Genomic DNA, 144,179 nt, shown 5'->3' with positions numbered 1-144,179 from the left:
TTGCAACTTGAAGAACTCAGAAGTATTTCCAGCCACGGCTATCCAGGCTTTATAAATTATAGTCTGTTACAACTCTATGACCAGAAACAAGGTTAGATGAAGAAGGAAGACCATTAGGTTTTGCAAAAATTAGCAAACATTTTAAGTATTAATGTTATCAATGAAAATGTCAAAGGAAATTACAGCATTAAGAAGTGACTCCAAAATAATATTGATAAAGGTATATTCAGGACCAAATGAATGAAAAGTTCCATATAAATTTCCAAATCGTAAAATATGCTGGTCTACCAGTTGTCATGACGTGGACAAGAGGGCTTTGTTAAAAACTCGTTCATATAATTCACAACAGTTGCGGAATAATATTATAGTTCAATTAATAAGCACTTTCTAAGAGTCAAAACAAATATTTACCTTCTCGAATTGTACCTAAGTACAACCTGAAACACTTCTGCATATTTAAAACAGGAACACACGAAATGAGGATGACTCCAAAAAAGGAAATAATCTGATGGCTCAGTTTTCTCTTTTTATATTTTACAACATACCCAACATGACGTACCTGACCACCCAATTTTATATCCGAATTTGCGTATTTATGTGACGTATCCAAACCAATGGGAGATTGCTGATATCGTTTAGATCCGTCCAAATCCCGTGAGACAATTAGAAAGTAACCCGAAGTCATCTTTAAGTCTTGGTATTAAGGTTATTAGTAGCAGTTGTCAACACATACGCAAGCATCTATTTATTGATCCTATTTAATTTTAAGCCCTTAAAAGACACAAATCACATAGACAAAATCTAATTAACGATGTTCTGTACAAGTTACAATCAAGAGTAAAAATTACAAGAAATAGTTAAAAAGTCAATCATCATGAATTACAAATGTATGATGTGATGTGATTTTGATTTTTAACGTAGCTTTAACAATTTTTCAGTCATATCGCTACGATGTCTGCAATGTGGCACTTTATAGTGATGTCTAGCACTGGGGCATCATGCCGCAGACATGTAGCATGATGTCCCACCCAGTCACATTATCCTGACACCGGGCCGACCAGTCCTAACACTAACCTCTTAATGCTGAGCGCCAAGCGAGGCAGCTGTTAGTACCGTTTTTGTAAGTCTTTAGTATGACTCGACCTTCCGCATCCGAGGCGGACGCTCTAACCACTAGGCCACCGGAATGAATTACAAAGTATCTATATATATATATATATATATATATATATATATATATATATATATATATATATATATATATATATATATATATATATATATACAAAACACCACCTGTCATAAGAAAAGATTTATGCAACAAAGCTTTTTAAGTATTAACAAATGATAATAACATTCAAATTACACAGGAAGACGTATAATAAATGTACACAAATGCGTGCGAAAGGCAACACATCTGGGATTACATTTTCGTTCTCTTGATGTGCTGACGTGATGAACATTGATGCTGTATTTTTGCTTCATCATACGCTATCTCAACAGCCTTTGATTTTAATTTTGCTTATGAAAATAAGGAGATAGTGATCACTGAATACAATAATCGAAGAAAGAACAGAAATAATTTAAACTTCAAAGTGTTGTGGAGCCATAAGAAAACACATACAGCCCTTCTATGTAGTGGGACAATTTCACTGGAGCACTGAGTGGTCCACTGCATTTGATCTTCCTCACAAAATACACCATCAACCCCTACATGACTTGCATCAGCAGATACTTTAAAGGGTTGATTGATAGCTGGAACTTAAATAACTAGTGCAAGTTTAAGTTGAGGTTTTAATTTATCGACCGAATCCTGATATATGTCAAAACAACTAAACGTGGTCTTCGTACTTTCAAACATGTTCAGGGGCTCAGCAATTAATTATGGAAATATTTGAACAACCTTCTGATAATATCGAGCCAAACCCCCAACTCGCACCAATTGATTTTAGGGAGAGTCACACAGAATTCAGAGAGGGCATTAGGATTAGCCTCTACAGACGAAACCTGATAATACCCCACAAGATGTCCTACATTTTTCACAAAAACTCACTTTTATTTAAATAAATTGTGAAATTTGTCTCACTCAGTAGAAGGAAGAATCTCCGGATAGTTTCCAGGTGATCTTTCCAGGAATCGTTCTAAATAACAACGTCGTCGATGGATGCAGCACATCTATCTATACCATATGTTATTATGTTCGTTAAGCGTTGGAATGTCGAGTGAGAAGTTTTCATACCAAATTGCAAATCTTTATATCAATATAGAGTCTAAACTGATTTGCGAAAGCCGAAATTTCTTTTGCTCGATCCGTAAACGGGAACCTGCCAGAATCGTTTTAATTGGTCATACTTGGTGACATTTTTCATGTTCAGTTCTGTCAAAACAATCATCCATTTTTGGTATTGGAAATGAGTATATTTGGTAACACTTCATGTTTCTGCTGTCAGTGCATAGACGAAAAGAATTAATTGGTTTCGGCACAAGTAAACACGGTGAACTTCAGTTATATTTGCTTGGTTCAACAAAGTCAATCTTCAACACTTAATTAATATCTTTTTACAAAAGTTCCTGATTGTGATGATTCATCATAAAAATGTCCGGTTTAACAGTATGGAATCTAAAATTTCAACACCATGGTAAATTTTGTTTGTTCCAGTTGGAACATCTGGGAATAAGTGATTATATTCACATATTAGCTGCTTTAGCTCATTCTCTTCCTGTGATTATAGATGTAAACGTGTATTGTACACAGTCTTTAATATTTCAGACTTTTAAGGACTGGTTGATCCAAAGTCACTACAATCTGGTTACACGCATTACTTACATAGGCAGGAAGAACTAAATTTCTTGAATGATTTGCAGAGCTATCTTAATGAAAATTCTCCTTTATCATATTGTTATGACGTTTTTGTTTTTGTTTCTCCCTCCCGGGTCCGTCGATGATATCATTTAAGTCACTTATTTTCTTTTCAGCCGTATCGGGACTATACTATGTCCACTGAATGGGACTTTTTGGTGTATGGGAAAGAGAAATAGAACTGTTTCACTAAATTGAAAAGTTCTTTGTATTTGTATATACCCTAGTTACATTTGTATGTTGATAGACTAAAGATTATTTACGGCCGTTTCACAAACTTTGGATATCTGGTATTTACAATAAGAGACATAAGCATGTATATATTCTCAATGGTCCACAAACAATGTCTCCGAAAAGAGTTAAACATGATTAAATACAAGAGGCTGTTGACCTAAATCCCTAACAGCAAACAAAAATAAGTGAATATGTTCCTTCCAAATTTTATTTGCCAACATAGCAAAGTAATCTTATCAGATTCTATAGCACCTGATGAAACCTTCCCAATGCCCCCTGAACTTGAACTGTTGAATATTTATTCACGCATAACGTGTTGGAAGATCACTGACACGAAATTAGAATCTGGATCCGATTAGATAGATAGTGGAAGGCCACAAAGTATATGGAATGTTATTATGGCTTTGATTATAACTTTAGTCTTAATGTTCCGTAAAGAAATTGCATCTGGAAACTTTGTCGATGCACAAATTACCAAGAGTTTCAAAATCTATACATATACATAAAAGGTCAGATTGTCATATAATCATATAAATATTTTATATTATCCTTGCAGCTGGACCATCTGTCATCCAGGTCACACCAAGCATCACGATGGTCAAAGAAAAGGATAAATTGAATGTTAGCTGTGTTACGGACTGTTATCCACTTTGTTCTGTGGAATGGAGTAAACGTGATCCGTCCTCAGGCCAAATAAACGTTTTCTTGAAAGATGATGCATTGCAAATAATTAATGTTACAAGAAAGATGTCTGGGAATTACTCATGCAAAGTTCAGAATCTTATAACTGGCACATCTATTGAAGGCTCTTTATCACTTGATGTTCACTGTGAGTGTAATATTATGACTAGTGGCATTGTAGTTCTTTTTTGTTATTATCATTATTAATTATTATTATTATTATTATTATTATTATTATTAAAATTATTATTATTATTATTATTATTATTATTATTATTATTATTATTGTTATTATTATTATTATTATTATTATTATTAGTGGTAGTGACTGTAGTAGCTGATAGAACTTGAGCAATTATTTGGATGGAGATTTGTGCAAGAAATCAGGATCAGTAGGTATCATTCAGTCTCGAAATGAATGAATGAAACGTTGTTCAGGGTGCAAATCGATTCACTCTGGTTTCAATTTTACAGCATTGTTTGATTAATCATTCTATTATGCATTTTTATTGATTGCTTCACTTTCATATTATATAATATGCAATAAACACACACCACCCATTACCTTATTGAAACATTGTTTTATCATGTGTAGCTGAACATTTTCAACGACTGTCCCGTCAAATCCCTTTATCATATATTTGCGTTTATTATGATTACTTATCTTGTTGGTGACGTTTCGCATTATGTCCGTTCTGTTCTAATGCTCCCTAGATACTGCATCTAAGTTCCTCTTCTACTTTTTAGACGGTCCAGATGAAACTTTTCTTAACACATCCAACAACATTATAGAGGTGGATGAATTTGAATCAATAACAATAGTTTGTACAGCCGAGTGCTACCCACTGTGTATTATTAAATGGACTGAAACGTATTCAAACAAACTAATAGGAAATGCAGAAATGAAGCTAGTCGAAGTGGCCGCCAACGGATCCTACAGATGTCTTGCGTGGAATCCGAAACTTGACACCGTTACAATGTCACAGACAATCAACATTTCAGTTAAAATTGGTATGGATATACTCAAATAATCTTAACCTTGTTTATCTTTATGTATAGTAAGAACATTTTCTGTTATAGATTTTATATTTATACTACTTCAAAGACAACTTGTGTTAACATATCCTGGAATTTCAAATATATCTGCGTATAACGATGAATTTGTCATTGCTGGTGGATGGTTAATTTACATGACAACATGTTCTTACAACATTGACACTAATCAGACGACATTCTCTGTTAATAAGTGCAGCAATAATAATAAAAGAACATGACATTAACTACCACAGTAGGGCCGTTATGCCTTGTTTGCCCCTTTGTTTTGTTTGAGCCTTGATAAATGTCACAGTCTCTAATACCCCATAACTCGGCAAGCGATCTGGATACTGTAGGCAATCCATGGATGACTGGCAATAATATTATACGAAGGAGCCAGTTGAGGAGGATAGAAGTTATGACTTATATTAGAGCCCCAAAAGGTAAAAGTGGTAAAACTTGACGGATTATCACTTCTCATACTATTAAAAAACACATAGATGATTGACATAAATAATCCACGACAATGAAGAATATTTTACTCAGCTAGTATTGTCCATGAAACCGGAACCATATGATTCATTATTTCTGCTCGGAGTTTTCGATGATTTTCCATTTCAACTAGCACTGCCTCAAACTATGTCTCGCTAATTAATTCATCCTCTATAGCCACGAAATAAAATTTACTAATCGTGATGAGACTCATTTGTGCCTCTGAAGGTAGAACTTATCAGGCAAGTACTAGTAAATGCAGTCGTACAGAAATAAATTTGCTTGCACCACCAGAGACACCAGATTATATCGATATAGCTCCGACAATATATCCGAATGGTCTTCCTAAAATGGTTTCTGCTGTTACAACTCCAGTCATATCAAGACCAAATATCGTTGCCGATGCAAGACCGCACAATTCATCTACGACCAAATATATTATGATCAGCGCTCCTTTGCTGCTGATTTCATAGTTGTTCTTCTCCCTCGATGAATTTTTCAAGCCGGTAGCTTACTGTCCCATTTGTAAGGTCATCCCCGTCGTATTCAATTAATCAGTGTTCTTTCGGAAACGCAGATAACATCTGTTGAGCCTCTATAATAAATGTGTATTGTACATTCAAACGATACATCAAGTTTCGTCTTTTCTGTCAAATGGTTTTTATTCAAGCACTCTGGTAGATGAATACAATTGTTAGAAACCTGCATAAAGTCCTTCAAAATATTTTGAGAATCAGTCGTATTTTTGTCATTATATACCATAACAACTCTTTAATATAATTTCGCTGCGCAAGCTACGTTTTTTGAATTAGTTCTTTGAAAGTACTGGCATGCGAATGCCTGTAAGTTGATCCATATGAATTATTGTGTTAGGTAATGAATGATAAACCACGTATTAGGCGTGAAGAAATTGAGTGGAAAACACCTGACCATACTATAGTACGATCGTATCGAACATACGCCGTTACTATTTAGGCATATAAACAGCAGCCTCCTCAATAGGCAGCACAAAAAACACGGCCCCGACACGAACATACATTGGTGCTACTCTGGACACTTCACTGACTTTCTATAACCACACTAAGAAAACTGCATCAAGACTGAGCACTCAAAACAAACTACTCGGCAAACTGGCTGGCTCAACCTGGTGCACTAGTGCTGAGACACTCAACACATCAGTACTAGCCCTCTGTTATGCAACAGCCTATTAATGTGATCCTTTCTGGCTCAGTCGTCTCATACCATGCTTATTGGTATCCAGCTCAACTCAATAATGCGCATACTCTCTGGAACACTACGTTCTACTCCGTTATCATGGCTGCCTCTACTCAGCAATATTCCTCCTCAACATCTCCGTCAAGAGTAAGGAACCACACAACTGCTAGCTAAGCTTTATGCCAGTTAGAAATTCCACTGCACATGGACATCACCTCACTTCCAGCAGATCACTTTGCTGCAAGAGATCCAATTCGGTTAGGTCTGTTGCTATTCCGGCATGGAGTGATTAGTGGTATTCAACAGATGTTGTAAACCACTCCCTCGTAGCCGAGCTATCTGTCTGCCTTCCTGCTTTCAACCTTCCACGACATATTTGGACCAAGTTGAACCGTTACCGGACAGATCAGGGTCCATGCTCAGTCAACCGTGTCCTAAGGGGCCAGGCAACTGACTCTTCCTGTAGACGTGATGTTCTGCAGTCACATGTTGTGAATAACTGTCCGATGACAAATTTCCCCGTTTGACTGCAGGTTCCACACCTTGTTAACGCTGTTAAATGGCTGGGCAGGCACTCCATATGATAAATAATTATGTTTAGCACAGATGACTATTTTAGGCCAACCATACCTTTCCACCTCTCTAACTAGAAATAGTTCAGATATTTTTCGATAAAGGCAGAATTGTTCTAACAGGATAGAGATTAAAACAAACCTAACTTATCTCCCTCTGAATTTAAAGGCACATAAGAGGAACCGTTTTGATAAAAGCGGCATCGGTTATATCTCGGCGATTAAATCCCGCATCAAGATTATATATAGCTTGACATTTTCGACCAATACAACACTGGCTGTCTAGCGACCAGCCACCGATGTATATAGATACCGAAAACATTTCAAAAACATATATGCTATTTAATCATCCATGGATTGTATATAGCATGAGTAGTTATAATCAAGGCTTTTTTGCATTCTTCTTTTTTTTTGCTTTCACATATACGTCAAAACCTCTGTTCCTCATGGCCGGTGCATTTGTGGAATATTAATGCTAATCATGCATGGGTTGTACATATAGACTGTGATGTTTATCAAAGCCCAAAAGGGTAAACAGGGGCAAAAACGTGATATTGACACTAATACGAGGATTCATCTACCCCCGAAGAGCTCTGCCAATATTCATCTATACGTTCAAAATGTGGGCCATGATACAGTTATGTTTGTATGTATTTACGGTTGATACATGTAATCTAAGTGCTTCATAATCATTCGCAAATACACATTTACACAATTATGACGGGACGTCTCAGTTGATTGATAAGTTTTCTACTTGAAAGGCCTGAACAGTAGATCTAGAATTAGACTTAAATTTTTGTTGGGTTTGTGACGACATTCTACAAGTCTTCCAAAACGACAAAAGCATTATTCTCACTATATGAAAGTACAAATAATGTTTCTTAATTTACAGATGAAACATTGATTCCAAAGATAGGCATATCCAGGTATAATGTTTCAGATGCTGCTGTAGTGTTACAGTGTCATTCGTTCCGCAAATCCAAAGGAAAGTTTGCCTGGATGGTTAATGGATCTCTGGTAAAACACAGTGATAGATATTCACCTGACAATGATTTCCTCTCTGTAAGACATTTAACAGCTGACGACCAGAATAACTCGTACACATGTAGAGAACCAGGAACTAAATTCCAAAGTGATCCATTTTGGATAAAACTCTGTAAGTTATCTATGTGTGTATTTATTTGAGGAAATAATGACATGAATTAACTTTTAAATATTTTCTCATCTTATGGGTGTTAATTATTTTCAGGAGATGGTACGTAAACACGTTACGTTTATGTTGGCTTTAACGATACATACATCCATCCATACCAGTCCAAAATAATCATAAACTAAAGTTGATGTGTTGACTATATGAAAGTTATATCGCAAATATTCGTATCACAGAGGTAATTTAAATATGACAAAATATGAAAAGTCTAAGTACATCTTACATTTTTATGTGAATCTAGTATTTCGCAATTATTGTTTTTCAATTATATTCTAAATGAGGATCTTTTAAATTACAAATGTTTTCTACATGGCATGCACAAATTGATAGTAATGTGCAATTGACGATCTAACGAACTCAACAACATGAGTTACCAACACCCAATCTTTAGAACCTTTTCGAACTTATTATACGTAATCGTGACAATTGTTTGTATAATCCTTGCAGTTGGACCTACATCCATCAGATTCAGCCCAAACGACTTGGAGGTCATAGAACATAATGGGTTAAATGTGAGCTGCTTTGCAGACTGCTACCCTTTTTGCTCATTTCATTGGTTTAGATTGGATCCATCTTCTGGACAAAAGACCTTTATTTCTGAAGAGAATGTATTGAAAATAACGAATATATCAAGAGAGCTGTCTGGGAATTACTCATGCAAAGTTCAGAATATTATAACAGGGGTATTGAAAGAAAGCACCTTATCACTGGATGTTTTTTGTGAGTATTGTGTTAGTAGCAGTGGTAGTTTTAAAGGCCATATCATTGTTATGATTGTTATTATTATTTTGTAGTATTATCTTACGTCTTTGCGGATGAAATGCTAAGTAAATAATCATACAATCACATGGATATAGTTTTGTGCCAGCTAGCAGTATCCATAGATTTAACAAATGATAAAATTAGGGATGATTAGGTTTTATTTCATAAACGCACAAGAATATTGTTTTGTAATGATCCCACTATCAATATAAATAATCTCTGAGGCAATAGTAATATTCTGCAAATCATTAGCATATTACCTTTTTGGATATGTTTGCTGAACATGCTATTAAATGCATTTGCCGGACACATTGACAATCTTTCCTTTATATGCTTGCTGTTATGCATCGATGTTCAAGTTATAGGAAGTGCCACCCATACTTTCCATCCATTGTTTTATTTAAGTATTAGTCTCATGTATTTTAGATATAACACCTACTTTCATTCGTTCACCTTTCAGATGGTCCAGATCAAATTTTGCTTAATACATCTAACAAAATTACCGAGGTGGACGAATTTGATTCAATAACAATAGTATGCACTGCCCAATGTTTCCCTCCTTGTCGGATTAGCTGGACTGAGAGGTATAGAGAAAACACCATACGACGAGGCGCAGATTTGAAGCTAGTCAATGTGAAAAGTGATGGTACCTACACATGTCATGCGACGAATCCGAAAATTGCTCACGCCACAATTTTAGATACTGTCGTCATAAAAGTCAAATATGGTATCGATATGCTTATACGTTACTATTTATTTATGTCTTTATGGCTACTACGCATTACTTCAAATAGGCAGAAACACGAACACAAAATTTATGAATGTCTCTTCAATTAAATGACATATTATAATCAACTATATTTGTTCCGGAATACAGAGCCATCTAAGTCGATCAAAACCCGACGACCAGTTGCGAATATTTGCTAAGAGGTTATTATTTATCCATGCTATAACAACATGTTTATATAGTTTCAATTGCTGTGAGAGGTGGTAATGCTGCATGCATAAAGCAAAAGCAGCCTTATACTAACATGACGGGGTGAATTAGTCAGACGTTTTCTCCACAGAGAGTATTGCTTTAAAATCAAATCTGGTACCACAAAATATTACGTAAACTAGCCATATGTGGGCATATAAGCAACAGCCTCCTTTTATTTGTATTCGATTATAATTTTCTAACTGTAGAAAATAGAAAACATATATTTTCCAAACCTTTGCAGATGCAACGCTGATTCCAAGGATAGAAATAGTAAAATATAATGCATCGGATTCTTCTATAGTCTTAAAGTGTCGTTCATACCGTACGTCAACAGGACGGTTCTACTGGAGAGTTAATGGATCTATGATAATCAGCAACGATATATATTCTGAAGACAACATGTTCCTTTTTGTTAGACTGCTATTAGCGAATGATCAATACAACATATATACGTGCACAGAACCCGGAAGTGGATTTCAGAGTGATCCTTTCTCAACGAAAACATGTAAGTTGAGGTCATTGGTGATTTTCTTTTATTTGTGATATCCTATAATGCCATTTTTATATGATGCACTGGTTAATTATTCTTGCCCAGAGCACCAGAAAACGTTTCATCTCTATCATAATAAACGTGTTTGAACATCATATAATATGTTAAAAGGTGATGCGATTGAACTGCTGCTTCGCAATTAATATATATACTGGTCATCGCTGTAGGCTGTATAAGTAGAATATTAAAATTTATTTTGGAAATTTTGTTTTATTAAAGTATAGTATAGATGTGTTGATTATTCCTAACATATAATTATGAATATTACAGATTTTTATGTTCCAAAACTCATAATAAATTAAACCATGGGGCTAACGCTACAGAAAATGTATAATGTTCGGGAGCTGAAAAAAGATTTCGCTAACATAAAACGGGAACTATCAGCCAAATACACAGACAAAATTTCGAGAGATCAAGTTACAAAAAAAGGTTCAAAAGAGTTTTCGTCACGGAAGGAACAAAAAGACACAAAACAATAGAAAGGTTTCGCTGGGAAAAGATTTCGGCAGATCGGAATATCAACACTGTCGTAAACCTGTCATCGGTTAAGTTCCCTGCCTCAGATATAAGTATCCTCACCTTTTCTTCAATGTTCTGGATCTGAAAGAAACTTTCGCGAGTTTTGCATGAAGAATGAAACTCAAAGGGAAGTTAAGTGACGATGTTAGAGATCCCTGCGCCGTTACCGCTGCGTTTCACTTATTCCGTAAGAAAAGTAATACTATTCCACAACTATTAAGCTTCTAACTACTGAGACACTTTTGTCCGAAGTGGAAAATTAGATCATTTCATTCCAACACACACCAAAAAGGACAATTGAACCCTTCCGGAAGACAGCCATTGACACAGCAGCGCGAGATGAAAGATATTGTCATCTAGCAAGCAGTAATGAAGTCTTGTTTTTTGGTCATGAATACGTCTTACTACATCGATGAGACGAACAGGCAACTTTCGGACGAGTAATTTGTTAAAAATAAGTATTTTCAGTCAACATCCAACGGCTGAACACGCTGAAACTGTGTGAGACATTGAACGGTATGTAAAACACAGGACAAATTGATGAGAAAGTATTAACTTACCTCCTGCCAGTTGTCCCCAAACCAGGGATATTTTATTTACTCCCTAAAAAATATAAAGGTGCTAAGCCAAAAAGGCCAAACATTTTCGAAAACAGCCACAACATTTTATCTTAATTTATCGATCTTTACCATTGGCCATTCGTAGAAAAAATGCCGTCATATATTTAAGACGAAAACACAGACCATCACAACAAAACACCAAACGCTAACCTTCAAAGCAACACTCTACTTATGTCCATTATGCATCAACATCCCAAACAAGGACGCAGCCTGCAAGGAAACATGGGATAATCGGCCTGATCCATCACCTCCAACTTTTAATTTCGTCAAACCTTTAACACAGGTTCTTGCGCTTAACAATTTTGTATTTGTCCTACAGACTAATGAGACTGAAATGGGCACTAATTTGGCACTTTCATATGCCAATATTTTCATGAGAACGTTAGAGCACAAACTACTCAACGAGGCGCCGTATATATCCATAAGCTAATGTAGATTCATTGACAACATAGAATCGAAATGGTTCGAAACTTCTAAATATTTTTAGAATTGGCCAATAACTTTCACCCTACGAGTAGGTTTACGTCGGAGTCGTCGAACAGGTCCAGTTTCATTTTCTATACATAATCTACTCCTTTAAAGGAGAACAAAAGAAATTGACATTAAGGAGGCTATAAACAAAACTAGACACCTCGGCAAAAAAGGAAAAACATATCCCCTTCAGTCTATCTTTCTACACTTATGTCCCAGTCCTTCAAAAGATCATAGGTTTGCATTGGTACCATACGGAAATGTTCGAAGTCTCAAAGGTATATTCAAGATATTCATATCGATGCGTACCGTAAACCTAACAATATTAAGGACCATCTGCTACGTGCCAGGGTAACTTCAAAAGAAGAGCGCATACTCGGGGACATACCGTTGCAAAGACAAACGTTGCCTCATTTGCAAACATTTGCCCGAGACTAAATCTTGCAAAACGTTAGACAACAAAAGCTAACTTCAGGATGAATCAACGGTTGGATGTCGAACCAATAATACAATCAATTATCATACATGCATGAACCGTGCAATTCAATATATAAGACAATGCATCGACTTCAGAATGAATAACCAAAAACCACAATCGAAACAAAATGAACTCAAAAGTAGCCAACCACAACAACTCGAGTGGACATTCTGTCCAGTTCATCGAAATTTTACCAGTTAAATGTAACCGGAGGTCGGGTTGGTGGGAGCGGATTACACACACGGAACGCATATGTAAGGAAAGATAATGGTTACTACAAGGAAAATCTGATAGAGAGTTTGGCCTTAATGAAAATAAATCTAAGGTTCAGGTTGCGGCATTATCAAACTTAAGCCTATCATTACTGTTGCGCACCACGCAAGCTTTGCGCTAATATCTACCAAAATAATGACAATTTCTGAGCGTATTGTCTTCATTATTGGTATTATTATTATTATTATTATTATAGTTCTTATCCATTTTCTCGACACGCAATTATCTCACTTTCTTTCCTTCAGTAACTTCTTGCATAAATATACAATAATTCATAATTTCTTAACCAAATCCTGTAGATGACGTTGTTCTCTCGCGACACTTTATTTCAGTCCTTGATCATAACTGAGAATTTGGGCAAAAAATACTGGTTGGGTTTGTGATAAACACAAGAATGTGCTTATCGATAATTTTTGCACAACATGGCATCATATTGTGTGTTGTAAATTACTCCCAGTGATTGTAATTTGTAGGAATCCATATGTTTTCATAGATTTCGTGTTAAGCGTTTGTTTGTTGAATTTCTAAATTACTTTGCGCCGTTTTCATTTTTGCATCTATAAACAATATATTTACCTGAAAAAATTCTTCATTGATTTGACATATTGTATACAGCTAGTTATGATTTTAATCCCAAATAATCTTAAATGCCGTATCAAAAGTCCCTAAAATATAGAATGTTCTGAATTAATTTTGATAGTCTTAAATGTCCCGATGTACCAAAGTGACGAAATCCAGATTGTCCTTAAAAGACCAAAGTAGTCTACATCCAGAAACGAATGAGCTCTTCGTAATTTCAAGAAGTAACTTCTATAAATAATTCATATTGAGCTATAACACACACACCCACATATATATATATATATATATATATATATATATATATATATATATATATATATATATATATATATGTTGTGATGTGAGGTGATTTGGATTTTAACGTAGCTTTAACAATTTTTCAGTCATATCGCTACGATGTCTGCAATGTGGCACTTTATAGTGATGTCTAGCACTGGGGCATCATGCCGCAGACATGTAGCACGATGTCCCACCCAGTCACATTATCCTGACACCGGGCCGACCAGTCCTAACACTAAACTCTTAATGCTGAGCGCCAAGTGAGGCAGCTGTTAGTACCGTTTTTGTAAGTCTTTGGTATGTTTGGTATGACTCGGCCGGGGATCGAACCCACGACCTCCCGCATGCGAGGCGGACGCTCTAACCACTTGGCCACCGGAGCGGTATATATATATATATATATATATGTGTGTGTGTGTGTGTGTGTGTGTGTGTGTGTTTGTGTGTGTGTATGTATGTAATTGCCTAGGATGCAATATAAATTACAATGGAATATTCCATCAACTCTTATACAAGGTTAAGCCCTTAAAAAACAGCTATAATGAACTTCTTGTTTACAACCTACAGTCATGACAAAGTTAAGTATGTAACAACTGAAGCAACGATCCTCAATTAAGGACAAAAGTAATTTATAAATATTTCGGGAATTAGTATTTATAGTACTCGCAACTCAGGTATAAAATCTGAGCAGTTTGAAATTTATAAATTGTCATTCTCGATTCCAGCGATTCTGTTATATTTTGTCTAGTGTTCTCTACGTCTTCTCATGATGCCAATAGTTAACTCGCTTGCTATTCAACATTGCAGGAAATCGGTATATATGCTGCCTTTTGCTTGTTTATTTTGTTCCTTGCAATCATATTTGCTAGGATCAGTATGTTATCCATGATAGATGACTGATACGCAATCTTACTTGTTGTTTTTTTCCACTGCTGTATAAAATTAATTTGAAAGTTAACTTTCGTGAGAAGCCAGATAAATAAAAGCGAAAAATGCAATCAATGATAAAACAGTGAACAATTTATTATATATTACTATCATTGTTTGATCTTTGGCTTCAATATATTTAATGCTGTAGGAGATGCTACATCTATTATCGATCGTTCGTTTCAGATGGACCAGATGATGTAGTCTTAAATCCTTCCGAGAATGAAACTGAAGTTTATAAATTTAGTTCCACGACATTATCCTGTTCTGCTGATTGCTTCCCCCCTTGTTTGCTTAGATGGACTTTCTCATATAAAGACACAGTCATAGAGGGTGCAAAATTGACGATTCTTAATGTGACATCCAATAGCAGTCTCACATGTCATGCCACTAACCCAATAAATATGAATGCTACAGTCTCTGAAACAATTACTATCACGATAAAGTCAGGTAAGAGACAGCATCTTGTTTTCTGTAAACATGGTTAAATTAAGCAGATTTATTTGAAGATAATTGTTTATATATAATTATGATATTTCCACGTATTTGTCCGGAAAATCACTTGTCCACGATGGACGCTGCAACTAATTAAATCCTGAGTATGTCATATATTTATCGTGCCTTCTGCAGCTTTTTTGCCGACCGTCCTTGTTTATCATTTCATTTTTAATATTAACTTTGGTGCAATCATTTAATCATCCATTCTTTTTTCTCTCGCACACACACGCATATATATACATACATACATACATATATATATATATATATATATATATATATATATATATATATATATATATATATATATATATATATATATATATATATGTATATATATATATATATATATGAACGGATTTTAGATATGCTCCAGGCAATTGTATATTGACCGAGTAATTTAACGTCTCAGATTCCTGCGATTGGGTCCGCTGAAAAAATGTGGATATATGCCTTTCCTTCTTGTTCACGATCACATTTACAAACTGATACGTTGATTGTGTTATTTGTAAGTTTCTTTTTTTATTCATACTGATTAAATCAATATAAGACACACTTATGATTTCAACATGAAATATTTGTTTTTATGAAGAAAGTAGAGAATTACAAACACGTTAGCTTCACCTATACATTGAACGTACTATCATGTGGAAATTAGCGTAGAATAGAAACCAAACGAAATGACCAACCAAGAAGAGGTAATTCAAATATTTAAATATATTTACAGTTGATCTAAGTTATTATTCTAGTTTAAGTATCATTACTAAAGACCATAAAACTCTCTCTCTCTCTCTCTCTCTCGGATGGCCTGACTTAACTGTACCATCATGTATAGGTCCAGTGATTTCGTCGTACAAAACAAGCAAAATGCCCCAACGCTCCTTTTTTCATGGATTTGTGCCCGTTATGGCTACGATGGACAAGAGAAAGAGAGAGAGAGAGAGGGGGGGGGGAGGCAGCCGTTTTAACATTTTTATATTTAATTAATAATACTCGACTTTTAGAAGTTTATCATAGGTTTAAGAAACAAAAACAACAATAGTTAAGAACTCAATTCTTTACAGTATGTGTGCCTCGTAACATACAAATCAACTTGTAGTGTAGACAGGCTATTTCAAATATATATCATTGATATTATGAACATTGTAGAAAGATCTCAAGGAAGATGTAAACATACAGTTACGACCAACCATATTATTGTAGGTTACTTGGAGCAAGTTTAGTTGGTTGCAATCCAACCCAAATTGTTTGTATATCTCACTACATAGTTCTGCTTATATTGTATCTTATGCATGATATGGGAGAGGATAACCAAACCAAAAAAAAAAAATGAAATGGTTGCGATAAAATTGTGTACAATGTAAGTTTCATTTAGAAAACGGGGACTATTGATATTTTGTTATCGTTATTTTCAAATGTTATTATTGATTAATGAGTGAAAATTCATCATTGAGCTATATGCATGCAGGTAAAAGACTATTTATATATTCGTATTCTTGAGCTGCGGGCGGATCACAACTTGATATACAAAAAGTAGTGTTATATCAATTCGCTTTATACCAACACTTTAAGTGCTATGTTATTTCAATGTATATATATATATATATATATATATATATATATATATATATATATATATATACATACATACATACATACATTAATAAACAAAAATGCACGTATTACTTCATAATATGATGCTATCATGCACTGCGAGAAGAATGCATTGTCTAATGAACCATTTCGGTTTGATACTAATTTTAAACTTAAATGCAAAATTCAGACAATTTGCTCCATGTTGGAGCTATTTACTGCATGCAAATCCAACTATAATTGTTTCATTCAAAGGGTTGCAATTTAGAAAAGAAGAAAGAAAAACCGTTTATTTACAAGGAATCTTTCAATTACAGTGTTCGTTTCTTAAACCCGTGTCTCTAGGTAAAGAATATATGCAATCATAAACAAAACGGCACAAAGTGTTATACTGTTTATTCTGTTATAATACATCACCTCTTTGCATTGCAGCAGACAGTCGTCAAAATAAATCGTCAGTAGAGAAGGAAAAAAAATCCACTATCATAGGTAACAAGCACTTTCTGTCCATATATTCTGATATAAATTGATGGGCTCATCCGCATTTGTAGAAAGAATTGTCTCAATGGATACAATGTTGTTGTATGTAAAACATATTTTTGTATATAAATGATTTAAATTTTGGTCTCTATTTGGTTCAGAAAAAATTCTAACCTAAAGTTATACCGACGTTAACATTTAACTTAAATACCATCTGGCATATATAATATTGGAAAATGTATAATGAAGTCTGGATTAAAAATATAAAATCGTAAAATTATTTGCTTGACCGTGAGAAGAACACAATTATTAATTGAACAGAGGTGATCGTAACATTTAAATACATAAATCGTACTTGCGCAGTATTGTACCTAAAATATATTGAATCATATGAGCATGATAAAGACAAAAACTATAGAAATATACGACGTAGTCTAAATATGAATTAAACATTAAGCCTTCATTTTCTAATTTCAATGATATATTTTGATACATCAATTATGAGTCCTGTGTTTAAAACGTTTATAAAGACAAAACATGTGTTGAAAAAGAACAAGCTATCCACCTATTTATGTGCATTTTAATCGAACGCATATATAAAGGACAAAGAACGCTAACATTTTTTGCGAGTACATTATTTCGCGATATGTATAAGCATTAATTACGAAGTTGAAGACATATATATATATATATATATATATATATATATATATATATATATATATATATATATATATATATATATAATATATATACTCGCGTATAAGCCCGTTCGCGTATAAGCCGACCCCCCAAAGTAAACACTAACAAGTGCATGACCCGCGTATTAGCCTACTTACAACTACGAGGCATCTCAAGATGCATGAGGTAAGTTCTAATTGCATTTATTTATACAAAGTTGTATTTTTTTTTTTACATGTATGCTGATCTCGAGGTTGGCGTGCATGATTATTAAAAAGAAATGGTATAAACTTGTTTGAAAAGTACTTATTTTAATTTTACGTTTTTTTTATATATAAAGTTTCGGAAATAATGCTTCAAAAATTATGCTAATACTATAAAAGCTGAGTTGAAGTTTGGTCTGATCTAAACGACCTTACACCATGCCTGTCAATTTTAACGGCGGGAGGAAAAAATCTCCCGATTATCGGGGTCGCTCCACGCCTACCGATTAACATAATATCTTCCGATTTTTGCAGGGAACTCCTGATTATTATGTCTTGTTATGCCTTCTGTTATATCACCAATAAATCACTGTTGTGACGAAATAATTATTTTGGTATAAAGAATTCGCTTCTTTACTAAATAGAATGTTAAGTTTAAGATTATTCACGTAAACTAAAGAATTTGTTTTGCCTCTACAAATAAAAAATAAATATAAAAAACAAGAACAAAAAACCCCCACAAACATCGTCCACAATTAATTTAAATCCCAAGAATGATCACTACATATCTTGCAACTCCATATGCTATAGCTAGCTCCATTCCCACAAAATAAACTTACACGAATGCACACGTGACATTTTTATCCCGTATATTTCTATACCGTATATAACAATGTTAAACTGGTATATACGATATAAAAAATTCCCTGATACGCCAGTTTCAGGGTTTTAATGATTAACTGGCCTGTATTGATGTCGCAACATGAAAGACAAATTCGCCGACTATCAACATAGGAGACACAGAAAAATCAAGCTTTACATTGTGTGGAAAGTTTCGTTTGTTCAGCTACAACACAAAACTAAAATTGATAGATCTTGATCTTAGTTGATCTATATGAGAATTTTAGCCTTTATTATTACCACTCTTGGTGAACATGTAAATTATGATGGTTATATTCCTTGTACAAAATAAACGTGCGTACCTTTTTAAAAATGTTAACTCAATTTATATGATCGTTTATATCATTGAAAATGAGTAACTCGTGAGCGCGTGATTCAACGTAAATGAAACAGCTATTAAGGACCAACGAAAATGTTTTGTGGAAGATTGCAATTTTGTCGAAACAATGAATAAAGCAAAATCTGCATCTACTTTTGGGAATAAGCAAGGATTTAATTTACGATATGCATGCTTTGAACTGTGCAAGTACTGTACGTTATAGTTCAGCATGGTCTCCCTGGTAAACTCAATCGGCCCGCGAATTATGAAGTTTGTATTTACCTTTATTTAACTTCGTGTTGGAAAAATCAGAAAATATGCACAAGCAAAATAATAACAAAATCAATCATAATACTTTATAACAGTTTAATAATTGTCGGGTCACCGAAAGTTACATTTTTTTTAAAAGTTTATGTCCTAGGACACGGAATAAATTATGGTTTCGTGTCCCAAGATTTACAGCTATTACAGTAGTCAACAAAAAGACCTAAAAATTGTAAAGTTCACGCATTGGCCCGCGGGTAAGCCGACTCCTCCGTTCTTCCAGGACTTTAATTTTTCCTAAATTATTCGGGTTATACGCGAGTGTATATATATATATATATATATATATATATATATATATATATATATATATATATATATATATATATATATATATATATATATATATATATATATATATACGTGTGTATATATATATATATATATATATATATATATATATATATATATATATATATATATCTTTCTACAATTAAATCACTTTCAGACATACGTTACCTGGTATACGCTGTTCCAGGCATTGGAGGAATTGGGGTGATTGTAGCTGTCATTTGCTGTTTACGGAAGAAATACATACACTGGTAGATACAACTGTTTGCTTTTTTAAGCAAGGCACAAACGTTCTGCATGAAGCAAAATTATAAACTGATATATGTATATATATATATATATATATATATATATATATATATACATATATATATATATATATATATATATATATATATATATATATATATATATATATATATATATATATATATATATATATATATATATATTGTGACAGGGTGCATGAATATGTATAGAGCGGGAAGCAAAGTTAGTATAATATTTGATACATATATCAATATAAAATTTATTGAACAAAATCTGACCACTTTACTTGTACTTTACCTCCTCAGAATCAAAACGGAAAAAAATCTGTAGATGTGATTAAACTTTGTTTCTAATAGATTCATCATTTTCAAAAATTATCAAACTGACTTAAGGACAATTCAAGACTGATTTGACGTAAATGTCCCATCATCGTGCAGGAATCTTCCTTTATCTGGTTCTTATGCTAGAATGCACACATTGTTTATGCGAGTTAATCATTATTATTTTTTATTTTGTGCACTTACCTAAAACGGTAAACATCTAGTCACAACATACAAGATTCTGTACACACCTGGATACACAGGAGATTATGAGTTTGATGTAACCAACTAAATTCGGAATAAAAATGACAAGGAAAATTCATCTAAATAAATTGCACAATAACTCTTCTAAAAGTGACATGTTGGTTACTTAAATTCATTGGATTGAATGGCGCAAACTATAAAGGTGACTCGCATCATAAATTGAAACGGATGTAAATTATTTAAAATGATAATAAAACCAACTTCCTAAATGGCATGCTTTCTTTCAGTTTAGGATATGCTTCGCTAAATGTTAACAGTTATTGACTATGAGTATTGGAACCAAAAAGTACTATTATTTGCAAATACCTTTTTTTGCATTCATAATGAGGTTTTATTAATTTATCGTGATATAACATATACTTTGAAAGGGGTCTTTGTTAGGTAGTTAGTGTGTCATTGGTGTAAGGGCATGTATTGTACAGCTTACAGTGATAAAGTTGTGTTAACTAATATGTCAAAGTGTGTGTGTGCGAGTGACATAGTGATATGTATATATATATATATATATATATATATATATATATATATATATATATATATATATATATATATATATAACCTTTTAAATGTGTTACTCGTTAATGTAAATTGTAGTGACTCTCTGTAAATAGCTGGATTCGCTGTACCTGCATAGGGTCTGTATGTGTGTGTGTGTGTGTTTGTGTGATTTAGATTTTTAATGTAGCTTTAACAATTTTCAAGTCGTATCGCTGTGCTGTCTGCAGTGTGGCAGTTTAAAGTAATGTCTAGCTTTGTGGCATCATGCCGCAGACATGTAGCATGAAGTCCCACCCAGTCACTTTATCCTGACACCGGGCCGATCAGTGATAACACTAACCTATTAATGCTAAGCGCCCTGCAAGGCAGTTGTTAGTACCATTTTTATAAGTCTTTGGTATGATTGACCGGGGTTCGAACCCATGACCACCCGCATACGGGGCGGAGGCTCTAACCTGCATATGGTCTTTTTATAATGTTAAGATATTAATTTAGCGTACCATGTATAAAAAGATGTGTTTATTAAGTTTCGGGCTTATTTCCATTTTACAGGTTTCGGTCAGGTGTAGTTATTAGACCAATTAAATTATTTCCTATTCGATTGGTTAGGTCACGTTAATAGTTAATATGAAATTTTAGATTGAGTAGTAAGATATGTGAGGTGGGTTTACTGAGAAATAATACTAATTGGCTATTGATGGTGTATATAAGTAGATAACAGAGCAATCATACTCATTCTTAATCAGGATTCATTCTTTTTTATTTCTGCTTCATATGCGGAAATCAGTCTGCAGGCGTGTATAATGTTTTGTTTAGATAATTTTAGAAGAAACATTTGTCTGGATTATCGAGTTCAAGTAGGAAGTGCTCGTTGGATTCTGATAGTATTGTTAATTATTCAAAAGAGTTCTTGACAATGCACTTTTGGCAGTTTAGGACTGGTGGCGAACCAGTATCTTCTTGGATCAACTATCTATTCGTAACACTTCATTGGTTTGGAATTTAATATATTTTTTCATGATTAGATTTAGAATTTAAATCATAATACTTTACGTTCCTCTTCAAGTTTCATCTTCTAACATTATACGTTAAATTGGTTCTCAGATTTTGATTCTTTGTATTACTTTGTTTATGACCAAGGAGTCATAACACAGAGCAATAGAGATAGAGAAAGAGAGAATATCCATATTACCAGAGAGAGCTATAACGGCAGGTTAAGCATGTGCCGATGCAAATGTACTAGAACATCCATGTCTATATTAATGTGTTTTAACTCCTAGGTGCTGAAACACTATACACTAATTTAATTATTACTTCTAATGCCATATATAGAAAATCGTGTTATTGAGGAAGTAATATATATGCTTGAATAATCAGTTTATTTTGGAATGAATCGATAATGGCTTTATCCAGAAAATACGATAATATGAAACATTGATATTCCTGCTATATGTGTTTAATCTCTGTAATAACTGTTAAAATCACAAAGATTAAATAACGACATTATTATCGAATGCTTATCAAGAAAATTCCCCATTATGCCCTCCATTGACAAGCAATGTAACTGGAGATGCATTGAGAAACATTTTGTTTATGTTAATAATATATTGTGATTGCAATAAGAATTTTAGAATTGTTTTATTTTCAGCTCAAATGTAGCTACAGTAACAAGCAATACTGCAATTGCACATTCTGATATAGGCGAAAGTCATCAAGAGGAAACCTTTTCGGAACATTACTGGACAATTGTGACTAATACAAGAGGAAAATGTTACACTGCCATAGAAAGAGATATTAATGTGGAATCAAGACAATTCGTCAATCCTGCTCACTCAATTCGCTTGGGATTTGATGCAAACACAACTCCGAGACACCATAATTCTGACGAACTGGAAGTATATCCCCATTCAATCAATTCAGATTCCATAGAAATCGAGACAAGTTTCTCAGATTCTATAGAACGTGAAGGCTATATTAATCCGATTCCTTCTGATCCTGCGAAATTCAGTGAATATATCCATCCAGTTCCTTCCGATTCCTATGAACTTTATGGATATACTGACCCTTCTTCTTCTGATTCCAACAAAGACAATGGATCAACCGATGGTTCAATTCCTTTATATACCGGGGAGCGTGCTCAATATACGGATGTAGTTAAAAGCAATAAAATTATTGACTATGTTCCTGCCGTAAACGTAGAATTCGGTAGACATCCCGATCATATACCTTTAGATTCAATCGAGATTGGCAGTTGTATTGTTCCTAATAAATAGGACAATATATAACTCGATAAACATATTGCTCCAATAATTGATTTTCTAATTGATCCCTACAAGTAATATAATCAATTCCTTCAAATGATGAGAATTTAAAGAACATTTCCTTCCAATAAACTCAGATCCCATACATATCAGCCAGTTTATCTTCGTCATGTAGATAAAGACATGGTATGGACAAGACATTGCAATTGTGCTCCTAAATATAATTGTACGACTAGTCACAAAGTCCTCAACTCTAGAAAATCTTAAATTCTTATTCATAACTTAAATTTAGCACAATATGCGGTAACATTTGATTTTATTCTTAAAAGCGCTATCTTTGAAAATAAATTACTTGGTTTCTGTTGCATAAAGTAGCACTAATATTGACCCGAAAAACTCTGATATAATTTAAGACCATTGCAGCAAATACTTACCAACAATACTAATAGCAAAGATTACAGTGCATCGTAGGCTATAGTTGAAACTGGAAACTGCCTATATCTGAAACAGAATGCCCAATGAAAAGATAACATTTTTGTTTCGTTTCGGAGCATTCATCATGTTGACTTATCTTTAGCCAGAGTCTAACTGTACATGCGTTTGACGTTTGTAATTATCAGTTAGAAGGATTTTGAGTAAACGTTTCCATATTGTATCCGGTTTAAATCCTGCTCCCATGATGCCTATGGTAAATACTTTCTTATAATAGAATGTATAAATTGAAATGCATGCATTACCATTTCCGGGCATATTAATTAATCAATACAGTCTGTGTAGTTGCTGTCATATTTTCTACATAAAGTCTCTTATATATGCCTTTCTCTAATGTGTTATACACCTTTATACGTCCAAGAATGTATATTGTTAATATGAACTTTATGTATCCATGTCTACTTGAATTTGAAGTATTGACTTGTGTCAGATCGATAAAATTGCTGGTTAAGATCGGTGTTTTAATGCCTCTCATGTTTGGGTATTTATCGTATGTTACAGTACAACTAAATATCGGAATTGCCCCAGAAATAATACGTAAATAGTCACACAGAAAGTTCGTTTTTTTCTGTTATAATTGGGAACCTGAAACATTCTGATGTCCAGGCAACGAAATTAACTGTCGATTAAAAACTGAAAGACTGATGCCAATGCACCCACATACACGTGTCAAGGAAATCAATTTCTACAGCGTTGGCTATTATTAAAGCACTCTGGCATATGCGTTCATGTGACCATTGTTGCCATTATTTAACAGTATTCAAATGACATACATTAACATTTGCATTGTTTAAAGTTTTAATTGTATCATTTAGACATGTAAAATGTATAGCAAAGCTAATATGTGTTTATTTGCTGTTTTATATACAGGCATTGCTATGATAATCGGACCAGCATCAGATACTTTCATTCTCAACTACACATTCTTAGCAAAATTCGAACAGACAATCACCAGGGCCATTTATTATCTCTATGAAATCTGTGCGTGTAATGTAATTAGTGTACTCGTGTTAAAGGTCTTTGTCTAGTGTCAAGGCGTATATCATCGTACAATTGATCAGGTGGTTCACGCAGAACTGTAATATTATGTCTTAATTAGAATGGCGTCTCTGTCTTTTTTCCTCAAAAGTTGCATTTCCGAAACTTTTTCGTGTCATATCATATGATATTTGTTTAATTTGTAAATTATATTATCGCACTATATAGCCAGTACTGTGCAGAATAGCCGTTGAACACTATATCTAAAACATACATACATAGATGCATACATACATACATACATACATACATACATACATACATACATACGTACGTACGTACGTATGTACATACATACATACATGCATACATACATACATACATGAAAAGCACGGAAAATGTACATAGTTTTTCTGACGATAATCTTGTGTACACGGATGTCTGTACAATAATATTAGAGTATTCATCGACCTGTTTGACGAACTCCGCAATGCCAATCCCACAGCGAGACTCACACAGTGTAGCATAGCACATTTTAGCCTGACAAAACTGACGCCATCACAGCTGACCCTAAACCAGAAACTACGACACATTATGTCGTTCCATGGGTTGCTATGATTTTACAGAAAATTCTTTCCAAATTGCACCGCTTCAGCTAGTCCGTTGATACTCATACCTAGGAAATGGTATGCCAAAAATGTTTCTTGCAGTACATGCTGGGAAAGAGATCTTAACACTCTTAAGAAGCAAGTAGTCAATGCAATAATTATAAAGTTGCTAGAACCGAATAAACCAGTTCTGTTGAGAATTAAAACATCTGACACAGGACTATGAGCAGTAGTTTTATTGCAGCATCAATAAAGGGAAAAGTTACCCATTTCTAATGCTGGCAGAAAATAGCTGCCACGGTAGAAAAAAAACTACTCCTTGATCCAAAGGGGTGTTTGAATACGGAATTTTCAAATGCGCTGCTATCTATGTGAATAAAGTGAAAGTTCCCAGCGCTAACATTACGCATGAAACATGAAACATTGTTTTTACGGCATATGTTTTCCTGGTCGAGGCGATTCGAGTGTCGTTAAAATGTACTGGCGATATTTTTAACAGGGTGTGATTTGCAAATATTATCACGACGCAATACTGTTATTGTAAGTAATAATTTCCATTACTCTTTGAGCTCACATTCCATGATTTTTAAAGGTGTTCTCTCATTTTAAGTAGCAGGTTTTGTCACGATAGTATGTGTACTTGATGTGTATGATGCTAACGCGCACAGCGATACCCGGTTTTAATTCGTCTTTAGCTATTTCAAAATAGTGAGTAAAGTTTACACCATGGTACACGAGAATCGCTCGTGCAGTGAGAAACATAATGCAGCAAGTTTTGTCAGGACGCTGTCCACTTTATGAACGTTTCCTCACACACACACACACCAAAGAAATGGGTGTACGATAATACGACAATGCATACACCAAAAAGAACTCACGGATTGCTTCCTCATGAAACTTAAAAGCATGAATAGCAAATTATCTTACAACGGGCTCAGGGGTCATGACTTGTTCAAAAAGAGAAACAACGGTAAACATTATAGAGGACATATGGCTGTGTTATATAAAAATGCTTTCCTTTTTACGTTGTCCGTGTTATGTGTTATAATTGCTTGATATATTGAATCTTCCAGTATTTTGTGGAAATTGTATAGTTAAACCTTTCTCATAATGCCATGCTATTGGATCAGCTATAGTTTGTTTCAGGTTGGCCTTTTAAAACCGGAACGATAAACTGAATTCAACTATGCCTATTATGCATTGAACGACGAGTAGCATTCGAGTTATTATAATTCAATGGTATTATTTTTATAAGTTATAAGATACAGATTAATGGACGAACCAGACTAGTACAATATTACGCTCGAGCATTTGTTCTGATTAGATGGCATAAAATGCAGTGCAATAAATTCATGTCCAAAGTCAGCAATGTTTCTACTGCTTTAGTGCTTGACTGTGTCTTGTTTACTACACAGCACTGTTCGGTACATATTTAGCCAAATTTGGAAAGGGAATTGCAGTGCTGTGGGGTGTCGTATAACCTCTGTGCTGCTATCGGTGGTGAGACTGGCTAGGAGGACGGCATATGTTTAACGCGAGGAACCACAACGTAAGGACCTGCATTAAATACGAAGGCTCTTCGGAGGTTCCTCGGCAGACGGGGATGGGTGTGCTATGCGTGGTGTCCCTTTGACTATTAAGTGAGAGATGTGTAACCGGAAAAACGTCGTGGTCATCAACTTAATGGCACAACCTACTCATGTTTGACTTTGTTTAAGAATATTCAATATTACAAAACGACACAACTCAGTATCACTGTGAGTGAAAGTTAACAATACATTTATCCTCATTGTACATATTATTGTAAAAGTCGATATCCTGATACAGCTGGAAATAGGTGAAAAACAGTTAATATCTGTGGGTAAATTCTAGACATTCATCATCTGTCGTTATAGAACCATATATCAATCACATATAAGTTATATGTGTTAATTTGTCTTGTTACTCACAGAGGTTAAACGTTCTGACTAGTTTCAATTACGGACATCTAATTTCCTTATATCAGTTGTTTATCACGGCGCGCACTATCCTGTTAAATCCATTGTTGGACTTGTGCACAAATATGGTGTGATATTAATTCTTCATTCAGTTACGTTATAAATATACATTTCATTCACAAATTTGATTTCAGTGTCTTCGGTCAATGCGATTGTAACTCGGCTTCATCATTGTACAAACAGAGTTTACGTTTGTATATAGAGCTGCTAATGTTGAAACTTAAATTATCATCAAACTGGTGCCTGTGCAATGCAATGTAATTGGCAAGAAAAAATAATACATTAACCATTTGATAAGGATAGTCGCGAGTTACACCATTGCTGCCGTATACATTACCGTCAAAACTGTATTTGCAAACGTTTCTTTCACCTTGAAGTTTTACCAGAATAAAAACGTATTTTCACATTTTTATATATATTATGAACGACCCATGAATATCAGCAGATACGTGCTCTGTGTAATGTGCTACAAGCTCCAATCACTTATATCACGGAAATGATGTTCGCCTGAGCAAAACATAATTATTTCAGAAATATGTTTCAGCATATAATCAATGCTTTAAACGCCGATTCAGGAAAGGAAGAGGGATGAGTTATTGAACAAAAGCGGTACAACTACTAATGTATCTGTCTTTTTTGTTGTGTTTTCTTTTCGATTTTTGCGAGAGGGGTTTACTCGTAAATACAACATGTGATATTGCATAAACAACAATAGTGGCCATTCGATCTGAGACGATGAGAGAAAAGAAATAGTTTATTAATCCGCTTGAAGTTTCTTTGTAAGAGCTGAAATTGACTTTTTATCTCATCTTTTTTTCCAACTTTCGTACTTTACATAGTCATTATATGCATATTTGTCTGTCGGTCTGCTGGTCTCCCATCTGTCGTGTTGTATATAAACCACATTCACGGCAGTTATAATGTTACATACGTGCATACCCAGAATGCAGCCCCCAAATTTATCACTCATTTAATGTGCTGTAAGAACACAATTATCTTAGCAAAACATGCAACGGATTAGCAAATTCATCGTAGAATGCTACATATGTTTGGTTTTTGATTATTATGCCGATGTAAAAATATTTTTTTACCTAAGCTCCATGGAATGCAATACCCATTCGTGTATAAGTGTGAGCAAAATATTTTGCGTAGACAAAACAGGTTACAATAAATCGTGGGACTCAAGCACTTCAGTGTATAAATAAAACTTGTAATTGTTTTTCGTGTTAGTCTTGACTTTTGTTTTATTCAATATTTTATACAAAAATGGTTTTAATACAGCAAGTAAACTTTTGAGGCCTGGCAAAACAGCAACCGATTTCAGTGTATTCAGTTCCCATAAATTCTCAAGGATGGAACATGCTGCGATATTTTCCACTAAAAACGAATAGCCGCAAGCCGATTGAGATTTTTCCTGTATACATGATTGAACGCAATCACTTTGGGTTTGAGTTGATACAAAGGTGCACAATGGTACTTCCCAACAATATAGTTTATTATGATTATGATTATGACAATTATAACAACAGCAACAACAATATTAATATTGATAATAATAATACTAGCAATAATGATCATAATAATAATAATAATAATAATTTGGAAATTACCCGAATGTATTCTTTCGAACATTTTTTTGAGATACTATATTCATTTACGTAAAGAGTTTCTCCGTTGAATTGCCGGAAAGTGCGACTCATTCCTGTCAAAGATAACATATCAAAAAGTTGCTGACATTGTTGTTTTGGTTTCCATTTTATTTCTGTATTTTCAACATGGGCTGTAAATGGCGGCCAGTGTAAGTTGAGGAAGAACCCATTTAAACCCCGGAATGAACCACTGACCCATATACAATTTTCACAAATATGATTTGAAAGACTATCTATATTTTTGTACAAAATAATTTTTTTTTTGTGGCAACGTCAAAGATCAAACACAGAACCTAATGTGGTCAAACATTTAACCAGATTTCTGGTTACTGTAAACAGCTTGATATTTCTTAATTGTCATCATTGCGATTCTGATTGCACTTATGTCATTGCTCGTATGCATATTTCTTTTTTGAAAACAAAAATAATATCCGATATATTTTAGGTCAATACTATCAATGTCATATTCTACTTGGTGCATATTTTCATAATGTGTCTGACGAATATTGTATTCAACAATTACTACGGAGATAATAACCATACACAAGTGCACTGAGTGACCCCATATATGCAGGAAACTAACATAAATTGTGCAAATTACTAAAGAAACGATCACAAATGAAGGAACTGACTCAAAATTATCCCACAAATAACATAAATACACGGCAGTGATCACGTCATTAATTGACGGTTCATACGTTTACTGTAATATTTATACTAGTTAACTGTTTTGAGTACCTCATGCATTATGTAGAGTTGAAAAATATACGAGTGACCTATTCAGCTGCATATAAGACATTACATATTTCCCACTTGGAAACATATCAACCATAACATGTTTGGTAAATGTCTTCTTAACTGGCTGCGTTAATTGATCGATTGGAATGTACTAGAGAAGGCAACCTACCCCTTACTGGTGGACCTTAGAAGTCTTCATGTGCCCGGAACCATTTCTTATTGGGTAATGACAGTATGTCATGGAGAATCATGCCAATCAACCATAGAGAAAGGAAACACATTGTATTCACAAACACGCACGCACACACACACACACACACACACACACACACACACACACACCCGCGCGCGCGCATGTCAGTTTCATTCACGTGTTTGTACTACTTTGCTGTTATTAATATGTTGATAAAAGAAATGTATTTACAAGAACTCATTGCAAAAATTGGGTTCTGTTGTTTCTCATATTTTTTCTAACATCATTTGGATATCATATGTCTTTTTCAGCTGCTATTGAGCTATATGAAGACTTTTGCCGCATTCAAATAACAAAACAATTGAAGGTCGCTCAGTTGATCATGATAAAGTATGCAGACAGTAAATTGACTTGAAAGCAAAGCTGTAGACATATAAACTGTCAAAATATCCAAAAACAGAGGGATATCCCAGAATGTTTAATTTTTCCCTTCTGAAAAATGAAGAACTTATTAAATGGTTGCTGTCTTTAAATTACTAAGAAGGTTCAGTATGGTTAACTAATGTAATTCATATATATAAACTTTTAAAACAGGACACTCAGTAAATGCTTTTCGTGTCAGTATAAATGACACTTTTAGAGCAAGGGAAGAGTGGTGGACATCTCTTCCTAGAGAAAAACGAACATTGCTTTAAGCGAAACCAAATTAGATTTTGTGCGAAGAAAGTCACACAGAACCAATTTTTTGTTTCCTTTTTTAAAACTAATATAGCACAAACGTTTTTGTTACTGGTTAGTTGGTTACATCAGTACCAAAGGATAACTTTGTTTTATATGAAGTCAAATCAAATCGAGATTTTAATGTAAAAGGTCATATAATCTTTACATTAAGTAAATGCTTTCTAAAGACGTGTACAAACAGACAATTAGTAACCTTAAAGTATTTTATATTTATATTGCATTTAAAGTTTAGAAATTACAACGTTGTTTCAAAATACTGTAGCATTTGATCTTTTGTTACCAGTAGACTGTTGTGTGAGCGGGGGTGGTTTAATTGATCTCAAACCGATTTCTTAATTTGAATCATATATTTGCGAATATTACAAATTAAACAACTTTTGTTAGTAAATTTGTGTTGAAGAACATTTAATTTCATATTATTTACTGTAATCTCCATTATCCTTTGTAAATATATTAGTCAATTTAAAATAATTTTCAAATGAAAAATCCACCTACCTTAGACAATCAATTACGCTAGTATTCCTGCTCGTGCACCATGTTATTTTTAAGGCATTACATATCCTGGTATTAGTATTGCTGTGTCATCCATTCCATTTTCTAGCTATATTTTCCTGCTTTAATTCTTCCATTTTAGAAAAATGTTTAATACATATTATAGCTGTTTGTGTTTTAAAATCCGTATTTAATGCACATGTTTTCATTGAGAAAAAAAAATTAGTATAATGGTTCTAAATTGATACAATCATTACCTGTTCATATCACGCTATAAGACACTGATACGAATGCCCACTTCTTTGTAAACATATTGACCTGCAGCTCGATTGATTGTTGTATTTCAATAATACGTTTACACTTGGTTGTTGGCAAATGTTGATTATTTAACATATGTATCGTTTAAATTAGTGATTCCCATGATATACTTTGTTCCCATACTGATAAACTTTCATACTCATTTATGCTTGCTGTTATTGTCAGATGTATTAAACTCTGTTAAACCATCATTATTCTGCAAATCTGAAAAGTAATACTGTTATTACTTCCCTTCAGTATAGAAAATTATTACTGGTTTTGAGTTCGTTCTTTAGCTTTTACATTTTGTGATCCTTTCAATTTATTTCAGTCTTTATGTAATTGCTCCAGTTAAAACTATAATGTTTACTAGTTTTCAATAATTTTCACGACTGATATCATCTGTTTCTGTACTGCATCTATCTTAGTTTATCGTCTGCTATTTGGGCAAACGCACTTTTGAATGTTTAGAATTTAACGGGGTTCGTTTCCATTTTGGTTTCCAATGTTTATGTAGCATTATATCGAGTGCTGAATATGTGCTTGAGTCTAAAATATACTTCCTGCTATAATCAAGTTTTGTCTTATAACTTTTAATCTTTATTATCTGTTTAATTGACGCATTATCAATATCGCATTATTTGTTATTTATTTTGTTGTCAGCATGTGTTGAGATCTTTCAAGTTATTATGCTTCATACTCTTACGTTTTTGAGTATCAAGTTTATGAAACCTATATACAAAGTGGCTAGAACCTGGTAGATGCTTATTTAAGGTTACGTCATTGCCCCTTGATTGACCTAATGTCACAGTTTCGTCCTTTGCGTTACCAACATGTTTAAAACGTAAATCATTTTGACTCAGAAAAGATATGGCTTAGCATGAAAAAGATGTATTTTGTGTTACATTTATAAGTACAAGACTAATATGAATTTATGATAAATACATTTGATACATCGTCGGTCAAACCATTCCTTTTGAGGATGTTTTACAACCTAAACGACAACCAGCAAGAAAGTTTATTCGGTACATTTTTTGTACAGACTTAACCATTATGTAAGAGTTTAACGTTGTTTTTTTTTTAGTTCATCGTGGCATAAACTGTCAGTTGCAAGCTGTGTGAGTCGGCAACTGACAGTTTATGCCACGATGAACTCAGAAAAAACAATGTTAAACTCTTATATTTGAAATTGTATTTATTTGTTATGTTATTTTGTTTGTGTCATTAAAAACAGAAATCTTAACTGAGCGTAGTAATGAATGTTTGTGGTTTTCTATTATGTAGCTATTTATAGCACTTGGGATGTCCATCTTGATCGCAATCAGGTCATCATAATTCTAGTCCTTCAACCAATGGAAGCCAAATTTTTTCAATTATTTTTTGCTTGTTTGTTAGAATGTTGGTTTTCTTTAATGCTTACTTCATGTCTGCCTTAACTGGCGATGTTTATCTTATGCTGTACACGTGACTTTATTTATAGAAGTGGAAAAGTAGTTCTCCTTGCAGTTCATACAGAAATGAACGCAATTCGTTTTGATCACGTGGTAACATTCTGACCAATGGCTATTTTACTTTATTGTACCAGCTACTGGCTTTGCAATTATGTATGAGAAATAGCACGTCTGAGAGATTCTTAATGAGATGTGTTTGCACATTTAAACGAAAAGAAAGTATAAGAAATAATAAAAACGTGACATGAGATTTGTCTTTAGTTAGTATTAGCAGATTTCACCGAACACAAATTATAAGTAATAGTATGCACGAGTATACATTACTGTTTATTTTGTGATTTTAATAGTAGATTTGTGTGATTCAAATTCGTTACAATAGTGAGATTAATAACAATTGTCCAAATGTAATCAACTGTCTTCCTTGTCCTTTCGTTTGTTTTGTTTTCATCTCCGTTTGGTGTTTTTATTTGTCCTTCCGACACTAAACGTTTTTATGCTGTTTTCTGTATTTTATTAAACGGTTGTCAGCACAGTCATTCTTCGTTTTCACAACCTTTCAATATGCCCTGAAAGGTATGGAACCTTTAATTAATTTGCAGCTAGGTAGACAGTCTACTGATGGCGGACTAAAACTAAGTGATTTGCAATGCATCAAATGGCTTGGCAAACGGATTTAGGTTATATTTCCATATTTAAGTTCGAAAACTTCGATCTTAGTAATATATCATGCATACAACTATTGGCTATTTTTTTTTGGATAGGCATTTCATGTTCTACTGAAAAATATCATTTGAACGTGTGTTGAAGAGCTATATTATTAGGAGCAAACAATTGCAAAAGGCTCTAAATGTGTTGTCGAACACATACATTTCGAAGCTGAAAATAATGTCAGTAACTCTTACGAATGAAATCAAGTGCATGTCAATCTATTTCATATGTTAGCATCCTTTTTAGTATAAGGTGATGCTTTGTAAAACATTATAATATATTTGATAACGTTTGGAGTCCATTTGTAGCAAATAATAATAAATATGTAAATACACAATGTGCAATCTAGATCGGCAAACTTGAGATATCATGTTATCAAAACAGAACGAGACCATATTTTGCTGGTCCTATATACTATGGAATAACCTTCTTTTGGCACGGCATCGATTATAAAAGAAATGTCCTTGCATTAAATATAAAAGGCAGCGTTAAAATCTACCAGACATTTGTTGTGCTTATTGCAAACATGTTCCTGGCTTTTCGCGAATTCATTAATATGTTTCATGGTATCAAATTTTCTAATTGCATTGGATTATTTGACCAACGTTCTGTAAGTGTATTCCAGCTTGTCAGAATAGATTGAATTCCTGGTACAGACTGTTGACTTTCCAACCACTGAATCTTTACAGCTGCCAGGTAACTGCTGCTTTCTGGTTCAGATGTCAACATTAATTTTGACCTTAGCTATATTTATAATCTGATGATGTGTTAGTTGTATGATTATATCACAGAAAAAGCCACAGATGACCCATTATGTTCCAAGTTATGTAATACTTACATATTTCTAGGATATAACATTTGATAGGCTGAATTAGTACAGTGAAACCTAGCAAAAAGATTTCACGCCAGCTGCTACTATTTTAAGTGTGCATAGTTCACGTTTGGTCTTGTAAACTACACATAAGTTCTTTAACCAACTTAACATAAATGATCTTTTTGCCTAAAGGTCGTTGAAAGTATATATACGTGATGAGTTCAACATTTCCACAGTTTTGATTAGTATTAAGATATGACAGTAACTTCCGAAACAATGACGGAATAAAAAAGCCCATCTTGCGAACTATCATGCAAATTGTTGGCAAATAATATCAATAGTATTCACATTAATAGGTTTAGAAATTAAAGTAATTTCGATCAGCCATCAAATATATATGCCACTTCAACCATATAAGTTAACGAAAACCGGCCGGATCTTTAATTTGCTTGATCTAATATGAAAAGATGGATAGATATGCATGATGATGTAATCCCCGAAGTCTCGGCGGTCTCATTATATTGCTGAATCTATAAGGATAAGTGCGAAATAAACACGTTGCGGAGTGCTGAATTCTTTATATTCGAAATGGAAAAAAAAAACAACCCAGCTAAGCCAAGATTTGAAAGAATCATGCAAACGGGTAAAATTCCTCAAACTTTCATATAATAGATTCAGAACAAATCATGGGCTATGTGTGTTTCGTTAGCAAATCAAATGCTTGAAATCAGTAAACGAACATAAAAAGGGACTGAAAGAAAAGCATAACTTTTTTATTATGATTGTTCTTTCTGTAGAATCAAAACATCTGAAACTAGGAAGAAACAGTGAAACAAATTATATTTCCCTTGACATGTGATCTATAATAAATAGTATTTCAAACAAATAAGTTTAATTTCATTTGTGCAGCGTTATGTAGTAGTCCTGTTGAATTGCCTGGGTAAACGTTAAAGGGAGAAAACTAATAACATGAATATTTTTCGAAATGCATTATTCGCAATCACGCGGCGGACAGGTGAAACATATAATCTTGATACATTATTTTGTTTTAGTTGATTTATATCATTGAATTATCTGCTTTAATTGTTTGCTTCTCTCTGTATCTCAACATACCAGACCCACAACAGTCTGTTCCCTATTGTTCAAATATCTTCCAATCAGTCACGATCAGCAGAGATCGGATGCTTTAGTAATCTGAGGTGAAGGCTCCTTACTCTACAAACTGTGCATTACAGAGTCCTTCTTGTGCTGATGCGTCAAAGCTAACTTTTAAAATTAGTTTTGATTGGTTAGTGAGTGTTTGTCTGGGACTGTGTCAATATGTGGGAGATGATACATTTAGCAATCATTCTTTTAGATGTTGGCAATGAAGAGGTCTTAAACGTTTCCAACAGTATAAGAGAAGATAATCAATTCAGTTCCATATCAGTTGTTTGTTTTCTGACGGGTCAAGACCACCCTTCCACATGTTTAGCTGAACTTTCTTTTCCACATGAACAATTATAGAAGCTGCAAAATCAGACTCGTCAAACTTTCCACAAATATCATTGCCACTGATATTATACTGAATTAAAAATAAAGTCGGGTTAAAACCATAATTATTGCATAAAATTTTGAAATTGTTGTTGATTTAAGATTTATGTTGAGATAATTGTATTATGTCACACGAACATACGTCAGGTTACCTCTGCGCCATATGCCATCTCAACGTCTTAGTCTCTACCCCTCTATTTGTTTGTTACTAAGAGAAACTTCCGTATGTCCCAATTAAAACATGATATCCAAGCAAATCTAACAACTTCGTTACCTCCTTCATAAGTACAACTTGACAGTTGTTGCATGTATTGTTTGAAAAATATGCCTCAGCAACGAAGTAGAGTGTATCAATTCAAAACTGTTCCCTTTGGTGTAGTAGTGACTGGAACCAGTTTCTACGTAGGGAAAGAGAACGTCGTAAGCCGAAGAGGGTTTGGCTTTCTAGCACTCTCACTATTCATAAGCATATCTATGAAGCTGTTAAAAATAATGCCACAAACATAGTTCATGCATCAAACTCAGCCTACGATAGTAGAAAATTCACAGAAAATTTCAGCTGCAAGGAGCTCTTTTAGATTACGAATAGACCTAATGTCAATAAATAAATGCAAATCACTTCTAATGACTTACTCTCCTGTCAACCATCCAGGCCTGTTCGCGCATTTGTTCGGTTACACAGTTTAATCCGTTAGACATAAGCTTGAATACACAATTTCAATTGGCTCATGAACACCATACTGTTACGATAGACTATATTCAGGGTCAGTCTTGGTCTGCTACCATAAGATACAGTTGGCGGTACTATTTGCGATTGTTGGTCGCGAATGGACATCTGAACCTAGCTCAATTATCTTGGGTCACACGGCTGAGTAGATACGCTTATCCCCCAGCTGTGAATGCACAGGGTATGAGTTGTGTGGACAGAACACAGCATCGAATCGGGTGCAGTAAAAAAAATGATAGCAATCCACTGCACTCAGAAATATCTCCCTACATCGTGACACATTTGTGCCACTGGATTAAGACAGTTCAGGATGGGTTGGTGATGGCAACTCGGCGCAACTTTCCCTCACTCATTTACAAACCACGCACAAGTCTTGAATTATTCCCCTCTCCCATGTTCAGGTCCTGTAAGGATGGGCGAGCGGCAAAACAGCAGGCTTGGATACATTTGTAGCTGTAGCTGCAGTCTCGCACACTTGCAGCTTGCTTACTATTTCCTTACACTCGACAGTACCAACTAGGGAACTTGGCATCCCTCTGGGTGACTGAGCAGCCATTTTAGGATTACATTGCTCAGAATGCATGAGGACGTGTCTTGAATAGTGCCCTGAATATTATTGTCTTGTCCTAAACCCTGATATGAGTATGGCAGATGACGTGGATACCATCTTAGTGGTCGATAACCATTCTTTATAACACCAAGTATTAAGTCGACATCGATGCCTGGAACCTAGGCACACTAATGGAAAGTACATCAGCATATAGAACTTAGACAAGAAAAGAGCTAGTTGAAAGGGATCTGGTCAGATTTCACATTCAGAGAGCAGGTCTTAGTGAAACTCTCCTTGGGTAGGAAATACAATTCACCAAAGTAAGGGCCGGCTAAATACTCCTCAGGAATAGCCAGAGTATAGACGAGCGACGCTAAGCTGGTGCTCCGTTTGCCACGATATCACGGGTGGTTAGGAGACTCAAACGCCTTCCAAAGTGCGTGAATGAGAGACCAATGCAAATGAGATCATGAATGTCGGAAAAAGACATGCAACTATCTGCGGTGCTTAAGCACCCACCATATCTAACCCAGATGAGTAAAAGGACACAATTTTTGAAGACCCGAGGTTTCCTTTTTTGCAGAAGTAAAATTTGCAGACAGGCTCCTAATCCTTACGACTTGAATGATTCAGTTAGCACAGATCAGCAAAGATAGTCAGGTATCATTGTCACAAATGTACATGGGAAATGCAACATGAACATACTCCTCCTACTGGAAAGATGCGTAAAACATGACCTCCTAATCTCCAACAGAGTATTCCGCCTGCCAGCTCGCAACAAGACGTCTTAATTGAACCAACGCTCCAGACGATATCATTGTACTGATTACCTCAAGTCGAGACGTACAGGATTTCCGATTGACATAGGCCTTGCGAACTGCAAAATGCTGGACTGTCCATAGTCTCCAAACTCAATATCCTGATCTAACCTAGAATACGACCGCACGGCAAAAATGAGCCCAGAAAGCATAATATTAACAAATTGAAACAGACTAATGTGAAACAGGAATGTGTTCGCTCACTGTTGAGACATCTGGGCAAATTAAATAAAACCGCCAAGAATGGCGGGGACAAAAAAAAACATGAACATCCTTCTGAGACTTTGTGTACTCATCTGCATCCAAACTCAACGGTCCTACCACAGTAAACATCACGATTTGTTTAACTTAAACGATGCTCCATTCAGAGGCTTTTGAATGAGAACAATCGGCTACACAAGGCCTATATAAAACACATCACTTCACCATATAAGAAGGGAGACTTCAACAACATTAATAAGAATGCTCACTGCAAAATAAGAGAGGTGCAAGACTCTTCATTGAGTAACAAGTCAGATAGGATTCAGTTTTATGCAGACATAAATGCTAAAGAGAACTTCTTTGATGCTTTTAAGACAACCTATGGGCTACTGTCATCAGGAGCACATCCAATGCTATTGACAATGAAAAGATAAATCAAGATGGACAGTAAAAAACGTCATTCTCAATCAACATTTGTCTTTCAGCAGATAGGCAATTGATCTATTGCCTCAAGTTGAAATCGTCATATCCTTCAGAACGGACACACCTGTAAAGTCACACTACATGATGTCAAGTGGCAGAACATCTGGAACAAATGCTTCACCTGCAAAAGTCTACAAAGCGGAAGGGATGCATACGAACTGTTCCAATCACTGTTAATTCAGAAAAGTATATCTTAGGAGTACAATTCTGTCTCTATCAGCCACGTTTACTGGCGGAAAGGCAAAAACAGATATGCGACAACTATTTGAGACATCTTTTTGCTGACAACAGCTGGCAAAATCATTAACACAATTATGATGAATCGCCTTGTGCTTCACATTGATAATGGACACCTACCGATAGTCAATGTGGCTTCAGAGAATAGACGAATGACCACATATATGGCGTTTTCAGCTCCTAAACTTAAAGAAAATGTCAGACACAGAACCCCAGCCTGTATATTCAGTTCATTTACCTGACAAATGCCAATTACATTGTAAGCCGTTTTGACCTTTGGAAGATTATGGCGAAATTTCGTTGCCCAGGGAACTTCATAGCGATGGTTTGGCAATACCAATATGGCATGTTAGATCATGTTGCGGGTGACGGTGAGTAATCTGAACCGTTCCACTGTCACCAATGGAATCAAACATGTATGTGTCTTGGCTGTTCAATATTACGTTATCCACCATGCTTTATGATGCCTTCACTGACTATGATACAGAGATAAACATACATGTAACTGACGGCAAGCTATTCTATATGAGAAGACTGAAAACAAAAACTAAGTTACAGGATGTCACTGTTCATGATATCATTTTTGCTGATGACTGTTCTCAAATGCAAATTCTGACATGCAACACAGAATGAATCATGTCTCTTCTAATTGTGACAATATCTATCTCAGCATGTATATCAAGAAGCCATAGATGATGTAATAACCAGCACCAGGAAAACCTTATGTACACCTTGCCATCACACTAAACGGCAAAACAATATAGACAGTGAACATGTTTACCTGTCAGCATCGATGATGGAACCAATAACATAATTGCTAAAACAGGCGTGTCTTTTGGTAATCTATTTGCAAATATATGGGATATTTCCTGGTCATGTTTGAAACTCTTCAATACTGACCCTGAGTCGTGAGATGATCTTACAGAAGATTGCACTACCTGGCGTAGTCTCAGTGATGCTAGAGCTACAGATTTTTAATGCAGAGGAACTGTCAATGAAGGAACGTGAGCAGTTTCAAGCTCAGAAATAAAACATCATCCATTGATCAGACATACACAAGTTATATCTCCTGTCATAGGTGGCCCATACACATCAGGGCGAAATCAAAACAGTCAGTGATGTCATGGTCATTTTTAAACACGTAGGACGCTCAATAACACACAGAGCAACCTTTATTATCATTTAAATATATTTCAATGCATCTGTTTCATACAAAGGTTAAACAGTCACTTAAATCGATCCGGTTCCTATACCACTGTTCTTGACTCCTTATATTAAATGTTACCTTTACTAACTTATATTATTTGCATTTTTCTCTCTTCCGGGGATTTCCATCATGTTTTCAAAGCTATCACATTCAAACCTTTGATGAAGAAACATACACTACACAATTGGCCCTAACGATTTATAATATTTCTGCTCTGTTGTAATCCACCATTAATGTCTAAAATTGTATGAAAGGTTGGTATGTCCTAAAATGAAACTCATTTGAATTAAAATAGTCCTTATGCCCTGTATAAGTTTCATACAAGCAACGCATGTTACTGAAACTGCCCATTCTAGAACACTCAACAGCCCTTCCTCTCTTTTGGACAGTGAAAAGATTTTAGTCCTCAGCCTACTTGACTTGCCCATGGCATTGGGCACAATAAACCAAAATATATTACACCACAGTTTTCATAGTAAGGCTATATCATGTATTATGTACTCACGTTTTAGCCTTATTGTAGTTCGATACCTGCTTAGTCAACAGATCACAACTTAAGTCCGTAAATTACAAACATTCCAGTCCAGCTGATCTATAATGCGGTGCCACAAGGTTTTTACTCGGTCCTGTTCTCTGCATTGTATAAATTCAGCCACTCTCAAGTGTCAAAGGTCGAAATCCAGTTGTATGCTGATGACACTTAAATTTTACAAATCAAACTGTCTAAATGAAGTTGGGGGTATCATCCAAGGCGTAGAAAGGGTATTTGCTATGTGAAGTTATGGATGACATGTAACAAGCTGCAGATAAATGGTGGTAAAATTGAAGTCATTCTGATGATCATGGAGATCCTTTCTTATTAACATATTTTACTTCAAAAATAAACATCAGCAATACCAACATCAAATGTGCACAATCAGTACGAACCTTTGTGTCACTATCGCATTACGCTCTCATTACCACAACTTGCAATAAAACACATGTAAGGTTAGCGTTGTCATTAGTTGTTTCAATACTGGACATTTGTGTGTGACATTTAACTTGTTCTTGTCAATACCTACTATAGTAAGTTCAACAAGTTCACACAACGGCTGCTCGGATCATCCTTAAAGTACGAAGAACTGAGCACACAACATCCCGGCTCTATAACATTCATTGGCAACCAATTTTCTCAAGAACCAAACACAAGCGTTGCTCATTATGCTGCATTTCGTCGCCTTGCTCAGCTCTAATATACATAGCTGACATCACCCACCTTATCTATAAACTTACACTCATCTTCCTACACTGGCATTCTTATTATGCCCACTGTTAAAACAGAGTCAACGAATGATGTTCTGTTGCACACCAATGCCCTGGTACGTGCAAAAAATTGCCCATAGAGCTTAGACACAACGAAGCTGTGATCAACAATATTCTTATAAAACTATTTACACTCGCGTAAGGACGTTTATGGGATGTGTGATTGGGTCTACAATTTCCCGCCAGATTTGTCGGGTAACGCGCTGTCAAGGGCCAATATATTTAAAACTTTTAATCACGTGTTCTGCTTAGCCAATCGCAATACTCTCGCTCCGGCGACGCGCGGATGGATTCTCTATGATAAGGACTGCGGTTTTAGTTGAGCCAATTTCATTATGGGGTGCGGATGTGTTTCCTTGTTCTGTAAAATGTTTATCTCCGTTGTTATCGGCTCACTTTGTTAGTTACCTTCCTCATCTCCTAGAATTTGGACCGAGTCGAATAGTCATGGAAGTTAAGTATTTACTTACATTAACTTGTTTCCATTCCGCAAATTCTGCTAACGTTTTTTTTTATTATACTTTAAGTCACACTCATACTGGGTCATTCCATCTGTAAAATATTGCAGTATCATTTGAAATCAGAAATAGACTATCTATTGCGTCCCGATTTTAATATTCAGCGCTATTCTAAAATGTATATGCATGGGGTTGGGGAAGAATAGTTGACACAATTATCTGGCTCGATCTTTCTGTCGTACGCAATTTTGAACCAGAGAAACATAAAGTTAAACGTATATATACTTCCCATCGTCTCGTGCATAAATTCCTTTCACACATATAATAGACTAAGAGTACTTGCAAACGACTCCACGTTTGTTTCAAGGTTCAATAGCTCAAATGGTATAGCATTAGTGCGCCAAATTGTTGCACTTAAGTTCAAATATCCAAATTAATTTACCTCCAAATTAGCGGTGTAATAATGGGGATATATTTATAACCCTAGTATTTCGGTTTGGTTGATTTATTTATAAGCCATATATTGCAGCCTAGGTGCACCGTCCTAATACCAGGATTCATACTGTCTTTGAAGGTCTTTGACAGTTTGGGAAAAAGAGATACCATTTTCAAGGCCTTGAAAGTTTGGGAAAATCAAGCTGATTACTCTGGGTTCTTTAAAAGTATTTGAAAATTGAAATAAACTCAAACATTTTAATTTTTTCCATAACCACAAATAAAATTGTCCAATGTTGTTAGATTTAGATGTAGTAGAGTTTGTTCTGGTTTCTTTCTTTTGAAGACCAGTTCAGATTCATTTAATCATTAAACTATATTATATCATTTTGTATTCTTTGTTTTCTCATATACAATAAATGTTAGCTAACGTAGGTCTTGGAAATCTATGTTTGTGGTCTTTGAAAGTTTGGGAACGTCTTTGAATTCGTCATTCTTAAATTCTGTATGAACCCTGTGATACGCTTTTTTTCTGTCTTTGTGTACCTTTGTTATGTTGTGTCGATTATAGATCAAACGTTGTAACCTATTGGAAGATTGCATTTTCTGTCGATGGTCGGTCGGAGGAGCCGTTTGTGGAAAAATAACAAACATTTCCAACATGATGGTGTCATGCTGTATTAATACTTTAGGATTGTTCGAACTTTGTCGTCCAATTTTTGGTCCGTTTGTTCTGCATACTTGTGTTGACATGTGGTCTTTCGGTTTGGTTGGTTTGTTCATTAATCGGTTTGACGATGTAAGTGCTCCTTCTTGATTTGACTTTACATAATTTTGTGAGGTCTTCTTTGGCTTTCTCGGACTTAGCAGTATTTAGTTGGACCCTGTTCTTTTAACTGGTTCCGTACCACTGGATTTTATGTTAGCCTTATGCTTCACAGTTGATTCCGTATTACTGGCTTGTTTGTTTACCAGTTGGTTCCGTACCACTGGATTTTTTTAATTATTACCAGTTCGTTGCGTACCACTGGATTTTATGATTACCATTTGATTCCGTATCACTGGCCTGTGTGTTTACCAGTTGGTTCCGTACCACTGGATTTTGTGTTTACCAGTTGGTTCCGTATCACTGGATTTTTTATTATTACCAGTTGGTTCCGTACCACTGGCCTGTGTGTTTACCAGTTGGTTCCGTACCACTGGATTTTATGATTACCAGTTGATTCAGTATCACTGGCATTTGTGTTTACCAGTTGGTTCCGTACCACTGGCCTGTGTATTTACCAGTTGGTTCCGTACCACTGGATTTTATGATTACCAGTTGATTCAGTATCACTGGCATTTGTGTTTACCAGTTGGTTCCGTACCACTGGATTTTGTGATTACCAGTTGATTCCGTATCTCTGGCCTGTGTGTTTAACAGTAGGTTCCGTATCATTGGATTGTATGTTTAACATTTGATTCCATATCAGTGACGTGTGTTTACCAGTTGGTTCCTTGCGTTTTACGGTTGCTACGAGTTTCATGCTTGGCGTACTTGGGTCCCGCACCTCACTACTTGACACGTGATTAGTAATTCATGTTTTCATCTTCCAACACTTCGTTCCATGTTAATGAGTATTGTGTTTCCAAGCTCGTTTAGGCCCACTGACCTATAATTGTTCTGTTGATACTGGTGATGTTGCATTCCGCACCTTAAAACAATGACCCATACTTTGCATTACGTTCAAATTTGGTTCTTTTCTTCATTTTTCTTTCTTCATATTACCAAGTTTGTGCCTCATCCCACTACAGTGAACAGTGATGTTCATAACAGTACAATAAGGGTTATTCATTTGCAACGATTGCTACGTAATAATACACTGAAATGTATGTAAATAACTTTTTCTGGCATTCGTTACAGGATGCCCCTTACATAGAGGGCTGCGTTGCAAATGGCAGTGAAGAGAGCCAGACAATCAAGGTCCAAAATCCAAGAGGCGGTGAATAGGCCCATAAAGAAGCACCATTGTCAACGCCAACGGCCGCCACCTCTCAACCTGGATCATCTAGCGAAGGGGCGTGGATGGACCCCAATCTTAGTAATGTTATAACGCAAGACGTCTCCGACAGGCTCACCACCCATGTGACACAGGAGATCCATGCCAAATATGATCAGCTGGTAGCTATGCACAGGCCGTAATTGGAAAATGGTCCACAAACTGGGTTTCAACTTGTACCCTCCGTAGCAACAGACAACAAACTAGCAACATCCATGGTCTCCCGCGCCATAATAGAAACCAAGGCTTCACGTACAGGTACAGCGATGGATACAGGCAACGTTGTCCAAATCGTTTCGGCCTCCGGAGGGCATTCACAATCATAATTTTTACGTTCGTCGTTTACTCCTTCAACTCTAATCCCTGATAAAGTTAAGGCAAACAAATGGGCGGACTCATACATAGATTTTTCTACCCTCATGAATAACTGGCAGGGTGCTAGTTTCAAATTTCAGTTAGATATGCACAGTACTGGCCGTGAACTTAGCTATGTTCCAAAAAATAGGAACGCCCATATCACAGTAGGCTCGCTACACATGGGTAGGGGGAGTTTATAGGAAAAACAGACATATCAAATGCTTCCATATTCTTCATATTTTTCCCATGCAATATCATTGTTTTGGCTGTTTGTGGTGGAACATGTATTGTTTTGACAATTGATTACCAATGGGTAGTAGTTCCAGTTGTAAGATATTTGAGACCTTTTGCAATTAATTTCAATGCGGACTCAAAGTTATCCATAACATACATAACGCATATTTTGGACGAGTTTTGATACTAGGTGCAACTCGTGTCCAATGCCAGCAGAAGCTCAATCTCTTCCTGACTGTATGTGCCTACATCGGCGTTACTATTGCTGCGGCTAAAACATTTCCTCCGTCAACAACGATGTTGTAACTCTGATACGAATTGGATTTCGTGAGAATAGAGGTTCGTCTCCCCACGGACAGACTAGAAAAATGTAATAAATTCTTACATTTATATATTGCTTGAAATAAAATTACCCTCAAGGGGTTGCAATCCATGAAATGTACTCTTAACCTTTCTTGCGCAGTTGTTTTGCCGTGACAAGCTTTTCTTAGTCGACTCATCAACTTGACAATTGGCATCGCAAAACCACAGTAGATTAACAAGAGGTAAAGGAAGATTTAAGGGTAAGGTTTTATTTTTCATCTAATATTGTTTGTGTGCTTGAGAGACAGAGATGAAGAGTGATAGACAGAGATTTCGTCAAATCTAAATGACTGATCAAAGTTGAATATGGTCTGTGTCTGTGATAATTTTATCTTGAACGAGAAGGTCAATTATATTCCTGCACATGTAGTATATGTTACACTCATCAGTCTATCGATGGATTCAGCGTTCCGATGCAGAGTCATGCGAATCAAGGAAATAATGTTGAGTCAAATATATTCAGGGAGATGTGTAACTTTCTGGGAGTAGATAAAATGCGGAGTACGGCTACTCACCCACATTCAGAAAGAATGCTTGAACCTTTGAATCAGACTACAGAGAACATTCTAGTGTCTGAAGATAAGAAAAGCTTAGGTGATATTCTGCCACTAGGGACTCATGGCATACCGCATCGCTGCTCATGACTCAACGAAATTCTCGCCAAATGAAATAAGGCTTGGTCGATAAGTAAGATTACCCATCGAGTTGATGTATGGACCTCTAAACAAAAAGCCTTTGGAGTTAAGTTATTATTTACAATTATTTCAAACTTAAGGATCTACTTGGATTGTACCCACGAGTGAGCTAGGGAACATGTATAACCTGAGAGAGAAGGGTAGAAATGGTACTACGACTACCAAACACACATCAAAACGTATCAGGCTCGGGATGTTGTGTGGTCACATAACCCAAAACGGAAAATTAGGACTAGCCCGGAATTAAAATCATATTGTGATGGACCTTGTCTTACTGCAAAATTTATTTGACCTCGTATATTGCATTCCTAAATCTCCAACACGCAAAATATAATAAAATCATTATACTGAGTCAGTACAAACTGATTAAAAGACAATACTAGTACGGATACGGAAATTGTTAACAGTGGATACGGTGATGAACGTAATTCAGGGAATTATGACAGTGAGACCAGTATCCCAGATGTTATGGAGTACGTGCGCGGCACCTCATAAATTTAATCCTACTGTGCGGAGTGATCTAAGACATGATAAGGCGCATTTAAGTGGTTGTGTTCCGTGACTGTCAAATAACTTAAATTAGTGGAGTTGTGTAAAATAATGATTTACCTTAGAAATACTTGTGAACTATTTTGTTTGGCAAAATTGTATAATGTATGAATAAGATTTAGCTAACTTATCTAGAAAAATAAGCTTAAGTTGTATATCGCGTATTTAATTTTCCGTTTAGAGAACTCTGTCTAAAATGTTACATGCGTATTGATGCACGGATACAAGCCTATTTGAAACAAGTTTTTTAACCTAATTGACGACAATGAAAATACTCTTACATAAACATGTGCGGCTCAAGCTTTTCAAAGACGGGATACGTGTGATGAAATTATACACATTGGTATAGTGATGATTTAGTGACAGGAGCAGTTATGTTTCACTATAACAGTGGTTTGAACAATTATAGCTGTCAACAATAACGGGACCGTCTTGCTAAGACCATTGACCCTAGAGCGTGAGAGGAACCTTTATATAATGTTATGTGTCAAACATGGTTCATCTACAATGAACAATCGGCTTGAAAAGTGGTTTCAAATGAGACTCACATACTTGAGAGAGAAGTAGGTTTTAGATTTCAGTGTGAACTGATCAAATTAATTTTCTCTCTCTCGGTTCTAACAGACAGTTAGTCGATAATTCTAGAGAGAATCAACGATTTTTCATGTGTAATACAACACAAGGGTACATGATTATATATAGAGGAAACTGTAAATAAACATGTAAATAGGTGTTTGTTTAATGGATTCATTTCTGAACCCATCACGTTACAATATCCGATAAAATTAGTTCATGTGTAAGATATATTAGAACACACGCATACAAACATATATACATACAGGTAGTTCGTATTTGTGAAAGAACATCCCCCTGCTGGTCCGGGGTTGTAGAATTGGCCCGACGTGCCTCGCTACGTGTCGTAAAAGGCGACTAGGTAGAGGCAACCTGTTTGCCGTGGGTTGCGTCCCGTGTCGGGGGAGGAAAGGATCCTGGTAGTTGAGCAGAGGCTTTCCATGCAATGCACTACTTTGGCCTCTACTTCTCTTAAACGGGTGGTCGGGATGGGCCCGGTTCCGACAAATCGGCTGGTCACGCCGAACCCTAGGAAGTCTTTATTTACTCTCTCACGTTCTTTATCTTTCTCATTGTATCTCTCTTGATACCACCGTTGCCCCTATAGTTTTTTCCTTTATCTTTCCCTTTCCTAAGTCTTAGAAGACTTCCTAGAAGGCGGTGGCAAAACGGGTCAATCGGGGGATAATTTTACCAACCTTAGAAATTGGCGACTTCAGAGTCAATCAAAGGTAATTTTATCAACTGAGTATGGCATCTTTGTATCCCTGGCACTTGAAAAGTGTCCCCTTGTTGGGCTCCTCGGTGGGTGGGGAGCACGGGTGCTGAATTTATAGTCAAGCCATTATGGATAATTAAAAAAAATCAAAACAAGCGTACGAAACCTTTATCTGAATCTAACGAGGAACCATGTAGTGTGGAGTCATTTCCACTCTTCATGGTCATACAGTCAAAAGATGCCACGTAACCGCATACCCTATCCAGAAGCCAGAAAACTTGTACAGGCGAAAACAGCCCATCCTGGCCCATCCTTCTCCACTGTAGTGAAGAGCAGTCCTAAAACAACGAAGGACGCTTAAACACAAACAGAAGCACCCGATTCAGCACCAAATTCAAACAACCCTCATTACCAAGCACAGTAAAACACGGCATCTACTCAGATTACATTTAATAATACCCAGCCACCGAAATCACCAAAAAGTTAAAAATCTCACGGAAACAGACAATAAAAGGGTTCAGATGACCCCATCAAACTATATAACAGGTTTGGAGACACTGAGAGCATGGATGCAGAAGAATCTGTTCTATGCGTTCAAGGTAGCTCCAGACCTAACAACAAAAAATTCACCCCCGTACTTCCTCCAGAGAAATAACCAGATTGCCTCCGCGAAAGGTCTAACTAGGTACAGAATCTCCAATATGAACTTATAATGAAGAACACCATCATGCAATGGAACTGTAGAGGTCTTAAAGCCAACATTCACGATATTCTTCTGCTTATAAACGAACATGATCCTGCAGTACTATGTCTTCAGGAGACATTTTTGAAAGAAACGGAGAACATCACACTTAAAAACTACTCCCTGTTTAACACCTACTCACATAATGTTGACAGGGCCTCAGGAGGAGTCTCTGTTATTGTGAACAACAGAGCCCCTAATAGCTTCATCCATTTAAACACCAATTTACAAGCCATTGCAGTAAGCGTCACTCTACATCGAGCGATTACATTTTGCTCTATTTACTTACCACCAAACACTAACCTAGTACCAAATGAACTCGACAATCTTGTTCAACAGCTTCCTGCACCCTTTGTTTTACTCGGGGATTTTAATGCCCATAACATGTTATGGGGATCAAATCATATAAGTGACAGAGGTCACAAAGTTGAAGATTTTATTTCAAAATAACATCAAAGCACCAACATATTCACACCCAGGAACGGGTACATATACGCATCGATTTGACAATGTGTTCTCCTTCGCTGCTTTGGACTACGAATGGAAGGTCGCTGATGACCTTCACAGCAGTGATCACTTTCCAAAATTCCTTGAAAATATTAATTCTACAATTGATGACGTAATTCCACAATGGAATATAAAGAAGGCCGACTGGACTAAATTTGAAACACTCTGTAAAACTAGGCTGAATGCAGATACTACAGTTTTCCATGTTAATGACCCTATTCAGCATTTTACATCTAATTTAATAGAGATTGCAGAAGAATCCTTTCCCAAGTCCTCGCCGTATTGTAAAATATCGCATTGTCCGGGCTAATGCTCGCCGCACAATCAAAGAAAGTAAAAGAGCATCATGGAAGAAATATGTTTCTTCTTTAAACTCTCGTTCCTCTGTTAAGAAAATTTGGGACACTATACGCAAAATAAACGGAAAGAGAAAACAAAACCCTCTCCAACATATGACACTGAACAATAACAACTTTAGTTCAAAACGTGACTTTGCAAATACTCTTGCTGACAGTTTCTCCAAAAATTCATCATCATCTAATTATTCAGAAGCCTTCCGAAAACTTAAAACTCGAAAAGAAAAGTCACGTTTAAAATTCACATCCAACAACTCGGAAAGTTATAATCAATTGTTCTCACCATTGGAGCTTAGGGAGGCTTTAGATAAGGCCCATGATGCATCTGCTGGGCCTGACGAAGAAATACATTACCAGCTTTTGAAACACCTTCCAGAATCATCATTAACATCTCTTTTGAAACTCTTCAATGATTTATGGATTACTGGTAATGTACCAAAAATCTGGAAAGAAGCAACTGTAATACCAGTCCCCAAACCCGATAAAGATAGCGAAGACCCCAACAGCTCTCGACCTATTACACTCACAAGCTGTGTGTGCAAAACAATGGAACGAATGATCAATTCTCGGCTTGTCTGGTACTTGGAAACTAACAATTTAATATCTCCTTTCCAAAGTGGCTTTCGATACGGCCGGAGCACCAATGATCATCTGATTAGACTGGAAAGATTTATTCGTGATGCATTTATTAAGAAAGAACATTTAGTAGCGGTTTTCTTTGATTTAGAAAAGGCCTATGACACTACATGGAAGTACGGGATACTAAATGACCTGCACGATCTAGGTCTAAAAGGCCGTCAGCCCTATTTCATATTAAACATTCTCTCAGACAGAGAATTCAAAGTACGAGTGCGCTCTACCCTCTCAGATCTGCACGAGGAAGAGATGGGTGTGCCCCAGGGCAGTATTTTATCTGTGACGCTCTTTAACATCAAAATTAATAACATCACCAAGTGTTTGGCTCCTGGTGTGGATTGCTCGTTATACGTTGATGTTTTCTCATATGTCATCGATCAAAGCACATGCATACAATTGAAAGACAACTGCAGCAAAATATAAACAAATTCAAAATTGGGCCACTGCAAACGGTTTCAAATTCTCGAAATCAAAAACGGTAAACATGCATTTCTGTCAGTTACGAAGACATCACGATGAACCGAACCTCACGCTGGATGGAACACCTATTCCAGTTGTTGAGGAAACAAAATTGTTAGGTATAATCTTTGACAGAAAACTGACCTTTATACCACACCTAAATAACTTAAAAGCCAAATGCTTAAAAGCATTTAACCTGCTTAAAGTAGTGGCGCACACTGACTGGGGTGCTGATAGGAAAGTCATACTAAATTTATACAGAACGTTTATTCGCTCCAAACTGGACTATGGTTGCGTTGTGTATGGCTCAGCCAGAAAATCATATCTTAAAATGCTTGATCCAATTCATCATCAGGGAATAAGACTGGCTCTGGGAGCATTTAAAACATCCCCGTGTGAAAGCCTTCTAGCTGAGGCGAACGAACCACTTTTATCGCATCGTAGAGAACTGCTTTCCTCACAGTATGCTCTCAAATTAAAATCAAACCCTCTCAATCCTGCTTTTTCGGCTGTTTTTCAACCCAAATACAAAACTGTATACGAAAATAAACCAAACGCCATACCTTCCGTTGGCATTAGAATATCCTCCAGCCTTGACACTACAAATATAGATCTTTCTAAAATTCAGAAAACGTCTATCTCCGAAACACCACCCTGGCTAATTAAACAACAAAAAGTACGTTTTACGCTACACGATGGAAAGAAATCCGAAAGAAACCCGTCTGTCTTCCACAACTCTTACCATGAACTCCTCACCAAATTTAAAAACTATACCATAATTTACACTGATGGATCAAAGGATGAGGAAAGGGCTGCTGCAGCCTTTGTTTGTGGAAATTACACAACGCAAGTTCGCTTACCAAATGGAGCATCAATTTTTACAGCCGGAATCAGAGCAATAGACCTTGCTCTGCAACATATAGAAAATAAACATATTTTAAACAGTATCATCTTCTCCGACTCGCTATCAGTACTCCATTCACTACACAATAGAAAACTGGAGAACCCATTATTGAAAAACATACTCTTCAAAAATACCGAGCTGAGTGTCTCCCACAATATAATATACTGTTGGTTACCTAGCCACATTGGTATTAAAGATAACGAAAAAGCAGATCGCCCTGCTAAAATGGCCCTTACTCAAGAACCACCGCTAATTAGCCTTACAGTACTGATGCGCCGTTAAAAATAATCAATCAGTCAATCAATGTAAAAGAACAAATACTTACATACCATAAATTAATGAAGCAAAGAACAGCCAAGCACGAAAAATCAGTGTTCGCGTCTAGTATGACTTAGATTGCGATATTTAATTTCTACACCTAAATCGAATTGTTTGAGACCTCCTTTCGCCAAAGTATTGCACATATTAAACCGGAAAATGTCTTGAAACATTGCACATCATAATAAGCAGAATAAAAATAGCAGAAGATAGTTTACAAATAAATTGCTATGTAAGTACTTGGAAGCAGCCTAAGTATCAGTGTTACATCAGCGATGAGCCGGTATTGTCCATAATTCTTGCAATTGAGTGAGTCTCATAAGACATTGGTAAACAAACACACATGCGGGCAAATAAGCCTTGTATACGAAAGAAACAGCCCAAGTGAACCAGAGTGGATCTGTAAAGAGGTTCGTCTCACTGATGAGATGCATACAAGTAGTAGCATAAACAATCCCAAGAATTAGACGATTGCGTTTTACGGGCGTAGGCAAACATTATGCTATAGGAAAAGGGTCATTGCTTCTGCATCATATGTGGTTTATTTCGTGTGTACTGTCCACATGAGCAAAGGGTTTAAATACAACGCTGGAATATTGCTAACACATATTATATGGTTATATTTTCAACCATATTTAAGTTTCATCATTAGTATAATGTATAGAAATTGTGCCAGAAGTTTAAGGTACACCTCGGTGTTCTTAGAGCTCTGAGAAAACTATGATATTTGTTTCTACACGATTATACGTGAAGCAAAATTAGTAATGTCCATTCGTGGCCTCAAGTGGGTCATCTTCCAGAAAAACCAACAGCACATGCACTGGAAAAGCTACCGGTTCATCCGATAATATATGGTATTTATCTATCAGGTTTTACAAACGTCGGAATGGTTCTAAGGACAAAATGACGGTTGGGTCATATATTATATGTTATATCTTCTAGTTCTATATATTCATACGTGGAAAGTGTTGGAATGTTCTATAAAATATTTTGCGGTACAACGTGGTAGTTAAGGTGACCCTGTGTATCCAAAATTAAATATACAAATAATGCTTAAAGAAACGCTAGTGGTTTTTGTAACTCTTTTCTTTAAGCGCAGGACCTTCATAAATTCCAAACATGTATCTCCAGTACTTCATGAATGAGGAACAGAGTCACGAAAGAATAAGATTTGACAAATTTTCATAGTTTTCGACAAGGAAGAGGAAATAAATCCAATGAACTCAAACTTGTTTTAAAAGTTCAAATTCTTAGGAAATATGATAGTGTGTGTGTGTGTGTGGAAAAGTTGAAATTATAGTGGGTGTACGAAAACAATATTGTGAAAGAACATCTTTCATTTCCTGGAATAAGTGGACAACCAATTTTTCCAGTGAACAAGAGAACTCGGAAGCTTATAAGATTCCCTCAAAAGCAATCACATCAGCCAAATATATTAAATAATGTTTCAAATCAATATATTTTTAGACATTTTTTCAGATACTATCTAAGTTTTGCAAGTTTCATGTTCGATTGTCTCATCAATCATTACTATAATTTACGTTTGGTCAATTTTGAAACAAAGAGAAATTAAAAGTTTTTTTAATGAACCATTTTACCCACAAATAACAAGAACACATCATTCCATCTTCAATTAAGAAAAATGTTATGGATAGACAGTATTAATGAGAAGTACGTGGAAAATATGCAACGATAGCAGATCTTCCATAACATCTTAATGCACGGTTTCCATGGGAACCAGCACGAGAACACTAAACGTTAGTCAAAAACTAAATCAAACCTCCACATATTTTTACTATCCACCATAATAAAAAGTTGACGAACCGAGAGAAAATGACCTTTATTCATTGGTCATTTTCTAATATTATGTGATTCCCAAGTATTTTTGTATTTTTTTATTTTTTTTTTTACAGATGAATGCAGTATGATATACAATATAATTTCGAGTTATTGCAATAAAACATGTCTTATTTGGATTTTACCTGTTCTGTATTTTAAAGATTAAAAAGTGAACTTCCAATTCCAGGAACATATGTTATTCAGTCGGTATATATTTATAGAGCCTGACATCGATATACCATACATCTGCAATAAATACTATAACATTTTCACCCTCATGTGTTTAACCTGAATTTAAAGAAACATTATCACAAGTTTGTTAAATATTTTACAAATATTGGTTCTCTTACCTAGATTATTAAATAGAAAAAACTGACAAATATTTTAACAGGCTTGTATGTATCTAAAGAGATTTGTACTCACTAAAACTGGCCATTTATTTAAGAAATTCAACTGAGCAGTAAAAAGTAATATACTGAAAGAATTAGATGTCACACATTGAATATTGCATAATTATATATGGTAAACTTTCTCCGGTTGATCGACTTTGCGTTTAGTTCTCCTTAAAATTATGTTTAAAGAGTCGAATAAATCTGTAATCTACAATTCAGAATTTGTAACTTATCAGTATTGTGCAGTGAAACATAATTAAAATAGAAACGAAAACCAAATGCAGCAAATATGCTTTATTTTTTCAGCAAAAAAGAAAATAGCATAATCACAAACCCAATCAAAATTAGCAACAATTCACGAACAAAATATGATTCAAGATATGTAAAATTAAAACGATTTGCAATGACTTTCGTTTTGCGAATCGACTTTTTAAAATTTACACAGCAAATCAAATTGTCCAATTACCAAATAATATCATGTCTTAAGGCCAAGATGTTTCTAGAAAGTATCTTAAGTGGTATAACATGTATTAATTCTTTTTTCCACATCACTCGGAATACGCAAAACGATTAAGAAGAAATGGATTTATACCGAGATCTTACTAAAATTAAGTTTTGTGATTTTGTAGGTCAATGAAAGTTTATAGCATTTGGTTAATTTTCTATATGCAGTACTGTAGATACATTGCACATCAAGATAAACAATGACGTAGGATTAAAATGTTTCTAGTATGTACCTCCGTACATGTTGCATAATAACTCCAAATTAATTTTTGAAACATGTCCAGCAAAGAGAATACAGGAAAACCATATTGTATTAACAAATATCCTTTCAGCGTGAATTTCTATCCTTTTTGATATGCATGACTTTCATTATTTATAATATTACGTTTCTCTGGTAATATTATTGCAAATTTATTACCCAATAGGAAACAAGTATACCTCTAATTCATGTGTTATGTCCATGATGAATCGAGAAGGATTAACATAGAAAACGTATGCTATCATGAGCATTAATTACATATATTAGGTAAATACACAACATCTAAGATGGCATTTCACAATTAAAAAGACCACATATCTGCGGAAATATAATGGAAATCTAAATAAATGTCCTTAATATCAAGATTTGATCACTTATAAGATACATATACATTCAGAATGGCATCACGGCATTAAAGAGACCAAAGGTTCTCTTTTACCTATGATTTTAATCTGTGCTCTGCATTTCTCCATTGTTTCCCCCTTTTTTATTCAACACTGTGATTGTTTATCAACTTGGCCTATATGCACGATACAATCTTCACTGGTTTCCAGATTGTTGCCTTACAAGAATAAAATGTAAGTCATCAAATGAAAAAATATTCAAATGATAATACTTAACTTTCAAAAGATTATTAATTGTTTTCGATCTCACAATTTCCTGCAATCAATTGTAAAATTGTCACAGCAAACATATGTTGCTCATAATCAAACAGTTCCGAGATCTTAATGATACACAATAAAATTGCAAGGCATATTTACGTTTGATCCAAAATGAAGCCTATAATGTGTGCTGGAAATTAACAGAGGACCATAAGCCCATTTGATCTTTAGCGAAGTGAGCTGATAGTCAAGTATGTAATTGTCCATTCGAGAATTATAAAATGTCCCTTGAAAACTCTCCTCTCTTTTTCATGCATATGTTATTCATATTCATACATACATTTATTAATTAGAGCATATAATGTTTTTTAACAATAATAATGTAATGTGATTTTATTTACTTTTGCATCATTCGTTTCATTTTCATTTTGCAGAGTGGCATTCTGACCACTAATTGCATACTTTAATAGGGAGTCAGGTCACATTCACTTGGACGATGAACCACGAATACTTTTCCGACCTTCCATTTGCGTGGATGTTTTGTATCTGACTACAAAACTGAATTCAGTTCAAGAAAATATGTATATATTTACATTTATATACATTATATATATATATATATATATATATATATATATATATATATATATATATATATATATATACAAATTCAATCAAAACATATATTCAACTTCTCTTTAATTACTGCTCTACAGACTGGACAATTTGGTAGAGGAATACTGCAGCTGGAGCACGTTGCTATATGGCTACAGGGCATGAAGACCACACTCATTTTGTTGACAAAGCATATCTTACAACAAGCAGCGTCACGCAGTTCCATGAGCTCTCTCATTTGTTCTGGATCGGCACAGGTGGTTTGGTTCTCAGTGCTTCCCTCTTCGGTATCGTTTTCTAAGTCTACAAAGGAAGTAAAATGCTAAGCAAGATTTTTAAGGTGAGACAAACGGACTTTAAATCGTTAAGTTGTTAGCCTTGATAAAATAGTCCGAAAAATGCGTTATAATTTTTTTCTAACAGGTATGAATGCAAATTAGCAGCCTATTAAAATCATGTACAATATAAAAAAACGTACCAAAGAGCAATTACACAACTTTATTATTATCCGATGTAGCTGTGAAGATCAATATCATTTTAACATTCGAATGAGGACCCATTTTGTATCCCATTACAACTCAGTAGAGAAAAGAATATACAGTACATGCATCATAGATTTCGAATTGTGAACTCAATGCTGTGCCCGTGGACAAGGGGGACAAGAGGTTAAGGGTAAATAATAATGATGATTATAATAATGAGGACTTTGTATAGCCCTTAATCTTTAGAAGCTTTAAGCGCTTCACAACATTAGACAACACCTATAAGACAAAAAACATATGTAATGATATGATTACAAAAGAAAACTCTATGAAATTAGAAAAAAATAAAAAACATGCTGGGAATATTTAAGTTTGTTCTTGCAGTCGAAATAAGTGAGTTTTGAGAGCACTCTTGAACTGGATCACTGTGTCTTTGTCTCTAAGTTCAATGGGCAATTCATTCTAAGTTGCTGGGCCCTGGTATGCAATAAAACGCTGTCAATATGATTTAGTTTGCATAGTGGGAATAATGAATATACGATTGTCAGAAGAGGTGCGTACGTATCTTGCTGGTGTGTACACGTGGGTGAGGTCTTATAGGTATGTTGGACTTGAGTCCGACAGTGAAACGTAGCACAGAGAACACATTTTGTGTTTGATTCTGGATCGAATAGATATCCAGTGTAGGGTACAGAGCAGTGGGGAGGTGTGCTTTGATCTTGGTACTCAAAGTATGATCCAAGCAGTTGTGTTTTGAACTTTTTGAAGTTTCTGGAGCAGATATTGAGATGATCCAGACAGAATTCAGTTACAATGGTCCAGTCTTGAATGTACTAATGAACACACAAGTGTTTTCGTGGCATCAACTGAAATATATTTGCGAATGGAACTGATGCATCTCAGCTCAAGATATGCCGCCTTTCATATGTTCATGACATCCAGGTGCAATGTGAGAGTAATGTCCAGAGTAACACCTAGGTTTCGTACTGAATGTATGAGTTTAATGTTGATGTTGCTGATATCTATTGCATGATTTACAGGATGTGAATGAGAAAGTATTTGTGTTGTGATCAGAATGGCCTCAGTTTTATCATCATTCAGCTGCAGCTTGTTACATGTCATCCATAATTTCACATCCGAAATGCACCGCTCTACACCTTGGATGATAGCATCAACTTTAGTTGGGTGGCTAGATTTGTATATTTGGGTGTCATCAGCGTACAATGGGTGAGACAGTGGATGATGAACTATGACACTTGAAAGCGAATGAGTGTGTAAATGAAGAGAACATGTCCAAGAACAGACTCCAGTGGAACACAACAACATAGATCAACCGGGCTGGAGTGTATTTCATTTGCAGATACAATATGTGTCCTGTTGACCATGTAGGACTTGAATCGCATTAAGGCTGTATCATGAATGACAAATACATGCTGGAAACGGTTAAGTAATATATCATGGTCTATTGTGTCAAATGCTGCAGACAAATCAAGGAGGGTGAGGACTGTAATCTTTACGCTATCCAGTGCAATGAGAATGTCATTAACTACCTTTAGAAGAGTAGTTTTAGTACTGTGGCAAGGGAGATATGCAGATTGTACATTGCTAAAAAGACTGTTTTAATTCAGATCAGATACAAGCTGGGATAGAACAACCTTTTCTACGATTTTTGGTATGAATGGGAGATTAGAAACTGGGCGTTAGTTCTTTAAATTGTTATGGTCTAGCGTTGATTTATTCAGCAGATGCTTTACAATGGCAGTTTTGAAAAATAATGGTAATTACCCGGATGAGACAGTTAGGTATTAATAATATCAGTTAGTGAAGGAAATACTGGATCTAAGCACTCATGCAGCAGTGATGTTGGAATTATATCAATAGAAGTACATTACACCTAGTGGGCACGGAGTCTATATCGCGAGGTTTTATAACATAATTGAATTGAGTTTATGTGATTTTTTTTTACAGCCATAGCTGATTTTAGTGACTCTGACATGCGAGCCGACACAATACGTAGCACATGCCAGGCACTCCAGCAGCATATAACTTAACATCACTAGCGTCTATTTTCAATCTGTAAGAAAGTATAACAGCATTCCTTGTGGTATTTATAGGTGGCTTTACTAGGTCTAGAAGCAGATGTATGTGCCTCAAGGACAAAAACGTTAATCATACCATGATTTAAATTTCTTGACAACCATTCTACCACTGCACCATGATGTTCTGCATTAAGTGACAATTTTTTATATTTTTTTTTTTAAATAATATATTTCATCAAAATAGGCTAGTTATTCAAAACTATCTGATTTATGTCAATGCTCGTAACATTTCCAAGATCAATTTTTAAAGGTTTCTAGGAAGAAATGAAAACATATAATCCCATCTTATAACAAATGCAAAGATTTTTAAGCTATCATTTAGTTATTCATTCTTGAGGCATGAATACTTTGATTTAAACAAGTACACGACTCATTTAAATAATGTATACAATTTAATAGATGTCCCAAACCACGCATATCATTATTTTATAACCAAGGCTTTAGTCTTAAAATAAAACAGAGTAAAGAGATGATATTGTTAATGATCGATCTTGGGTGCACGTGAGCATAAACATTTCTATATCGAGCCTGTACAATGTTACTTTACTTTAGACTGAATCATGTCCGCCTCCGATAGATTGTTCCACACTTTTAATGCCTTTTAATGTTGTGTTTTTTTAACCATAACCCAGGTTGTTCCAAACTGCAGGAAAATCAAGGATATTCGTCAAACAAGAGTGTCGGTTAAGAGTTTAATCTATCTATAGAAAACCTCACCTCTTAATTAATTAAATATTTAACCATTTCTACATGCTACATGTGAAGGGAAGAAGAAACATACTATGAGCTTAATTAAACAATTTTGCCTGAACGCTGGGCACATATGAATACGCTGATAACATTCTTACACAACTGCGCACGATAATCAGTTTCAAACAAATATTTAGTTCTAAATAAATTGAGCACTATCTGTGTCGTTTTGGTCAAGGACCAGTTAGGTTTTCATTAATGTACAGTCAAATTATTTGCATCCAAACCATAATACACTTGAAAAGGTATTGAAAAGTAATTAAACCATTTGCAAGGGGTGAATACTATCTTAATTGAGATTAGGTCATTCTCCACTATGGGGAATACGAATGACACAGGCATAATTCTCCTTTCTTTAAATTAAAGCTTTGTTAAAAAAAATACAGGTTAATATTTTGTGGTGTGTTTTACAAGAATGTTTTCATTCCAAATTAAAACAGGTAAAGAGTAAAGCGATGGTTTTGATGGTTTAAGTCTGGAAACTCTGTAAGAATTGACGTTTATCGTAGGGACATCTGTTAGTTCTTAATAGTTTATTATTTTACATGAAAATCGATTTTGATGTTTCTTAAGGCAAAATAGATGATATACACTCTTCAAAGCAAAACGGTTGGCAAGAGCTATACATTTTGGAGCAACGGTTATGAAGAGGCTTAAATTGCCTCTGGAAATCCTACGGTAACACTTAGGCGTAGAAATTCACTTAACTATATGGTTGATAGGGTTAGTGCTTTTATTGTTTGCGAAAAGTTTACATTCTCGTGGGAAAAACAACAATGTCTGAATATTGGCGCAGATTGTGTTCCTGTGTATATTATTCCACAGAGGGTTATACATGTAATTAAGCCTGCGCCGAACAAAGCATTCAGCCTTGGGTTCTGCGCTACGTGAACAGCAATAGTTGCCTGCATGTGTACTGCGAGTGAGTGGTAGACAACATTGTTTCATAAGAAGAACTAAAAGTATAAAAGGTTAAAGCAGGAGACTACAGCAGACAAAAGTCGATAAAATACGAGGAAGGAAATCTCGAGAAGTTACGGATTTTTACTGCTCCAACAATAACAGCACTGGCATCAACATACATTTTAAATGATTGACTGAAATTTGGAGCTGAAAGAACAGGTGGACTTTAAAGTGTGGCCTTTAAATCAGCAAACGTTTCCTGCTATTTTTCAAACAAATGATACTTAGTTTTCGTGCTCAATACATGTGTCAGGTTTTCAGCAATTATGGACATATTGGAACAATATTTCCTATCGTATCCAGTCATACCTATAAATCGCATCAGTTGTTTTTACTAATAGGCACATGGACTTCAGACATAGCCTTGACCTTAGCATCTATTGTTTAAACATGTTCGTGTCCCACGATATGTCTTAGAATGTTACATGAACACGGCAATATTCACCTTTAGTTAAATTAATCGTCAAGTTTGCATCATTGAATATGCCAAAAAGAATTTCCGAATTGTCTCTAAGTGATCTTTCAAGATGTAGTTGTAAATTATGGCATCATCGATGTAAACTTCACAGCTATCTAGACCAGATGAAATAATATTCATTACACGTTAAAACATACCAGGCGAAGTTCTCATCCCAAACGGCGTCACTTTATATTGATAAGTCGATCTAGAGCCATGAATGCTGAAATTTCGTTTGCCCTATCCGTCAGATGAATATGCCAAAATCGTTTCAGAAGATCAAGTTCGATGGCTTACGTTTCATTTCCAATTTTATAAATGCCGCCATCGATTGTTTGGAATGTAAATGGATCTGAGTTAGTCACACTGTTCACCATTTTTTAGTCAGTACACATGAGGAAAGTATATTCTGGTTTCGGAACATGGTGAACTCCAATCACTTTTAATGTGTTCTATAAAATCATTCATCAGCAAATAAAGAATTTCTTTTTTTAAGCCTTCCTGTTTGAGAGGGTTCATCCTTTACCGATGCTGTTTCACAGGTGTGGCATTACAATTTTAACGCCATGCTAGATTTTATTTGTTCTTGTTGGAACATTTAAAAATAAGTCCTCATATTCAAGAAAGAACTGTTGTTGTACAGTTTTCATTTTGTTGCTGCAAATTAGAAAGTTCCATATCCATATAAATAATAATTTCTGAATTTTGAAGATTTGTTATTCCAAACTCAATTGTTGTTGTTGTAGGATTTAACGCCATTTTTCAGCACACGATAGGCTATACATGACGGCCAGTATTAATGGTGGAGGAAGAACCCTGGAAAACCCCAGAAAGAACCACCGACCCACGATAAGCTACTGGCAAGCTTTCTCACATACCCACATTAGCCGAATCTGAGACTCGAACCCACGCAGACAGAGGTGAGATGGCAGTGATCCGCAACGGAGAGCGCTTTAGACCACTCGGCCACTCGGGGCCCCAGAGTCCGATTGCATTTCATCGCTTAAATCATCACTCTTTTGGGGAGGTACAACTACATTAATTGGATGATTAACATGGCTGTCTCTATCAACAGCCTTCTTTAAAATATTTTCGTGGTAAAGTTGTTTTTGTTTTCGTCTTCCCAGGTTTACTGATTATATAATTTAAATCGCTTAACATTACTTTCAACTGTGTGAGGACCATACTATTTAGCGTCCGTGGTACCGGCAATAGAGACACAACTCTAGCATCTGGCCAAATACACATTTCCTTTGTATTTTTATCACACGTTGATTTCATGTTTGCATAGTAGAGAGCAGATTAGTTCTTGCAACTGCACACACATTTGACAGCATATACTTAAAATTGGAACCATAAACTATAAAATGAAACAGTATGTACAAAATGTACGTAAAAGGGACTGACTCTTAAAGATTTTTTAACTGACCCCCTAACAGCAAACAATAGTAGATGAACACCTTCGTCACAATCGTTTCCAGTATTAAACAAAAACATGACCGAATCATAGTTTTCAATGTTTTATGAAATATTTCTTAAGCCCCTTGGTTTTCAGGGTGATAGGCAGAAGACACGAATTATTGGATGCCTAATTCGAACATAAAATGCTGGAAAATTCCAGACATACAATTTGCCACTTGATCTGATTGGACAGATTGAATAAAAAAATACTTTATCAAAGATTTTAAATTATTGTTTTAGTTTTAATATTCCTCAAGCGGGTGTGCTCATGCTTCCCTTTTACAATACATCTAATATGCGTGCTCTGCCTTTATTATTTATTGAATTGGAAAACAAACCATGGTTTATCAATTGAGCAATTTGCCCCAGTTTTAGAAGGAACACACGAAGTTGTAAATTTTTATTTAGCTGGTGACAAATACATCAGCTGCAGCATCAATTCTCTTTGGGTTGGCACACATTTGTAAATTTAGTTCTTGCTATTAGAGCGTTTAATGTCAGTTTAGTAATGCTATCAGAGAGTTAAATATGTTCATTTCAGCTTTGCTGTAAAACCAGATACTGTACGTATAGTCCTTTTACATGATAGCGTTAACATTGACTGCTATACTAGAAGCATCATGGTGAAGACTTCGAATGGGCGAAATGAAGTAGCAGAGGAACAGTTCTTTTGAGCGCCGGGTTTGCGGGACGGATCAGTCTCCCTTTGTTACAGTCTAAACAACGAATTATTTGCCTGAGAAACCCCTCTCATAATATAGCAAAACATAAAATATTTGGTCACCAAGACATTAATACAAATGTATGAAAACGAAAACATAATCCCTTGTAAAGCAAACGATGCTTACCACATTGTATCCCTAACATCGGCCGTGGGTTATCATTTTGCGACTTCAGGTTGTCTGGAAAACAAAATGAAATTACTTGCAAGAAATATATAAACACATTGATATACCTTAAATGTACCTTAAATCAAAATACCAAATAAAATATGTATGATAATGTAAGTTTAGGATGATTTGAAGTGACATTAAGCGCAACATCAATCATAAATGTGCGTTTTGATCGACACATGTAATGCAGAAAAGTTATGATAATTTCCGTGGGGATTTCGTCTGGTCACTTTCAATTACAAAACTCAATAAATCGAATTATTTCAGAGAAGTATCCAATCCCAACCTCTTAAGGTAATGCTCTTTCATTTTTGAGTTAGCAGCTCAGGCAAGGATATACGCATGCCACTTGGTGTTTATTTGATAAGGGCGTGATTTTCAATGAATTAGTCAAGAGATTCAAGTTTGAAAAAATTTTAAACGACCGGTTTAACGAATGAAGCAAGTAAAACACGGCATAGGATGTTAAAAGGCAGGTCAAGAAAGGTGCGGGAAGTACATGAACAAAAGTATATGGGTTTTCGTAGCGTGAATGGTGCCTCGGGTCATAAAGCAATCCCGACTGAACAACCAGCTCCAAATAGAGAAATTCGGAAGCAAGAATAATCTGAGCTGTCCATGGATCTCTCCGCCGTTTCTAGTTCATCAATTAGAGAAACTAGAAGGGGCACACGTATAATCTTCCAAGGGAAAACAGCTCGAGCGCGGATTTTAAGATCCTGAAAAAGATAGATAAAAGCGAAAAAAAACAACAAAGTATTTTCTTCCAGTACCACCTAAAGAGACAATATCCTGTCTACTCTGTCCAGCAAGACATTGATTAATCCATTGTTATCAAAAAATGTAACTTACCAATCGCCACAGACCTTACCAATACTCTGGAAACTGCTCTGAAAAGTGGCTGATAAACTGTACAGCACAGAGCACAACTGTAAATATCCCGTAGCCAAACAGGACCTGATGTACCTTTTGCGATAAAGGACACAAGAAAAGTCCGGGAGAAGAGAGTTACAAGCTTAATATATAACACTCTCTAATCTGCACGTTTTCCCTCATTCGAACAACATTTGACTGGCCAAAAAGCATGGGTCCATGATAGAGGACGCTGTTCACAGGGCAGAACCATTATCATCCATTTATTATATAAACGACTCATCAATAATCCGCTATGCTCAAACAAACCACCGACAAAAGAAATAGTTGAATAACTACAAAGTTGAAAAGAGAGGTTCGTCCCTCAGGACGGGATCGAATAACTAGTGATTGTCTCTTCTCCATTACAATCATAGAAGGGACAAAACAATTTATATGGACCTTTCAAAAGACCCAATCCAGCTAACAACTGGCCAGGGGATTTTAAATTTTGTTGCATCTTGAACTAGGATTTGTTTTTGAGAACATCTTTTTTATGCGAATCGTGTTATCAGTATTATCGCGATTCCTGGTTGTAGTACACACGATGGTACGGTGTTGTTGGTCCTTCAGATCTTGAGATGGCATGAAATTAGGCCTCTGAGGAGGCTCTCTGACTCCAGTAGTTCAGTCGCAAAAAGGCGCATACTCATTAGAACTCTTTGTTCGTGTATGTTCCGATTGCAAATTGGAAATTACAGATGTTTTAAGCAATACAAATTAGGAAGATCCTAGCATATCTGATTATAATTCTAAATGAAATCACCCCAACCCGTCTACTTACTTAAACGAAATGTATACATCCATTGTCCATAACTATTAGATTATGTTCTTTCCCTTGTGTTATATTTGCGGCAGGGGTAAGGTTGTGATGTTGTATTACTTATCTTTTCATTAATGCCATATTAATTTTCATTCTTTTTCAGTTTCTTTACCGCTGCAGAGTAAGTGATTGTAATTTATATGACACACACTTCACAATCATTTGTCTCTTAAGTGCTTCTTATCGTTTGATCCAAGTCAATGTGGTAAAAGCTGTTAATCCAACGTCGATCCTGCTGACTGATCGATTACATTTGCAGGACATTTTATGATTATTCATCAACTGTAAAATAAATCCAGTGCTCTCCAGCGGTTTCCGCTAAAAAGCTGCCAAACTATAAAAATATCGCAGAGAAAGAAAATTTTTAAATTACAGACACTAATAGAAATTATTATTCTGATCATGTGAATTGATTAATTTACAGCGCACTAATAAAGTCAGAATTTTGGATGGCAAAACGATAATAAACATGCACGATAGTAAATTGAACAAGAGTTACCACAATATGTTTGCAAACCCATATGCTGGTCACCATTTAGCAATTGTCTGATATCCTCCCAATTCAACATGTCTGTAAAACAAGATGTAATTAATGTAATGCCTACACAAAATAAGAGCTGCTTTAATTTATAGACAAAATTATTAGGGTTTAGTCCAAATTAAGGCACTCTGCCTGTACGAAACAATACAGCAAATTCAATTACAAGAAAACACAAACAAAATTAATCTTTTTAAAATGTTATTTATTTAATTTGTTTTTTTTATATGTTTTGTTGTTCTTAAAACTACATATCATAGGGTATATATATATATATATATATATATATATATATATATATATATATATATATATATATATATGTGTGTGTGTGTGTGTGTGTGTGTGTGTGTGTGTGCGTGCGTGTAGAGCAGAACATGTATATCAAAAGAGAAAGTAAATAAACTCGGAATATAAAAGTATCTAATATTTACCAAAATGTTTTGTCCACAGCTGAGGAAGTTCCAGCAATGCCATGGTCTGTTCTTCGCTTAAGGTTTCTGTAACAAAGAAGGGGCAATTACCTGGGATGTCTATAATGAAGTACTTACGACATTTAGGGTGGAAATCAAGACACGATTGAACTTCACCTGATACAACTTATGATATTTTGGTCACTTTATTGCAAAATCATAATGAATCAAATTTGTGTATTCCTCTATTGCTCTAGAATGGTAACCATATTACAGTGTTTAGTTGCATTGTAAGCTCGATCAATCATTGACAAGTTATTCAGTGCATGGAAAAAGAAAACAAAGGGATCCTTGCAGATGAGGACGTTCTCGGAACTGAAGAAAACATAATCAGTTTATTATGAAGGCCACCTTCACGATGCATTAAGATCAAGAAAACCTACAATAACGAGCCAATGACAAACCTACGGTATTGATGGAAGAGAGATGACTAAAAATGTAGAGCGAGTCCCAAGTTAATTTCTCTCTGAATAAAAACTGGAGAAGTGCCAAAACAAGTTTCCGCTGGTCGTTCCACGCAACCCCATCCAGCCCCGCCTATCAAAGATGTACAAAACTGGTTTGCTTCTAGGACCAAATCTGAGTCCTTTAAAAGAATTTCGCTGATGATACTGCACGAATACGCTTGCAAGCCAAATACGATGGGCTTAGCGCGGACGTAAGTGGCCAATGTCGTTGGTCCTTCAGGTCTTGAAATGCCATGAAATGAATGTGTCCTCTGAAGAGGCTCTCTGGCTCTCAAGGACCAGCCTAAACAGGGTGCACATAGTGTCATATTTTGAATTGAATTAAATATGAGATATACTGTCATAAGCCCCTATATATAGTATGTTGAGTTCTTATATTTATCAAATCAATTACTTGTGTCGGACTAATCTGTCTTAGCAAAACTTTTGTTACGCTTAAAACGCTGAAGCCTTAAATCTTGTTGATATGCCTTCATGTTCTAGAAATCTATCCAACCTTGAGTAAAACCAGAGTTTAGAATTTAACCAAAATGTTGTCAACTTTAACGACGCACCAAACTTCTATGTGGCTAAGCATAAATATTCCAGAACATCTTCATGTCAAATCATCTGTCTAAACAATGCTAAAATTATCATCCTGTATTATATTGACACATATTCTCAAATTAAATAGAACCGCAATTAAACAAAATGGTGATTATCAAAATTTCTCGTTTGTATTGACTATGATTTTGTTTCTGGAAATTCATTGTTCTATCACTTTTCAAAATTATATCATCCTTACCAACATTTTTTGGAAATCTATGTTCCCATTCGGTCTTGCCTTGATCTGAACTAGAAGTTTGTCAAAATTATAAGATGAACGTTTATACGAATATATAATCCAAATATATATGTACACAAATACAGATCCATTTTAAAGAATTCTGTGATTTCCATGGTAAAAAACACATAAGAAATGAAACACGTTTAAAAGTGTGCTAGTCCAGGTGAAGTCAAATTCAAGATAGATGCCAAAGTTCCATATTTATTTTTATTACTTTCAGTACTTTTTATTCGACACAAGTATCAAAGATTACCTTATAATAGTAGTATAGGTTGTTCCATTCTTTCGTAATCTATCTACCCTTTTACCGCAATAAAATTTGTTTCACTTGTACTGGCAAAATCATCATCTCCATTATAGGCCATTTCTAATTATAACCCCAAATGATTAACAGATAGATCCCTTAGAATACGCGTCACAATCCACTCTCACACAATGATTAGTGACGCTAACAAGCATGCCTAGCTGCTATTGAAAGACTATGCAGTTACTGAGGTGATGCGCACACTATAAACTCCCTGGCTCTGAGGTCAGACACACTTTGAAGTAGCAGAAAACGGTCCAAAGGATTTCATATCTAGTTATTTTACCCAACTACAGTGTATTTACGTTTCAGATATATAATATATAAGGCAATATGTAAGGGAACAATTTTATCTCTAGCTGATCCCTACCACGCCCGATGAACTACCACATGTTGTTGTGGGGTTTAACGCCATTTGTCAGCACAAGATAAGCTATACATGGAGGCCAGTATAAATGTTGGAGGAAGAACCCGGGATAACCCCGGAAAGAATCGCAAATTCACGAGAAGCTACTGGCAAGCTTTCTCACGTATATACATTGGCCAATTTCGAGACTCGAACCCACTCAAACAGAGGTTAGATGGCAGTAATTCATAACGGTGAGCGCTTTAGAACAATCGGCCACTCAGGGCCGCAGATTACTGGAATATATATTATTCACGTTTGTTCACTTTAGCCATGATATAACTTTATGATGAATGCCTAGTAGTATGTATAGATATGGTAAAACAAAGTATATTTGTGAAGAGTTTATTTTCAATTGTTTTCAGGGTTAATTAACAGCCACAACATGGAACATACTAGTATTGTGCAACAGACCTAATATAACCAGTGTGATTACAGGCAATTGCATCAATACGAAATCATTTGTTTGAAAATATATTACATTACATTTACGTTTTGAATTCATTATTATCCATTATGAGAAAAGGAAACCATGTTTTCTTGGTCCTCAAAAAATAAATGTGATTATGGAAATAGTATTGCGCTGTATTCGTTATTGCTATTTTACAGTAAACCCAAGTTGAACGGTTTATTTGAGATGTTACTTTGTGCAGTGTTGGTATAATAAATTAAAATGTGCAGAACATAAACTATGCACTGTGATTAATTGTATTGATACTTTTTTACTCTTTATTTTTAGTAACAATGGCTATATTAGACGGATGGTCGGCATTATTGGTGTCAAGCGAAATAGTGTTTGTATCAAACTGAGCCGCATTGTGAAAAAAGCATTTAAGATTTTTATGGAATTTATTAATAGCATTAATATGCATCGTTTGTACAAATGCTACGAAAAGAATTTAAGTTATTTCATATAATTATAGATTAAATCATGCAGATCAGATATAGAGAAGTCGTTTAAAGTGTTATGTTTTCTATGATTGCAAAATGGGAGTATTTGTATCAGCTTGGAAAGATTTCTTTGAGAATAGTCTGTGTCAACATTGGATGGATTACCTTAAAAAGACTACGAGAATAACGCCATAAAACTTTGCAATTGCAGCCATATTTAAAGGTTTTTTCTTTCGTTTGTCGTTTGTTGCTTTTAAGGGCAGTTTGATAAATTAGTCACTATATCGTGCCAATAAATTGGCACTAAATGTCTCGCCCTATGGCACACAGAGGTAGCAGACCCGGCTTAGGCGATTATCGAACAAGTGACCTTTTGGATAACGAATCCAATGTTATGTCAGCTGTTTTATCGCCAACTCCACCCATATTTAATAGAGATTCGGCAACATTTGCATTAGCTTGAAATCCTGTCATGTCAAGATGACTTCGGTCCGAGTTGATCAAAATCATTGAAGTGCTATTGGGAACGAGCCTATTTTGATGCCCTTTGTTTTGAAAATAGTAATTATACCTGAAGGATAATAATCCTAATTTATAATAAAAATTTAAATATCCATGAATCCAGAATACTTAATTGTAGTTTTGTATCATTTACATGAACTTTTCACAGCTTATGCCAGAATACTTTCTTACAAATATTGATTATTTCTGTTGAACGTATGTTGAGAAGTTGTTTATATGCTTTTCATTACTAGCTATATCGATTACATGAAGAGTATCATTATTTAATCAATTATTCGCTAAGAATTATGTTTTCTTCACAGTTAGTACTGATCCATTCTTTCATAAGTGTGTTTCTTAAACTTTTACTTGTTGACTAGTACCAGCTTTACAAATTTGAAATCGCTTTATGCCAGGATAACTTTTGTGAAGGTTGGTCTCATTTTATTGAGTTATATGTGACTTTCGGTAGCAAATCCTGTCCCAAAACAATATTCGTATGATTACATGTATCAATCGAAATTCGAAATTCAATGAAAAATGCATTAAAAATAAACAAAACTTTACTTGACAGAGGTTCAGCATTTTAGTTTTGATCGAGATGGGAAGTGGGCACATTAGTAAAAGCTAACTTTGGCTATATAAGATATAAAATACATTTGATGTTAAATGCTGGTAATTTGATGTGTGCTCTGTAGTTTTTCATAAGTTTCGAGGTGAGAAATCATTAGAAATTACACTTTTTTGGCTAAATCTAAATAAATATGAATGGTTGTGTTTTATTGTTCCACTGATTCAATTGTTATTTGCTGCTGCAGCCACTTATTTATTAACCAGTAATGCAATATAAAATGATATTTTGAGATTACAGGAATCTTCATTAGAAAAAATATATTCGTTTTAGATGAACTCAAGGAACTAAATACATTCAACCTCCCAATACAATTGATCACTTTTCGCCGGACGCTATGTTCTTCTATGGAACATCTACTGAGACACACGAGATGCAGCATAATGGATATCATCTATCTTCCTGGATATTAAACTGTGGTACAAAAACATTTTTGATTTAAATAGCTTGACCACTATTTAAGTACAATACAAAATTTATCTCACTGCTAGTTCGCGGCGGATAGAAGGATTTATTTTACATCGTCATGGCCTTGCAAAATGTATTACAAAGGAGTCATAATTTCGTTTCTGTTCGAGATGTTATTGAAATTATATATATATATATATATATATATATATATATATATATATATATATATATATATATATATATATATATATATGTATATATATATACATGACTCAGCTGAACTATATTCTAGATTATGAATTCGCATAGACAAATATGCTCATAAGACAATTGGTTACCTTTGCTGAGGCTGCACGTGCAGATTTTGGTAATTATGGATAACCATATTTAACACACTTTTTATTACAATTTTAATATAGGTCTGTTTTCCCAAACAATTGGCTCCATTAAAATGCTTTCTAAATGGACGAAATGACTAGCAGACGAAAGACGTGAGTACACTTCATCATGTAATAAATTAAAGGTAGACAGGTTGTTGTGCGTTGTGGAGTAGAACATTGTTTAGTAAATAAATCACTTTGTTGCAAGTAAGCGTTACAAAAGTTAAGTGTCATTTTGGACCAAAGTACGAGTCTACATTTAGTGGTCTCTTTCATTTCGTAAGCACTATTGCATTAGAGAGGATGTTGAGGAAAACGTTTACCTTTTTATATTCTTTTATGTGTTCTTTTAAATTCGCAAAATGTGTTGTTTCTGACACGTACATGACAATGTGTGGATATGATCATGAAACATGCATATGCTCAACCAAAACATCAGAAAAAAGAAATAGTCCAATAACTGCAGGAATGGAAGAAAAAGGAATGTCCCTCAGGAGAGGATCGAGTCACTACAGTTTGTCTCTCCTCCTTCAGAATTAGAGAAGGGCCAACATAATTTCCCTGGACCTATCTGAGACCCAATCCAGCTAACAATGGGCCTGGGGAATATAAATTGGGGTTGCATCTTGGACTAGGTATGTGAATATTAGAATAACTTTGTTGATGCAAATTAGGTTATCTGGATAAATACGATGCCCGGTTGATTTCGATGCGCCAGTGGTATACACGATAGTCCGGTGTCGATGGTCCTTCAGGTCTTGAGATTCCGTGGAATTTGCAATCTGCGGAGGCTCTCTGACTCCAATAGTTCAGTCGGAAAAGCCTCACACTCATTGGAAGAATGTTTTCTTCTGTGTTCCGATTACAAATTGGAAATTGCAATGTTTTAAGCAACATAAATGAGAAAGATACTGGCATATCTGAATTATAATTTGCAAATGAAATGTCCCCAACCCATCTACTTACCTGAACGAAACATATACATCCATTTTCCATAAAGAGTAGATTATGTTCATTTCCTTACATTATATTGGGGGCGGGGTTAGTTTGTGCTATTGTATTACCTTGATTCTCAGTAATAACAATTTCAATTTCATTTTTTTTAGTGTCTTTACCGCTGCTAAGTAAGAGATTGTAATTTTTTATGACACAAACATCACAATTATTTGTCTTTTACGTGCTTCTTATCGTTTGATCCAAGTCAGTGTGGTCAAGCCTGTTATTCAACCTCGATTCTGCTGATCGATTATATTTGCAGGATTTATTTATGATTATTTATCAGCTGTAAAATAAATCCAGTGCTCTCCAGCGGTTTCTGCTAGAAAGCTGCCAAACTATAAAAATATATCAGAAAAAGAAAATTCTTAAATTACAGACACTAATAGATAGTATTATTCTGATCATGTTCATTGATCAATTTACAGCGCAGAAAAGAAGTAAGAAATTTAGACGGCAAAACGAGAATAAACATGCACGATAGTCAAGTGAACAAGATTTACCACAATATGTTTGCAAACCCAACTGCTGATCACCATTTAGCAATTGTCTGATATCTTCCCAGTTCAACTTGTCTGTAAAACAAGAGATAATGTATGTAATGCCTATACAAAATAAGAGCTGCGTTTATTTATATGTCATTAGTTAACATAAAAGATATCCAAACAATTATTACATTCTTTGGGTTTAGCCCAAATTAAGGCAATCTGCACGTAAGAAACTATATAGCAAATTCTTTCACAAGACGACACAACCAAAATTAATCTTTAAAATGTGTTACTTATTCAATGACTATTTTATAGGTCTTCTTCGTCTTAAAATTACATATCATGGGGTATACTTGTTTTCTACTTTTGCTTGTATATGTTAGCTTAGATTGGTCTAATTCTGTTCAAATTGGTTGCCATGTTTTAGTATTAACCAATGTACGCTTGCATCTCCGAATTTGTTACAATTTTGCCCAGGTGTTGAATGTAACATCTGAGTACGCCATTAACCGTATTGATAAACTTGTTATATAATGTGTGTGTGTGTGTCCTGAACGCCAAAGAGTAGTCCAAACGAGGAATCAAATCCGTTTGCGTTATTCGACAGAGAAGGAACTAGACAGATACGTAGACAGCAAAAGATGTAGATAAATGCAGAAACTGATTAACTCAGAATTACACAGTATATAATATTTACCAAAATATTTTGTCCATAGCTTAGGCATTTCTAGTAGCGGCATTTTCTGCTCTCTGTTTAACTTTTCTGCAACAAGAAGAAGTTATTACCTGTAATGTCTATAATGAAGCACATTACGACATTCTAGTTGGAAATGAACAATCGATTGACCTCAGCATATTCTGATAAGGCTTTATGACTTTTTGTCATTTTATTGCAATGATATACTGAATCAGATTACACTATACCTTTTGGGACTTCTTTACAGTAACGTCATCCAATACCTTCAGGATATAAGACTATTCAAACGCTTGATCAGAATCCTATCAAAGCGCAGGTTCTAGAATGGTGACAAGAATTAAGTTTAAAGTTTTGTCGAAAGATCTGTCAATCAATTAACATGTCATTCAGTGCATGAGGAAAAACAAGATTATCTTTTATAGAGGACGACGTTCACGGAATTGAAACATGAATCCCCCGTTTATGATGGCGGCTGTATACTCTTAAGTATCTCTCTACCTCCCAAGGAAAGCTTTGTTTTGAATTAATTTGAATTGGAAAGATACTGGGATAAACTGCTTGCGATATTATTTTAGTTTTTCTATTTAATCAAGTCAGGGAACTGCATCGGACAAATCTGGCTTAATCAAACCTTTGCTACTCTTAAAACATTGATACTTTAAATCTTGTTGATATGCCTTCATGTTCTAGAAACCAATCATAACCTTGGGTGAAACCAGAGTTAAGATTATAACCAAAATGTTGTCAACTTTATCGACGTCCCAAATTACAATATGGCTCTGTCTTAATATTGCAGAACATCTTCATATCAAATTATCTGTTGTACACTGATGAAAGTTCATCTTGTACTTTTTATATAGTTAAATTCCTGATACATGTTCTCATTTAAAGTAAAACCTCGATTACCCAAATGCTGATTATCCGGATTCCTGGTTTCTTTGAAATATGATTTTGTCGCTCGTAATTTAAGCTCTATTCATTTTTCTATAATTTACCAACATTATACTATCCTTACCAACGATTATGTTCGAAGTCTACGTTACCACTCGGTCTTGATTGTCAACATTTCCTTGTCTTTATTTAAACAAGAACATTTTGTGAAAATTACAAGATGTACGTTTATATGAATATATAAACTAAATATACATGTACACAAATACAAGTCAATCTTGAAGATGTAGGTAATTTTCACTGTGAAAAAGCATGTTAGAAATGAAATAGGTTTTAAAAGGTGCAAGTCCAGGTGAAGTCATATTCCAAATATATTCAAAATTTCCATATTTGATTTCTACTACTTTCAGTACTTTATGTTTCATATAAATATCAAAGATTACCTCATAATGGTAGCATAGGTTGTTTCACTCTCACTTTACTAAATCTGTACTTTTCAGTCTCATAAGTAGAGTGGTAATCTATCTGTCCTTGTACTGCATTCAAAAAGGTTAACTTGTACTGGCAAAATCAGCATTTTAGTTATCGGCCAATTATTATTATAAATAGGTCAACCCCAAATTATTAACAGTTATGTCCCTTTGATTACGCTTCAGATTGCACTCTCAAACAATAAACAGTGATTCTAGAAAACATGTCTACCTGCAATTAAAAGAATGTGCAGTCGCGGAGGTGATAGGCACACTATAAGTTCCAAGCCCTGAGGTCAGACACACTTTGAAGTAACAAGAAACCGTCCAAAGATTTCCATATCCAGTCATTGCACCCAAATACAGTGGTCATACTTTTCAGATATAAAATGTATTAGGCAACGTATGAAGGACCAACTTTATCTGTTGCTGGCGCCTTCCACTCCCGAGAAAAATGGTGTACAAATACTGTGATTATACAAATAACATACTCGCTGACTACATTAATTGTATGTTACAGTAAACCCAGGTTTTCAGAAGTATGTCCCTTTTTGGGATATATGTTATTATTTTGTCTTTTAATTTTTAGCAACAATGGCTATATTAGACGGAAGATCGGAATTATTGGTATCAAGCGAAAAGCTGTTTCTATCAAACTGAGCAGCATTGTGAAAAAAGCATTTAAAGGTTGTATGGAATCTATTAATAACATTAACCATATTCGCGTCGTTTGTACAAGACCTAAGAAAGACATAGGTTGTATGATGTAAACTTAGATCAAATTATGCAGATAAAGCTTTTAGAATTCGTTTAAAGTGTTTTATTTTCTGCTGATGAAGGTAAGCACATTTGATTGCAAAACGGTAGTTTCTGTATCAGCTTGAAAAATTATTCTTCCAGAATGCTTTCTGTTAAATTAGGTTGGATAACGTTGAAAAGAGTTCCAGATTAATTCCTTTCAATTTTGCAATTGCAGCCATATTTAATGTATTTTTTTTTTGTTTTTTTTTGTTTGCCGTGTGTTGCTTTTAACGACAGTTTTAATAAATTAGTCGCTGTATCGTGCCAATAAATTGGCACTAATTGCCACTCCCCGTGACGCACAGAAACAGCAGACCCGGCTTAGGCGGTTATCGAACATGTAACCTTTGGATTACAAGTGAAATGTTCTGCCAAATTTTATATTGCCAACCCCATCCATATTTAATAGATAATTAACAACATTTGTATTAGCTTGAAAGCCAGTAACGTCAAGATGACTTCGGTCGAATTTGATCAAAATCATTGAAGCGCTGGTGAGAAAGATCTTGTTTTAAAGGATTTTGTTTGCAAAATAGGCATACCTGATGAATAAAAAACATTATTTGTAAACAAATCTCAATATCAATGAATCCAGAACACTTCCATCAAATGTCGTCAAAATCTGATGAGTATTTTTGCAGAATGAGCTGTTTAAAATGTTTCACTATGTTTATAATAGTTATCTTTGATTGCAGTTCTGCATCATTTATTCGAATACTTACAGCTTCATGCAAGAATACTGTCTTGCAAATATTGATTAATTATGTTGATCGTATGTTGAGAACTTGTTTAAATGCATTTCATTTTAAGTTAATGCACATCCATATTGAATTTATGAAGATCGTCATTATTTATTAAATTGCCCCTTAACGCTAATGTTTTGTATAATTTTACTAATCCGTCCCTTCGAAAGTGTCTTTTTTATTTTGTTACTCGTTGACTAGCATCATATTTACAAATTTGAAATCACTTTTTGTCAGGATACCTTTTATAAAGGTTGGTCTCATTTTATTGAGTTTTATGTGACCTTTTGTAGCCAAGTTTTTCATGAAGCAAGTTTATTAGTAGAAAAGCCCAGTAAAATGAAAATGCATGTAAAAACAAAAAAAAAAATATTTACTTGACAAAGGTTCAGCAAATTAGTTTTCTTTGGGATGGAAGTTAGGTACAGTTTTACAAGCTAACTTAGATATATATAAGATATAAAGTACCTTTGCTGTAAAATGTTGGTAATCTAATTTGTGCTCTGATGTTTTTCTCAGTAAACGTTTCAAGGTGAGAAATTGATAGAAATTAAACTTTTCCAGCTTAATATCAAAAATATAACTGGAGGTCTTTTATTGTGGCACTGATTTAATTGTTATTTGCTACCACATACATTTGCTTGTTTACCAGTAATGCAATAAAAAATGTAAGTGTCTCTAAACTAACAGTTCTGATGATGAAAAATATTTACTATACTGAGGAAATAACTAATAATAATAAATTGGTTTCTGTTCGAGAAAATATCGAAATAATATATATATATATATATATATATATATATATATATATATATATATATATATATATATATATGCGTGTGTGTGTTTGTTTGTTTGTGCATGTGTGTGTGTCGATGTCCAAGTACGACATACAGACCATCTCAAGTGAGCTATATTCAATATAATATATGCGTATAGACAAATCTGTTTATAAGACTAGTGCTCCCCTTTTCTGGGACTGCATCTTCAGATGTTGGCGATTATTGATAACCATATTTAGCACACTTTTTATTGTAATATTGATATAGGTCTGTTTTCGGATGCATTCAAATGCTTTATAAATGGACAAAAGAACTTGCAGACGAAAGACGTGAGTACCTTTCGCCTTTTGTTAAATTAGAGGCAGATTGATGTACATTGTAGAGTATAAGATTGTTTCGTACATAAATTACTTTGTTGCAAGTAAGCGTTACAAAAAGTCATTATCTGCAGTTAAGAGGCAAATTTGATCAAAATACGTTTATAACTCGACTGTTCTCTTTCATTTTGTAAACACTTTTGTGTTAGGACGTTGAGGAAAACGATTTCTTTTCTTTTCTTTATTTCTGTACTTTTAAATGCACAATCATTTTGTGAATAATATATGACAATGTTTGAATATGATCATGATACATTAATACAGTGATTATAATTACCTCAAATAAATTAGTACTTACTTTTGCTGCGACGATCTCGGATGATTATCACAGTTATTGCCAAAATTGCCAAACTCAATAAAATGCCCAAGACTATGCAAACCGCCATAAGTGCACTCGCATTGCACGTCTCCAGTAATACTGGTGGATTGTTGCCTGTAAAATAGCATATTATAGTGTGACGAAATCTGAATGCTTTACAACTCTAAGCCAGTAACTATTGTACTTTGGGCAAAATCATTAGGCAAAGTTCGTATAAATGTTTATTATTAGAAGATAAGTAAGCTCATCTGTGGTACATGTGAAAACAGTATTGGTGAATAATCCCAGTTATTTCTCATCGTCATTTCAGACAAAACCTCTCAGTAGATATTGAATCTGAAAGTACAAGGTAATTTTGGAAACAAACCAGCATTTGATGGGCGATGCCATAAACAAAGATTTGTTGAAACTATCAGAACCATCATTCAGTGATCTTCCAAATATACTTTTAAGAGTCTATTGCATCGCGTTCACAACAGGTGGCACAAAATTCTTCCTGAGGGTTACACTGGCTTAAATATCATTGTGCTCATTTTGCTTAGCAGGTGAATTTGGTAGAATTATGCAAACCAATTTAGGGTGTTAATTTGTCAACATTACCCATATATTTCTCTTCTGTTGCAAATATTATCTGAACAAAACAGCACCCAAAAAGAAATTTCATATCAAATTAAAGTTTGTGTAATTGCTAACTTGCCATTTACCAAATTAGTCTCATCTGAAAAACAATATCTGTTAATAGTATAGATCGGATGAATCCAAGCTCTAGTGGCATTTATGTAAACACAGATACACAATAAATTAAACTATCATAGTATCCTAGCTCATCAAATATGTTCTCAAAATGCAATTCACTACACCCTCAGAATGGTGTATGTTTTGTTTGGGTAGACTTGAGAGGTAGTAGCTAGTCAAATCCTGGTATTAAATACCTATCTCCATATCAAGACTCTCTCTCTCTTCTTTTTCGTCTGTATATTTATTCCTCTATAATTGTTTGTATATACCTTGATTTCTGTCCTATGAAGCTGGAGTGACTGTGTACAGATGATAATTAATTACTAGATTTATGTAAAGGTGTGTTTGCTACGTAGAGATGACTTTACCACTGAAGCTGCAACATCATTTAGGATGATATAGAAGTCGATGCTTACAGATAAGGCATTCGCGGTATTCATTTCTCCGCAGAGTCCGAATTAAAATTCTCTAAGATGTATGGTAATGTTATTCATTTATATTAATACAAAAATAATATTAATATGATCCAATATTCTCCTGTATAATCCAGTGATAAGAATTTCCATTATGGTTAGACTATATTTATAATTTTCTCTCTCTCTCTCTCTCTCTCTCTCTCTCTCTCTTTAATGAAACAAGAGGTCAAAAACAGCGTGGAGCAGGCAACAATGTTTCCCAGGGTTTCGGTCTAAACCAAATTCTGTGGAGGTGTTAACAACAGGAATAGAACAATAATGCATCAGATAACTAGAGGTTTAGGAACATATGTAATATGAACAGGTGACCATGTCAAGATGCACACTTCTCAGTATTGTAACTCAATACTGTTTGTAGACCCGACTAGGTATCTCCTCATTGCACGGATATCTTTTTTCATTTGGTGCCATTTATGGAGATGCATTAATATTGTCTTCTAGACTTGTGCATAGGACATAAGTTTCACTACAAGAAACAAAGACTATATTTACATTACAATGGATGATATATAATAATAATAATAATAATAATAATAATAATAATAATAACAATAACACAGAAAAAGAGAATAAGACGAAGAAGACGATGAAAAAGAAAAACAAGAAGAACTAATTAACGTCACTAGTGCGGAGTGAGAATGAAAACACAGAGCGCGGAAAATCTCGTTTATTTACATACACATGTATATATATATATATATATATATATATATATATATATATATATATATATATATATATATATATATATATATAATATTTAATTAGTTCCCTTTCTATTTCATTGTATATCCGTTTGTTGCATCGTCTAAAGAATGGTCAGAGTACCCAGCGGATTTGAAATGGTTTGCCTGGTTCTTGTTAGCCTTGTGTATCATATGGATATTAAGAGCGTTTGACCTCTTCCAGATTAATATTTTGCCAACGTGCTTGATTGCACAATTTTTCACGAAAGAATGTTAAGTAGTGTTTGTTTACTTATACATTTTAGCGTTTGCTTGACATTAATTAATTCCTGATGCTGACCTACAGAAAGGTATAATTTGGCATTTACCTACAGAATAGACAAAGTCCATCTTCCCATCTGTATATTCCCAATTACAAATCCTGATCTGAGTTTACCTTGGTGTACACAAGGCGATCATCTTAGAGATTTTTGTCAATAAGCAATCATAAGTGGTTATCTAAAAGCATTACTGAGACGTTCAACGTTGCCAGTGGTATTGATGTTGTTGTGTCAACACAACATAAACACACATACATATATATATATATATATATATATATATATATATATATATATATATAGAGAGAGAGAGAGAGAGAGAGAGAGAGAGAGAGAGAGATAGATAGATAGATAGATAGATAGATAGATAGATAGATAGATAGAAGTCTTATAAAATATTTATTTTCACAGGAAAAGGAAAATTAGATTCCTGAAATGTCTTAAGTGTTATGGAGCTGACTTAGTTTACTGCGTCTTTGCCTGGATATCGTGTTTCGTACGATGTCATCTTTTGCGGTTAATTATTCGATCCCAGCATTACACAACTTGTATTTGCTACTGCGAACAAATAAGCATCTGCCTTATGAAAGAAGTCCGTGGAAACTATGTAAATATGTAACAACGTTTAACAGCACGTCTGTACAATAGTGGCCGCACGGTAACACTAATATTGATCATACTTTCCTGTGCACTACCGTACAGTATTTGCCCGTAATTATATGACTACTCAGGGTAAACCCAGTCCGCACAACGATCAATTTTCAGATGAATAAACATTCATTTTCTTTATGTGTTTGTAAAGTCTAACTGCGTTCGATTAGTTAAAAATTTTGCTAGATTGGCGATGTGTTACATCAAAGCTAGGAAATTGCTCACGTTAACAGTTAGTACCTGCTTTTCAAATGGAAATCATTTTATATGCACTCATCTATGAGGATAAAATAAGTATCGTATATGTAGTTATGTTAAGGATTTTACCTCAATTAATTATATATTGTCTTTATCTAAATTGCGTTAATTTTATTTGAACAGTCAGCTATATATATATATATATATACAGTTTACATACATATTTTCTGCAAAGCGTCTGTAATGAGTTATGTATCCGTTTTAGCTGACCAGTATAACTGGTTCTAAATCTGTATGACACATCTGACTGATTGCCTATGATGTCAGTGTAATAGTAATTGAAAGAGATATATGATTTATTAATAACTGAATGAAGCGTCTTGATCTTATTCACTATCATCGCATGAAAATAATAATCTGGATGCAGATTGATTCAAGCAAAGAATGTAAGTTTCCGTAAGAAGATTACATTTGTTATTTGACTAATAAGTTGTATTGCTGGATAGGGACATTCTAGGAAACTACCAGTTACATTTGAATAACTTAATCAATGGCTTTATGAAACATTTCAGAATCAATATAATAAAATAATTAACTATAGTTAAGCCTGTTATAAAGTGCAAGCATAATTCAAAGATCATTGGACGCTGTTGTTACCATATAGACATATTCTCAGTGGCTGTACATTACATACTTACTTCACATGTCTACACTGCGGCAGTATATCCAATTTCAAAAGCATCTTAAGAAAAAAATGCATTAAAACATTTCCACTTGACCAAGGAGGTATCATATTCACTCAGTCATATGGGTTACAAGGCATTGCTTCCTAACTGGTTGATATTTCGAGTGTGTCACTTAATAGATATGTAAATTATGTAGCGTGCGTCAAATTATCCAGGGGTTTTAACGTCCAATTGGCGTTTCAATATTTACTGCCATATAACATAGAATGGAAAAACAGAAAACCCTCTGATCATGTGCAAGCAGGCTAAGCAGTTTCATCATACATACATGCACACACATTTGGAAGCTTTACATATAATTACAAAATACAATGATAACATCACAAAATACAATGATATCATCACAAAATACGATGAGAATACATTCCTAAAAGTTTGATAAAACCTACGCTATTATGTCAACACGCTCCAACAGTACTATCTAGGCGCAACTACATATTTACATTATAACATGTGATGGAACAAAGTTAAATCTGCCTTACTTCCTTCTGTAGTGAATGCAGAACAGTAATCCTGTGGCGTTTCGTTTTTCGCACATGTTAGGGCATCACCTTTAATGCAGGCATAATATGTTTTAGCTTCCTTTCCTGGTGGTAGCTTTAATATTGGTTCATTCTGAAACAGAACATAGTTATAAAGCATTGTTTCGTAATGGTAAATATTTACAAAAATGCATGTAATTGTTATTTGATCGCCTCGTAACATAAACTAAACTAGAGGTATTAATGTTGAAATTTTACAAAATATGTTTGTTGCTAAATTCCCTTAATTAATCCATTGAATTGTTTTGTTTTTCCTGTTCATTGTGCTTAATGTTTCTCGTTCGGTTCATTTCCATTTGCATGCATTTTGCACGCTGATAGAATGCATAAGTCAAACATTCAGTCAGAGTTTGTTTCAAAAAGTTTTTTAAAACAAATACAGCTTAAACGAATTTTGGTATGTATCAATGAACCGACGAAATATTGCTTTACGGACAAAATATTTATTATAAGTGGACAACACGTGCATAATACGTTACTTGTACCCCAGTTAAATTCAAATCCAATTGGCAATATCCTTCTTGATAGTATTTTTGTTAGAAATTAATAAATATCTGAAGATAAGCATTTCTATAGTATATCAGAACTGCAATTATAACTTTGTATAATACATTATGCGTAAGGAGCACTGCGAGTCCTACGTTTGAGATGGATAGGGATGTCAAAAGAACGGTTTCATAGGCCTTCTTAAAATAATTATTTCTTCAAACTGTGCACACATACACACACACACAATTATATATATATATATATATATATATATATATATATATATATATATATATATATATATATATATATATATATATATATATATATATGGTTTAATTTGTAAGGGTCATTTTGTAAACAACATATTACATAGCAACTTTGTGTCTAGCAGTATAGATTATATTTTAAGATAATTCTTACTTGTATTTTAACCATATTTATTTGGATCAGAATTGGGGACATTGGTTGGAAAAACCTGTTCTGCCTGATATTTGTCATGTTATTTTAAAATCTGTGTTAAAGACTTGACCTTGTTTAAAAGTTTGAATAGTCTAGAAATGAACATTTTACCCCCATCCTGGTCCTCTTGTTGTATCTTAGGAGTTTATTTTAAAGATGATCTCGTTAGAATTATTTAATCATATTTTAACATGTACAGTGGAATCATTAATTTAGATATGATATGTTAAAATTTGAGAATATTTATATATTTAAATGATTTTTGAATTACAAAGTGCTAATTATTTCTTTTTGGTGACTAAATCACTAATTTGGATTATTGTGAATTCGTGTAGGTACATTTTGATTATATAATTGCGAGACACCAAAGCTGTTAGTACATGAACACTATTCCAGATTATTGGAAATCAACACATTGAAGATATTAAGTCATTCAGAACATCCCGGAATTCATTTGGAATAATCTCTACGTTAGAACTGATGATAGAACTTTTAGCATCGTTAGGAATTCAACTCAAAATGTTCTACGTGCTTTTGAATTTTCACTTTTTATTCCAGGGATATAAATTATTTGTTGAATTTTACAAAACCTATTGGTGTTTGATATTTTATGTTTGTAGTTTAAGACCATATAGTTGCTACAGTGGTAAAGGTAAATTTTATTCCAAAACAATGAAACATGAATCCCTTTGCAAAATCTAACAATAATAAGGGATTTAATATTACCTTTTGTTCTATCCCTTTTCCAACTTCATACAGCAATATGCCGACGTGAAATTCAGTATTAAATTAGAAGGTTGAACCTTTCTCGGTTTCGATCAAAGCGAGGAATTGTTTCGACATGTCATTATAATTGCAACAATGTAATTGAACTAGCTCCCCGTTTCAGCAATGTTCCATTTAGAAAACAGGGTAGTACTAAGCAAAAATGCTAGTTAAGTAGATGTAAATATATATAAATGTTTAAAGAGTAGCAAGTTATAGTCATGCCATCGATACAGAATCTCAAAAGTATCCTTGCAAAAAACTATATTTGTAATTAAGCTTTTTAAACCTCAAACTCAAGATTAAATTTACAAAGAAAATTGAACAGAAATGTATAACTTGACTCTCTGAAATCTTTATATATTACTTCCTACGTGTTAACATTTAAAGAAACATCACTCAAAGATTTAGTCAGGTAAATTCTTAAATTAGGCAAATTTCAGAAAATGCTGGAATGTGTCACTTGCTATTATAAGTGCACAAAATAAAGCGGAAGTTGAATATTAAGCGAGAGTAGTGAAGGGGGATACTATACGGACAATGTGAAAATGCATTACAGAACCCCCTGGGACACTCTACGGACAAAATTGATACGGTCAAAAGATTTGGACTATTTAAGGACAGAAAATTGGGACTATATCCGGACAAAAGGATGGGCTTATATACGGACAATACGAATGGAACAGGTAAGGTTACGTCACTGTACTGAAGATTGGTAAAAATGTAGCAAGGGGCTAACACTAATAACGACCAAAGAGCGGGAACAACCCTAGAACGTTTGGCGGGACTTATACATATATAAGTCATTCAATACACAGACATAGATGGATGAAGATCAATCAATCACACATAAACAATTATACAACTGACTCAAAAAATGTAGTCAAGAAAGCAAATTTTTTCGGGACATATAAGTAGCCCTAAAAAGGGCCTTTTTTGTTAACATGATTCCGTTAACATAGAGGGCAACGCATGGGTCTTCTTTTCTTCATCAAATTTCTTCAGACTTTTGGTCCGTAGATGAAAACTCTCTTCAAACAGCCTTGACTATCCACATAAATGCTTTCTTTTCCAAACGCTCGGTTCGTATCGGTGATCTGGATAAATGTCCATGATGATCTGACATACATGAGTAAGTCCGTACGGAACAGCATTAACGATACTAGAGTAGATGATTCTACGTTTGTCCACATCTTGTGATGAGAACAGATGAAGGGAATGCAGTGAACTGCGGTTATTTATAGTGGAAGAGCGGATTGAAACGGAATGAGTTTATTCACCAATCCTAACAAGCGTTGCAAAATTCAGTCACAGTGTGGGGTCTGTCTTCCAGTCCAAAGAGAACTTACTGTGACGTCACATTCCCTATAAAGGTGCACTAGCGTCTGTGCGCCGTGAATCAATGCAACAGAAGTTTCGAACATGACGAAAATTAAGAAGACGATGAATTGGGATGCACCGGCCGTGGAGACGTGCAGAGCCTACCAAAGTCAATACATTCCTACTTCCAGAAGAAGCTGAGTTTAATTGGGATTTAGTGGATTTCCTATCTTCCTCGAAATAATTTGTTCTGGTACCAACACCTTCACCAGCTTCTCCTTTACCACACGTCGAGGATTTTAAACAGAGACAGAAAGAAGAATTTGAGAAATTTTTACATCAGCAGAAAGAAGCAGAACAAGCTTTCCTACATCAACAGCTTCAGCAAGAAGAAGAACAGGAATAAGAAGAAAACGACAGGCTGAAGAAGCAACAGCAGAAAAGAATTATGAGAGAAGGGGGACAGTGACGGTACTCTTAGACAATTAGGCAGAGTTAAGGAGTCTGAATCAAATGTGTCACACTTCTTTAATTCGACCAAGATAAGAAACACCTTCCCGAGCTAAACACCGCAGACCTGTTACTGCGCCTGTTCTACCACCCCAAGTGATTTCTACCAAATCAAATTGACAGGAGCCAGTCCAGACGTTGGCTTTGGCAACAGCTTAAGGCAGTTAAAGTGGAATACGTCCCGTTACTGAATTTGTTTTAAGAAAACAAAATCCCAACGGTCCTTTTCAGGGTCACAAACCTCTCTCAAAAAGACATAGCATCCATTTTGAAAAAATCAATTAAAACGCGAAATCAATTTTCTACCCATGATGTACGTGTGTGTTAGTGTGTGAGTGTAGATCCATATTCTAAAAAGTAAAAACCAAGAGACACTTACGTGTTCTGTCTGGTCTATTCTGGTACAAATTTTACAATCCAACTTACAACACAAGTCAACACTTTAAAAAGTTCATAGACTTCTTCTATGTCTTTGTTCACTCTCTATGTTTTGAATTTCTTCACTTTCACTGGTTTTTTCTCCTCTTCTGCATCACTTTCTCCTCGTCTTCTTTCATTTTCGTTTTTCTCTTTCTGGACGTATCTGGTTTCTCCCTTTGGGGAGTGTACCTTTTCCTTCTGTTCAGAACCCCACTCTTCATCTTGCTTTTGGTGTTTATTAGGGCAGTTTGAAGACAAATGTCCTTTGTCTTTACAATGATAACAGGCATCTTGACCTTTGTCTCTTCCGACACCTGTTTTGCTTTTTTCGCGGTCTGGACATTCTGAAGCCCACTGTCCTTTCTTCCTACAGATATAGCAAGTATCATCAACTTTATCTCGAAAGGACGGCATGTCTGATTAATGCTTACGTACGGCACCTTTCAACGCTCTGATCAGAAGTTCGAACTGTGTGGGCTCTTACATCGTCCTTGTCGGCTTGAGAGTAAAATTAAAACTGGAGGGGAAGACACTACCTCTTTATATATACACTAATCTGACATGGGTATAAAGGGACCCATGGAGTTTAAAATGAAACGGTCCTATCATATCGTTTTGAACAGATAAGAACGTTAGAGGCAGACACGTGATTTATCGCCTTCTACGGTACCTGAAGTCTTGTCACATATTCCTGGCAGCGATTTTGTAGATGAAATGAGTGATCTAGAATCCAAACCCAGAGAGTCTGCATCCAGCCAACATTCCCCACTATTAGTAAACCCTGCAAATTACTACCACATTCGAGAGACGGAAAAGCTCTCCTCTAGAAAATTTGAACTATGGCTTACACGTACACGGTGAAGTTTAAAGATTTCAAGTCCATCGTACCATCAGAGAAAGTAGAGGGGTTCATCACCGAGGTGTGTGGTTCTTTATTAACCAAACTGAAACGGCAATCTGAATGCAAAAATACGATCGCTTTTGACTTTTTATTCATCACGACAATTTTAAGTCCCCCGTTTAGATCGAATTTAGCAGCCCAGCAGAATTGACATCTTCCAAAGTCATCGACAGAATTCAATACGTGCAACAATCCAACGACAAGTTTCACATCACCTATGAAAATGCTACAATGCTGGTGACCCACTTTTATTTTTCCCAATGGACCCGGCGCAAAAAGGTATTACTGGTGGACAACCTTCGTAGCGTCAAGTGTAGCCTCGTCCAAATTAACAATCCTCAAGACCAGATGTAGTGGGACGAATGTATACCGACAAGAACGAAACGGTCGAATGGAAAAGAGCTTGGCAAAGAATTCAAAAATGGAGCCGAGACAAACAACAAAGAAAAACAGAACTCCTGTTACAGCAAGTAGGGCTATCCAAAGACACACCATGCGGCATTTCTGAAATTCGAAAGTTTGCACGACTTGGCTTCACGCTACACCTTGAAAATACACCCTAAGAAGTGCGTGGACCTCTATTGTTTAGAGGCAAAGATTTCAAAGACGGAAAATGCTCAGCATGTTTGGCTTCTCAACTCTGTCTGGACGAAGGACAAGAACGAGTGCATTGCCCTGCTTGTCAGATCACTTTTGTCAGTCCAACCTGTTACCAACAACATCTGAAGACGCTTGGTTCAGAGCAGAAAAGTCTTTGTCAGCTCCTAAGATTGTGCACTACTTGTGGACAAGTGATAAGTAGCAATACTGCTGAGAATCACGTATGTTCAGGAAAGAAACGATGTCACATTTGTCACTAAATCATGGACTTGGAACACGAATGCTACATTCATAAACAATATTCGAAACATCAAGAGGAAGACGATAACCAGAAGAAAGGCACGTTTCATCTTTTTCGATTTCGAATGCATGCAAAAGCATGGCATTCACATTCCTAATTTCTGCATGGCAAAATGAGCGTGCGAGAAGTGCATCAAATAACCTAACTTTAGTCATTTTCCTCACTGGAGCAAGATTCCTGGAGGACTTGAAAAAAATCGTTCGGGGACCGAACACGCCGAATGGAACTTGGACCCCAACCACGAAACTGGGGCCAAGAGGATATATAACATTACGGAGATCGTATATCGTCATGCCACGGTGATGGCTCACAATTTCTCGGGATACGATAGAAAGTTTATTTTAAGATACTATACGGAACAAAGGGGCGAACGTCCGAATGTGACTTTGAACGGAGCCAAACACATTTCCATGCAAGTGGGGCAAGTACAGTTTAAAGATTCGATGAGTTACTTGGCCGTGCCTTTGAGTCGAATGCCTGAAACGTTTGGAATAGTATAAATCGCCAAAGGCTATTTGCCGCACTTTTTCAATACCGAAGCCAGTCAACACACCAATCTGACCAATTTTCCTGAGGCACACTACTACGATCCTGAAAACATGCGCACCGATACTGTATACGCTTGGTACCAGGTTTACGCATCGGATTCCTTTCGACTTCCAGGAAGAAATGTTGAAGTGTTTTCGTTCAGACGTGGACATTTTACGGCGATTCTGTGGAAAATTTCGAGATCTTTTCATGGAGCACGGAGGGATCGATCCTTTGAAAGAAGCCTGCACCATTGCCAAAGCATGTTCCTTAGTGTACCACCAACGATTAATGCCCCAAAACACCCTTGCTCTCATCAGCCCTCAAACCACAAACTTTGTTAAACGTCAAAACTCGGTCAAAGATATCGCTGGTTACAATATTTGTGTGACAAGGAAGACAAATGGATCCAACACAGCCGCAACGCAGGAGACGAAAAGACCATCGGAACGTATTTTACAGATGGCTGTGACTTAGAAAACCCTCCGATCTTGTTCGAGTGTAAAGGATGCTTATTTCACGTATGTTCCTTTTCCTAACCTCAACGTGGCACCAAAAAGATATCTTTAAAACGTACCATGAACAATTTGTACCAGGCCACTTGTCTACGACGCATGAAGTGAGAAAAACAAGGATAAGAGGTGATGGAAATCTGGCAACACGAGTACGATCACCGTTTGAATGCGATTGCGGCTTCCCGATCACTTTGCTTTACAGTACGGGCACGTAGATATTGGTCAGCATATAAAAGGGGAAAACGTCTAAGACCGTATACATTGTAACTACCAACACCAAGCGAGAAAGCTGAATTCTTTCAGAGAAGCACAAAGGAAGTACAGACAGGCTCAATTCAAGTTCGTTGATTCTCAGTGGAATATGATGATACTCCTTGCGATGAGAGCGATCCCGTACGCAGTGACCTCACCGATGCAGTACCACATCATGGGAACTTTGCTACTATTACTACAATCACTACACCCCCCGTGGAAAGTGATGTTGTGCGTGCCAAACCTGACGGATGGGAAAGCGATGATAGTCGTTATCTTGGACCCTTTACTGGTGATCATTGTCAATGTTAATCTCCGCGTGAATCCATGCGTCTACCACCATACGAATGTCATGAAAAACTGTGCAAACACATTCGGATTTTACCCTAGACTCACCACAACGAACCTGTGAAAGACGAATATTCGTTTTATGTGCGTTTGCCTGAATACTACGACTTTGAAAGTCGCTTCCAAATCTTCCAAGGAAAATGGCCTAAATATCTAGGAGGACCTTTCAGTGAAGAATTAGCCAGAGCCGGAATTTTCTACTTGTGGGGATAAAATCAAGCGCTTCAGTTGCGGTGTGTCACATCACCAGTGGGAACATAAAGATATCGGCTTACCTGGAACATACTCAATGGTCTCCGGATTGTTACTACCTATCTTTAGTGGGACCCTAGTCATTGAAGTGGCATACCATGTCGCTTAAGAAACCAACTTGGCTAGGAGTCAAACATTGGACAACACCTAGACAAATATTTCAACCCCATTTAAAAATAATATTAAAGGATTACCAAACGAATTGCAAGAAAAGATCTAAAAGGAAGTTTGGCAGGGACCTGCCAGAGTAAAATCTCATTTGGTGACTGTAAATATTTTGTGTCGAGAACTTCACAAGAGGAAAGTGAAAAAGTCTACAAGTCTGCGTTAATTCGATTTTTCCGCCTTAGATCATTTACATTAGAAGAGGTTATTGACATTCCTGTTCGATACCATGAAAGTGGTCAGCAATTACTCACTATGTCCGCTACTTTTGCTCTGGGAGAAGATTTTAAATAAAATAATACTGACTGACACGAATCATGGATACTTTACAACAGAACATTCGTGATTTGCCTGTGGAATTGAGAGAACGCTTCAACTGAGAGCTGGTCAAAATACAAGTGAAACGCAAAAAACACTTGCATCCGTTACGTTAAAACACTGGTACCTGAATAATATAAGAGGACTGAACCAGATGAAAGTGTTCCAGTGGTCAGACATTGTTAAACTGGTCGTTGGCGAGAAGAAATGGTTTGTTGTGACTGCTTCTTTTTACTACAAGGTAGACACACTGCAACGAATTCCAGAGGAAGAGTTAGAGTGTTACAAAAACATTTACATACCGTACATTTAGTTCAAGAGGAAACATCTGAACGGAGTGTGATGTGCAAGTTAGCGACTAAACCATTTAGATTCGCCACTGGAGTACGATCATCTCGGTGCAGAAAGTACACTTATTGCCACTGACAAAAAGAAGTATAAAAATAGACTACCATGCCACGACCTTTATCAGTAGTGATACAGCAGATTCAGTATAAGGAAATCATTGAGACTAGTTAAACAGTGGAGAGTTACCAACACCAATTACGAGAAATGTGTCCATTATATTGGGATCGACGTGCGGTGTGTGTCTTAGTGACTTCCTTTCTGGGATTTCGTTTACTAGCCGATTCCTTGTGGATTCTTTACGAACAGTACTTGCCTCCAAATAAAACACGAAAGTGCTCCCTTTAAATAAACACGACAAATCATTTTCTTAAAAGCCTTGCGTTTTCAGCTGGATGCTTCTCGACCTCTTCGGGAAAAAAAGATTCGTCAACTTTTAGGTACTGAAGATGTGTACGATGATGTGCGTGTGACCTGTGACTTCCATCCTCATTGAACAGATGTATGTGATTGGAAACATTCATGTTGCGAGGTTTGGACCAAAGAAGCGGTCAATTATGCCCAAGAGTTGTGATACTCAGTTCAAATATCCAGTGAAGAAAGTAACTTTTAAACATTTGTTAATGACAGTACTGGAAGAACCCGTCAACGAGGACAACCACTCCCTTCAAGACAGGACTGTCATTGGAATTCCCGAAAGACCATTTTGGGAGGACACATGTGTGACTGTATCCAATGCAGAGACTACAGAAACATTACATACTGTCCCTAGGACACCCTGGTTACCAACTTCGTGCTGTACAGTGAGTTGTCTATATTATACTTTGATCGTTTTGATTTGTTTCTTATTGCTGCACTTAAGCATTTGGCTTTTATGTATTTTTGTCTTTTGCTTTTTCCTATTACAATAAATAGACGTGTCCTGAAAAAGTATTAAAAAATTTTGCCTTGTTTGTCTTCATGTCAAAAGTGACATTCCTACACTACTATGGCTACCTCTGCTGTTTCTACTCCCTCTTCCTTCACTTTCAAAGTCACTGACATACACTTAGAGTGCCAGTTGGGAGGCCTTGTATCTTCGCCGTCCTTCTAAAATATTAATTTGCGGACCTAGCGGTTCAGGCTAAACCGAATTTGTCAAACGTTTGATCATCCACCTCAACGGATAGTATGGTGTTACAAAGAGTAGCAATCGGCGTATATACTCTTGCGATAAAATCGAAACGATTCCATCGTTTTTGTGGAACGCATTCCTAGCGAAGACGACGAGATCGAGTTTGACACCATTTAAACCCAGCTGGTCATCTTCGACGACATGTTAGGAGACGACGAAGAAGAAATTAATCTGTGGTTTACGCGCAAAAGGCGTTATCGAAATGGCAGCGCAATTTACATTACCCAAAACTTTGCGTCATCAGAGTAAAGCCCATTGCACCATTAGTGGTATTGCTCATTACTTGGTCTTGTTTAAAAGCCCTAGAGATAAATCGCAAGTGCAAGTCTTAGCCAAACACTTAGGAACGCCTTGGCTTACTCATGCGTACGACAGTGCCACTCAAACCCCATACGCCTATTTATTCATGGATTTAAAACCCTCTCCCATCACGAATTTTTCCGATTTCGTACCCATCTGTTTCACCACTGCTGCCAAGACGTAGGACTTGTCGTGTACACGTCCCCGTCGTCGACTTAACAAACAAATTTATAAAAACCTCGGTCAATTTGGTTGTGCCTGACACAGCGTCGACATGACGTCCCTTCAGTTGCAACTTCCAGTCAAATTGATTCGTGCCTTGTACGGTATCAGTCGCGAAAGTAATCCATGAACAAGTACTTGTGTCTTAAAAGTCAGTCCCAAAGAAGTATTACGATGGTTTACGGTTACAGCACGTCAATTACTGCAATGTGTCATTCACATTCCTCATCAATCCAAACGCTGTTTTGAGAGAAACAATGTTGCCTTGAAGCAATAGGCTGATCCACGAATCGGCACTCAAACCAAAAAGAAAATCTGTTTGAAACCTGGAAACAGCGGTTATGTACGAGATGTCATCATTCACTCCCTCTTAAAAAAGGATCCTAATGCACCCAAAGTCCCCCCCCCCCCAAATAACACTCCCAGAAAAACCAAGCAAACACCAACGAATAAAAAGAGCAACGGTGTCAAGACCAGGTCACAGCCCCAGAAAAAAGCCCACAGAAAAAGAAAAAGTCCCTAAAAAAGGAAAAGCCACCAGAAAACAGCTTCTACCGGCAAGAGAAACACTTCGGCCAAGACACAACCTTACACTTGTGAACCACGATATGCACGACGGCGCCCGCGTCACCAGTAGCCTCAGTTTCTTCTACTTCTCCGTTACTGGTGATGCCAGCCAAACCCAATTTGACACCCTTTCCTCCTCATTTGATTAAACAACTAAAACCCGCATCTCCAAAAAATCTCCTCCAGCGGTGACACCCTCCTCCTCTTTAGCTGCAGTGGAAGCTGATCACAAAGTACCTGCCCCCGAAATGAAAGTCCAAGAGAGATCGGGTATGTCACAGAGTTTGCTGGATTTGTCCAGCAAAGACTGTCGCGATTTAGTCCGTTGAGAACCCTTTCACGAGAAGAACTTAAATACTTGGTTAAAATATGATATCCACTCTTCCTTCGACAAAAGTGATTAACAAAGAAGTGAAACCAGAAGCAAAATAAAAGAAGGCCAAAGCCATTCCATTACCACCTCTATCACCACCACTACCTTCGACTTCTACTCCCGTGACACATCGGACTTGTGAAGCCGTTTCCAAACCACCATCTCACCCTGTAGCACCAGATAAGAGTGGTTGACTTATTCAAAAATGGAGAATGTGTTAGCCAGCATTTAGTACGATTCATTCCATCCTGTAGGTTACGGGGAGTTCAGGAATTGTATCTTGATGCCAAAATTCGACTGTAAAGTCTCCATTTACCTCAAGAGCAACGATGGTTACGAGAACAAGCCACCTATAATTTGCACAAACCTATTCGCTAAAAATTTACGAGACGTCGCACCCGCGTAGAGGCTAACGATCATTAAATGCAAGCCGATTTAGCCGATGTCTCTGATTTGGCCACCTACAATCGTACCAACAAATATTTCATTTGTGTTATCGAAGCCTTTTCTAACTTTGCCTTGGTCGTACCATTGACTTCCAAATCGAGCAGTGAATTAGTGCGAGACAACAAACTGGTGTTGAAACAAAGCGGTCGTCACCCGGCAAAGTGACAAAGGCACCAAATTTCTGAACCAAGAATTCCAAAAAGAATTAAAGAAGTGTAACATTCATTTTGTTCACCACCGAGAATCCCGAATCCAAAGCCAGCATCGACAAACGTTTTCAACGCACTTTGAAAGCACGCAATTGGAAATATTTTACGCATCAACGCAGTCTCAAGTACATCGACGACGTACCGCACTTGGTTCAAGCGAACAGCCATTCTTACCATCGGAGCATTGGACGTACCCCCTCCCCCCAAGAAGTGACGGCTGAAAACGAAGTGCTCATATCTGAGCGCATGTTTGGTACGTCTCCGATGGTGACTGTCCCCAAAGAAAAGTGAAGTGTTGTCAGCAGGAGATTGGGTGCGCATTGGTAAAACAAAACGCACTTTCGACAAAGGTTACTTAAGCAGCTGGACCACTGAACTGTTTAGTATTGGACGAGTTTGTGGCCGTTATCCTACCATCCATAAATTGGGAGACATCAACGAGGAAGTGTTAAAAAGAACGTTTTACTTACCATGGTTACAACGCGTAACCAAAACAGAAGACGAAGTGTACGACATCGAAAGCATTAGCGAATGAAGAACCCGGAAAGTGGGAAAACGACGTGTCAAAGAAGTCAAAGTACGTTAGAAAGGATATCATCCCAGTTTTGATTCTTTGATCGACGCTTCACTAGTCATCGACTATAAAAAGAAGTGACCATCATGCCCTTCCACCGAGCCTCAACCACAGCCAACACCGCAGTAACCACTCCTTCATCTGGTTCTTCTCTACAAGATTTACAAAAGCATACCTTGTGGGTGTAGTGTGAAGAACGTGCGCCTAAAACGAAAATCGTCTTTTTCTGCCTAATCTTTTTGGTGTATTGCGGCATTGGTGCAGCAATTACCAATCTGAGTTTGCAACAAGGAGACAAACAATTGTATACCATTTTACTGAACAGTTGCATCGGTACCCTTCTCCACATTCCTTCTCTGAAATACTCCTCGAATGGGAACAACGGGAGCCTTGCGTCCTATGTCAGTCACCATTCCAACAACAACAACCTCCAAAATAATCATCTTTCAGACACTCCTCTGACTTCAATTGACCCCACAGACAGCAGCAGAACTCTGGAATTATGAATAACAACAACCCATTTTACTTAACGTTACCCAGTGACACATCGATGGGGATGTTTCCTCACAATACTTTGTGTTGTTACACGGCCAAATCACCTTAGGTCATCCAATTAGATCATTAAGCTCATTGGGATGTGGCTTTGGTCGAAATGATTTATCCCACACAAATCACAAACATCACTGAAACTCAAAACACTTTTCAGTTCGAAATCACGATCCCCTTTAGAACAGAACCAAGGACTCAATTTGATCTTTGTGTATTCCGATATAGTGGAGTACAACGTGGCGGGGACACCTCCGTGCAGTTACTGCGTGCCATTCCTTTCGAATTGGATCTCCCACGAACGCTGAAGATAAAGGTGCAACCACCTATGATGTTCACCGCGAATATCTACATCCTCACTATTTACCCGTTAGCAAGTCGTATTTTGACACTGTCAACAATGCTATAAAAGGAGATCAGGGACAAAATATTTCATTCACCAAAGGAAAAGTCACGCAGAAACTCCATTTTCAAAAACGATTCTCTAGCGACACGTAAAACATGTATCCAGTGTACCGAGGTGTCGCTCGACAGCGAGGGCATAGTTTAGAAAATATGTTGAAATCGGCGTTTCGTTCTGTGGCCCCGGTGTTGAAACCGGTGGTGACACGAGGATTGCATGCTTTGAAAGATGCTGCATTGACACACCGAAAAGAGTTTCTCCAAAATGTCATCATCAACGAACAAAACTCCAAAGAAACTTTCTTGATAGAAGGCAAACATATATTGCTGCCAACAGGCAAAGAGATTTTGGTACGGCTAGAAACTCCAATAAATGTACTTGACGCTACCAAGTCATTCCTACTTCCCTGACACCACAGCAAAAGACAAGGCAGAAAGAGACGACGAAAACACTCCTTCATAATACTCCACACTCATAAAGCAAGAAAGATTAAGAAAAGAAGAACCGGCTGAGACTTAGACATTTTTGAGTTTTGAATCACAGATACAAAAAATGATGCACCGAGAGTCTTGCGCCTGTTCGGAACTGGAACTATTCACCATGCCACCCACCATGATGATGCTGCAAGAATCCCAATGGGTCTAATTTCATCCCATCTCCTCTTTGACGGATTCAGCTCACATCGAGTTTGAAATTAAAGGACAACCGGATGATTACATAGATCTGAATTGCAATACCTGTACTTGAAAGAGAAAGTGATCGATGATCGCAGCACTAGACTAGGTGACAATGATGAAGTAGATCCCGTCAAAAATTTAATGCATTCCTTGTTCAGAAAAGTGGATTTCTACTTGAATAACAAACTGGTCAGTAACAGCATTGACATTTACCCTTACCAAGCGTATCTGGAAAATCTCTTGACGTACGGAAAACAAGTCAAGAACACTCATCTGGATGCCTCCGTGGTAAGTAAACCTGGCACACCAGGCAAGTTCACTGTCCTAAAGGAAAGGAATGTGGGGTTTAAAGACCGTAACGAACAAATCAAAGCAAACCGTAGTTTAGAACGGATGGATCGTTTACATTTAGACATGTGGTTGAAAGAAAAGTATTTGCCTGAGACTGAATCTCAGCATTGGCGCTTTCCATTTGATGGCCGCGGGTGATACTCTTTACAAAACTGTCATCCAAGAAGCCAGACTCTAAGTGAGACGCGTGGAAGTGTTACCTAAAGTGGGAAACGACATCAGTCATAATTTAAGTAGAACCACCGCAAAGTATCCTATACGACGCGTGGAAGTAAACACTTTCACCATTTGCAAGGGTCTGCATTCCATGATCGAAGATCTATTCCAAGGATAGTTACCCAAGCGTTTAATCGTTGGCAAAATAAATCCTTTCAACCTTTAGCACTTCGACGTGTCCAAAATTGAAGTCAGTCGTGATGGCAAGACCTTGTGTACCAGACCCTTTGAACCTGACTTTAGTGCCAAGATGAATTATACCTGTATGAAGCCATCGACAGTTACTGACCAACACCAGTCGTGGAATTTCGTACGACGATTATGCAGGAGGCTAATGCTTTGTGATGTTTTGATTTCACTCCAGACCAAGGCAGCGACGAGGGACATTTCCACCCTATAAAATCAGGTCTGATTCGAGTGGAACGTCAGTTTCCTAAAGCTCTAGGCGAGACGATGAACGTCATCTTGTATGCCGAATGCAATAATACCATAGAAATCAAGGCTACCCCAATATTCTTGAAAATAAATATTAATTAAATTGTAAATTGTGTGTTAGTAAGTTAAAAAAATAGAAGTATGTCTATAAGCACTTCGTTTCGGTAGCTTGTCAAATATTTTGTGAGATTTTGTTTGTAGTTAGAGTTTGCAAGTTAAAAAGTGAATAAGTCTTTCTTTTACGTCCGTTTATAGTATCCCCATTCACGTTTAGCAAGTGCCATGTGTCCTTTGATGACCTCGTATTTCACGAATGTGCTGAATAGAAATGTCACAAGAGTAGCCGCACTAGATAATGACACTATTTATTAAATGGTCCTTTTCCTATACGGCGATTTAACCATCCCTGTTCATCGGTACAAAACTAAATACTAGTAAATGGGGCCTTCAAAAAGTCCTATGTTAATGTTCACAGTCCAGAGTTTTAAGAGTACCAGTCAACTGCAGATATATATTTATTTATGAGCTATAGTCTTTCAATACCCATGTAGTCATGTATATTACAATCAAATATCCTTGTATTTAAAAGTGAAATGTTATAAAACCTATTCCTTACATATAATATAATAAATATATATCTTCGATCAATCATTGCCCTACTTTCTCCATAATTCAGTTTGCACCCTGCGCTATGAATGTACTAGCGATACAGTGCTGAAAATTTTTTTCACATAGTCCGTTGTGAGAAAACATAAATGCATGCGCACGCACATACATACAGCACAGTTACTGTACTGTAGTGATTATATTTACTACAAAAGTAATGAAACTAATAGGAAAAATTAACAAACATACTGACATTTTAAAAATGTTATTTCGTAAACGATCAAAAAGGTGAATCAAGCAAAATTTCAAAATTAAAATGGACAAACGCAATATTATGTCACTGAAACAATATGATGGAAACTTCAAGAAACATAGAATCAATACATTATTTAAACTTTTCATGATACCTGACATGTTGTTGTGTTTCACTTTCGTATTATGTCGCGTACATTCTCCCCCTTTTTATTGTAATTGGACCGAGCACTAGTCTTTACCCTCTGATGACTGCCTGATCGTACCAGAATCAAACTCAAAATAGTTTTTTTTTCTTTTACGTTTGTTGACTACATCCATTCCAAAATACATAATGAACTTCTTCCATGTGCACGGTCCTTCTGGATACTTGCGCTACGTTTCTGAATCACTTAGTTGCATTATCCCCTCTACCAAAACAAAGTCTTTCGGGAAAGGTTCATGTGCGTACTAGGGCCCATATGCATCACTACACTGTATAACAATATCTGCTCAGATGATGTGTCCAGTGGATCATTACAAATTTCCTTAGTTTGCACAACATCCTTTTCCGAACCGCGTGGTGCCAAATAACAATCACCTGCACTTGTGCTTGGATATCTATTTTTAAAAGACATATTTTGTGAAAGATCCTTGACTTTACATCATCGCGTACCAGTAAGCGAACACACCAGTGATACCACGACCATTCAGGCACAGTCTGGCTGAGAAATGTATTGTAAAGTTTACATCTCTATTCGAAATCTCGTCAGGAATCATCCTTTTATATTATGTATTTCGGGCATCCAAAGCGATCGTATGTGCGCTGGCAAACATTAGCTCAACGTCAGGATGTGGATTTGTTGTCTTACCCATGTTTACATCTTCTCGAAAAATAATAAATATAGTAACAAACTTAACATATTAATTATTTTACAGTATTATGTTGCAATTAGTTCTTAAAAGTTGGGCAAAGTCCTCAGTTTAACTCAGCACGATACACACTCAAGATTTCAACTAAAATAGCATTCTCAAATACAAATTCGCATAACGAAGTTTAACCACGACAAAGACAACATGGAAATACTTTGGCAATCAAATGAGTCGTCACAGACCTTTGGATGTAATAGCCAAATATATGATTGGAGTTCGTGATAACGTCGGTGAAAGGTGTATCCCTACAGCATTTGAAAGCAACCAAGATTGTACCTGCTAAAACGTAATGCTGCTACCACATCATTTGGGATTTTCCCAAAAACCGGATTATTTATAGATACTTAGTGTGCCGAGCTGCTACTTGAGTTGTCTGTTTTAAGACTAAGTGAAAACTTACATATTAAAAAAAAAAAAAACACTGTTGTTTTCATTGTCAATCACTTTTACATTCATTCTCATTTATTTTAAAGCTAAATTTGTGCGAAAATGACGGCCAGAATATTCTTGTTTTTGTAAGGTTAATAAACTTCTTACAGATGGAGGTCAAAAACATACATTCATGCTTCTCTACATTGTTTCGATCCACTTCTGATTCTATTTCTCTTAATATGGAAAGACTTCAGTTACTTTATGTGAGCAACAACTTGAATTAAGGCAATGATACTAACATATAATATGTGAGGGCTCTAATAGCTTGTTTGACGTAATAGTTCTGGACTATTTAATGTAATCCATTGTGTTTTTTATATTATGTCCCTTGAAAGATCATGGATCTTTTTCAAATGTTTACCAGCTGATATGCATATATTAATTATACATTTGAACCGTCTGATTGTCACAGCTAATCAGTGCGTTGCAGATAGTATCGTTTTATTTCTTTGGCACTACGACTACGATTTTGGGTATCAAACTCTATTGTTTACTCTAGTGACGATTCTGTTTATTTGTATTATCCTACGCTGTTAACGCTTATGTCTTAATACAGCTTAATCAGCAGCAAAACTGTCAAGCTCCAAGTTATTAATATTGTTGTTACAAAATAGCATATTCTCAGTGGCTATATATTGCAAAGTTACCCCACATATCTACTCTGAGGCAGTATGTGCAATTTCAAAAGTATCTTAAAAAATGTTGCAGTAATTATTGTTGTAATTCGTTCCATAGTATAATGTGCGTTCCGTTTGAAGAGACAGTTCGTGTGTGCTTTTTGGGCTTTGAGAACTTATTAGGTACCCTTACGAATAAACAATATATACGTTTAATTCTTCTAAATATGGATGTTCTCATATAAGCTGGCCAGTGTTTTACACAGTAGCAGGGCGTAACTTTAACGTTCGCTTCCTCTGCCGAAATAAGACTCGGCGACCCATTTAAACAATAATGTCGCCTCGACGGACATACGGTTCCACATATAAAGGTGCGTGTAGTTATCTTTATAAATCCGCAAGAATAAAGTACAAAGGCATTAGTTCTGATCCTACTGATATAAATTCGACTCAAAGTCTAATTCTTTCATTCCAAGTTTCATTTCTTATATGTGTACACGTGTCGAAGACATTGTCTTATGTAACAAAGTTCAGTATATAAAGAAATCATAATCTTTGAAAAATATTACAATGAAGCAAACACCGTACGACTATGTTATCATCTATTCATTCCTTGTAGTAGATGTGTTCGAGGGTGAAAATAAAAATAAACGACGAATCTTTCTATATACATCACTACAAATGACTGACGTAATATGCAAATTGAATGGGTCAATGACATTTAACGGCTTCCACAGCAGCCATAACAGTAACTGCAACAGCAGTTAGAAAAAGAGAACAGACGTAATAATACCCAAATAACACAATTAATCTCACCACCACCTTCATCAATAATAATAATAATAATGATAATAAAGCTGATGATTGGGCAAAAGGGGGTTCTCGCCTCTTGTGCTGTTATGAGGGGTAAAGTGAAAATAAGTGGTATTATACATTTGACTTTGTACGCCTTTTATGTTTTGTGTATATTGATAAACGAATGAGGACTCATTACCGAGTGAATCAAACACCTACGTTAGTGTGGAATGAAGTTTCCAAAGATATCAAGACACTGATCGTTGTCAAGTGAAGGGTTATTAAGCTCGCATATACTACATTAATTTCCCTACTTACCTAACGACCACATATCAGGAAAATCTGGTTTCGTACTTGCAGGCGTTCTCGTGTTTCACACTTGTATGATTCATCAGCAAAGTGTGTAAGCCGACGATTAGCAAAAACGCGCCGTGCACAACGGTACAAGTCTCAAATACTTAACAAAAAGATGGCTTCATATTACAAATTACGAAGAATTTATGGAGGGTCCATTTCACGAAACTACTCTATACTATCAAATCTCTCGTGAATACTGTACATTAGTACGTCTGCTCCTAGAAAATGGCTAAGTATGCGGCTTGAGAAATATCTTCCCGACACAGATCCACCATAACGACACAGATAATCACTAAATTCTAAGAAAGCCATAAACAAATGTAAAAACAATAAAAAAGACACATACTCTGGTTATATTACACAATATCCTATCAGCTCAAAAGCTGATATATTGTAGTTCACTCCTTCAAATAAATGATAGTGAAGTAACAAACAATTTGTTTGAATAAAATGAAACTCTCCAACATCTGTTTCGATGTATTTGATACCGCTTTTGCATGAGTTTTGTTTTAAATGTCATATCGTTTCATATTATGTGTTACATATTAAATATTAAACATCGTGAAACATGCAAGGAACGTATCCTAACGATTGTGTAGTAAACACTTCTATACAGTATTGCTTATAACTAAGAAGCCATTACTCACAATAATGAGTTTATTTACATCGTCAAAACGAATGGAGAAAAGAGTATATGTTCTTGCACAGATGTAAACAATCAGATGGCTTGCTCTGTTTTACCTGTTGGATTAGAAATTGTACACAAGTTTTAATATCAGCGAACTCCATCTGCCGAACTATCTACTCAGATCCCCTCTCTCTCTCTCTCTCTCTCTCTCTGGTTTCCTCCATTCTTTCAAATAGTTATTTCTAGGTGTGATCTAGTGAGAAAAAAGGTACAAAGTTGACTCTTTCTTCATTCCACGTCATAGGAATTAAGATGGTTTGAACGGGTTTGAACTGGGAATCAGAATAGAACATTTCAATGAAACTCTAAAAGGCAACGTTTGCAGCGTTTTGTGAGAACTCAAATGCTGCAAATCGTACCATTTTCCTTTCTTTAGGAAACAGATTACGAGCACTGCCATTCTGATCAATCGAAGATGACGAATTTATATTTAGGATTACATTAAATAGGCAAATATATTTAGGCATCATATGAAGAAGAACAGTAATTGCACATATCTGCCGAACTAACTTGATGGTTTAGCTGAATAGACAGAAAAATAGGTAAGTAGTGAGTCAATTTACTTACTGTGTTGGAAACACTACCATAATCCTTCCAGTACGGAATCGCTACAGGTTTGCCACAATCGCTAGCTTTCAGACTGGCAATGATACTGTTTCCTAATTTCTCTATGATCGGTTTGCAATCCTTAGTTGGTGCGACTGTCAATGTTAAACATACAGTATTCTAGTTATTACATTAATATGTATATGTGCAAAGTTTCAAGCCAATTGAAGGTCTGAACTTTAAAGCATCATATTTATTTTTGTTAGACACGCTTGTTTCAACTTAATGTCTAAATACTGCTCTACTAAATCATTGATTTCTGTCACATCGACATTACTTTACGTTTAAATTCTACCAATAATATCTTAAAGAAATTTGCATAATTGCATATAAGTTCATACATTTAATCTCGTTGGCATATCACATCATCAGCCTGTGAGGTGTTTTGTTATTCATCCACCATATAGCACAATTCAAAGATGTGCTAAGACAATACAGACATTAAACTTATTATAATTTTTGTTTCTTTGCAAATCTAAACTATCACCCTCGAAATTGTTTTGTACACACTTGTGAAATGTAACGTAGCACGAATCTAGCATATACACACTCAGACAAATAACACACACAAAAACATATTATATATATATATATATATATATATATATATATATATATATATATATATATATATATATATATATATATATATATATATATATATATATATATATATAGTCATTTTAAACTTTGGATGTATTAAATGCATACCATGTTGGCTTTAGGACCTTGCTGGAGCAAATGTCATTACACACTTTTATTGCGCAAATTCGGCCATAGTAAGCAAATTTGAGCGGAGCAAGTTAGGAAATATTTTGACAGCGTACATGCTATTATATTCATCTCTTCATACACACAGAGAGACAGACAGACTCACAAACACACACATAAATAATAGATGGATGGATGAATGGATGGATAAATGGACGGACAGACAGACCGACGAATGGACATACAGACAGAAATACAGACATACAGACAGACAGAAATACAGACAGATAGATATATAGATATATAGATAGATAGTTAGATAGATAGACAGATAGATACCCAGGGATGTCGAGGAAATATGCAAATGTACAAATCTTGTTTAAATATGAAGACACTGAAATAAGCAATAATAGCTTTGAAAGTAGGCTGTTTCAAAACGTTACAAATAGATAAATTTGTATTAGGATAAATATATAGAACGGTTTGAACATATAATGCATTTCAAGGAAATGTTAAACGCTTGAATACAAAAATCAACCAAATAAGTAAGGAACAACAACCAAGAATCAAAACAAAACTTACAGAGCATAGTGTTTGTTTTCAATCAGTATTGGATAACTTCGTTTATGAAAAAGACTTTTTTTAGAATCATTCATATAAATAGAACGATTATTAACGAATTTAAAGAAACTGAGTAAACAACATATGCTCATGGTGTAGGTTAGTTTGGATATATTGTGTCAATGCTATGAATACATGTAATCAACTGACTATCTTGAAATGTCCGTTTTATAGAAGACGGTACTTTTTGTTCACTCAACAATATTCAATTTGTGAGTATGATTAAGATATGAATACATTTTAGAACGTATTATGCGATTCGTTTCTTTTTCAATTATAGCGTGTTGGCAAAATCCTATACGACATCAATTATGTAAAGTCGTAATACAAATCAGTGTTGTCGGATATGGAGGGGGATTACCGCAATAACTATATGCGTGTATTTCCTAATCTTCCTCGATCCTTTATTGTAAATGGCTGCTTGCAAGTACTACTTTCATAATTCTATCAATGTATATTGTATTTTCATTGATGCAGATTGTACGTGGCAGCTTGCAAGTGCTACTTTCCTTCTGCATTATGGTAAATGACTGCTTGCAAGTGCTACATTCATAATTCTAGTCATGAATTTTCTTTTTTTCATTGATCCAAGCTGTAAATGGTTGATTGCAAGTTTTACAATCTACTTTCCTTCTGCGTCATTGTATCTTGCGATATGCCAACTACTGAATTGATTCTGTAGTTTATCGTATGACAAACGATATGTCAGTTATTACAAGTTTTGTATATTCTGTTTATAAACTTTACAATTACATCATTCCAACTGCTGTTTTCATACAGATTTGGCATTGCAACAATGTAAATACTACGTTTTATCAGTATCGTAAAATTACATCATTCCAACTGCTATTTTCATACAGATTTGGCCTTGCAACAATGAAAATATTAAGTTTTATCAGTATCGTCTTTGTTTTCCAGCTCGTGTCGCCATCTGTTGTCACAATGGCATACTAGAGCTTATCATGGCATTATGACATCAGACGGCGCTCTAAATTTCTAAAGTTTTTCCTTTTCCAGACATAATGGCTCATCCCCACGGAGCTTTACGGCATTCATTTTGTGTCGATAACTCTTTCAGTCCTTTCTTTTAAGGTGTACGTTAGCAACAAAGTTTCAATCGTCTCTCAAACCGTATGCTTTTTCGAAGATCTAAGTGATTTATAGCACCTTACGAAAACAAAAACGCATACACTACAGCAGGGTGGTCCATCTTTTTCAACCCCAGTTTTGACGCACTTAAGTATTTACCTTTACCGTTTAAGAAATCTACCTTTTAGTGATATCTCTCATTACTTCAGAAATATTAGTTATGTTAGCAAAGAAAGGATCAGAAATGACAATAATATATTCCCTCGTACTCTTCTTAACGAGATTTCATCAGACGAACCCTGGTTGTAAGGATTGCATTGTACGTCGCCCATTTTGATGCACCTCACAGACGTCTATCTTTTCCTGTGATACTCTTGTACATAAGCTCCCGCGAAAATAAAATATTTCAGAGCAACATCACACATTATGGTCAACAAGTATTGCTTGCTTGATTTGGTATTAGGTAAAGAATCAACAGTCTACCATTCTTCTGTTAAATGGCTTGTCAAATGGTCAAATGCAGGAATAGGTTGCAGATGTGATTTAGATATCTTCTGCTTGGGATTTCATACCATTTAACAAGTGTGACAAGATCTATGGTAATTATAAACATCAATTTTAATCAGCAAAAAAAAAAATGATTCAGGATCTTGTGATAGGTCTTACTGACACCAAAATGACTAGCTTAAGGAGTTTTATGGACTAGACTATGCATTTCCTGTCTATACGACATAGGAACAACAATTTGATTGCTCACTGACCACTCATCATCAGCAGGTACATCTGGCGTCTCCATTTTCTCATAATGACCCCACTTTTCACAAAGTAACAAACTGATACTTGTGTGGCTTCAATTTCTAAACTCAGTCTTGTGTCTTTGAGGAATAGTACTTGGGGGCTTATAACTCGCACAATGACTTGCATGCTTATAAAGTAGCTGTTACTTTCTGCTCAGATACCTTACAACTGCAGTCAGAAATTGGCTACTGATTTGTATTATTCTGTGAAGAAACTAACTTACTTATGACTCTCTCTCTCTCTCTCTCTCTCTCTCTCTCTCTCTCTCTCTCTTATTCATTGTTCCAAGGCACATGCATTACGGACAAGAGGCCAAATTTAAAATTTCATCTCAGGTTCATAAATATAATAGTTTTGTGAAGGTCAAAGTATCAGAAATAACAAATTAGCAAATAAAATATAATCTTTGTCATGTTTTTTTTTTTTTTGCTCATAGCAAGTGCAAAAAACTTTTTATTATTGCCCGCAAAGTAAATTCTCCAAAAAGCATTTTTGTACAGTGTATATATTAAATACAGATCCAGTAATGGAATGCTTTTGGGGATTAATTCTTGAAACAGACACTAGGGAATATAACCTGACTGTTCTTGAGTCATAATTTACAAATGTATGTGGTATACAAAAGGTAATGTGTTTTGGCCAATCCAGAATTTACAGTATTCATTCCTCAGAATTTGTAATGATGAGTGTATGTACAATGCAAAAGCCAGATTGTGTGAAAAGCTTGTCTTCATTCATGTTTTATTCATGTGAAAGTGAAAAACAAAAGGGATTGGCAAATAAAAATATAAGAACAATGTAACAAGACAATCCAGGTATGAGTTCCTTATAATTGCCTACCTGTATGGTAATTATTGTTACAGACTAATTCATCTAACAATAATGTATTTTATGAATGCCATTTTAAATTAAACTTTTTTCACTTATATTTCCTATGAAAAGTTAAATATAGGACTGTATATTGTTTTTATTTATTTTTTTTTTTGGCTTTATTGTATAGTTGTATTGTGCTGATATTTTTTGTGTCATGACAATATTAACTTATATTTTAAACAGGATAAACTAATGATACAATCGCTGACAAATGAGGATGTTTATTTCGGGTGGTGGGGTTTATGGATGCTACAACAGCCTAGCTGCGAGTAGCCTTAAAAACTTTACAAGATTTTTAGAAAATTATGTGGGGGGGGGTCTTACTTTTTCAACAGAAAACAATCACATCTGTAGAAGATACATGTAAACATTTGTATTAGTCTTTTTAACTACTACATTAATTTCATATCCACATGTATCAATCACTTTTAGTACTGTACTGTAACAGTAATAATACAAACAAATTGAGTTGGTTACTGGGAGCGGCAACAATGTTATTTTTATTCAATATATTATATTTTTATAATTGCTACCAAACGAGTCTGATGTTTATCAGTGAGGCACCATACAATCAGTCATCTTAACTGTGCTATAAACATCGCTTCATATATGGATGAATATGGTTTTATATAATAAAAGAATACAGTTTCCAGTTTGATATCTGCCGAAATAAAGCATATTATAATTGTATGGAAGTGTTTTTATGTTTACATATATAAATATATTTCATACTGTTAGAGTTTCTTTTCTTATATAATAAAATAAGTTCACTTGGAGATTTAAAATGAAATTGGAGATATGATATACTTGTCACAGACAACTAGTGACAATACTTGATGGCTATTGCATAATCAACCATGCCATACATATATAAGAATTCTGTATAATTTGACTATTTACCTTACTTCTTTATATATATATATATATATATATATATATATATATATATATATATATATATATATATATATATAAACTGCCACTGTAAACTGCAGATTGACAGTAAAATTTCATTACATAGCCAGTGTTAGGGTTGTTAGGTAATGTACTCTCTCTCTCTCTCTCTCTCTCTCTCTCTCTCTCGGGAATAAAGAAAAAATGAAAGTATGGCCTCGAGGTGCAATTATCTGCAATTTGCTCAAACCTTATGAGGTCTTTACTGCTTCAAAAAGCAGAATTTGCACTGCATTCAAAGATAATAAATATGCTCTAAACTGATAACATTGCGGATGAGAATATATAAAGAAATTAGGGCCTTAAATCTTGCTTGTAAGCGGATACCCTATTCTGCCACTGTGCAGCAGCGGTAAATTAAGCAGACAAAATTTTCGAATAAAGTGGGGTGGGAAGGGTCAGCGGAAATATAAGATTGTGTAAATACATCTAACTGTATACAATTTAATATATTTAATGTGCTTTGTGCTACTTGCAGGTCACCTTTCTTACCGAAAGTTAATACTCTGAGACATCAGCTGCTGTAATTTAATTCGAATCATATTTTAAATAAGACGCCCAAACATGCCGTAAAGTGGTATAACCTCATGGTGCTAGGGTCAGGGGAGTAGTCGTATTGTAAGAAATTGACGCGCCCTAGCGCCATCTGTTGTTATAATTAGGCATTATTTTATACTAAGTTCCTTGATTATAACTTGCAACGTGCTTGATGCAACATTACAGTCTTGATTTTGGAAGGTGTAATTTGTATAACTTGTGATATAGCAAGTCTATAAATATAATGTTAAAACTTGTAATAACTGACATAGCATTTGCCGTACGACAAACTACAGAATCAATTAAGTAGCTGGCAAATTGCAAGATACAATGACGCAGAAGGAAAGTAGATCTAGGCACTTTCAAGCAGCCATTTTCAGCTTGCATCAATGACGAATAGAAAATTCATGACTTGAATAATGAATGTTGCACTTGCAAGCAGCCATTGACAATAACGCAGAAGGAAAGTAGCACTTTCAAACTGCCACTCATAATCAGCATCAATGAAGAATACAATATACATTTGTAGAATTATGAATGTAGTTCTTGCAAGCAGCCATTTACAATAATGCATCAAGGAAGACTAGAAAATACATGCATAACATCATGGCGGTAATTCCCTTCCATAGTCGGAACAGAATATCATTTAAATTGTTATTTTGTAAACATTTATGCAGAGCCGGCCTTAGGCCGAGTGGGGCCCGCGCGTAAGCTATTTTTAAAAGTATATCTGTAGAGAGAAAGTAATATTAAAGCAAATAATACAAATTTAAATTCGATATATAATATTTGTTTAAAAGTTTATTTCCAAATGCCGTACACAGAGGGGCACCCAGGTGACCAGGCCAAAATGATCCAAAGCGAGCCCGTGAATGCATATGACATAACTCACCAACGTGTATGCGCACGCAGCAAGAAACAATATTTACTGAATTCAATTAACTAATTGATTTCCTTAAGAGTTTGTGTTATCTATCATTCACAAGTAGATCACAAGGCATTGCTGGTGTAAATTTGTGCTATGTTTCTTGGTATAATTTTAAGTGTGTGTGTGTGTGTGTGTGTGCATTTAAAATGTATTTGGCCGATGTTCACGCTATTCTAAATTTTAAGAGGTTTTCAGCTCAGTACTGTGATTATGCCTAAAACTCAAGGCATACCAGGCTTGCTAACAATGTTATTACTCACAGGACTTTAGTACATTCATAACAGAAACACATTAAACGATGTGTCATTGGAACTAACAAAATGGGTTGAATGGATTTGTTACAGACATTGTAAAACATGATTGGACTACTCGAGTATGATTGAATACTCACCCATTAAATATAGTTGTACTTCGTATATCTTTGGTAATGGATCCATTTTGGAGATAACCACATATTTTGCCTGGTCGAAATGATGAAAGTTGTGTATCGATATAGTTCCATTTTGGTCAAAAATCACCCTTCCTTGGTATTCCGGTAGAAGAGTTTCATTTCGGATGCAATTCTGAATTAACCACATCGCAATCTGTACATTTCTATCGCCATTTATGTTAAGGGAAACATTTGCATTGCAATGGTCGAATTTGATGTTTTGAAACGCTTGGACAGAACCCCCTGGGCACACATATTTCGAAGTAATTCCTGCACCTGAAACTAGAGAATACATAACATAAAATCGGTATACATAATTAGACTCTTGTCCTCCATCTCCATTACTACTACTACTACTACTGATAATAATAATAATAATAATAATGACGCCCTCACCAAAAAAAACCACGTACGAATAGATGATTCATTATTGCCGCAACTCGCTATTATGAATGTAAGCTAATCTGAAATGGGATAAATCTAGTCCGACAGGCTGTGTATAGGAGAGCAGGGTCCACCTATCGCCATATCGCTTTTGATATGAGGCAGAACAATACATCGGACATATAAAAGGATAGGGCGCCAATGGAATGGACAGCAAATACTATATTGAAAAGGCCTTCAACGTAATTGCAAGGTATCAGACGAGTTTTCTACGAAAGTTATGTACCCAAATGAACAAAAAAGTACCAGTCAATATTATGGTGCCAAAACATTGAGGAAAAGGTTAAAACGACTTGGTTTGCGTGGTGCTACTACAAACAGACCAACGCACAGATCTACCCTCGTGAATATTATAAAGTTTCAGCCTAATATGGACAGCCCGAAACATACAGAGAGTATTTCTAGAATGTAGATTACTACCCAGTTCCGGATACTGGATATTTTTAGAACCTAAAGGATTTTCAAAGAAGATTGTCATTCTTATGCGTTTATTAAATGTATGGACACCCTAACGACATTGTTACGACTGCACAAGACATCATCCAAGGAAGGACTCGGAAGAAATAAAAATACTTACTGCTGAATGATGACTCGAAACTGTATGGGCGAACTGAATCTGAGATAGATTCCTTTACGCAAGAATTAAATATTGTGATCCATGACATTCAGATGGAATTTGGCATCGGAAGATATGTGATTCTAACTATTAAACGAGGTAAAATTGCAGAATAATAATGAGATGAAAGTGAATGTATACCAAGAGTGATTAGCTTCCTAATTTCAAACTTAACACAGCCAGTAATACTTGGGCAGTCTTACAAAGAACTCAGCCGGAATCGTAGAGTTGACCAAAGTATGGCTTCATTGTAATGAGCATCTATATTGCAAAGCACCAGTCGATAATGTAAGCAAACTAAACATACCGTTGAAAGGATGAGAAGATAACTCTGATGAATGAAGAAGACCTCCAAAACAATGAAGACAGAATGAGTACCAATAACGTAACAGCATAAAAAGAAAAGCAAAATAACACGATTATGACTAAAGCAAAGCATGGGCAGTTTATGGGAAAATCAGACGATATAGGACTAGTTCAGCTGCTAAAATTACATATTAAAATAGAGAGACTAAGGATGGCAGCGGAATAATAAAATATATGGTGGAACATGTAAAGGCGCGATACAGGTCAATGTATTAAAATTTTGTCCAGAATACAGAAAAGTAAGACGGATAATTACTTGAACAGTGCGTGCCGCAAACAAGCAGTGTACGCTAAAACAATCCAAGTAGCAAATTTGCCATTGCCCTACACCGGTAACATTCCCAGATAAATTTAATAAAGTAATTAATCAAGTACAACGATCATAAAGCAGAGCAAGTTGCTGGAAACTGATATGGACATCATGCCGAAATTTAACATTCAGGCGGTTCACGGGATACAGCATAGAAGGAAAGACAACACTAGTGTGTGAATATCGGAATCTAGCTTGTTATAGATTTATTCCAGAGCAAGGGAAAAAGCCCCGTCTAATGGAAGGAACTGCATAAATTATCTAAGCATAATGAAATAAAAAGGGCATGGAAATAACGAAACACGTATTGTACCAGACATGGATGAACTCTTTAAAACAATATTTTACAAACACTAGGAAGCTCAAAGGTTACAGTAATTGTACACTCCCTAAGATAAGAGAACCATATCGTGCATACTTAGTTTAATAATGTAAAATAATAATAATAATAATAATAATAATAATAATAATAATCATGAAAACTATTTATTTGTATTATTATGCCTGGAATGAACAAACGAAAATATTCGTTGTTAAAAACCTCTACTAATCTCGTCCTGTCTGTCTGTCTGTCTCTCTCTCTCTCTCTGTGTTATTATTTAGATAATATTTTGAATTGTACTAAGGGGCATATTATTTCCCATCCTCAATATGTCTGGAATTCTTGCCTAACGTATCATGCATGCATATTACGTTTTGTGATATATATATATATATATATATATATATATATATATATATATATATATATATATATATATATATATATATATATATATATATATATATATATATATATATATATATGTGTGTATATATATATATATATATATATATATATATATATATATATATATATATATATATATACTGACAAAAAAAACACATCGTCAAAACTAGGCAATTCATGTGTTGATTTAATACTTTGCAACAGTTCTGGTAGATATGTATTTTCAATGGCAATTACCTCACTAACATTTATAGGTCACTGTATTAGTATGGGAAAATTTGAACGAGTGTTTCGGATATAAATACTACGCAAACGCAGATTTATCATTACACAGCAACAACATTATTAATGCGCACATAACTTCAACCAGATAAATTTGAACTTAGTTATGCGCTTAACATAATTTTCAAACGAAAATGGCTTTTTGGTCTACTTAAAATTGAAAGTTGAAGTCATATTGTGAATAAATGCGAAATACATCAACTTTTCTATTTGATCAGGAATGAATAGATCTTGGTATTTTTGTCGATTCTTCAAAATGTTGTGATTATGGACTGGATTTTTCTGTGCCAATGTTATATGAAGTATATCGGATTTCAACAGCGAGGGAGTCGTGTGTTGACATCTGCAAGTTATATTCTTTTCTCTAATTTAATATTTTGAATATCAGAATGTGGTAATAATATGAAGTATTTTTTATCAAAAAGACGCTTTGGAATATAATGTTTATTTCATTTTGAGTGCAATAAGGAGGGTGTAATTGCACTTGGATTACAGTTGAAATTACAGTACAATTGCAGAACTATGAAATTACGTTTAAAGGACATTCAGGATGTAAAACTGTAAGTATATTGCTTGTCATTCATGTTACCAGCTAAAAAAGACAGTTTATGCATTGTTACTTGCATGTTATTTGTAGCGACCCATCAACTTTATGAAATCTGGCATCTATCGCTAGCTTAAATCCGAAAGATTGTATCAACAAAGTGAACGCGGAATGTGGCAAAACAGCTGGTATGTGGCAGTCAACGAAATATATGGTTTAGTTCATTCATAACTAAATTTAATCAACCAAAACGTAACGCGCATAATGCGCGAGTGTACATGATTTGTTTACATAGTAGGTCCTAATACGCTATCGGGTACACGTGAGTGCAATATTAACTGAACGTGAGTGCAATATCGTAAAATTTGAATTTGTACGATTCTGACAATGTAAAGTTAACGGAGAAACAAAAATAGGCATATAATAAAGTGTGCTTTCCCTTGACTATCTGTGTTTCATTGATATATATATATATATATATATATATATATATATATATATATATATATATATATATATATATATATATAGTACACATGTATTATTGCCTACCTGATAACAATCCTGCGACTGCATTCAATAGCAGAAACATAAAACGTCTGGATTCGGACATCATGCTTATCTGAAAAGCAAGGCATAGTGCTACTGAAACCTAACCATATCCCTTAAAATACCGATTGTAATAATACAGACTATATGATCAGATAATCTAATGTATGATATGAAGTAAATAATGACTTGTACACGATCTATTTGTTTGAATCAAGTGGTAAATTATATACTTTTGTTTAAGGAAGTCTCCCGTAACCAAGCATAAAAACTATCTTTTGAAAGCATTTTTAATGATAAAATAAATTATAATTGCTTGCTATACACAAGTGCGTATATGCATGTTTGACAGAGCAATCGGATGATTTCATAAATTATCTCATTGCAACGACTCTGATATTAGTCAAGTAATCTTGTGGTATAGTAATAAGTATATTTTGTAAACATCGCGTGAATCATGGGGTGCATAACAGGAGTAGTTTAAATATATTCAATAAAATCTTTCTCCTTTCACAGAATTACAGATCATATAAATATTGCAATGTTGGAGGATTAGTTTGTTCCAACTCGTTCTAATTATGTAATTACAATGTTTTGTTTGTTTTTCTTTGAAACATTAGTATAGACCTTTCCAAGCCAAAAAACAAACTATGGCCATGAAGGTTTCTATGAGTACGAAAATTTCAGTATTCGAAAAATATAAAGCAGAACTTGTCTGTGTATCCGGGGTTTGATTTCTAGCGTTGACAAGTAATTAATAAATTTCAAGTACATCTAATTGTTCAGAAGACGCCATTCAACGCGATACAAAAACTGCTAAAGACAGCCATATGCAGTTACTTTAGTTACATAACGGACATGTAATAAAGAAGTCAACCAGCTGCTTAGTAATCAGCAGTCGAGTCACAGTTTACAAAAATATGAAATTAACTTGAGCTAGACGATCATACAACTACTCTGTCTGACGATAATTTAGTATGGACCGTTGTCAGACTTGAACCTTTGTCAGACTTGCTAGATGGGTTTATTTCTAACGTATTCCCATCAGATATCATGAATCGGATATTGGCATCAAATGAGTGAATACGTAACTAAGAGTTGTGATTTAGCTCAAATACAAACTATTTGAATAGGTTAGTCGTCAACATAGGGCATTTTATGTGTACGTATTGTGCTGATTGCGTTGCTGATTTTCTCAATACAGACTTTATAACCTTTCTGACTCACTCCCGGACTCAATTATCAGCATACAAATATATTTGTGCTCGAATGATGAACATGTATTCCACTAAGAAATCACATTGAATGTATAGAATGAGTTCTATACCAGCCACACCATACCAAAGCCTACAGATGGATTAGATTTTCCAGCAGCGATGATCATGTATCCTATCTTGCACATAATATGATGACGTGCTCAAACGGCAAAACAATTAATGTCCTCTCATACTTGCTTTTCTGTGTGCATTTTTGTACACAGATCTAATCCCCTAAGGGCTCCGATAATACTTATAAGGTTTATGTCAGTGAAACTGAGGAAATAAGAAGAAGAAATTGTTTATTTTATTTCTAAGCTTCATTGATATATGTATAGTGATATTGGTATAAGATTACTCCTATTAATTTATATGACAATTCGAAATAAAACAAAGTCTGTTGTAAACAGAACATACTCCAGAACTTTGTTAAGTGTGGTATTCTAAAAACATACTCTAGCACGTTAAATGTGGTATTATTATTATTAGTAGTAGTAGCAGTAGCAGTAGTATTAGTAGTAACAACAGTTGTACACTTAGTAGTAGTGTTGGTAGGCCTAGCAGCAGTTGCAATTAATGAAGTAGTTGAATTCATAGAAGACGAGTTGTAATTTAAGTTTCTTTGGTTATTTCACTTGAAGTAGTAGAAAGTGATCTCGTTTACGTTTTTGTTGTTACGTTGTATACAGATAAAAAGCAAATGCTCGATTTGGTTTGAATTATTTTAGAATACAATCTCTTTCGGTAATTGATCAGTATATCAAAAGCTCATCCAACATATATAGTGCCAGTCTAATTATTTCTCACAGTATAAAGTACATGCTTCCGAATGCAAGCGCAGACAGGCATATTTTGGATTCCTGGATTTTTGTTCTGAAAAATCACATGAATTAATTGATGTGTATTTAAAAGGTTTCGTCCCAATACGTCACACTGTATGCTCATGAACTACGATGTATCCTTGTTATATGAGAAATTTGTGCAATCTTGAATAACATATCAAACTGTCCTTAGGAAAACTGTTCAACCAGATGTAGAGTTTGAAAGAAAAGGCTATCACCTCAATAATCTGGTAAACTACCCAGACATTTCTAAAAAAATATGATTAACTGATTTATAATGGTAGACTAAGCATCTTTCGATGAGTATATATCATACGCTTAACATATTGTTGCTGCAAAGATGTAAAACAAAGTCATAATCAATCAACCTTCTCTGGCTGTGGAAATATGCAAATTTGGCTACGTGGTCATGCGTAGATCCATTGACCTCAAACTGTAACTGGAGACGACTATACTAATTAATGAGTAGGTGTTTGGTAACAGGCGCAACGAGCGGCGCTGCTTTATAAGAGGAAAGGGGGCTTCATCCTTTCATTCTAACAATGGTGGGCAAAGTCATGCCTCGCAGTCTCCACTTCCTGCTCTGCTGTCTCAAGACAAGCTAACTCTGCGCTGGTCGCATGTTGTCCGGCTGGCGTTAAAACTTATTTGTATTGGTCGTGTGTTGCGCGTACCTGGTTTGAGTATGCTTTTAACTTTAGTTGTAGTAAACCCATTTTTTTTCTGGGGGGGGGGTGTTATTACAATATTCGTAGAAAATAATAGAGTGTTTTAAGTACACACACTTTTCTTAATGTTCTTAATGGGAGTATATACTTATGCTCTATTTTATCACATGCACGCCCGCTGTTTTAATTGGATATATACTTTGCTTGCAGCTTTGATACCGTGCCTTCTTATCTTGTTACATAACCTCTCTATGCATTGGTGTACAAATAATTTGTGATCTGGCCGTGATCAAGTACTGCGTTTTGAGCATAGGTAAATCCGATATTCTCTTTCAAACTGTTCTGCGTTTGCAATACACCACTCACACATCCCTGTTTTCTGCATAATTAATTGTTACGTAGTATAATCATTGCAAACTTTCTTGACACATGATTAAGGATGCATCCTAAACTATAAACTGTCATACCAAATTGTCATTTTAGTCACACAAAACTAATACTAAATTTAAACATTCACATAGAAAATGATTTTTCAGAACAATACTGTTAGTTTGAACAAGGAGAAGTCATTGCTAAAGTACAAACCAATGTTTTGATAGTTAGAGAAGGTTCCATTAATACCAATTTTGTATTTACAAGTACACAGTTAGTTTTAAGATGTTAAACCTATATATCCTCGTTTACAAGTATTTGTCTGCAATGCAGACGTAAGTACACACAGACATACAAAAGACTTCCAGCGCTAAAGTTTCATGTTACGCGTCAGGTATCTTATCTGTGAGTAGAAGAACTTGTTGAATTTCCTTACTTTCGAGTAATGTTTAAGATCTCCTGATGTACATTCCTCGGTGTTGTTCCCCTTACTAAACTTCCGAAGAGTTATTTAATGACTGCCTTACCACATCTTGAAATAAATATATTTAGTGAAACAATAAATACGGATTTCACATATTGTCTTGTAACCCTGTAGGTAGTGAAAATTGTACCTCTCACATACTGTCTTGTAACCGTTTAGGTAGTGAAACATGTGGTTCTCACCTACTGTCTAGTAAGCGTGTTCAGTGTAAGTAGTCGTTTCCTGTATGTACGTCTTTCAAACAAAAAATGATGCATTTTAGTATATTGTTTTATGATAGTTGTCTAAACAGAATACTCGAGTCCGCGTTTACTTTGACACAACATTATTACAGTTGTTGAACCGGAAAGATACTAGGTATAATTTTTCAACAAAATGAGGAACTCGACATGTTTCAATGTTGTATCCATATATAAGAAAAGTCTAAAATTATCAAATGTTCTGCATAAAATGCAGTCTGAGATATATACCAGAGTATAGACATCAGACCAATATAGCCCGTGTTTTGGGAGCCAGGTGCACAACACGTAGGAATCAATAGAATTGAAATTGTACAGAAATTACGTTTTGGTGGGGTTTTACGCGTTTGGCCTGTCCATCATATATCTTCATTTGCAACTCTATTAAAGAGCTGGCAACCTATCATTAAAAATATTTGTGTTTGGTTATAAACCATTTGAAAGTTGAGATAAGTGCAATGTGGATGGTATCGCTTTAAAGATATTTCATTTGGCAACAACACTGTTCTACTGTTTCACCCATAATAATTAACTATCCCCTAATTTTGAATCAACTTTCATTTAAAAAATTACGACATGAAAAGTAGGAAAATATATTAAAAATAGATTTGACCTTAATTTCAAAATAAGTTATTAGCACACTTGATGTCATGGTAGAATGTTACTATTTTAAAGTCTTATAAGCATGCACTTATTTCTGTTTAGAAATTACGACTCTCCATTCGCATCTTGTGACGCTTCTGGGGAGAAGGTGAAGGAGGTATTTGTCTGATTCCATATATATATATATATATATATATATATATATATATATATATATATATATATATATATACAGATAGATAGATAACTTTCTGAAGAACTCTCATAATGCTCTTTGTTGTCTTGTTTAAATATTTGAACACGTGTGATCAAATTGGTAGTAATTACTTCTTTCTCGGAGAATGAATTCAACGGGATCTTTGTTTGAAATAGAGTACGATCACTTTCCAATCTCTTAAAAACTTTTCTGCATTTTTTCTTTTTAGTATATGCGCGTCAATGCACTGAAATGAATTTTTGGTCAACAAATACTAGGTGTGAAGTGGGTTGCAATAAGTGAACAACGTCATGGATACTTTGATATATGGGGCCCCGAGTGGTCTAATGCGCTCTCCGTCACGGATCACTGCCATCTCACCTCTGTCTGCGTGGGTTCGAGCCTCGGGCTCGGCCAATGAGGATATGAGAAAGCTTGCCGGTAGCTTCTCGTGGCTCGGTGGTTCTTTCCCGGGGTTTTCCCGGGTTCTTCCTCCACCATTAATACAGGCCGCCATGTATAGCCTATCTTGTGCTGAAAAATGGCGTTAAATCCTATAAGAACAACAACAACTTTGATATATGTTCACACTGAAGTTGCACATAGCAAAATCTATACAATATGGGGCAGTCTATGTTAGATTTCTCAAATATGCACTACCGAATTCATTCATCTCATTTTTTTTTTACCATTATATTTCATTTGCACATCATTTGCTTCTTTGACCCCCATCTTTCTTACGATTATTATATATGATTTATGAATTACATACATTTACACATGCACATTATACTTCCTTTCTCGCTATAGTAAATTGTTCATCCTTATACTGAGCCTATCAACATGTCTTTCCTTCATCATTGTACAATTAATTTCTCCATTATTTCATGTTTCTAATCCAGTAAATCACACACCTTTATATATATCAAATTGAAATTTGGTTAGTATGCTCTCTCTCTCTCTCTCTCTCTCTCTATATATATATATATATATATATATATATATATATACATACATATATATAGAGAGAGACAGAGACACAGAGAGATCATACTAACCAAATTGTAATTTTTAAAAAAATGGAAGACATCCCACTTCATAAACCATTGTCTTGCTCTTATCAAAATTTTACTGCATCTTTATGACATTCTTATGTCGTTCATCCGAAACGATCTATTATATATTAAGTGCCGTCGACAAAAGTACTGTTTGACATGAAGTGGGATGTTAAAACTGGGGAAAGTATGCATGATTATTCTCATAACACGACATCTGAGGACTTGACACAATCAAAATTAACACTGCGATTATTGTCTACTTCGAAATAGAGACTGTAGGTCAGTGAGAATATGTTCCGCAATTTAGAAGTCATTGCGCCTTGTTATCTCCATATTTCAGTCAATAAGAATCATTTTGAAATTAGGAGAACGATAATAAATATTTAGTCTAATGCAAATGTGTCAATAAATGCTACCTCACGAGCTGTGACAAACAAGGTTTCGCAGACGTAGATGATTCGTTATATCTCAAAACGCTTCAAATAAAGAATATGTTGATATTTTGTTTCTCGTTGTTATCAAAGAAGAATGTTTGTATTTGTATTTTATGTTTGAGATGAGTTGCTTTGTTATATATAGATGTTCACCTGTAGAAACTCCCACACCAATTTGATACTCATGTCAATATTCTCGATACGAATATGCAATTAACTTAGCAGCACATGAGTGTAGTATCACATTATATTATTTCCAGTAATTGTGAATGAATAAAAGAATATACCACTTCACAAAATGGATACGTAACGGCTGATGCAGATTGCAATTCAATGTATTTATTGATTACCCTAATCACTACTTTCATGGGATAAGATGTGACCATCGGATGACAAATTTTCAACCCGACTCACACAACAAAGATATTGGTAAATATTTGCATCTTAGGACATGACAGACCAAACAGCAACATATATAGCACGATACGTTATATTCTACTAATGATATTCTGCTAGTGATAACGTATTTTATGTTCATGTAGATTATGGACCCGAAATACACCAGGAACTAAAATGTATATCGAGAGGACAAAAAAGAAGATATCAGATAGTATCGTATTTTCCGTTCAGTCTTATAAATTGACAATTTTCTGCACACCTAATCACCAATAACATTTCATTTATACAGTTTGTACCTGTTTCATTGTTAGTCCATACACGTAAAAAGTATTTATCGTACTGTTAAACGTATATGACATGTTCTTCTGACATTTTCCTACAAACGGTGATTACTAAAAGTATTTGGGTATGTCAAACTACGGCCCTATAATTCCATTCTAATGTTATTAATTTGAAGGAGAGAAACAGAGCTATAAATCTTGTAAGCTGCCTTCATTCAGTACGATTCTATTGTATATGATGATTTGGCTGAAATAATCATGTAATATGATACTGTACTTGAAAAGACAGCGCGCATGCAACAACTATCAAGGTAGAAAAATCAATATCGCCCGTCTTGGCAAGTTAATCATTCCGCACTGACAGTTTTGAACTTCTTCTTCACATACCCTACAGCAATAATTATTAAACAATATGTTGTCGATAAGAATACAATACTAACACCGTGTAATAATATCTTATAAACATAGAAGCCTTCTGCAACATAAATAAAATGTTCTTGAAATGGATAAGTTAGTTATACACTAGATTTACATTATGGGGGTGGTGTACAAAAGTGTTTAAAGTATGGTATTCACTGTCATGTAGTCTTTATTAAAAGTTTGTGCTCGGCATCAGCATAACATCTGGATTGAAAATCATCTTTCCAATGCATATAGCCTATTATAGTCCGATGTAACTTTGAGAAAAGGTATCAATGTTTGAGGTATTTTAAAGTATACTTTCAGATGGATATAATAAACGAAAGGGAGTGCCAACTATTTAAATTATTTATAACATATCCTGGCCTCATTCAGTTGATTTATCTATATGTTCATTAGAAACCAGCAGATAAAGTTCTATTATATAAATGGCAGACGAATACTCAATATATATATATATATATATATATATATATATATATATATATATATATATATATATATATATATATATATATATATATATATGCCATGTTAAAACATATTCTATACTTTTACATGTGAAATATATTCGATTTTATATCATGCATTTCGACCTGAAAACGCACTATTCTATATATTTTGTTCTTATTGCAAGAGACAAAAAGACAACCATATTAAAAAAACATATTAGCAAGCATTTAAATATTTGGCCTCTGTGATGATGCAATTATGTTTTGACATATATCGGTGTCAACGCCACTCTAAGGAAACAATCCTTACGCTCAACGGGACTTGAAGTTGCGGTCCTTAGAAGCTCAAATGCTTCTAAATATTTTATAAACTGTAATTTATTTTTACACATTACGTCTTTCTGATCCTGCTGTTTTGTTATCTGACTAAATAGCTCGCTTTATTACTCTGGACACGTCATGAAGGTGTGTTTCAGGCTAAACTGTCATGTAATCTATTTAATCTTTATAAATTATTTATTGTACTCAGAGCACCGGGAAGTTCAAGGACATACTTAAAAAGAATTACCAAGAGTTAGTCACTGTGTTACTAGCTACGCAAGTTAGCATACATAACAACTTTTGTAGGCAAGCTTACCACATATTTACTTTCTTTACATGTAAGGCACTTGTTAGGTTATAGTTCACAAAACTGTTTATGGAAATAATATCAGCTTGCTCACAACCTGTTTCAAACTTCATTAGGCAAACGTAATACCTACACATTCTAAAGTACAGTAAATATACTTTACACCGACAACAATTCAAGCATGAATCTAATCATTTTCAAGTACCAGTCATAAGAATAAAAAACCTTTAATAACATTTAGTTGCCTTTGAAGTAGCTGTATTCTATAATATATTAATTGTACCTGAAGTAGTCCCTGATATTGTATTAATAGTTGTGTTATTTGTGGTCATTGGTGTAATAATTATTGTTATTATTTGCTGTTGCTATTGTTGCGTAACTGGAGACAAGACAAATTCTTACTATCCCGTTTGTTAATTGAACCCGGGTTTGTCTGTCTTACAGTCGGGCGCATATACCATACAACGTAAGCGTCTAGGCTGTTTAGTAAGTTGCCTAATACCCTTGAAATTGTTTTTTTTTTTTATCTATTTATTAATTGTAGAAGGAAAAATGTATTTTGTTTGTATATGTACATAAGCATACATGTTCTTGACTTAGATTTCAAATGGCGTCTGTTATTTTAACCAGTTAGAAGATTGTGTTGGTGATCGATGGACAACCAATGTCTTACAACATGACCTGCAGGTGTACGTATATCTCACTGAAAACTGTAAATATATGCACGTGACGTAACGTACGTAAATGACAGAGATAAATGTGGCATATAAAGGACACCAACGTGCTATCAGCCCTACTTTCGCCAATACGTGTTGCAATTTCAGTGGGAGTATACCTAGGAATGTTGACCGCCGAACGAAAGAAAATAAATCTGGCATAGTAAATGGTCAATAAGTTTTCGCTGAGCATTTGAATTATATCACTAAATTTGTCGGATATTATATTTGTGAATACGCAGCGGAAACAATCGTTGGCCTTGATAATGTGGGTATGGTGGAATTGCTTCAACTGTAACTGTCCTAGCTATGCAAAGTCGGACTTGTCATGCCGGGCTATATCGATAGCAGCTACTGTGGTCGGTGATAACGGACAAGAAACACTCCGTTATACAAACATAAAGGAATACGTGTCTAATCAGAAATTCTCGCGACAGCAAAAAGTAATCACATCATATGTGCATATTTGGCCTTGAAAGAATAAATGACTAACATAACCGAAATCGAAACCTTCCGACGATTCAGCACGTAGACACGGAACACAAAAGATTATTTATTTGCATGCATCAAAGATCGAGCAAACGAGTAGTATCATAACTGTGATGAATGAGGCCAAGCTTACCTATCACTACTCCTCAATCCCCGAACCCCTGATGGGGTTGTCAAGCAAAGCTTGCACGAGGACACACGCAAGCTACAATTACGGCTGCAAGAGTGTGAAAAATATCCCCAAATGGATAAAGGTTCTGGGTTAGCAGTCATTATAGCTGTGTGAACTCAACCCGCATTATGCTAGTAATACAGCGCTTGCATTTATTGTCTTGTGAGGTTACGTGTTTCGTGAAATATCACAAAATGCGATATATTTTGACATATTACGCTAAATTGATCCTCTTTTTTCCAATCTCGCCTAAGTTGCGTTAGTTATATTTACATACATTTGAATGGTTCTGAATGCAACTCTCAATGCTTACTGGGCTAGGAATCTGTAGAGTTAAAGTTAACGTTTTCTTCTGATATATAACTACTGTAAAGACTGCAACAAGAAGTAAAAGTTCAAATTCTCTAAATGTATTTAGTCATATATTGAACAATGATCCTGTCTAAAATGCCCAACCCCAGCCCATTTCGCCCTGCAACTAGCCACGGGATTAAAACAGAATTGTCCATCTTCAAATGCATTGTTCATTATTATACAATGCCTGCCTCCAATGATGTTTTTGATTAAAGCATACTGAGTAGTCATAGACTTAAACTTATATCGGTCAGCTTTAATACAAATGCATGATAATCAGAAACATGCTATATCTTTTCTGAGAAGGAAATTTATCGTTGTAAATGTCATACGAATTATGATTAACTGTAAAGAAAAGAGCAATCGTATAGAAATTTAACCCACTTCAAGACCTTGATAAAAAATACCTATTATATTTGCCAAAAGTTTACAGTCTATGATAGTCTTATATCGCATGAGTAATTGAACAAGATATCAACGCATTAACGTATCCAATGTAAAGCAGAGTTTTCTAACATATTTTGTTGAATAAATACTTCATTCTCCTCACAAGCTTGGATGAAAACCGGTAACTAGTTCAATATTATATATAAATTTTACATTTATTTATTTTGGAAGAAATAATTTTCTTTTTGTTCTGCACTCGCATAACCATGTTTTACGCTATGAATTTACTTGTATTATATTTAAAATGGACTTGATTGATTAGTAACTGTTGCCAAAGCTGCTCAGTCTAACTTTAGGAAGGTAAAATCAACAATTGCTGTGTATCGGTATTATGATCAACACTAATCTGATACAACCGTATGTGTCAACGTGATCGTCCTCAATACAATATTACAGTTAATTTGTTTGTTACATGCAACAGTCAAATATGTGTTACAGACACGTCAGGTTCCTACCCTGTCAGGACTTACAAAGATGGAAGATTTATTCATTTATTTATATATTTATTGTTTCAGTTGGGAGGGTACTTTTACAGAGAAGTTAAAGGGTATGCTTAACTCTAATTTTATGAGCATGTCGCTATGTTTATTAAGAACATTAGTGGACATACCTGGTCATCTTTATTGACAAGTTTAGCAAAATAATTTATTCTTTATAGGCAAGGCGAGTTTGAGATCATTATTCAAAAAAAACTAATTTGACAAAAATGTGATAAACTCGTGCAAAACACAAATATACAATAAAACATTGGTGTCAGACTAAAACAAACTCATTCAACAAATACAGATCTATCGAAAAAATGTATCCTCCTTAGATTAGACATTTGCGTTGAAACTAGCCTAGACAATTTATTTCATATATTACCCCGAAATTAAAATATCACACTCTCTGATAATAATAATAGCAATAATAATAATAATTGGCTTGGTCTGTTTTTAGCTATCAAGAACTGGAGTCTAAGCGAAATACGGAATAGAATGCTATTTTGAATGCTTACTAAAAAAAAAAAAGTTCCCATTTGTAATTTGCAGTTGACCCGTGTTTATCATATGCGTTTGTAATGAGAGAGAGAGATATGATATTATTTAGATTTTTACAACATAAGTGTAGATATATTTCTGGTGCTTGATTTTCGGTAAATATTCCAAACCAAGAACCAAGCGTCCAGTTTGTTTTGCGCAAAATATCCCAAATACAGAACCAAATTTCTAACACTTGGCATTTTTGTTGAACTTTAATGACATTTTCTCTTACGGCAGAAAGTGTATTCCCGTATGCATATCTAGACAAAACATAGTTTGGAGGCCATACTCAAACAATATATGAAATATATCAGCAATAAGTAGATTAATGTGGAAAAGTAATAGAACGAACGTACTGAGAAGCTTAAAATTGAGCTTGTATGGAGCCTATCCTGTTTAATATATTCTGGAGAAAGGTTGAAATTATTCATTCTTCAGTACAACATAGGTACTATATACGCAGTATGTTTTCTTCTAGTTTACCAGCTCTTTCTCTAAGTCAAAATAAATGTCATATCGCATGCATTTTACAGGGAAATAATATATTCCGTTGTGCCATATAGTTAGCTTACCGTTTGATGAATGAATTGCAAAACTGTACTGTATTATAAAGACATTTTTGTTATTAGCATGGTATTTTAAAATAAGTACACAGTATCATTATATATATAAACCACCAAGACATTACACTTTAATATTGTGGCATTACGGTTTGTAAATGTTATTGCAGTAAATATTATAACAAAGTGGTTATGTAATACATACCACAAGCAAGTTCCTTTACAAAAGCCCTTGCCAATCTTCAGTCACCGATTTGAAGAAAGAAAAAGTACTTCAGTTACATATGTACACCACTGGTAAATATCCGAGGTAGTTTACTTATCTGCTTACCTAACTAGCCTTCTACATGTACAGTAGACCTGATATGATATATACTAAATTCTAGTATAGATACATACCCGTTTACAATGTATGCATATCACATGTCAATATACCTATGTTCCTTCAAATGTCATTATCTTGGCAACTATACAAACATGAACTGACATTCATTGCATGACCACATCGTAATAGGTAAGTGATAGTCAGGCACATGTATGTAAATATATGTGTAGATATTAGTGACATGTATGCATCGGTATTGGGTTTATTTCATTTATGCAATCGATATGGACATCGTTCGTCTCGAAGCCGGGCTAGGCTCGAGGGGTAGCATACCGCAAGGACAATAGTAAAATATTGAAAGATAGAAATGACAGGAACTGGAGTTATTAGTTAATATGACACCAAATGTTTCCATTTGTAGAGATGATAAAGGGCTTATGAAGGTTTCATAAGAATACGATCGTCGCTTCGATAATCGTTTGCATATATAATTATCTGCATGCTAATAAAATAAAAAGAAAACATTTAGTAAAGTGTATGAAACCATCTTTTTTTCAATCGATGTTAATACACACGGGGTATAATCTGACTATATTCACTCAACATGCATGACAAGCAAATACCGGCAAATATTGTTAACTAGATCCCAATGCACACACACAGACACAAACACATACACATATACACACACACTGGCACGAGACGAGCAAACCCATTGCAATTCCATCATCACGAAAATGAATATAAATCGAAGTGATATTTTTTATAAAACATATGTGAATACGTATTGTCCCTCTGTCTTCGGTTTGCAAGCTTGAAATGCATAGTGCAGCTACTTGTTGTTCGAAGACCAATTGACATCATTGACTGGTCAGAATTCTGCTATCAAGTAAGTTGGTGATCAGTCCAACTGTGATCTGAACTATGCCAATGCTAAGATTAAAGTAACAAAGAATGCTGAGCCTGTCTTATTTCGGTACTTCCGACATATGATATTCCAAGTCTTCAAAACACATGTCCTTCATTTCATTTTGGCTGTTTATGGTGGGTGCACCGGTGTATGTCGTCTTCCAGATAGTGGGATTCTCATTTGAAATAGTGCATATCGTCTTCCAGAAAATGGGAGTCTCGTATGAATTAGACTGTCATTCATGTCCTTTGGAAGATTTGTCAGGGTGCTGATTAGTTGTGACATGATTACAAAACTAACAGTTGTTTCGGGTCGGTCTTTCGCTACTGATGAAGATGTTACAGCAAGCTCCTACACCAGAGAATAGTTCTTAATCGCCAAGGCGAGTTTCACTCAGGACCGATATATGGTACGTGGACTAGGATTAAGATGAAGCAAGCAATGCTTAAGGCACCGATCATTAGACCCTTTTCTATAACACGGAGGAAAGCAGTGTGATCCTAACAGTGGCTATTCAGTTAATGGAGGGCAGGGTGGGGTGGGAATGGCTCTATTTGAAAAGCCGCCCCGGTCGTAATGAAAAGCGACTTCGTGCCTAGAGCCAAATGTGAGCACCCTCTGCAGCTACATGGGTTTTCTACAAATGTTATTTTGCGGCTCCCTCATCTCCCCAGACTTGAAGGTTCCTAGCGGGGGATGGAAGTAATATCTTTAAGTGAGCCTAAATTGATTTTAAGCCCGGGAAAGTCTCCCGCCCCCCTCTCATATCTCTCTTAATACAGTAGCAATGAAATGTCGAAATGTCTAAAGACAAATCTGGATGCACGGGCCTGATATCTTGCCTTCTGCTTTCGCAATGAGGGTGGGTTAGGGTGCCGGTGAACATACATTTTATGTTGCCTTATATAACGCTGATGATTGTCCACAGTTAGCTTACCCTAGCTGACCACTCTTGGTCAACATTCGCATGTAGTACCGTCTGCTGTTACTTGCGGTAGTGAACGCAGCGTGATATAACCATTACAGCACATATAAATTTTGGAACTGAGTCTTAGTTATTGTTCCAATAAACATGATACTTAAACATTAGTAAGAAGTAAAATGCAGTGAATAGTTCAGCGCTGCTTTATTTAATATTCATTGATGTTTACTCATTGCAAATATACAACAATTGTAATAAATCTGATTAAAACAATGCCCTATGTTTTTGCATATTTTGTTCCTAGAATCATCTTCTTTTCCCGGGTATACATGTATATGCCTTAAGCCTACACAGGAGCCTATCTTTCCAGATACTGCTTAGGATACAGTTTGATACTGATTCTTTTATATCGATCTATAAGTTACATATTGTATCGAAAACAAAAGTAACATAACAGAAGGGAACTAAGGTTATTAAAGTAAATGGATTAAACTTGTGTGAAAATTAGCTCAGTTTGGAAATACATGCTAGTTAACATTAAAACACGTATATCAAAAAGCAAGTTCAGTATTTAACTACACATGATACTATATTAAGGTGATCATATAGGCTAAATTATCTGTTTGATATCATGTTGATAGTGTTGTGCATTATATACGAGATCAATATTTTGGAGGAATTCATGTAGTTAGGTGTTGATCTAAGATGAATATTTGGAAAAATAGCGATATATAAATTTTAAAACATTTCGAACTATAAAATGTAACGCAGATGGTTTGTAATGCCCTCATCAATATTAAAATTGGCAATATAGCGAAATTCATCTGTATTTATATGTATTTATGCATTTCTTTCTTTCCGTCTGCCATACCCTCCTCTGTTTATTTGCAACTCTCAGCAACATATTTCTAATTTCCGATGGGTCATGATAACTTATGTTTTTGCAGTTTTTCCAAAAATATAACATTCGTCCTTTATATATATATATATAAGTTCACGATGAAATATGAATCAGTTGAATCCTTTCCTCATACACTGACATGATGCACTGAGTTTCCAGTGTCATTTTTCCAACACCATTGGCAAATGTATTACCTGTCTAATTTAGATAAACGTTTTAAATCAGTTGTATTCGATTACATGAGACAGGTACTTTAATTCTTGTTTCAATGCTTCTCAACCTACAAAATCTCTAAATTCCCTTCTGAAGCTAACAAATGCATAAAATGTTATTTCTTTATTATTTTGTATAGGGGATTTCGGCCCCCCCCCCAAAAAATACATAGTATAATTGGGGTGACAGTTCCATGCTCAGTAATAAGCATATAGGCACATCTATTCATCTATGTTGGCGTCTTCTCTTTTGATGTATTATTAATCATGTTATTTTAATTTGAAATGTTTTGATTACTATAAAGTTATATATATATATATATATATATATATATATATATATATATATATAATTAGAGAGAGAGAGAGATTTATATATAAAGAAAATATACACCTACCCCTCTTTCTTCTCACAGGGCATATTCAAATTTGGATGTAGTGTGCAAAGATCCCGCTCTTTAACTTAATGAAGATTCCAATTCTGATCTTTATGCAGGGTTTTGATTGTGGGGTGAACGAAATCTTTTGCACAATATTGTCTGTACATATATTAGCCCATATATTTGTTAGGGAAAGAACAGAAAAGACCCCGGTAAGAACCAATGCCCCATGGGGAGTTACTAACAGGTTTTCTTGTATACCTAAGTTGATCGATCTATATGACATGTGATTGCTGGCTATGCAAGAAATCTCCAAACCATTGAAGTCGTACTTCAAGTTCCTTTCATTAACTTATGAGGTAGACACGGACGGTAAATGGTTAAAAATAAATTGACAAAATGCCAAAGAAAAATATCATTGCAGTAAAATAATTACTGATCAGTGACATGAATAGTATGTTACATATTTTAAAAGACTATTTAACAAGGCTCACAACGTATAATATATATTTCCATAAAGATGACCCACTTGCATATTGTATGAGTGAGAAAATAAAATCTCTATACAAAGACACATTAAATTGGTTTATTAACCCTTCTGTAAAAAACATATCTAAGGACAATTTACTAAACCTTAATACCCATGATAGCATAAACCAACAACTAAATGAAGATATGTAACTTGAAGATACTAGTGTCTTTAGTAATGTGGCTATCTTGAAGACAACGGCTATGGAGACGTTATTACATAATGTTATGAATTAGAACAGTGTGTCAGGAAACAGTAAAATAAATTAAATAAACTTTCTTTTAATGGCCAACTTCTCAATCATTTAAAATCTTGAAATCCATCACTACAAGAGAGCACTGTGTTAAGGGCAGTTTATTACACTAACGATACAATTTCTAGGTGTATACTACGCAAAGAGGAGTTGAGACATTGATAATCGGAACTGAGAAAATACTATACATTTGATATGTATGAGCTTAAAGACCTTAAAAGAGTATGAAAACATTGCTAAATACTGTAATCGAGCAAATCTGATCAACGAAAATGGATTTCCTATTCTTCTACAACTGATCAAACTTATAAAATCACTGCTTATCATTTCTCATGAAAATGCAGAATCGGAGCAAATATTTTTCAGATTACAATTAATTAAAACTAAATTTAGGGCCAATATGTCCTCACATAATTTAAGCTTATTTTGGCTGTAAATTTTAACTCGGTATGTGACTGTTTTGATTTAAAACCTACTCCACGTTTGATGTTCTGAGCCAATAGCAACTTAAAATAGAGTAAGTGTAAATATGGTTCTGACTTTGAGTTGTTTGAATAGAAAATGAAAAGCCCAAAATGGCGAGGAAGCCAAAAACATGGAATGATCTATTTGTGGATTAAAAAAAAAGCATGGAATAGTGAACAGTTGCATTCAAAGTGCCAAAATATGAGTTGAAGTTAAAAATGTAAATGCATGATAAAATATTTTGTAAACATATCTGGTGATTTGCATTAAAATTAAAATAATAAGTATATGCTATGTCATACAAAACTGTTGACTTAATGGAGATAACCTGATTTTCTTTGTGTCTCTAAGATCCATTTCGAAAGTTCACACTTTTATATCCCTTCATTTTTTGTTGGCTGTTTGTTGATATAGAATTGCTGTTAACTAATACTAACTGGATTTATGATTGGGTATGAGTAGACAATTATATGAAAAGTAAAATGTTAACTTAGCGGTATGTAAGTAAATAGAGATAGGATGTGAGGAGAAAAACTCATTTTTTGGTGGAATATGTATGTGTTAAAATGTGAATTATTAGATTTTATTGTTGAGGGTTTGCTAAATTAACTATTTCACAAAGTACCAGTTAGTTTGCAGTGATGGATGGAGAGAGAGGGATAGAGAGAGAGAGGATGCTTTTTTTATAGTCTAAATAAATACAACTGAGGATTTCTGACCAACATATTTTGGCTTACCAGCATACCAGCATTAATGTGCATCGGTGTTGGATAGAACACGTCCACCCTAAGGTCAAAAGTCTAGTCAAGAGAGTAAATTGTTTTCTATTCAACACAGACACAACTTGAAGGATTATTTGTCTCACCTTTCTGAATGCAAACAGGGTGGAAATTATATGTTTCCATCGTTAGTACCGATAATACTTTAAATGATGCAAAGAACCCACTTACAATTCATGACCCTATGGTAAAATTAAAACGCTATGCCAAGACGATAACTTCAGTGTAACCTGTAAATAATGTTCAAACACGCCACCATTTATAGAACAGTGATCAAAGTAATGACAATAAAAAGATTGTCATTATGTACTTAAAATATATTGTACAATGAGACAAACGTAAACAGGTCCAATAATTAAGAGCGCTCTATTCCCTAAGATTATATGATGAAGATTTATGTCATATTCCTCGATTTAACTTTTAACAAACATCGATTTCCTTTAATAAATAAATAATAATGAGAAGATGGTTTTTAAAACGAAATAACAATGATAATAGCGGTTGAAACCGGACTTCATAAACAGTACAATTTTTTCGGCCGATCATTGAAAAACGTCTGCTTGCGGGACACTAGTTCAACTCCTGCACATCTTACGATGATGATGTTTAGCGATTAGTACTAATATTGATTATTGTAACTGAATTATGATGTAGTGATAGGAATCAGGGGAGATATTGCTAGCTGATGTGCACTATGATCACAGTGCGTGTCATGTGGCGAAACACATTAGTCACGTTATGAAATTCTGAGAAATTTCACATTGTTCTACACTTGAAAACAATATCCCACTGATGTATGAATGTGAGAAACTTATATTTACTATAACATTTACCGGGATACTGTCATCTTTTATTTGGCATAACAGCTCAAATACCCGAATTTAAATCAATATAGCAATTATGTAAGATACAAGATGGTCTAAATGATCAATCTCTGCCTTTTTGCGTTAGAGATCTGCATGGTCCGAACATTTGTATATTCTCACCTTATCAGCTCTATTTAACTCAAATTCTCTTTCCGTCTGTCCATCAAGTCCTATAAGTCTGACTTTATACTTCCCCTTTGTTTAATTGCTTGTCTCTCTAGCTTTTTCGGGGCCCGGAGTGGCCGAGTGGACTAAAGCGCTCACCGTTCCGGATCACTGCCATCTCACCTCTGTCTGCGTGTGTTCGAGTCCAAGGCTCGGCTAGCGTGGGTAAGTGGGAAATCCTGCCAGTAGCTTCTCGTGGGTCGGTGGTTCTTCCCTGGGTTTTCCAGGGTTCTTACTCCACCAGTTATACTCGCCGCCATGTATAGCCTATCTTGTGCTGAAAAATGGCGTTAAACCCTAGAACAACAACAACAACAACTCTTGCTTTTTCATTCACGCTAACAATATGTAATGCATACATAGAGTGTGATAGAATATTCGTACGCTGGTTGTTCTCCCCTCCTCTTTTGTGTGATAGAATATTCGTTCGCTGTTTGTTATACCCTCCTCTTTTGAAATTTTAAAAACAGAAAGCACGAATGATATAAAAGTTATTTTAAAAAAACTTAGTCATTGTATTCATTTAAAGTTTAAATTTATCACTTGATTGTCGCCAGGGGCCCAACTCACTGTAGTCTTGTTTGCTTTTCAAAGCTAGCATATATCATGCGAACTACCAGCTTACTGATTTACCTTTGCGGTCCTTGGAAAAGCTAATTCTCCGTGATTGTTTAAGGTGCCGTGGTTTACACATGCATAGAAGATACACACTGTGTCGTCTGCATGCAATATTTGCAATGTTACAAAGCACAATTGAAGAAAACTAAAAAGAGGACAATTTTATGTATATTGGTAGAAAGTGATGTAACTCGCGAAGCAAAAGAATGTACATACTTATTCAGAGCTTACAAAGGACGATAAACTATATCGTTAAAGTTGTGTGAACAAAAATAGACTCGCCCCCAAAATTATGACTGCAGTGGTTATAAATAGAGATGATAGTGTTAATGAGCCCCCCCCCCCGCCCCCCCCCCCCCCGCCACAATCATGTTAATCTGCTACAGGAGTAGGGGAATATTTAAACCTATTATTACTTTTATGTACTTGGGGCCCCGAGTGGCCGAGTGGTCTAAAGCGCTCTTCGTTACGGATCACTGCCATCTCACCTCTGTCTGCGGCGGTTCGAGTCTAAGATTCAGCCAATGTGGGCATGTGAGAAAGCTTGCCAGTAGCTTCTCGTGGGTCGGTGGTTCTTTCCGGGGTTTTCCGGGTTCTTCCTCCACCATTAATACTGGCCGCCATGTATAGCCTATCGTGCTGAAAAATGGCGTTAAACCCAACAACAACAACAACAACTTTTATGTACTTACAGTATTTAGTGATCGTTTAAATTGGATTTCTACAGTCACAATTCGAAAAATTTACCGGATCCTATATAACCTAATTAACTCACTCTCGATCAGTTGATCGACCTTTTCCCTTTGGTGTGTATGCAGAAGATATCGGGGAAGTCCCAGTCAGTGTGCAGTTTAATATGTACTCCTATTACACGTACAAGTACATGTGCTCGTAATCAAATATTCTAAACCTGTCAACCCACTGTGCAAAAGATGTGTACATACGTGTTAAGCCCACTGGTATGCGCACCGTTAAAGGTTTGCCCAAATCTTTATAGGTAATACAGCTATCTATAGAAACTCTCAACGACACAAGGGTCGTTCTGCCATGGTAATATTTACATTGTTATTGATTGCGTGGTACGTGTTTAAAAGCTACATCGTATATACCAGTATGGCTGTTTAGCATAATTATAAATCATATACTCGGCAATCCCATCTATAACATAACTTCATTAAGAAACAAAATACGTAAAATTATATCTGCTTATTATAACTTTTTTTCTTCAAAATCATGTTATTTGCATGCACAGTGACATTAACATTTGTTCTTTTAATATTAAAAATAACGCATAACTTATACAAGGAGGTAAATGTGGAAGTCTTTTTTAGTGTGTTATAAATGTGTTGCACTACATTGGGCAGTCAGATCAAGATACTACAGTCAGACACAGGTAACAGGACGACCGGGCCTAAACATCGAAGAATAATACCTATCAAACTCTCTCGATAGACCGATTGCGTTGAGCGATTGGTACATTTTATGTTGTTTTCGAAATCTCCGATCCAAACTAAATTATTTTCTCTTTAGACAGATTTAGAAAAGTAAACCCATGTTTAGTCACCTGTAATGGTCTCATTCAAGCAGAGTTTGTTCAGCAGTGTTTTAATAACACAGTTACTTGCCACTGGAAATTCATTCTAAACATTGTTCTGAACTTCCATTGTAAAAGCACCACATTAGAGAATATAGTAAATGACCCATGATAACTGGAAAACAATGTTCAATAGCTATGGAATGTCTGGTACAAATTGTCCAGCACAATGCTTGAACTGAAATATAATTTTTATTGAATAAAAAATATGAAGTGGCTTACGAACTCATTGTGAAAGAGAGTGAATGTTGGAGAATCTAAACATTAATTGCCCAGCTAGTATCTAGAGAAAATGAACGTCGCCTTTTAAGTGCTCAGTTTAATTTCTATACAAAACTAATATCAATAAAATGAAACCTTTTTTGATATATCTACCATAATAAATAAATGGGAGAATATCGGTTGAAATGTGAACTCGGCATATGTAGCTATGGAAAACTATATTTTATTTCTAATTTGTCTATGGTTTTCTAACAATAAGATATATGCTTACGTTTTTCATTATTTGTTAGTGTTTGTCACAAATATTTAAAAGTAAACATATTCACACCTACGTAATAGTTTTTCTTAATAAAATTCTGTCTAGCCTCCCTGCAATAAATTAAGACACTACAAAAATGTAACGGGATTCGTTACAAAACTATTCAGGTGTTTAAGCTCTTTGATGGTAACCAAAGCCGATTTAATGTCCTTGTGCTATTACAACCTTTTGTATATCTTATGACCTACAATGAATTAGTGTTATGCATTTAACTCCACACCTCCAGTATTGTTGAAAAATGTTACAAATTTGCTTCTTCTTCACAGTGCTTAAAGAGCTTCAGCTAAAACTAACACCTCAAATATGTTTGAGGTGGCGTTTTGTTTACCTCAGAATCTTATCTGAATGCATCCCCTACCTTGGCATTGTCTCGTTTGAAGAAAAACAATGCCAGAGAAAGATTTTCGGAATTTAACACATGGACATCCATCCCCCTACTTGCTCGGCCAACCAACTATACAACCAATGCCATTCACGCGGTTTTAAGCAACGGCTCTTCTAATGCAGACCAGATGAGCTGTTGGTATTCTTCGATGCCGCTGTTAACCTTAAAAGACTCAGACGCGGATGTCTCTTTGCTCGTAAACTTACCAGTCAACCTTGCGGACTATACTGCCATTGGCACACTAAGCGAAAGTGTTCAGTCTATTTTGCCCAGCTATTTTTTTTTTACGAATTTGCGATCAAAGCTATTCGGGCCTACAAAATGAACCGTATATGTATTGACCACAATTAACTCCACCAGCCTTTTACATCATCTAACTTCAATATTTCTCTTTCTCCATTTTTGTCATTTCAATTTATATCAAAGGTTTCTTTATTTCTAGAAACAATTTTAACAATTCCATGTATGCGTCCTCTTCCAACTTTAAACGTTCAAATTGGTTAATAGTTCATTTGTAAAGATAAAATATTGCATCAATCCTTTGGTCAAATAAGAAGCCAAGATCATTTTGGTTTGAATTTACTTTCTACCTGATAATGTTTACAATGGCACCTGTATACTAGTTCAAACTAAGGCGAGATATGTAATCATTGTTTATATTCGAGTTTAAATATTTTTGACCTAATATTTTACTGTTTTATATTTCAATCAAAAAGAGAATATCATATGTGAAACGGCTTCAAATCAATACTACTGTTGTATGATTTAGATGCGTTAAATGACTAGTGTATTGTTGGCTATGTGTATTTGAAAACAAATAGTACTTAATTTTCAAAGTGAAGCATAGGATCGTGCAGAAAGGCTGCGATCGTACCATTATGAAAGGATACGTCTTGTTTATTTGAATTTGCCATTATTCGTTGAGAAACCTTTCTATTGCTACCTTTATCGTTGAACATATAAAACGATTGAGGGGTATGATCACTTGTTAACATAAAATATATTGCTGCCCAATTACAGGTGTACAGTTTACTTTACAGTAGATACTATTTAAACAATATTGTAAATGAGTGTCGTTTATTAAGTCTGGCACTATAACAAAACATTTTAAAATGAGTTCGTAAGCCACTTCATATTTTTTATTCAATAAAAATTATATTTCAGTTCAAGCATTGTGCTGGAAAATTTGTACCAGACATTCCATAGCTATTGAACATTGTTTTCCAGTTATCATGGGTCATTTACTATATTCTCTAATGTATCTACTATGTTCGTGACAACCATTAAGTAGAGCCTATGCGTTTCAATGCCAGCTCTTTTCAACAATAATTGAATCAGGAATAAAGAACCAATACTCTGGCTCTTAAGGACTCACGGTACTAATTCCACTCCAATGGTAAACATATGGAAACACTATCATATTCAAAATTCAATAACTTAAAATTTATGGGTGCTGATAATGACACCTATAATTTTTCGTGCACATCTAACCTTGGTGCAAGCTTATGTGTGGAGAACACCATATGACCCGCGGCAATTTGTTTACATACATGTGCATGAAACACGTGTTATTGATTCTGCACCAAATGAATCAGGTGCTACTTTCAGTATTGAGTACTCCTGAGTCAAGCCTGTAAAAATGCTAAAGTTGCATCAGTAGAAATTTGTCAATATTTTTTTTACATTACATATAGGATAAGCTCTCAAAAGATATTTTTCCTAAAATTTTAATTTTCATTATTAACCAATTATGGACCACCAAACCTGTAAATACTCTATCATTTCTTCACCCATTTCTAGACTGGTTCACAGTTCTTCCGTATAATTAGTACCGTGTGTCCTTAAAGACCATCATCAATTACAGAATCTCTCAGTAGCGAAACGCCATGAATGGAATTGTGTAGGTCACAAATGATCTGCATAAGATCTGTTCAGACAAGTTTATACACCATCGTCAGAAGTACTTCCCTAATCGTCTCAACTAGAGTTTTGTCGTTTTCTTTTCACAACTCAGCAAAACCATTATTAGGGGTACGTCAATTTTGAAGAGCTGACGTAGATTAAGATTATTATCTTTATAGTGTGATATTTTTAATTATGAGAGATATTGTTCTTCATATTATTTTGTCACACCTTCAAGGTCCCTATCTGTATTTTGACATATTTTGAGTTGATGAAGCATTGTCCACCTTATCACAAAAATCAAATCCAGATTTGTCTTAGAGTCTTAGAGTGAGGAGGAATATATCTAAATCTCTATCAAGTAAAGTTACCGCCAATTCTTTCATTTTCGCATAGCTCGCTTATATGCGTGATGGTGGTCCTTATAACTTTTCAGAAACTGTTTCGCCTTGCTCGCCTCACTTCTTCACAGCAGTAGCTGCAACAGTGCTTGGGGGCTTTCATCCATTGATTACACGACCATAATGTATCATTGTTCATTACCAGACAAAACATGAATATCATTTATGTGTAACAACCATCTCAGGGTTTATGTCTAGTGACAATAACTTTTGGGAAGACCAGCATACCACAGGCCACCTAAAGGTATATTTAGACATATTCCTGTGCAAATCACAGAACAGAGCTTCAGAAGCCTTCTGTTGTTGCATTTCACATGTTTCCAAAGTCACCTCTCTGATGCCTTCAAAACAATGCTAGCATTTTGTAGCGTGCGTATTCCTTTTAAGGAAATTCCTTTTCTGATCTACGAGTTAAAGGGATTCAAAATGTACCTATAACATGTTGTAACTCACAACGAAGTCTGCATATACGCACTTATAATTTATTTCTTCTCTGAGCAGTTTGGGTTAAGTGGACACATTCGTTGCTCTTCTTGGCTTGAAGCCACAGTAGGTAGCTTTGTCAAGATTAAACACCAGTTTGATTTACTTTCTTTTTTTTATGTTATACCTTAACAATGCTGTTATATTAGGCCGGTAGGGAAAAATGTTCACCTTCTACGTGTAGGGCTTCCATCTCTACCAAGCTGTGCAGACATGATTTGACTGATGGTTTAGTGGAAACCATTCTCGTAGGGCATATGACCTCTGTAGCAGCGGCATTAACTCGATTGCCCATCAAAATTTTGCCCTGTGCCTTCAGAGATCACCATAAACAGTTTCTTGTCTTTGTAAATCGCTTTGCATCATTCGTCACGGCAGACAACATGTGGGATGGAAACTGAAAAACGTTCCAAACAAGAGTAGCCAATTAATTCATTTTATTTTTACTTATACATCTATAGTGAGTACGATTTAGTAAGAGCGCAATACCTTTCTGAAATATTCTTTTTGTTCTCTATTAAATAGCGTTCCCTCATTATCACACTCCAGCCACTGAGGATGCAGCAATATATATTTGGGATATAATCATCCGGTGGAATTCTCTAATGATTGCTCTTACTCTTAGAAATGCCAGATAAAAATTGTGGGGAAAAAAAGAGAACAGCACCCTTGGTTTTCTGCGGTGCAACCAGCTAGTCAGCAACGAGAAAGTTAAAACTTCAGCAGGCTTCTCACTAGTGTGACCTGACATTACGTAATGCATAGCTAGGACAAGACAACAAGACAGAGATGGTTCTGGCTGCCATATACACCCCTAACATACATAGGATATCAACTCATATTGGAACACTGTCAGTGTCAAGACTGATGCTGGATCATCTCCAGTGGGAGTCGAGTCCACGCGAACCGAAGACCAAGATGATCATGGCGTTCAAGATTGCCTAAAACCTATTAGACATATCAGCTGACAAATATCTGACCCAAGCGTCTATTCAAACCAGGGCCAATTATAGCATGACATTCAGAAAAAATATAAACAGCTTCTTACAGTTCAGGTTTTCTTCCGTGTATCAAAAGGGAACTGAACAAATTGCCGGCCACCACTGCCGAAGCTTTAGACTTGGTATAAATCAAGTAGGAATTATCCACCATCACATATTAATGTGGTTGTCAGTTAGAAGTAAGACATAGTAATTTCTAGAGCTATGCCAGTTGGGCTACAGTTAACTATTCGCCGGTAGCTGGATGTTCAGAGTATGAAGGACGAAATGTAGAATGTCAATCTTTCACTTTTTTCTATTTTGTTTTCACTCTTTTACCAGTGCTGTCGTTACCATATGAAAAGTATCATGTTGTCGTTATCGAACATCGCCCGTTATTTAAAAGTCAAGATTGATTATGTCAATGTATGTTGTAGATACTACTGTAGATGTCCCCTGTATATTTGTCACTCAGTAAAGGGACGCTGATGTCCTGCAATGTCAAGCAGACATGTCACCATGGCATGACAATAATGTTCCAATCATGTATGTAAACACTTCATTGGCGGATATCCTCGCCAGTCACTTTTGTCTCTTTCTATGAATATATCTTCATCATGCTGCTTCTTCGTTTTGATTTATCTGATATTTTCATTTGTGTATAGAACATTTTCTGTTAAGTACATGCTGTATATTCACCAGTCATGTCTGAGAAAAAAACTGATAACCCTACCGACCCAATCACTCAAAACAAGCAAAAAGGTAAAATTAAACAGCAGAGAAAATATTGTTGGTCCATCCGACAGGCAGCTCGGACTGTAACTTGCAAGGGCAGTAAGGACTCCTAAATTTTGAACAAGAAATTTTCATTTGATTCCTCAGTCTCACTTCATTATCTAGATCTTATCAAATACAATCAGATGTATGTTTGAAACCTATCATAATACAAAAGAATTCCCCCATCACTTTGAAGACTTTACAGCATAATTTACAACATTACTCGGTTTTCACAAGAGACGTAAATATGTAAATATGTAACAGTTTTGGAACCAGCTCCACCATTTTCTTTATTTCTTGCTCCTGTTATAGGTCTTCTTCACCAGGACAATCAGAATTTAGCTGAGCAATTCTAAGATTTTCTTGAGGGTTGACACTGATCGTGAAAATTTCAGCAGGATGGGTAATGTTTTACTCAGTCTGGTTGTGTTAACTCGTTGCTTGGCATGTCTGCCCTATATTATCGATCTGTTTTCTTATAGTGATTCAGATTTGCTTTCTCACTTGTAATTGTTAATAAAAAAGACATACAATACTGGAAGTACAGTTTTCAATTATGAAATGCTGAACTGGCATGCAGACACAACACACGGTCAGATGAAAAGGGGTGGGGGCACTCTATGAGTTGAGGGGTCCTTATGGATCTACACTTAAACCTAGAAAACACCACTTGAGCTGCTGACCATTATATGTAACACTGTATAATTATCATGGCTGTATTAGGCTAAGTATCAGACAGTTAAGGCCTATTTATGGTTTATCTTTACATGTAGCTTTTTCAACAATTACTGGTTGGGTAATGACCAACAATATGTACTATACAAATACGAATGGTAAACAAGCATTTAGCTGGATAATGATAAAATGACAACATTTAACCGTGTAAACAATCAAAGGAAATGAGTTGTATTTAAGTTAATTCATATAGTTCAATATACAGTGGTTTCAATTATTCATCAGTAATCTATGACATGAGAAACCAAAACAGAAAAAAGAAACAACATGATGACCTTGAATTGCTGAAGGAAATGGAAACTTATTTATGTGCAATACAAACCAAAATGAAAGCTCAATATTAATCTCAGATTAGTGATATTATTTACAACTATGATACACAAACACCTTTCAACATACCAGGAACATTAATATACATAGATAGATAGCAAATAATTTTTATGACTTTCCTTTCTTGTGGATTGTGGCAAAAACATATCCAAAATAAGATTCTCCATTTAAACACACACACAGAGTCCTCATTTGATCTACATCCCATTGTCTATAAACACGTCACCAAACAATTCACTATATCTGTTTTCGTCAGTAGCATGTGGATCTGTGGTTGTTTACATGATAGTGTACTTGAATTGGCCTGTATTTTTGTCTGCCTGAGACAGCAAAGGTGACCATCTTGTTGGGGCTACCAAGGGTATAAAAGTCTTTCAATGAAAACCCCATGTTTGTATGACCATACATACAGTAAGATGTAAGATGGCCAACATGGCAGCCATAGATCAGCATTATTTACATTTAAGACCAAAACAGACAACACAGTAGTGAAGAACCTACGTTGACACCATCCTTCAAGGAAGAGTAGTGATGAGAGACTGCAAATGGCTGCCATAACTGCCATATTTGATGTTCGAGCAGCACCATTTTCATTTCTGACCAACTATGCCAAGGGGTGAATGTGCACATATAGTTCCATGGCAATTGTCCAATTAAGGAGGAACAGTGATAGCATACTTGTGCTGACAGATGGAAGGACAAGCAACCTTCACAAAAGGTCGTCTGGCTAATAACCAGTAAGCTAAAATGGTATTAATGCAACCCTTGGAAATAAAGCATGCACAATTCATGAATAACTTGCACTCAAATAAATAAAAAAAAAAAAACAAAACAAACAATTATTTCATTTTAAGTGATTTTAATCTTGTTCATTTTTTAAAAATAACATTGCATGTTTAAATCTTATCCATTTAAATCTTCTTTTTTAACAAAAGATGAAAGTTTCTGATAAAAAAATACAAAGTTCTATGTGTGAAAAATAGTAGGTAGGAAAAATAACACACATTACTAGTAAGACCGCTTAGGAAATTTTCAATTTTTTAACATCATGTCCAGTATGTTCTCAGTAGTGTAAATACTGAGTAAAAACACTGCACTGTACAATACAATACACTGTAATAACATATGCAGTAATACATTAAAAACAGTGTTTGCTGTTTACATCCTCTTGGCCACCAAAACCCTAATCAACCTTTCTCAGAGGTAGTGTTCCACTACAACTGGTCTAAGCTAACTGGGAAAAACAATGAGATGTTTATTCAAATGAGTAAATAGAAACTGAAGTACACATATAGAAGACTGCTCCAGTGGCCTAGTGGTATAAGAGTGTCTGCCTTGGATGCGGAGGTCGTGGGTTTGATCCCCAGCTGAGTCATACCAAAATGATACTAACAGCTGCCTCGCTTAGTGCTTAATGTTAAAAGGTCAGTGTTAACAATTGTTTCTGGGATTTGTACATCTGTTCATCCTATAGACAATATTAGTAATAGTAGTACTACTACTGCTACTACTATTAACTGATGGTGATATTTTTAACAGATGTAATGACAAAACAAAATATCCAACGATATCCTTTGTTGTCATCAGGAAATATACCCATCAGGATAATGAGGATTTAAACATGCACAAATTTTTTACTGTTTCACACTGAATTTCAGAGATGGAATCATGTGACAATATGACAATTTTTCGCATGTTTCTCTTTTTCAAAATTGTATATAAAAATCTCGCCCTTAAAAGGAAAGGTCAATATTTTTTTAGCATACACCACTGGAATTTTAAAAGAACTGAAAACAAATACTGGTAGGACTACGTTTGAAACTGTGGGGAACAAAGATCTGAATATGAAGATAAATTTAGGTAAAATTCAAACTTCAAGGCTAATGTTATATCTATGTTATTAATGACCACAAATTAAGTAGGAAATTCATTTCCCATCTGGTAATTACAAATAAAGATGTGGTAATGGATGTATTTGAAAGTGGTAAATTGAGGAACTTGTCTTATAAATCGCATACAATCCATAGTCAAATGGTTTCATTTTTGTCCTGGAAACATAACTAAATAATTTAAGTAAGCATTATCAAGTCTCAATCACACAAAGTAATCATTTACTGGAATCAATAAATTCATTTTTTAAGCATGAGAAATCTTATTACTTGAAAAATGTATTTTATTCCAAAAATGAGTCCATCATTTAATAATCTATAAATAATAGTAGTAGTTATCAATCACAATAAGCAATTACCACTCAAATTAGTAATTTGCTTTCTTCAAACAAGTAAAACTGAAGTACAAGTAAAAGCAAATTCAATTTCTGGCTGCCTCCAAGCAATTACCTCCATAATTATAAATCAACAGGCTATTTCATGATTGTTCCTGACAGCATAACATGTATCTATCAATGACAACAAAAAAAAAATATTTGATTTTTTTTTAAAAGATGTCAACCTTTTTATAAATCGATAAATGTTATAGTTATAAACATTTGAAAACAACATATATTTACAACACCCTGACATTTGTAACCATGTTAGGATATCACAACCAACAATTACTGGCAAGTGATTATAGACCTCGATTAAAATGTCAAACATTATGGTTTTTTAGTAATTTTCTTACAAAACAATGAACAAAAGGTAAGGTGTCAATTTATTTGTGACACATTCCACTCAACAATATAACTATTTATTTTATGCTAGTTTTGTCTTGAATCTATCCATTTTTGGCTTGTTTATTTTTCCAAAGTACAACTCAAACTCAATGATGACTAGTCACTCCTATTAGGATGGAGCTGCCTTGCAAAGTACATCTAGACTTATAGGTGAGTCCAATTAACCTCTTGCAGCCCTAAAAATGAGTGGATTAGCTGAGTCACCTGATAAGCATGTATGTAAGGTACAAGTCCAAAGCTTCTCAGATGAGATGCCCAAAAGATAATCATCATTTCATCTAGTGCTTTTAACATTTTACAATATCTTTTTGGATTACAATGTTCATTTGTACTTATATACAGAGTTTTTTTATTTTAAAGAGCTTATGATGCAGTCAAGTTTTATTCAAGATATAAAAAGGAAATGCTGATGTACTCAGTCAAATTGAAAACAAAATTGAGCTTTTAATAATTAATCAATATTTTATGTTAAAAAAGTTTGTTTTAACTTCTCAATTCCATCGTACTAAATTGTTCTCGTTGTTGAAAATATCTTGCTTTTGACATAAATGTTGTAGCATCATGAATATAGGTTAGATATTCAACATCATTATCAGCACTCACATCCAATAAAGTTGTAAACTGATCATAAAAAGTGGATGCAGAAGACTAAATTGATATTTACATCAAGGATACAAATGTATGCATAACTCTACAAAACATGTATTCTATGGGAGACAACTCTAAAGATATATGTGATAGGAATGTGGTAAGAAATTAAAACTGTATCGAAGAAACTATTACAAAGTCAACAACACTTTATCACCTCTGTCATTAAGATATGTCCAAGTTCCAGTTTCCTCCCCTTGCAATCCATGCATATATGATTATATCATAAAAGTGTCACTATTTAAGTGCAAGTTAGCACATTTAAGTATCCTTTCCATGTCTTATTGAATCTTCTAAATGACATATTTTACTGTTTACAATACAACATGTACTTCATGGAATTTACTTCACACATCCTGAAGTTTTTTTCTGAAACACCATCACTTATTGATTCTTATCCTTCCAGAGAGATGTATGTAAAAAAATATTTTTACCCATGGACATCAAGCTTTTAAGAAAAGGCAAAAATAATATAACATTGGATGAATATATTTTGATT

At 35.2% G+C, this 144,179-nt stretch overlaps 1 protein-coding gene across 1 annotated transcript; it reads right to left on the bottom strand.

Moving 5' to 3' along the window:
* Positions 1 to 54,491: 54,491 nt before the first annotated feature.
* LOC149774259 (uncharacterized) lies at positions 54,492 to 125,320 on the bottom strand. The gene is made up of 12 exons (XM_089945529.1): positions 125,305 to 125,320; positions 112,817 to 112,886; positions 108,934 to 109,248; positions 101,993 to 102,126; positions 81,722 to 81,854; positions 77,404 to 77,538; positions 73,042 to 73,107; positions 72,360 to 72,431; positions 66,005 to 66,070; positions 65,532 to 65,603; positions 63,253 to 63,306; positions 54,492 to 56,495 (listed from the first exon to the last, which is right to left on the bottom strand). The coding sequence occupies exons 2-12, from the start codon at positions 112,878 to 112,880 to the stop codon at positions 56,248 to 56,250; spliced, it is 1,359 nt and encodes a 452-aa protein (XP_089801655.1). The 5' UTR covers positions 112,881 to 112,886; positions 125,305 to 125,320; the 3' UTR covers positions 54,492 to 56,247.
* Positions 125,321 to 144,179: the final 18,859 nt, after the last annotated feature.

The sequence above is a fragment of the Sinohyriopsis cumingii genome, unplaced genomic scaffold (genome assembly GCF_028554795.1).
Source record: "Sinohyriopsis cumingii isolate HCF-2022 unplaced genomic scaffold, ASM2855479v2 utg000360l, whole genome shotgun sequence".
NCBI lineage: Eukaryota > Metazoa > Mollusca > Bivalvia > Unionida > Unionidae > Sinohyriopsis > Sinohyriopsis cumingii.
The sequence above is the reverse complement of the archived record's forward strand: the minus strand, read 5'-3'. Positions and strand labels throughout refer to the sequence as shown.

Coding starts and splice junctions, on each gene's coding strand:
- LOC149774259 (XM_089945529.1), bottom strand. CDS start 112,880: ATGATGTCCGAATCCAGACGTTTTATGTTTCTGCTATTGAATGCAGTC. Junction 66,071..72,359: donor GGGTTTGCAAACATATTGTG/GTAAATCTTGTT, acceptor TCTTTGTTACAG/AAACCTTAAGCGAAGAACAG. Junction 56,496..63,252: donor GATGTTAGGGATACAATGTG/GTAAGCATCGTT, acceptor CTTCCTTTGTAG/ACTTAGAAAACGATACCGAA.